This window comes from Siniperca chuatsi, linkage group LG15, assembly GCF_020085105.1.
Source record: "Siniperca chuatsi isolate FFG_IHB_CAS linkage group LG15, ASM2008510v1, whole genome shotgun sequence".
Taxonomy (NCBI): Eukaryota; Metazoa; Chordata; class Actinopteri; order Centrarchiformes; family Sinipercidae; genus Siniperca; species Siniperca chuatsi.
The window spans coordinates 13,702,487-13,846,665 of NC_058056.1; the positions used below are offsets into that span (position 1 = coordinate 13,702,487).

The window sequence follows — 144,179 nt, forward strand, 5'->3', positions numbered from 1 at the left end:
CTGACAGCCCATCCCCTAGTGTTACATAAGATCCATTGCTCTTGGCTACAGAGACGAGGGCGACTTCAGGCACATCAGCCCACTTACTCATGCAACTGCACAATGTCACATCAAGATTGTTTACAGAATTTCACAAATTTGCCATTCTCTTCTTTGCAATGTGGTCTGTTTGGTTTTGATTTTCCTTCAAAAACAAGTAAAATCCTTATAGATAGTTTGCATGTGTTTCTGCTTGAATATCAGTTTGTGTGTGTGTGTTCTATAGGTGAAGCCATAGTAATGAGAGAACTGCAGAGGGGAGGGTCGTTGTAATGAGTTATCTAAATACACAAGGCTCATTTCTCCCGTATATACAATTTGGTTGTATCATTGTAAAAGTCGCATCCATGAGCTGGCTGTCTGTTCTGCTGTTGGAGAAGTGGCTGACATGGCCTTAATCTGTCTCTCTGCACTCCCAACAGTATCTTCACTCTCTCTCTGTCCCACTGAGAGTCTTCTGTATTTATGTTGGCTCCATGCTCCATGTCTCGCTTCAGCCTCCAGAACAACACTGAGCCAGAGCTGTCTAGCCACTGGGCTTCATGGAGTCTCTGACCCAACCGTCTCAGGTCACCAACCAATGGTTAGATTGCAACAAAATGCAATAAGCTACTGACTAAAATACAGTAAGTGTTTATTTCTCTTGTGGTAACTCATTAATCAATAAGTCCCTATACTTCTACAGTCTTACCTTGTAGTGTATGAGGATTTGCTCTGAAGACTGTCGTCTGGAGAGGAGTCTGCGAGAAAAGGCAACACACATTATTTTTAGAAAGTCTGCAATGTGTTTTGGAATGAAGGGGTATTGAATGTTGTCATGGCAACTGTTAAGTGATGGTCCAGAATCGTGTGTGTGTGTGTGTGTGTGTGTGTGTGATGGAGGAAAGCAAGGCATTGCTCAATCACTCACTCATCCTATATCATACTGTGGAGAGGAGTGAGGAGTGGACAGTGACTACGCATGCAGGCTCAGGCTAATAAGTTTTGCTCTGATAGCACTCTAGGAGCTGGAGTCTGCAACACAAGCCTGCCAAGCAACAACCGTGGGAATGAACTATCTGTCAGAAACTGCAAAACAGTTACTTCCAACATGATGTACAACCGGTTAAAGGATAAGGCTGGTGTTATTCATATATCTTCTGATTTTCAACAAATCCTATGAAAACACCGAAACAATGGATTAGTCTGTCTCTCAATACTTTCTGAATTCCCTGTCCTATCTGGGGCTCAAACCCACTGGTACCTTCTTAAAAAAAGGTTGATATTTCCCAAACCAGCTGGGCACTGTAGTTTTTACCAACCTTACTCAAACCAGAGTAAATAGTGTATTCAGGACTATTTTCAGCTGCGGATTAATACACACTTGGTGTGTTATAGCTTGTCGACACAGGAGGCGTTTCTGCCACGTTTTTCAGTCGTCCGTCTCACTGAGTCTGACAAAACAGATACATTTCTATTTTAATCTATACTGCTGTCAACACAGGCCGCGTAACAGCTTGTGTTTTACTCATGCAAACAAACGTGTATCTCTCCGCTTCAATTTTATTTTCTTTCTGTTTTATGCATGTAACTATAGCGATTGTGTATTGGGTTCTGAGTGCCGCCAAAACGCCTGTGACCTACACTCAACGTTGTGCCTCAACGCATCTTGTGTAGACACAGATAGAGGGCTGAAGCTGCTGCCCCACTAATAGTGCTGCTGTGTAGACATTAGAAATTATTTACGGCAGCAGGATGGTGTATGTGGGGTTGACTCAAAATACACTACAGTGCCCAGGTTCATGGTAATGAAAGGACATGTCGCCCAGTGCAACAGTGTGGCTCATTAGATGCTGGTCTGCTGCATTAGATAACTATTCTTGACACTTTTTGCTTTGATAATGAGGAAGGCAATTTATACCTGAAACTTTTTAATTAAATAAGGTAATCCCCCTGTGAAACATACCAAGTTGACAAATGATCTCAGCACAAGGTTCAGATTGAATGTTGAGAAAGATTGTGTGATATGATTGAAAAAGGTCATATCAACAGCTACTAAATGGACTTTGTGGTGAGATTGTTGTGTCAGTTACCATTTCCAAGGTCAAGGATGAACTTTTGATCTCAATTTTTAAGCCACCATGGACAAAAAGTCTTTACAGTGCTCTGGAACATAAAATTTTAAATTTAAAACTGGGCAAAATCCATCTGCTGAGGAAGATTGTGAGATGGCATCAAAAGCTCTTGCACAGCTAATAAATGGACCTTGTGGTAATGGTAATTGTTTTGTCAACTGCTATTTCCAAGGTCAAGGAAGAACTTTCTTATACAAGTTTGTTGGAAGAGTATAATATACTCTAGGGGAGATAAAAAGTTCTAAATTATTAACAAAATTGCCACTACTTTAAGCCACAATATTATGTAAATACTAAACAACACCATCTTATTAAGCTACATTTGCATGCTGAAACTAACCCATATGGGAGTGACAATATGTTAGCTGCAGGAGGCAGAGAAATTTTCTATTCTAAGCATCTGGGCAGGAGAAAGGCAAGCGGCAGGCCACGCACCCTGAGGAATTCACCTTTCACTAAGAAGCATGCTCTCAGCAGTTGCCACGGGTGACAGGGGAAATGTCAGGGAATTTTCTTTCTTCTTTCGTAACTCTTAGCAACGAAGAAGCACTATATATAATGGCAGGCATGTTATCTTGTTTTTTTTTTCTTAGAAACCCTTTCACTGCAGAAAAATTACATCCATCCAGTCTTTGTGAGATGTTTCTCAGAAAAAAACATACTTGTGCGCCACTTTGCTGGAACAGCATCAACCATTGGCACCATGGTGCTAGCGCTTTCCAGTGTGGTTTGGATAAAAGCAGATGCTCATACAATTAATTGCCCCATCCACCCTCAGATGTGGTTTCAGGGACCAAGGCCTGTAGTATTTACAGAGGCTTGTCCCGAGGCTAGTTTGTATGCAGACACACTGCTTCAAACACTAAGCTAACATGCACCTGCATTCATTAGCTCCCTCTTCCCAGATCTGGTCTGTGATCATCTTTGGAGAGACAGTCTGTTCAAAGGAATCACTGTCATCAGTAGTACACTTTGTCAGACTTCAAAGGAATAGTTAGACATTTTTTCGATTATTTTCTTTATTGCAGAGAGTTAGATGAGAAGATGGATACCACTCTCGTGTCTGTAACGCTACGGTAGATATGAAATCTACCTACCAACATATACATATATATACATATATATATATATATATATACACATGTATATATATGTGTGTGTGTGTGTGTGTGTGTGTGTGTGTGTGTGTGTGTGTGTGTGTTATAGCTTGTTTGTTTCATACAAAAACCTAAGTGTAAACCTAAGAGTAGTAGTTGTAGTTTTATGGGGGGTTTTGTGCCAGACCGCCAGCCGCAGTAACTCCCCCTGTAACCCCCGTAAAACCACAAATTCTTGTTTTTACACTTTTTGTATGGAATAAACCAGCAAGATATAATAAGTTTATTTGTGAGCTTTAGAGATGCTGGTAGGCAAATTTTGTTACCTTTGGACAGTCAGACTCCTGTTGTGCTAAGTTGTAGCTGCAGATGGTAGCTTCATATTTAACGTACAGAAACAAGAGTGATATCTTTCTTCTCATCTAACTCCCTGCATGAAAGCAAATAAGCGTATTTCCCATAATGTCAAACTATTCCTTTAAATGGTACATTTTAACATTAGTCATAAACCAGTATTGTATGCTAAATGTCCTTTGAACATTTCCTGAGGGCATTGTGTGCACATTCACTCTTGGACTACTACTTACCACATGAAGTCTGACTCACTGCCTCTCAAAACCCTTCATCATAGACCACAGTAGAGGAGAGCAATAAGGAGTTCATGGCACAAGATGAGTGGATTGAGCTGAATTAATTTTAATTTCAGATCACAGCACTTCACTTTTGACAGATGAAAACTTGTTAGCCTGATAGAGATCAATCTCAAATGCAGTCTGTCCCTTAACCTTAACTTCTTGGAGATATAACAACCCACATTTACGACAGGCTGGTCACATATGAAAATAAAGTACTTATGATACACACATTTCATAACCAAGAGCAAAAAACAGTGGACATGTCTGGAAAGCTAATGTGCCTCCAAATAGACCTTGGATGGCCAAGCCAACAGTATATGAACAGACATGACAGGATCCAATAAAACTAGTTAAGCATGAAAATGGACAATCCCTCCTTGCACGGCCATTAGAGCTAAGAATACCCTAATAAGATTTATTTTGTATTTTTCAAAGGAAAGTATGTTTAATTATCTGTGAAACAAGCTTCTGCAAGAGAAACCCACAGGACATGTTGGCAGTTCAGAGACAGACATTTTGAGATGCTCTTTGATGTTTTTTTTTCCCAAATAGATGTTACTTCATGATTCTCTGCACTGACCACTTCATACTCTCTCTGCTACCAGCTTTCATCTGTTTTATACAGCATGAGGAACTAGAATTAGATTCCTTGTAAAATGGAGCAAATATAATTCATTTTATGCAATAATATACTATCAATTTACAACTGAAAAAAACAAAACAATTTCAGATCACAGGCCTATGATTTTATATGATTAAAACTATAATAAACCCTCATACAGAACACACTAAAATTCACTCTACTGAACGACTGTAGGTGCTGTCACTGGCAAGTGTTGAAATTAAAATGACCTAAAGACAAATCATAGAAAAGGGAATGACACTAAATGATTTTTTATCCTCTACAGCGAACTTGGCCATACATCTTATATGATCTATATTATCAAAGAATACAGCAGCTGAGAACTGAAAAGATATTGATTGAAATCAACAAAAAGGCACCGTCAAAGCCACAATACAAAACATCGGCGACAGAACTGCTGTGACGTAAAGACACACAGTAAGTTAGCTTAGTGTTGGGCTTGACAGTTCTTGACCTTGATAAAAAAATCACTACTCAAGGTCCACTTACTTGCTTGTTCCAGAGCTTTTGATCATATCACATGGTCTTCATCAGCAGATGAGGTTTGCTCAGTTGTCATTGATCTTAAGACGTTCAATCTTTCTATTATTCTGGGCATCTTTAGGATTTCTCCATGTCAGTGTTGACCATTATATTTTATTCTTAAAAGATCCAGAAAAAGCAAGTAAATGGACCTTGAGTGGAGACTGTTTTCTCAACATGTTTCCAAGGTCAAGAATGAACTATAAAGCTCAACATTTAAGCCAACATGGTCCTACAAATGCACAGAATAGTGGCAAGTTTGAACATCTACAGTCTCATGACAACTGAATTGAACTAATCTGCTGATGAAGACCATGTGATATGGTCGAAAGCTCCAGAAAAAGGTAGCAAGTGGACCTTGAGTGAATATTGTTTTGTCAATATTTGGTGGTGGAATGAGCTCACTGCTTGTCTGCTGACATTGACTGCTGAATGAAAATCACTACTCTGGGTTGTTGAGTTTTTGTGTTTGTTGTTGTTGTGTTTTCATCTCTTGACTGTTTCACGGCTCTTTAGTTTTCAGTCCATGCAGCATATTTCAGGCCATGCTGTATTGTGACACGAAAGGGAGTGTTTGTTCAAGGCACAGCAAGAGACATGAATAATGAACTACAATCAGTTTACATTCAGTTTCATGGGGAAAGCTTTCATCCCACCATGAGGAAATAAAAATAACCCCAAAATACAAAACTTGCAAACACACAGACTGACTGTGAACCAATGAGATTAGCACGTGTGAAACTTGACCTTAAGGATAAGGATATGAATGCATACCTCATTTATACAACATACAGTAGTCAGCATGCAGTGGAGTGTCACACTGAATAGGTTAATGTAATTGAAATAATGTTACAGTATGGTAGTGCTTTTGGTAGTGATTTAGAGCCTTTATGGTAACAAATAATCATAATAAATATAATGACTTTAGTAGTAACAGAGGGTGTAGTTACTTTCAGTATTTCACATAATTAGCTAAATGAATAAATTCTTCAAGAGATTTCTATATTGATTTGTATATTGTCTTGCAATGAGAGAAAGTAGACTACATGGCATATTTTCAAAATGTTGTAATTCCAGGATGTGCTTCTAATTTTCCCATACCTTGTACAACTTAAAGGAATAGTTCTACATTTTGGTAAAGAAACCTATTTGCTTTCTTGCCAAGAGTTAGATGAGAAGACTGATATCACGCTTACATGTGTCTGCTAAATATAAAGCTACTGCCAGCAGCCCTTTAGCTTAACTTAGCATAAAGCAGGGGGAAACAGCTAGCCTGGCTCTGTCCAAAAGCCACTATCCAGCACCTTTAAAGCACACTAATTAACATGCTATATCTAATTTGTTTAAATCCATAGAAAAACCAATGTAGAAAAAATAGTGTTTGCAGTCTAACCGGCTGCTGGCTGTAGCTTCATATTTACTGTACAGACATGAGAGTGGTATTGATCTTCTCATATAACTCTAAGCAAGAAAGCGAATAGCTTATGCAAAATGTTGAACTATTCCTTTAAAATAAATACATAAATATCGAGTTGGTTCACACACACAGTCCAAACAGCATAATAAGGGAATACTCTGGTTAAGATGGGACAGCTCTGCAAATCCTTGGCCAATCTCCAGTGGCCCCCGCCCCCAACCCAAAGCACAATATCAATGACGCCAAAAATACTGTAGCAAAAATAGCAACCTTAAATTGATAATAGTTACAACAAGCTTCAGGTACAGTCAAGCTGCTTGTGCCTCCTTGGAGAGAGTGTACATATATTACAGTACATCTCTGAGTTACATTCAGACCTCCGTCTGTGTGCTCTCTCACTGCAGATGGCTTCACAACTAGCTGCCCTCACCCTCAGCCTTCCCAAACTCTGCTGCCAAGGAGCCAGATATCACCCGTGCCCAGACCACTCTGTCAGTCTGCCGGGGCAAGCCTGCTCACACCACCCACTCTTTCACCTCCACTCATGTTCAAGTGGCACAGCATGGACAGAGAATCTCTGATAGCAACCCAAAGGCAATTCCATCCCAGTCACTTTCATTACTTTTAACCTTTTTAACTTGCAAATGAAGCCACAGAAGAAGATGGAATCCCTTTCATGGAGCATCCAATAGTTTAACTAAAATAATCTATACATTTAGGGTGGATGTATCTTCTGTTGAGATTGACGTCTGTATCCATAAGACAGGTTCAAGAGATGTTTTGGCAAACTGCTGTCTATATATTTATAGTGATGTTTTTATGGATCCTGCTCCTATGTTCTTAAGCTTCTTTCCTTTTGGGGTTCTTCATCCTTTCTAACAAGCACAGTCTAGTCTCAGGGTCTGAGGCAGCTAAGTTGGAGTCTGAGGTCAGTGGCGAAAACGCAGCATTGCGGCATTTAGCAATCTGTGTACCCCAGGTGAAGGACACGTGGAATCAGCTTGGGGGATTTGGTGTTACTGGTAGCTCACGGGGCTGTCCATGAGTGGGCTGGAGCAGTAGGGGTCTGGGGGATCTGGGGGGTCTTGTAGCTCAGTCTCATGGGTATGGGCGTGGTCTTCCTCACACTCCTCTTCCTCCACCGGGCCATGGCTTGAACTCTGGGAGCTGGCCATGGCGCCGTAGCTATGGTGGGCCGGGGAGGGCATGGGAGTCAAAGCCAGCTCTGGCTCCAGCAGCACGGATGCCACAAACAGCTGAGGGAGGAAGATCAACGTATAGTTTATGATCGTGTCATACGTACCACTTCACGGGGAGTGCACGAGATGAAAGCATGGTTTTAAATTTGGGTTTGTACTCCCACCCTACACTTAAGATAAAAATATCCATAAATGTGTATATGTATCATGATTATTGTATTGTACGCAGTCAGTGGAACTTAATATCTGCACCAATTTAGGATCTTAACAAATAAACATGTTCATTAGTGTTCATATTCTGAATCCAGTCTAAAAATAAAGAAAATGGCAAAAATTATAAATCCAGTTTTTGGAGACAATATAACCTATATGCTTTGAAGGACCATACAGGTGACTGTGCACTTTTTAACTCAGTGATGGAAGAAGTATTTAGATCCTTTATAAAAGTACCAATACTGTACCACACTGTAAAAATACTCCATTACAAGTAAATGTCCTGCATTCATATTTTTGCTTAAGTGAAAGTACAGAAATATTGGTAGAAAAATTTACTCATTATGCAGAAAATGTATTCATTAAATGCAATATTATTGGCTTATTAGCTATTACCTGTGCTTTCATGTGTAAGTAGCATTTTATTGTTATAGTTGTTAAAGGTTTTTCTAATTTTACTTCTGTTGTATCGAATATAACAAATACTTATAAGATGATCATATGGTTTGTACAATATTTTCCTTTGTAATGTAGTGTAGTAGACGTATATAGCATAAAATGGAAATACTCAAGAAAACTACAAGTACCTCATAACTGTACTTAAAGTATAGTACTTGAGTAAGTTATTCTTCAACACTGCATACGGGGTGTTCTGCAGGTTTTACAAATCACATATACTTTACATTATTTCCAACCATATTCCCAAACCTACCATAGTTTATTATTTTATCATTTGTTTACTGTTTGTCTTCTGGGGTTTATTCTCTGACACCATTGCTCATAAATGCAACACTGCTCAGCAGCTGACTCTCAAATCTCAGATGTCAGAGCTTCCCACCAGCACTTACAGTAAATGCACCAGCCTGGAATGCTCCTTTAGCAACAATACTCAATGTAACGTTTACACAAATAAAACTCAGCCTGATGTGTCAAGTTTCATGTCTCTGACAGTTGTGGCTGCTAGAAAGGTAGGAAACATACATAAAAATAAGAATACAATATGCTTTGAAAAATGCTCAACACTCATGAAAAGTATATGTGATTTTTAATAAATAGAATAAAACATGCAAAAATACTAATATGATCCTGTAAGATATGTTTTAATGGTGTATTGGCAGGCTAATAGGAGAAAAATGTGGTGCTTTACACTGGAGGCAGTGGTGGATGTTACAGTACTCCTGTCTGCATCAGTGAACGTCCCCTCTGCTGGCTGATCAGACATCTGAAACAAAGACAATGCATACTATTCATTCATTATTAGTGCATCTTCAGCTGAACTGATTCTCTGTGAGGTATGGCGGAGCTGACCTGGTAGCTCATTGACTTGTCTGGTTGCTTCCTAAGGCACAAGCGGAAGAGGGAAAAGGCAGTAGAGGAGAGCAGGGACACTAAGGTGAAGAGGGTGATGGGGTGCACTGGACCTGTGACAGTAAGGGGAGATTGCAAAAATAAATGACAATGTTATAATGCACACTCACAATATAATGACAGTTACAGAAACTGGAACAAGATAGAAATGGAAGTGATAACGTACCTAATCTAAGCATAGAGAAGAAGAGCAGCCAGAACATGCAGAGGATGGGAGCCACGATGACCTGGCTGATGGCTGCTCTGTGGATCCGCTGGCTGAGTTTGGTGGGAATGTATGCATAGTAGATGTTGTATCGGTCAACCATGTGCTTCAGGATCACATAGAGCAGACCTAGAGGGGCACAAGAAAATACACATACACTGATCAGTACCTGCAGTATGAAAGAGAGATGAAACTTCACAAATCCATCACAGTGGACATCATGTCCAGGGCTGGATAACTCCACTGAGGGCTGTGGGGTAAAAATGAGCTGTGGCCCAGGGACGGCAGGGGAAAACATTTAAATATCTAAAACACTACAGCATTCTTTGGAAAATGGAGGGCAGTATAGTTGATTTAAGGCAGAAAGACAGAAAATCCTGGTATGATCCTTTAACATAAAAGTGATATTTTTTATTTTGTTCTCCTCTACCTCCCAACCTCTACCAAACCCCACACAGGTTTAATGTAATGATCAATGTGACCTTATACAGTGTGACCTGATTTTTAACAAAAATGTGAAAATATGTCCTAAAAACAAGCAAACTGTTGTTTATTTTTCAAATGAATATTTTCCTCTTCAGGTTTGGCAGTTACATGAAGTTGGCAGTTCCACCCGATGAGGTTTAATTCAACCAATGAGATTATTTGCCTCAGCGCTGCCTCAGAAAAATGTTTGTATGCCTAAAATGCCAATCTGCAGAAACCAACACAGGTAAAATGCACAGAACAGCAGTGTAGTATGTATGAAAGGGCCTATTCGGACTGAGGATTTCACTGCAGAAGTAAATAGAAGCTTGGTGAGCTCTGGGCAGAGACAGGAGCAGAGTGGGCGTCTGGCTCGCAACTTACTGTGTCTGGGTGTCTGGGACTACAGCAGCAAATTCACACAGTCTGCATCGGACTGGCAGGCAGCAGAGGAGAGTGAGGTCACAGTATGAGGAGAGACAACACATACACATGCAAGACTAAGAGGGAAGGTGATGGGATGGAGGAGAAAGACAGAAGGCGGAAAGAAGGAAGAGGTAGGATGATATGTTGCTCACCAAAGGGCGTAATAATGGGACATGTGATGCTGTAGGTCATACTGACTGCAAAGATACACATGGTCCAGGCGTACTCCAGGCCAAACTGAAACTCATAGGCCTGACTCTGCAGATGAAAACACAAACACAGTAAGATTGTTACATCTTAAAACAGAGCACAATCTAATGCACCTGACATGAAAATACTGAGAGTTTCAGCTAACCCGTTTGACATGAATGCGCTCAGCCTGGGACTTGGCAAAGCAGAGGCGGAGGGCATACACCGTCAGTGCCGGGATGCGAAGCAGCTCCATAGATGTGCCAATCAGACTGGATGTAATCACATAGTTTACAAAGAATGCACCATTGTCAGGAAGAAACACGCACCTGCACCAAGAAAACAATGAAACCTGAGTGTTAGGCTGCAACTTTTTAGCAGCCATAATATGTTTTACTTCAACAAAAAGAGCAATCTTACTGGAATTTGACATCCTTCTCATCTAGGAAGTTGACATCAAAGAGCCATGTGAAGAACAGGTCCAGACTACAGAAGAAATAAAATATATAAAGGACATACTTCTAAAAAAAGTAGCGAAATTAAAAAGTGGGTAAAATCAGACAAATCTTGAAAAAAATAAGTATAAAAGCAGACGTTATATGTTTGTTTTGAGTCTGTAGATCTGCTGTAAGTGTACCTGGACAGACCAAGCGAGGGCAGGAGGATGACCATGAAGACCAGCAGTAAAAAACACTTATGCATCGTTACTTGGTTCTCACCAGACCTGAGACATTACATAAATAACAAGGGATCGTAAGAACAACATTATACAATGCATATTTAGTTATTAAACATATCTACACACTTCCCTTCAACATAATAAATTCAGGTGAAATAATGTAATGTAAAGTCAGCTGACTCTACATGTACAGGACTGTTGGGTTCATTAGCATGAACTACGCTTTTCACTCCAGTAAACAGTTGATTTACATTCGGTCCTTCGCACATCACGCCTGCACAACACATTTGTGGAGGTGGTTATGTAAAGAAAGGGTGCTCATAGGTGCTGCATGAGGTTGTCTCCTTAGGCACAGTTGTTCTGCTCCTCCTCCTGCTAGTCACCATGTGCCGCTCCTCTGCGCATGGTGACTACTGTGCATATCATTATCCTCACATGGAGATCTCTATGACAACCTGCCCAGAATAACAGTGCAGGGAGAGTGACAGCGAGAAGGAGGGAGAGAGGGGAGAGAGTAAAAAGAGCAACAGGGTGAAAGAGAAAAAAAAAATTGAGATGAAAAAAAAAAAATGCTAAGAGTTGAGAGGAAGACAGGCAGCTACAGATGAAGGGTCCATTTGAAGAAGCAAAGTACATTTCCATTTCAGAGGAGAGAGGAAAGTGGTGGTCGATGGCTGGTGCGTACCTGGTCCAGTGGGACTCAAAGAAGGCTGAGTAGTAGACGATGAAGGGCAGGAGCACCGAAAACGCCCACAGCAGGAGGGTCGGTAAGAACTGGGTAATGACTGGGCTCTGGATTAGATGGCAAAATGATTCATTAATGAAACCGAAGAGGCGTTAAAATGCAGCATTAAGGTCACGCAGTTCAACTCAATCTCAAACTCTGACCTGCAGACTCTCCACAGGCCTTGTGACGTTGAACTTGTCCATTGTGTTGACGATGATGGCAGGAGTGGTTAGGAAGAAGAGCAGCAGGAAGAGGAGGATGTTGAGGAGGACACAGCGGAGCCACCAGCGAGATCCACACACTGACAGGTTTTCCCTGGTGACGGGAAAAAAATAATGAGCCTCAGTTCACAATCATCCAGCAGGACAGACAGCACAGTTAGCAACACTACTCTCCCCTGACACGCCTGTACTGTATGTATTGACATAAGCCTGAAATAGCCAGCCTAGTTGTCTCTTGTATGTGTGTTTCCACTGGAGAGCAGGTTGGGAACAGCACACTTCAATGCTCAGTTTTAATGAAAGAACAAAACTACCTGCAACTGCTCCAGTCATCTAGCTAGTGCAAAAACACATTCACGCACAAACACAAACACACTGCAACCAATCAGGTGTGAAGCACAAACAGCGAGCGCTACCATCTTTGTGATTAATATCCCATACATATGTGTCCCTTGTTTGTGAACACAATCTCGCTGGGGCTGCTGCATTTGCTTTCCAAGATAAGAAACATGCATTATAGCTAATCCAATCATGGATAGGGAATGAGCTTTAAATGGTGTTTGAGATCTGCTACAGATGAGCAACAACATACTGATGCATCTTAAATGTTGCTGTTGTGAGCACAGAGCTCACTGGAAAAAGAAATAGGATTAGTAATACTAATGCAGATACTACAACAAAGCTGAGATGCATAATTTGCATAATGTATACCACTAAATAAATAGACTCTTTGAGGTCCATCATTACATGCCAATGATTCATCGACAAGCAAAATTACAGCCCACAGAACTTTGGTTTAAAGTCTAGTTGCAATCGAGAGGTTTCCAAAGATACCAAATATGTCAGGGTAAATTACAGGGAAATGTGTCTAAATGATGCATAGACATGTAAAACTGGATATTAGACTCAAAATATGTGTCTGCGTGGGTTTCCTCCTGGTACTCCGGTTTCCTCCCACAGTCCAAAAACATGCAGGTTAGGTTAATAAACTGCTTGTACTGTAAGTGTGAATGTGAGTGTGAACAGATCTCTGTCGGTGTACCATGATTCTCCTCCAGTGCATGCTGGGATAGGTTACAGCTCCCTGCAACCAAGTACAGATAATGGATGGATGGATATCTCCCTTTCTATAAAGTGCTAGAAAAGTAGTATGATGTTATCAGTGTGGAGAAGTTTGACTTTGAAACAACTATGTGAGTTTCAGTAATGTCAGTACTGACCAGATGATGTCACTGGGAGCAGGTGCGTAGCCGATCCCCCATTTGTGCGACTGCACCACAGTGGTGATGCTGGACTGTTGGGGTCTGCGACGGCAGCGCACACGGCTGTAGTCCTTCACAATGCTGGAAAGCAAAACAAGATGTACAAAAGTGCTGCAGAAGTCTTCATCAGCACTCAGTAATGCCTGCTTTTATGCCAGTCCATGAATTTTATGGTTGCTCCCTGCTGTGACAGGGTTTATGTGATGACAGGACCTGACAGACATAAAGCCTTGATGTCATGCTGTTGTTTACTCACACAGCAGTCATCCTCTCATCGCGGAAAGTCACAAAGGCAATGCCCAGCCTCTTCATGGAGATGCGGTTCTTCTCAGCATTAAACTCGTCTGTCCACTTTTCTTCTAACTCGCTGTAGTACTGTTCTGCATCCACCTACAGAAAATAGTTAGAGCACACATTACTCACTGCATCTTTCACTCTCAGAGAAATCCCCAGATTTACAGTGGCAAAATATGTTGTTGCTGCATGTACCTACTTTTGGATTGCAGTGCCATCCAGTGGTAACATACTCTCTGTGCAGCACAGCTATGCAGTCACCTACTAATCCCAATCATGCTGATAAAAAGTACCTTCTCAAAGCCACAGATGTCGCAGCAAAATATCTGGGCACATGGATGGGTCTTGATCATGATCTTCCCCTCCTTTTGGGCCTTTGTGGCAAAATACAGCCTGCCTTTCATTGCCTTGCGCCTGCAAAACACAGCATCCTCAGACAAGAGTCTCACACTGATCACAAACTGTGTTGCTCCAATCTGTAGCAGCTACTGTACCTTTCTAAGTCCAGCCTCATCAGCTTGTGGACATCAAAGCAGAGACGGATATCAGTGACAGTACAGCTGGGGTAGGCCTCACTGGTGAATGGAGCAAAAGGAGTTAATCATAAATGAAGGTGATGAGATTGTGGCATGTAAATGCGTTTGCAAAAAAAAATGGTAAGGGCTTCCTTGTGACACGAATCAAACATAAGGAGAGGATTTAACTTGACTTCACAATGAAATAGAGAAGAAAACATGTACTGGAAGTGTTTGGTGATGAGTCCTGGGTCAGAGATCTCTCTTGGTATGGAGGTAATCATCAGTGTCCTGGCCACCTGCAACACATAATGCAACCACCATGAGTAGTTACTGTATGTTATAATGAACTGCAAAAAATCGCCATCTGGCTCTATGGTCTGTCGGTCCACCACTTTGGTGCAGACAGAAACATCTCAAGAACCACATGGACAAATTTGGTACAACCATTCATATTCCCCAGAAGATGAACCCTAATGACTCTGGACTCTGATCCTGTGACTTTTCCTCTAGCGCCCCCAGCAGGTTGACATTTGTGGTTCAGAATGCCTCTACCCATCAGGATGAATTGTAATCACGTTTGGTGATCCATTAACTTTTCTTCTAACGCAACCATTGTCAGCATGCTAACATGCTAAACTAGAGAAACTGACTTGATAAGATGGATGTTTTTGCAGTGGAGAAATTGCCAGGCCTGATATTTGAACAGTATGATGTGATGATGACAGACCTTCTCATCTTCTCTGTACTCCAGCCGTATGGAGTGGTGAACCATACACAGCAACGTGATGATGAAGTAGACCAGAGCCAAGATGCTGTGGAGCCACAGAAAGCTGTCCCTGTGAGGCACAAAACACTGTAGTCATTTAAACGAATATAGATAGTCTAGTGTTGTTGTTTTTTCACGGTTCTGTGCTATTTCATGAGATTTGATGTCATTCATAGTGTTAGACTTACTTCGAGCTAACATTAGCCAGTGTTGTTCTTCCAAAGTTTTCAGGACTGTCTCCTGTACAAATAATGCAACATGACAGAGAGCGAGACGTTTTAATTTCTAAATGGCTTAAAGGAAACCCCTCCTCTTTTGTCTGGAGGGTGAGGCAACAATGAAGCAATGTCACTATTCAGACAAAACTTTTTCCATCCAATTTAATGAAATCTCTCTCGTCTCAATGAAATTTCACACAAAATAAAAACATCGCAGTCATGCCTAACTCTGCTGTTTTAATTTGGACACCCTTTGTTTGCTGTTGCCATGCAGCCTGTCAATGGGTGTTGGTTTATTTAATGACTAGGGTGACACACTGGTCCATAAGATGACAGCCAGCAGTAATAAAAAAAGTTTCTGTGGACAGCCCAGCTCCTCGTAGACCCCATAATGGCTCCTGCTTTCATCCTGTTATGGAATGGCTTACTCAACACTTCCTACAAAATAAGCACCAAACTGCCAAAAGGCATTTCTGCTGTGATTTAGCAGCTCATTTTCTGCACCATCCCACCCCTGACACCTACATGTGTATGTTAAGAGGAAATGAAGCACTTTCTATTTCTACAATCCTACTTGGAAGCGCTTGATGAATTGCCACTGGTATGCTAGCAACTCCCATTAGATGAAATGCAGCCTTTGTGTATGTAAATAGTAGTAGGCTAGTTTTACTTCAAAATGTTTATGGGTCATTTTAAGTTAAAATTACCTTTTGAGTTTTAATCTAATTTAATTTATACCAGATACTTTGCGGGTTTTTTAAAATCAGCTTTACCACAGATTGTTTCAAGCTAAAGTTTCTGAGCATTTAACCAATAAATCCTTTGGTGTGTAGATGTGTGAGATTGTCTCTGTGTGGCCTGGCTTCTCTCCCTGCGAGGTGCCCCATATGTTTCTCCTGAGGTTAAGGATATCCCTCGGCTTTTCAAACATTTGGACAGCTAGACCATCATGTAGGGACCAAAATACCCAGGAGGTTCCCGGAAAAGTTGACCGGCAGGATTACAGCCAAAGACAGCAGGCAAACCACTGTCATGAGCAGGATGATGTGGCGCTGGAAGGACAGGTATGTGACGGCGTCAATGCCGCATTTGCTACGGATCTCTTCATCCCTGTGGAAACAGAGAGAGGGGAAACTTTCAGAATCTCCTAATCCAAGAGATCCCAAACTCTCTATGCTGCATAGCAAAAAGAGAGATGCTGCAAATTGTTGGAATTTCCACACATGCAGATGTAATGATAATCAACACAGTGCAATCTTAATCTAGCATATGTATGCAGCTCTGTCTATTGCCAGGACAAATGGGCCGACAGCTCATACCTCATCATGAGTAAAACTGTGGCACCACTACTTTGCTGCCAGAAGCTGTGGTTAGCAGGCAGGAGGTTCAGGAAATAAAATAAAATAGAACAACAAAAAAAAGCATGAAAAAATGAAGAAAAGAGGTTCACGCTGGTCTCATTGCAGCCCACACATTGCGAACTCGCAGGGTGGGTTTGCACTTTCCCAGGGATCCCAGGGTGAGCCACTGGCATGAGAGCTAAAAACAGAAGCACCCAAACTCCACCATAATACTATGGAAACCATGGGCACTGTGAAAATTGCATTTTTACAGGCCTAAATCTGTTGTGTGCAGTCAGACTCGAGCAAGTGCAAATAGTCAACGGGAAACCATGGCACCAGTGGTCACATGAGCCCAGACTCGTTTGTTTTTCCTGCTAAATGAGATATAACACAAGACTTTACATTTGACAGTGACATCAGCTTTGAAGACTGAAAGCCTATATAAGGAGGGCACCTAAGATGAGAGAAGGCTAAAATAATTACAAGGGCAACTGCTTTGTGTACTTACTTCATATGGTAAAGTGATGAGAGCCACGAGCAGAAGCCCTGGAAGGAGAGGAGAATCATAAAACATCCAATGGATTCGTTATTAAAGATAATAAATGACACATGTATGCAAGTCTGTGCACACCACATCTGGCTATTTGCATGCATCCACTATTTGCATAGTAATAAGGTCTGCAGAGTGACACAGAGATGGAGATTTAATAGGTCTAGCCTGGAGCAGTAACCACTTTACTGCAGCCTCAGCTTTGTGTAGGCACAGGGCGATGACTCCAGTCTGACTCTTTGTCTTACACCGTTATAAACATGCAGGGAGTGACCTCAGTCTATCACACAGGTGTCATGGAGTCATAGACAGTCCAGCTGAGTCATGATCCAAACTTTCCCCTTACAACAGTTGACGCAGATGGCAATCTTAGACAAGTGGAGTTTATTATAAAAGTGCAGCATGCAGCATTTTTCATTATATCATTAACAAATTAACTGTGACAACAGTACAATTTACAGTATAATTACTGTAAATGAATGAGAACATTCTACATTTCCCATAATGCCTGTTTACCCAAATTATACTATTTTAGTGATTAAAGGTACCCTGTGGAGTTTTTAATACTAGTGGTGCTGTAGAGCAGTGTGCACTTGCACAAGCATAGAGTGATGTAAGTCACATTTCTGCTGACTGCAAAGTGTCACATTTTACTTGTGACACACAACTTTTACTGTCTTTGTAGCATCTCACAGCCATGAAATGAGCATCTCATTGACTGTCGTACTTTCAAACTAAATAAAAAGGGTTTCCGGACACTTCAGATTGCCCTTCCTGGCTTCAGTTGCTGTGAACATGACCATTCTGTGTGCCGAGGTGCAGTGGCTGGCAGTAAAGGAAGCAATAGTGGAATATTAACCCACTGTAATGATGTTATTTCTTGTTCTGCACTAGAGCTGAGGGCAGCAGGGCGACAGCAGGGGTGAAGAAAGAAATAGCATTGAATGGAAAAAGCAAAAAACATATGTAGAGAAAATGTCTAAATATTTGTGAGGTTAGATGACAAAGCTACAGATGGGGAGGATTTTGGACCAACACAGAATTGGCACTGTTTTTAGCTCTGGTCTTGTCTCCACCAATCAAATTTGTATTTCTGCTAAATGCTCCACTAGCCAGCCGCTAACTGTGTCTGCCTGCCGTTTGGCGGAAGACAGTGGGTTAACTTTATCAGAGCTTTTTCACTGAAAACTGTTGACTGCTGTGACTGGAAACTAGGTTGATGAGAGCAGAGGTTGAGTGCTGTGAAACCAAAACAATGAGCTAAAAGATGCTAAAAACAGTTCATATAGCTGAAACGAACTGTAGAGTTGGGTGATAATTCTCTGTGGTTTCGTCACTATGTGTGATCCCTTTCATATTACACAAAGTTATCTGATACAATGTTTTCATCATTTTTGTTAGACCTTTAGGACACATAAAATATGTTTTGTTGAAAGAGGCTGGGTGTAAACAGTGTTTGTTTAGGATGAAATCCACAGGGTACCTTTAATTGATCCAAAAATATTATTAAGGGGCTCCTTCTTGCTGTTAAGAGCTGACGAAAAACTTTCAGCCAAACTGAACAAAACTCACCATGTCCTTGGTCTCAGAGTCGGAGGGGCTGGACTCTGACGGAGACTTCTCTTTCTCACTTGGCTCTCCATAAAACAGGGATGTGAGACTGAATTGGGAAGACAAGATAAACAAAGAAATAGCAAGATCATCATATTGATTGTGGCCTGACACGACCTTATCAATACACCCCATTTCTAACTCAGAGCTGTAAAGGAGATCACAACTAAGACATAGTGTAACTGCTGCAGACAGTCCCACAGTACCTCTCTGAAATCAATCCCTGTGTGTGTATACATAGAGAAGACATAAAACAAATGCAGTCAGGTCGAATCTAATACAGCCATGTGTGATGATTGAGTTTGTTCATATTTCTCTGTGGGCTGTACCACCGACAGATCAACAGCGAGTCAAATTAAGCAGCATAATTGAATTAGTACGAGAGAGGACCGTTTGGCAAAACTCACAGATGCTGCTTGCAATGAAGCCCCTGCCAGTCAGGCAGAACTAATCAAGCCTGCAATCCCCTGGAGAGGAGACTCAGGTCAAGCAGAGGAAAACCGCTGCAGACTCATGCAGACCGCTGGGTGGACCCTGACTCATTTTGTAACGTTAAAGGTATCTGAATAAGTGCTACACTGAAAATAGTTCAACACAAATGCAACATTTACTTATGTTTGCGTAATGTTTGCTTAAAACTGCAGTGCCCAGCCGTTTTAAGAGATTATTTAACCTTTTATAAAGATGAAACTTATATTTGTGACCTGTTTTAAAGATTTACTTCTCTACTAGGAACAAATGGAGTGCCACAGACAGGGTAAAAACGTTGGCAAGTGTTGAAAGACAGACAAACACATTGCTTGTTTTGATCTTTTCATAGGATTTGTTGACAATAACAAAAACATAGAATAACACCAGCCTTCTAGCCTCGTCCTTTAAGTTATTTAACAAGAGAAAATGCCAAACATTGGCTGGTTCTAAGTTATGAGGATTTGCTGATTTTCTCTGTTTTGTATTGTGGTAAATGAAACATTTTATGGTATTGGACTGTAACAAGCAATGAAAGGCGTCACTTCGGGAAATAGTGATGGCTTTTTTCACATTTTTCTGACATTTTATATCTTAAAGGGGCGGTTGTGGCTCAGGGGGTAGCGCGAGTCGTCCACTGATCACAGGGTTGACAGTTTGATCCCCAGCTTCTCCTGTCCACATGTCGAAGTGTCCTTGGGCAAGACACTGAACCCCAAATTGCTCCTGATGGTTGCATGGTAGCCGGCTTCATCGGTGTGTGAGTGAGTGAGTGTGTGTGTGTGTGAATGAGAGGCAAATTGTAAAGCACTTTGGATAAAAGTACTATATAAATACAGCCATTTACAATTCAAACGAAACAAAAATAATCACTTGATTAATCAATCATGGAAATAGTTGTCAGTTGCATCCCTAATTTTAAAAGAGTGAGAAGGCCGTTCTATCCAAACCACTCTGTGTTTTCATATACTGTGTATGTCTGGCCTGTATTAACACAGATTTTCACTCTTAACATAAAATGCATGAAAAAATGCCACTGTTGCAGTTATCACTCCAATAACAACAAATGATTATTAGAGTAGAAACTGTTTGCAGTAATTTGCTTCCTTCGCAGTACCATTTATACTCAGCAGAGGGAGCTGCAGGCTTCGGGATCAGGACTCAGGAGTGGTTCCAGTGAGAATGATTTCTCCATTTTAAATGCTGACATGGCTCACAGGAGCAAGTGTATCAGATTTTTAGTGTACGACGGCCAGTGATGGATTTACCTGTCATTCTCCATCAGCAGAGCCAGGCGGCCATAGTCCCATGCAGCCTTCCTCAGACAGGAGAAGATGAGCAACAGGAACTGTAGCACAGAACAAGAACATGAAAGCAGAGCTCGTGAGGATCTGATTTACACAATCGCACACACTCTATGTCCTCATCTGCTCTGGGCTTAATATTATCCAAAACCTTTCGATACTGCTTGATTTGAATACTGCATCCTCTGCATCCTCATAAAAAGCCTAAAAATGATCAAAATGCAGCAGCAATAATAAGCCATCTTCTTTCTTTAGAGTAGTACGTGGTTGTCTTGGAAACTACCAGAGACAGGTCAGCATGCACACGCGAACACATGCTGTGCACTAATGACGAATGAGTGTGGTCAATAGCAAGAATAAATCTGAATAGCCTCCATTCTCCCACAAATGGAGAGTTAAACTGTAACATCATAATAAAGTGACCCTATTCAGTGACATATTATAGTACACAGTAAAACAACAACAACAGCCCTGGTTAAATATCTAAGAGCATAACTGGGCGATGATGGATGAATGTTGACAAATGCAAGTTGAGTAAAACTGCTGATGAATGTTTGATTTTAATTACAGCATTAAATCATTTACTTATTTGAGTTTAGAAGACATTTGGTTTAGTGGGTAGGGATGACAGCCATGTTAATAAGATGAAAACTCCCATAAATGTTGAATGATTAATTCTTTAGTGATCCAGAGCCATGCATAGACAATCAGGGCATCCTTGACTGAGGCTTGTAGATGAATAAATAGTGTGTGTTCACATTAGTAGTCAGGGCCAAACTTCTTTCTTTAACTAAGAATCTCTCCATTATCTCATGTTTTCCGGGTGTCTGTCTCCTCCCTGTTGTTTCATTTCATTTGGTCTTGATGTGTGGGCATGCTCTCCTCAAGTCCCACAGATGATTTATTCTGTATGATGATGGGATTGATGCAGAGGCGTGCTCCCGTCACCTGGGGGGAAGCGTGTTTTGACTCATGCTTGTCATTAAGAGACAGCGCTCAACCCTCTGTGTTGTCTTGACAACCAGGCAGCAATAAAATGAGCCAATTAAAACACGGAGGTGGCCGATTGAGAGTGATATCAGTGCAGAGATCAAGCTTGACAAGGCCTGACAGTGGAACTGAGGTAGTTGACAAGTGAAACCGGAAGCCTATTATTATCTGGAGACAGGAGGAAAAATATGCAGACTATGTTTGTAAACAGTGTATACATGTATCATACAATGTGAAAGGAAAGTTAAAACATGCAGATTTAATGCAATTTGGTATCGCTGACAAGCACATAATGTTTGTACGTTATTATGAAATCCAAAAGCCCAGACAAGGAGGAGACAAATAAAAAGCCCCACTGTGTTTTGCAAAGCAATGGCTTAATTTTTTTTGTTTTCTTGGCAGAGGAATATGAAACTGAATATATATATATATAACATGAATCTGATATTTACTGTAGTCTGCTCCACATGTAATCCAAAGTGTTAATCAAGTGTTTCTAATGTCTACTGTTTCTTTAATTGATAAAATGGAGCCTATCCCAGCATGCATTGGGCGAGAGGTGGCATACATCCTGGACAGGTCATCAGTCTATCATATAGACAGACAAACATTCAGAACCCCCATTCACACCTAGGAGCAGTTTAAAGTCTCAAATTAACCAAACCACATGTCTGTCGGAGGAATACCACACATTTTGAATGTAATACCCAATTTTATATGAAGGAACATGCAAGCTCCAGACAGAGAGGCCCCAGCACAGAGTTTGACCCCAGGACCTTCTTCTTTTAACAGAATCTGAAAACATTAATAACTCAGATTTTGTTGTCTAGTCTAGTCTTGGTCCTTGTATTAAAGGGGTTCTCCAGCGATACAGTTTTACACTTTCATGAAGTTGGGGGATTTGTGGTGGGCAGATTTAAAAAATAAAAACAAAGCAGCAGAGGCTGAGGTATTCTGAGTATGGGTCAAGCTCCAAAAACATTTCATAATCAATTCCCATAATGTAATCCGGTAGCAACTTTCATTACACTCTTCCCACCTGGTAAAAGATCATGTCTTTCAAACTTCATGCCTGCAGCTTGGACTTCAGGCTTTCTGTTAAAAATGTGCAGTCTGCAAATCCAAGACGAGATAACCCTGATGACAGGTTACTGGAGGTTACTCCTCCAGAGTCACAGAGGACATTATACAACTGTGTTCACTGGGTGAGTAGCAGTCGTAATGACGGGTAAACTGATCTGATGTCACCTAAAATAGGTGGAGTGCACCTGTAAGTCATGTTAAGAGAAATATAATGTTACAAACTTGTTTTATTTCAACAGTAAGATGAACTATCAATACAGACATCGCCTACAGCTTTGACATCCTCTTTTCATCAGTCAGTGGAGATGTATATCCAAAGTAATAGTGATACTGTATACACTTGACAATGACCTTGACTGATTTAGATTTAGAGTTAGGATTCGGTGTAGGTTAGTATGAAAGCAATGGTTAAGGTTAGTTAGGACCTGGGGTGAGGGTTAAAATCACTGTTCACTGTTAGGATTACAATTACATTTAGGAACGTGGTAGTGAAGGTTGAGGTTCACAATGAATTAAAAAAATTTGCATGTTTGCGTGTGTTGACATGTTTCCAACACACAGTATGCCTGCATTCATTTCATATATTCATGATTCCTGATGCTGCTGTTGTACTTTATCATCAAGAGCAGAGTGAAATGCTTGAGATACTGTATTTTTACAGAAAGAGCCCTCTGACCTCTTGTCTGTTTGTATCAGGGCTCTTCATAATATCTCAACAGGGTGTTGGCAGCTTTGGATATATTCAGAAACCTTGTTGTCAAGGCCCTGCAGCAGTATACAGAGAAGAGATGATTCGGAGTGTAAAAGATGGACAACAAGCTTCCTGTTAAAGACCACAAACATGGTTCTAACTAGAGCCAAAAGTCAATTCATTGATTTCCCGATGAACAGAAAATTGGCAACTGTTTTGATCATTGATCGTAATAGAATTTTTTTGTAGTAATTATTAATTTCTATTTAATTTTTTAAGCAAAAATGGCAAAAAATGAGGAAAATTCCTGGTCCTTTTAGTCTTCTATGATAGTAAACTGAATATCTTTTGGTTTTCGACTGTTGGTTGGACAAAACAAGACATTGTTTAACATTGTGTAACATTGGGCTTTGTCAGTAATCAGTAATATAATAATCATTAGTTGCAGCCATTATTCTTAACGTCCCTCTATTTGCGTAAGATAGTTCAACTGCACTGGTTATTATAGAGTGGGACTATAGGAAAATGGCAAAATTACATTTTGAAAGCTGTTTCATATCAAAATTTCCAAACAAATTGTAATTGACCATTGCTTTTCTGGCATTCATTGTGTAAACTGTGTATATTATTGGGTGTGTGTGTGTGTGTTTGTGTGTGTGTGTGTGTGTGTGTCTGTACCATCCAGAGCACCACATTGATGGCGAGGACCGTGGGCACCCCTCCAAACGGCAGACCCTGGAGGACGCTGCTGCGGGAGTGGGCGTGATAACATCTCTCAACAGTGCTGTTTTCTTCCCCAAATGAGTCCAGGAAGCTCAGAACATCCAGCTCCACAGCTCCCCCTTCCACAGGGGGCGCTCTCGTTACAAACTGCTCAGAGTGCGCCATCAGCACTGGACTATACCTGAAGGAAAAACAGAGAAATAAAGACCATTAGCCAAGATTGGTCGACTTATTTCTCTTCGGCATTTTTTTTGTTTTGCTTTGAGACACACCTGGTGCCAGCAGTGGCCTTGGGCTTTACACACACTGATTCATAGTGAATTAATTAATAATTAATTTAATTCGTGAATTGAATTAAAGTTTGCTAACATTAGCCACCAAGCTACTGGTCATACCAGAACAAGTAAGGTGGTAGCAGCAACGCCGCTGAATGTATTGAATTGAGAAAAGGTTTGTTTTACTTCTTATGAAGTCAACTTTTCTTTCCATAAGAGGAAGAATATGTTATTCCTTCTCTCAAAAGTTGCATAGTCTCACTTTAACCAGGAGTTTTAAGTCTTAGTCATGTCATTTGTTGCCATAGTGCCCATATTTTTATACTCACTCTATACAAGTCTGTATTTACATAGACTGAATTATGATGTTTGTTCATTGTAATGGAGTCGGTGAGTAAGGGTGTGGTGTTGGTAATAAGCAATGAAATTGGGATTGAATGGTCTGTTTTTTCAACATAAAGTTGTTGTGACTTATTTTTTCTCACACAAGTGTCTGCCACTCACTCTAAGTGCAGTTATGATAGCTTTTGCAAGGATCCGTCTAATGACCATCACAGTCCATTAGCAGCCATTGATCTGTGTCCGTTTCTTTATCAGACAAATGGAAGTGAAGACGTCACATGGAAGCGACAAACTGCAGGCTCTTTAAAAAGCCATAATATGTAACAGGAAGATGCTAATGGGCCCATTTAACCACGTAGACAAGAACATATTTCGGTTGTTAGAATGAAGAGACTCAGTTTCAAGGTACAAGAGTAAAAGCTTAAACTGTGTACTCCACTGCAGTTTTGAACAGCTTGTTGAGGACTGGCAGTTAACGCCAGTATTTCCCTCTGTCTAGAGAAACATGTACAGGATATGATCATTCACACTGCCATAACTACAGAATGGAGGCCGAAAGCATCTGTCCTCCAGCCGCACACACTCTCCTAACTTTTGATCAATACAGTCCCGACTCCCAGCTGCTCAGCTTGTGTACACTCCTCACTGAATAAACAGGGAAATGGAGCAGCAGCGGAGTGCTGACAAAGCTTTGTGTCAATACGCCGATTCCACCTGAGTGAAAGACATCAATCATCAGATTTCATGGGGAAAATGCAATTGCACGATATATTCAGAGCTGCTGTTACTGTGACAGAACAGCGTGCTCTGTAGTAAACACGCTGTGGGCTCCGCACCAGTAAATGGCAGCCAAAACTGCATCACAACCCTCTGCTGTCCAACTCTCACAAGAGCCGTGAGGTAACACGAGATTAAAACAAGTGAGAAAAGGGAGAGGACGCTAAAGGCCTCCAAACTGGCACACATTACAGAATCCAGCCTTGTTGTGATTTATCACTGCGCCAATGATGTCACTTCCTGAGAGGCACCATCACAGGTTTGTGAAGCATTTACCAAATAGTGCTTATTGTGCAACAGATGCCACAGCAGGATGCCTGGTGTAGGAGGCGATCTGATCAATGGCAGTGCTGCTGGACTGCTGTACATCACACTGTCAGAGAGGTCTGGAGAGGTACAGAAGTATAAAAATACAACCCAGTAATCTTTTAGCAGCTCATTCTGCACCACTGTGTCTCTTTCTTACTTCCTGTTGTGAAAAGGTTGCAGTCAATGTTCAGATACTGTCAGATACACATCTGAGCCTCCCTGTGGAGACAACTGGAGAGGAGATTCCCTGAGGATGGATCACAAAGCAAATCCATAATGTACACAGTCTGGAAAGCTGTGTTTCCACAGAAGCCGATGTACCATACATCATGCTTTCTCTCTCTGCCAATAATGAACTAAGCCATCGATATGCACAAAAGGATTATTTTACAGCTAAAAATGGATTAATAACCACATAGGTTTACAGTTCAAGGAGAGAGCATGCAGTTTTCTGAGAAACAAATAAAACTGAGACTCAATAAATGGTTGATCACACACATCATGTTAGTTTAATTTAATTATGTTATTGTAGTTAAATAATTAGCATTAAGTCACTGGATTCATTACAGATATTGGATGATAAATTTTAGGTGAATAAAAAATTGTTATTTTGGAAACACATTTTCAAACAAACTAATTTACAGGAGACTCCGAAGCTGTGTGATCAGCAGAACAATAAATCAACCAAAATGTTGTTAATTAATTCAATCATCATGTCGAACAGCCTAAAATGGAAAGCTGCAGTAAAAAAAGTGCCTATTTTTATTCCTGAGATGAGCTGATGGTAGCAAACAAATCAAAGAGCAACTGTGTGAACTGTGACATACAGCAACAGGAGCTAAATTAAACAGAAATGATGCCTCACTATGCAAGAAAATACAACTATCGAGCTGTAAACTGGAAGCATACTGAGTGCTAACAATGTTTGACATGCAGAAGCAGACAGACCTTTATCGGCTCATTGAGCTGTTCTTCTTCCTGCATCAGACGAGTCGTTCACTTTGAATGCTGTCGGCTGCTGATGCTAACAGTGAAACTCTTTCTCTCCACCTCCAGAACAGAGCAGGATGCTGAAGGATACAGGCTGACTATGGTGTGGTTTCACACAACATTTGGACAAACGTCACAGCATGACTCAGCAGTTTAACCATGAGACTCCATGGATATTCTCTTTCTGTCTCACCCCTCATATATAAACACTCAAACATGCTCACAGTTATCCCATGGTATCCATTTCCTTTCCAGCTTACTGAATTCTGCAAATCTGAAGTCTTTATAATCCTTTCCCTCTGCTCATTTCTCTCTTCCTCATCCCTGAATCAGTCTGCCAAGCCGACGCAGCAGATTACAAGCTGATGTTTGGCTTGGGAAGCAGCGTTGTTGTGCCTTCCCGCTGGCAGCATGAGTGAAATCTCTCCTCTGTGCTCAGTTAGACTATTATGATCACAGATGCTGAAGTCTGTACAGGAGCCAAGAGCTGGTGATGAGATGTACCTGAGTTTGAGTCAGAGAAAAGGGAGAGCTGTAAAGAGGAAAAAGCTAGCTCAGGTCAGCTAATCTGCTCATTGCACCAGAAAAAAACAGCTGAGGTATCTGTGTGTGTGTGTGTGTGTGTGTGTGTGTGTGTGAGAGAGAGAGAGAGAGAGAGAGAGAGAGAGAGAGAGAGAGCAAAATGGGGGATCATCCCTGAGGTGATGAGACAAAACAATTAAACTGTAAATTAGAAGATCGATAACTTGCAATAAACCCTGATTCAATCCAGACGTCTGTCATCACTCCCTCATAATGAGGGAATTAAATCAGCTTCTGCTGTAGCCGCACCATGGATTGTTTAAAGGCAACATTATTTTGGTGTTGTCACCAACTACACATTTTGGCTTAAAATATAAAGAGAAAGAAAAAAGACTAAGAATCTACAGCCATGCCATCCAAGCCAGCTCATGCATTTTATGAGGCTGTACCTAAGGCACAGGCTTTGACCTAAATGATAACGCTAGCATGACAGCATTCTCTCAATGACAATGAAAAACTGCTGATGTTCAGCAGGTATAATGTTTACCATGTTCACTATCTTAGTTTAGCATGCTAACATATGCTAAATAGCACTAAACACAAAGTACAGCTGAGGCTGTCATTAGTTTTTGGTCATTTTTAATTTTGACCTGGCGATGGCGCTAGATGAAAAGTCAAGGGATCACCAGAGTTATTACAATTCATGTTGAGTGGGACATGAATGTCTGTACCAATATGATGGCAATCCATCCAATGGTTTTCGAGACATTTCAGTCAAAATGGCTAAAGTGAACCTCGTACTACATGGAAAAGTCAGGAGATAACCAAAGTCATTAGGATTCATCCTCTTGGCACCTTAGATATCTGTACCAAATTACTAAAATCACCAAAAAACAAAAACAGCTGGTGGTGCTAAAAGAAAAGTCATTGGGTTGCCAAAGCAGTAGGATTCATCCTCCGGGGACCATGAATGTCTATACAAAAAATCATGACAATTCAACCAATAGTTGTTGAGAAATTTCAGTCTACACCAAAGTGGTCGACTGACCAACATTGCCCTTCATGGAGCCTCGCCGCGAGCCTGGCTAAAAACACCGGGGAGATAGAGGGGGGTGGAGTGCGACAAAGTTCCCTGCCAAGATTTAAACCAAGTGCATTGGCATCCAGTACTCACTTTTACCATCCTTTCAATCATTTCACCATATCTCTTAACAAGTGCTTTGTCATGCTGCATGTCATGCATGAGAAGCTGAATCCACGTTATATAAAACATATAAAAAAGACATGACAGGGAACATTTTTACATCTAAACATGTTTTAAAAAAGCCTTATCAACAACATAAACCATTTTGTGGACAGCCCCGGAAGAGCGTTCCCTCCCATCGTCAAACAATCAGTTGAATCAAGATACATTACCTGTCTGAGGGAATGAGAGAAAGATGGCTCTGTTTTGCCACAGAGATGAACCATAAATAAAACGTGGACTTGCGTTGACTTCCAAACCTCTGCACCTTATCAACTGCCAGCTACTGTGAGATGAAAGACTACCCCCAAGGACAACTTGCAATCACCATAAATAAAAGAATAATTGCTTCAGAGTTGTTGTTCTTGTCTTGACTGCACTGACTGCAGCCTTGTTAAACATGCAGTTTTCCCCTGCCACTGTTCTGTTTGTGCTGGCAAAGACTGTTCTCTCTGCTTGAGACAACGATACCTGCGTGGAAGAGAAAGGTTTGACGTTTCCCCTGTCGTCAACTTCATCTCAAAGGCCCAGAGCTGGTAGAATATGCATGAGCGATTTCTAACTGTGGTCAATGCATGTTAAGCTAAAACTGAGAACCTGATTATGGAAATCCTGGTGTTTAAAAGGTATTCTGTTTAAACAGTCCTTCTCTAATTAACTGTTAACAAGCCAATAAAAATCTGGAGACATGAGATGACACATTGTGGTGAACTTTTACAGTACCTCTCACTTGCAGTATGCTGAGAGCCACGGGAGCATACTAAAAAGCCAACAGCAGGTAGACAAAAGAATAATGTAAACACATCTTGATTTAATAGATACATATTTCACCTTATAAAGTTGATATGGAAATGTGTTAGCAAACAATTGACATTTTACTCATCCAGCAGATACAGAGCAACATTAGCATTCATTTGAAGTCGTGTTTCTGCCCATCTGACAAATGTTAAGTCCAATGTTCACTCTCTTTTTTAGCTCTGTTTTGCTCTCATCCAACTTCTGAGGGAAATATCTATCTCTTGTCTGCAGTTTGGTGCTGGGCAGTTAGAGATTTTTTTTGCTGAAAACAGCTGCTTGTTGCAGCAGGAAACACTGTCAATGAAAGTGGACTTTGCAGGGCAAAACTTCTAAATGACCTGAAAGATGCTAAAAACACTCAATAGAGCTGAGAGAGTGTTAAACCTAACACGGCAGCGGCGGATGGCCGCCCACCATTGAGTCTGGTTCTGTCCAAGGTTTCTTCCTGTTCAAAGGAAGTTTTTTCTTGTCACCAAGTGCTTGCTCATGGTGGGATTTGTTGGGTCTCTGTAAATAATATCAGAATCAGAATCAGAAATACTTTATTGATCGAGGGGAAACTCTTTTGTTACAGCAGCTCATTATCACATCAGTGCACACAGGAATAGAAGTACTAAGCAAAAAATATAATACACTATAATACAGGCCAGATAAATTAAGTATAATATAATAATACAATGTTATAAAGAGTACGGTTTAGACCTGCTTTATAGGAAAAGTGCAATGAGATAACTTCTGCTATGAATTGGCGCTATATAAATAAAACTGATTTGAATTATGTCTCTGTTGGTTAGTTTCAACTTTTAACCACTGCTTCTCTTTGTTGATGCAGTTTGTCTGTGTTTAACGTATACTGTCACAAACTTCAAGACTGCCCCCCTTGACATATTAAATAATTGTGCAGTTTTCTCTGACCAGTGCACCTGCAGCTACAATAAAGATGATTCAGGCCTCTTTGGAGCTCTGCTGGTTACCTCATGTTGTTGAAAATTCCCACTTCAAAGCCCTGAATGACAAACCTCTTTTATGGCTGACAAATGGAGCTAACTGACATTCAACCTTTGTGGCAGCATTTGTAATTGTTATTATGTTACTTCAGAGTCTTTTTTCACTGAGAGTTTATATTATTTTGTCTACCCCCTGTAGTTTTCCACCAACACACCAAAGAGCACTTTTGACTCTCCCATTTCCTGCAAGTCACAGGTAAGCCCTCCATTAATCCACATGGGCAAGGGGCTGAATAATGGTTTAATAATGTCTTATCAAAGCAGAGCTCAAATATAACCGTAGCCGGAGTTGACAGTACATTTGCAAAATCACATGAGGGGTGTAATAAGACTTCTCCAGCTTATCATTGCTCTCATTCAGTTCGGTTACCTGAACCTTACACCTGTATGTTCATTCTATAACCCTGAGCATTAATATGCTGCTAAAACAGCCTTCATTCGTCTGGGAAGGCTTTCTGCGAGAACCTGGCTGCAGGGATTTGCTGCCTGCTACAAGAGCATTAATGAGGTTGGCCAGTGATGTTGGGCTCTAAGGCCTGGCTCCAATTCATCCCAAAGGTGTTGGCTGAGATGGGGTTGAGGTCACACCAAACTGGGAGAACTATTTCTTTATGGACCTGGCTTTGTGCAATGGGGCATTGTCACATGGGGCCTTTCCAAAATTGTTGCTGCAAAATGGAAGCACACTATTGCCTAAAATATAATTGTATGCTGTAGTATCAAGATTTATTTTCCCTAAATTGGAACTAAGGGACCTAAACCATGAAAATAAGTGGGCAAAATATGGCTATATTTCACAAACAGGGGCGTCCACATACTTTTGGCCATATAGTGTATCTCCTCTGTAGTTTGTTGGGGTATTTTAATGGGGATGCCAAGTGTGACTGCATCTTATTTTCAACTCTACAGGAGCCATAGGCCTCTGCTGTGATGGTTTTGGTTGGTGGAGGGTGGTGTTGGGAGGTGTGGATGGGCAACCCTTCTCCCCCTCAGCCCGAGGGGAAGAAGGAGGAGGTTTAGCACAATCTGCTCACCACCTGCTCAGTGGAGGAGGGAGGAGGCTTTACTCTTTTCATACCTCGCTGTCTCTCTATCACACAACACACAAACACAGATCACTGAGGTGTGTCTGCTCAGAGCACTCAGTTTATGCAGCTTCTCCCACCCAGCCTCTTTCTGAAGGCTGAATAAGCCATAGCATGACTGGAGCGAAGACTGCACACACGGGCTGTGCACAACAAACACACCTGCTTCCTGTCTGGCTGCACGTGCTCAGTAGGACCCCAGGGGGAGCGCTGTGTGTCTGTGTGTCATCATCATTCAGTATAACATGTGTGACTCACGTAACGTCACATCGTAACCACAGAACCCGTTTAATCTTTGTTTTCTCTGCATACCTCTGAGCTTCTGGAAGATTCCACCCACAGCCTCTTACAGTGCAAAACCTGCTGGAGCTGATCCTAAAAATGGGCCTGTGAGAAAACCTGAGTCTCAGAGTCAAAATTACCTTCACCCCCACATCTACAAAAAACAGTGCCAACCCTACTTATCATAAGAGATTCCTCCAGAGAAATTCAAACTCTCTGTAAGCATCTAAACCATATTTAAAAGGAACATACAATCAATCATAATGTCAAACATGCATTTAATTAAAAAAAAGCCTTATGGAAACAATTGTAGTTGGCAGCATCACTTTCTCTATCTGGCTATTTGTATCTAAGCTATTCATCATTTTTACTTAAGGTAGCATAGATATTCAACAACTACTTAATGGACAATACCAGTAGTTTTGTATATTTTAGCCAAAGAATTGTGTATATATTTTACACTTTGATTCCAGTCAGATTGTTAGGCCAATTTATTTAATAAATGTGTGGTTTGAAGTCAAATTGCAAGCATTACTCTATTTTTTTTAATTAATGCTGCTTTCCAATAACCTATAAGCACATTCATTTTAGCATGATATGAAACCGAACTTCAAAGGCTTGAAGTGAGCTTAAGATTTATTCATTTGTTGTCAAAGTTATATTGTAATTGTGTGACAATGACTCAGCAGTTTAACAGTTCAACAGTCCAACAGCAGCAGCAGCCTTTATAATGCAGGAAATGTCCAAATCCATATTATTCTTTTCTCAACATCAATGTTTTTTCATTGTTTATTGTTGTTTTGTGGGTTTTTACGAAAACACAGCTTCTCAATGCAAAGCCTCTTTGCCAGAGTATCAATTTCCGGGTCTCTGCAAGTTCATTTTCATACTGTAATGAAATTAATGGCAGGCAATGGATGTTTGAAAGGTAGGAAATCAATCTAAAAGCTTGGGGTAAGCTTTAGAAAATGGTCAGCAATAATATGAAGTAAGGCTGAAACCATTATTTTAATTATTGATGAATCTGACTTTTTTTTTTTTAATTTTCAGTTAATCAGTTGGTCTATAAAATGTCAGATAGTGAGAGTTCCCAGAGCCCATGTTGACATGTTGTATTGCCCGACCAACGGTGCAAACCCCACAGATGTTTAGTATATTATCATGAAGGCAAAAAAACAAACAAACAATTGATCAATTTTCAAAATAGTTGTTGATTAACTTCCTGTCTTAGACTAACAGATTAATTGACTGATTGTTTCAGCTCTAATGGGAAGTACATGTGATTTGTAGTTAATGGATAAAAAAAGCAAAGCCACCAGTGTGGTCATTTAAAAAAACAACTAGGCATCCGGATCACAGCCAACTAGAAGGCAAAGTCTGCTCATATCTCAACATCTGACGCACCTACAGAACCTCTTCCTGCAAGGATATCAGATGGGACTACTAGCCTACAGTGCACATACAACAGGCAGCAGAAAATGTGTGACAAGTGAGAGAATAAGATCGTCTGACATCTATCTATAAATATCTAAGCTGCTTCCTGGTGTTATAGTAAGCGTATGGAAGCATGCCTTTTACTGGTGAGTATCTGTGTACAATACATCAGTGACAATGCTGCATGCGTTGGCATCACTGTGACGGACCCCTGTGGAATAGCAGGAAAGTTCACAGCAGGAATCTCAAACAGCAGGGAGCCTACTCTACACCAAAGACATAAAAAGAACCAAGCCAGCCCTATAATACATAACCACTGTGGTTAGATGGCAGGTGGAATACAAATGTAGGTTTCACAGCTAACCATGATATTGTCAGCCATTGCTTTGTTCTGATATTCTGTTTGTGTTTGATTTTCTGTCAAGGGGCTTTCACCAAAGTGTTTTCTGGCATTTTTATTCAGACCCAGCAGCCCGTGACATGTGGCTGGGGAAATGAGACACAGAAATACATCTCACATATGATGCAATCTTGGATGTATTGCACACACACGCACCACACATCTCACTGCCATCAACACCACCCTCATCATCATCACTGCCAGAGAGGGCAGGGGAGAAAGTACACAAGAAGATGTCTGTTTGCTGCTATCTGTTAACAGCGTGGGCTGTTCCTGTGGAGTTAACTCTCATTCATTACTGTATTAAAGGCAACACAACAATATATCCACCTGTAGTACTAGGGTTGGACGATATGACACTGTATACCATGAGTCAATTGAATTTTTTTTAACTAATTCCTTGATATCTCTGGGTGTATTAGGCCGTTGGGGGCAATGTTTATAGTACTATTGGATTTTTAAATGATTTTTAAATCAATGTGATAAAAGACTCGATCGGGTATTTAATTCTTTGGATTAGACATAAAAACAGACATTCCTGTTTGGTTACATTGACTATGTTAAAGTGTTTCTATACTATAAGTAACTATCCTGTAAGTATTGATATTACAATATAAAATTACATATACCATGATAGAAGAGTTCTCCAACCCCTATGTAATACATGATATTAACACTGCTAATTCAAAACCAGTGACAAAAGACACTAAAATTAATACATAAATAATTCCTAGAAGAAAGAGTACTTTGTTTTGGGGTCTAGCCACAGTCCTGAGCTCTTTAAGGTACAAGATTAACAGAATAACCCTCCTATGTGGCAAAAAAAGAGATTTAAGATTGAGATTTAATGTAATCAAAATCTTTCTCAAACTTGGTAAAGAATGAAATCACACTTAAACCTCCAACTGGTTTGATGTTTGACATCCCTGGAGCTTAGTGTTGTGGACTTCATTCATCTACACAGTGTTTGGTCTTGTCTTTAACTGTCCTTGTGAAGCAGAGCAGATTATGTGATTTTAATGCTTTGCACCATGAGAATAAAACCACAAAGGATCTTTGTGCACCTACTCCACCATTTTTACAGTTTGATCATTCCGTGCAGCCAGAGCTGTCCACCGTCTCAAGGTGCTGAAACAACCACAGATAGAAACAAGCAAACCAGATAAAGTAAATCCATGAACAGAGGCTTACGTTTACGTGCCACTTTCTACTGTCCGCCTGCTGTACAAGTACACAATACCCATTTCACTACTGCAAGCTCTTTTTATAATCTCAGCTTCGAGTCTCCTGAAATATTAATGCCTGTGTGATACTTGAAGATGACCAGCATTCATTTGCTCTCTATTCTTGGGAGACTTACTGTGCACTCTTCCTTTGGCAGTGTTGGATCAAATTTTAAAGTGATAACTGACTGAAAATCTTTTGATGATCAAACACTCAAAAGACATAAACTCCTGCAAACTGTCAGGACTTGAAAGCAACATTTCAGTCACAGACCTTTGTCAAGCATCGAAATGTGAAAAAATACTATACTTAAGTCAAACCACAATGAAACTCTTACAGTAATTAAGGACTTAAAATTAAATCCTTCTTGAAATTTCTTGCAAGTCTTCAAAGAATAACATAATGAACAACACTAATTGCCATCATGACACAAAGACCTCATTTATGCTCAGATGTGATGATCTGTGTGTATGGACCTCAGCTTACATATTAGTAATAAGAGGACACTCTGTGTCCTCTTTAAAATCCATTTAAGTACCTAAATATCACTTTCCACTACAAACAATAGGACCTTTCTCCACATCAAATTCTCTTTTTCAAACTCAGTCTCACCTGTATGGCATGACATATGCTTCAGCGTACTGCCATGCAAATGCTATGCTTGTCGAGTGACCCACTAAAATGTCAAAAGCCCATTATAAATCTGGCATTTTAAAGGCCATCTCCCTTCATCACAGTCAGGTGCAAATGGCAGGAGTCGTGAGTTATGCTATGGAGTCTGCCTTGGCTTTAAAAATGACAAGACCACAAATAAAAGATCCAACAACTATGACCTCAGTTTACCTCAGGAGTAAACAACACAGCCAGTCAGAGTGTTAAAACCTACTGAATATGCAATAGAATTCGCATGGATTCAACAGGTCAAACTGCTTGCTGTCTTGACCAATAAAGGCTTTGTGTCTGTGTAGATCCAACAGAGTTCAGACTGAACAACAACAGGCTACAGCAGAGAAGATAGCATGGTCACAGCACGACTGGAAGCCTAAAGATTTATTAGTATTAGTCCAAAGGGAACCCCAAATTACAGTTAAAGGTGCTCATTAAAGATCTACCACCACTGACGCCATGAGGAACAATAGGTGTTGTAGAGAGGAGGAGGAGGAATGTATCTGTTTTGGGTGTAATAGTCTGACACATTGCCAGAAACATCCTCACCCTAACCCACCAATAACATCACTGTACCATGATGCAGGGAGCTTCTGAACGTTTAGATTTCACTTCATTTAAAAATCGGGGGTTTTATAATTGAAAGAAAAGGTGGTTCTCTCTCTAATCAGGTAATATTTCGGCGAATCTGTGTTCCCCCGCTGACTGCAGCACTCACAACAGTCTGCACACCCACCTTCCTCCAGCTCTGTAACTTGACGAAAAAAGACTGCGCCATAAATAGCGCAATACACCCTTCCAGTTCGCGTTTAGATCACCAAAACGGATAGGCTACATGAGTTTTAAATTCACATCGCTCACCTTAGAAAGCTTCCTGGCCGCTGGCGTCTGGTGACGATGGGGATGCTGCTGTGTTTTTTTCCTCCAACACCAAGAAACAAGAGAAACTCCCACCTACTCAGGGGCCGTCTGACAATTAAACACCTGCCCTGAAGGCTGCTAAGGGAACGTCAAGTAATGTTTTAACTCCGATATCTTGATTTCGTCTCTACTTTTAGAATATAACCTACCAACTGATTATTGACCCAGCATGTATAATTATCTGATCATCTATCCAATTACAATGACTTATTTTGCTGATGAAATTATTATTATATTTTTAAAGCTAAAAAGAAACCAGCAGAATGGTTCTGGCGATGAGACAACACAAGGTAAACAAAGTGTGGATTTGTTCCGCCTACTGAGTAACATCCAAATATAATAAATCTATATCACCTATCTGACAGCACTCAGACTAAAAGGTAAAATAATCGAGGATGCATTGCCACCTACTGGAAACTGTCTTTCTTGCATTGTTTCAAACTTCTACTTTGTCTTTTTTTTCTGTCCTTTCTCTTTATCAAGTCAAATAGACTTGATTTCACCACTGAAACAATCAGTGGTGAAAAACAACTAAGTACATTCACTAAAGTACGTTGAGGTTGAGGTACTACCACTTTATACTTTTATTCCACTACAATTCAGAGGCAAATATTGTCCTTTTTTCTCTCCACTGCATTTATTTGGTAGCTGTAGTTACTTTACAAAAGATATTACATACATAAACATATGAGCTTATAAAATATGATGTATTGTTATCCATTACCCAAAGGTAGGCATAGGCTTATATAAATGAGTTCCAATGAGCTCGACCAACTACAAGTAAAACGCTACTTACACATGAATGCATAATATTAATAATCATTATCATCATCATCATCATCATCATCATCATCTATTATTTAATAGTATAACACTCACATAGATCATTTTTGTTCATTTATTTAAAGTGTCTTTACTTTAAGTACATTTTGCAAATAACACATATACTTTTACTTAAGTGACACTTTTAATTGTAATGACGTGCTTTTACAGTGTGTTATTTCTATTTTACTTGAGTAAAGGATCCGAAAACCTCCTCCTTCACAAAAATAAACCAAAAACAATAGCCTACGCCAAATGCTGTGACAGAAAAGTCAGTTCTATTTTAATAAACGTTCATTTATGTCATTTTCACAAAGCTTATCCTACATAAGATTTGTGCTATTACTATAATGTTGGATGTGGATGTGGTCTGCCTAAAAAGGTGAGTAAACTATTCACCAAATCAAAAACAGGTAAAGTAAAAAATAAATAAATAAATAAAAACAACAGGGGGAAACAGACGCAGCCAGACCAACAGGCGGCGGTAGACAAAGGAGCAGACACCCCAATAATGAACGTCGACGTCGATGTGGCTCAACAACACCTTCTGTGCGTTTGAATGAACGTGCTGAGCTCTGAGCCGAGGCTCCGTGGTGCTGAAAGGACAGCTCCTCCGCTCTCTACCTTCAGCAGGTAGGCAGCCTGGACACGATGACGATGGTTTTACAAGATAATTGTATTAATTGCGTCGTCATGGGAATTAAATGACTGACGCCATCATTGGCACCGGTGTAATCTGTTTCCTGAAGAAAACAGCAAAGGAAACTGCGATAGTCATTGATTGTGCTGCTTATGCTTTCTGTCATCTAGGGCATTCATTGGCCGACAGTAGAGCGTTTCATATAAGAGCATAAAGACCCAGTTTGAGATTCAGTCTGTGGGAGCTGCTTCCTTCCTTCTTGTTGTGGTGTGATTCTATGTGATTTGCACATCTGTTGGTGCTGTAGGTTAGGAGATCACAGTGAAAAGGGTGAGATATTCTTGGTATTCTCAATGGCCCCTGAGAGTCCCCAGACACTGCTTTGCAGAGAAATTAGTTTTTCTCAGCAGCAGACTTACATCCTCTTTATTAAATGAGATCACACAATCTTTATGATCCATCTTGCCTAATAGGAGGTGTGTTACTTTCACCAAGATGCTTCCCCTCTAATCTACTTATTTCCATCTGAAATGTTAAAGTAAAATGAGCCATATTAAGAAAAGAAGATACGGTATAGCATATTATAATAGATGTAAAATTTTGAAATTCTTTAATATTGGGTGATTTTATTATGTGTTCTAAAGAAAAATGAATATTGAGTATTTTTGTCCTACACAGACAGAATAGATTTTGTTAACTCGTAACTTTTCATTTTCCATAGTAAACCTCTGAAAAGGAGATTTATTTAGTGTTTAACTGCTGCCACATAATCACTCCTCTGAGCCTCTAGCAGTTGTCAAAACATTTATGATAACATTCTGCTCACTGTGTCTTCACCCTCACACAGATATGTTCACCAGGATGTTAAAACTGAGACTTCTCAATGCTGTAGCACCTGCATACTTCTTCATGGCTACAGCAGTCACCTTCATTTTGCACTTCTGCTTCTTCATTCCAACAATCTTCCCGAACCCGGACACATCCGTGGGGGGGTCTACAACTCTTCACACAGTTGTTTTCCTTTTCTTGATGTTCAACGCACTGGGAAATTACATAATGACTATTAAATATCCGGCTGAAAGCGCCAATGAGACTGCAGTTCCAGTGTGTTCGCCACACTGCTCAGACAAAGTGGATGCACACTACCTCCTAAACGGTCGCCACTTCTGCAAACTGTGTAAGAAAGTCATTCTCAAGAGGGATCACCACTGCTTTTTCACTGGAAACTGCATTGGCAACAAAAACATGCGCTACTTCCTCATGTTCTGCATCTACACATCATGCACTTGTTTGTACTCCTTGGTTCTTGGTGTGGCCTTTCTAACAGTGGAGTACTCCATCTCCTTTGAGAACCCGCTGACCTTCCTGACTCTTCTCCCCCTCTCCACTGGTTACTTCTTCATGGGTGAGTTGTTTAATTAAAGCAAATGATTTAAGATACATGTTGACTTCCTAAAAAAAAAATTAAATGTTTCCTTCTCAATGTCTCCCCACAGGAACAATCTCAGGCTTACAGTTGTTCCTGGTGCTGATGCTCTATGTGTGGCTGGGCATCGGCCTGGTCTGTGCTGGCTTCTGCTGCCAGCAGGTGCTGCTGGTGGCCCGGGGACAGACCTGGTGTCAGATGCAGAGGGGGCAGCTCGTGGAGAACCGCAGCCCCTGGAGAACCAACCTTAAGGATGTTTTTGGTACCCGCTGGATCCTTGGCCTTATCCTGCCTGTGCAGACAGTGGAGATGTGTTCTGAAGACACAGATGCACATAAACAAGACTGAGTGATAGCCACATGTCATATCAATATGTCACAAGTTGTAGAAAATGCTTTCTTGGGATCCATGTGGTGATTGCTTTTAAATACTAAATGGATGCTTTATTACCTCTAAAGTAGTCCATGAAATAGTTAGCTGTTAGCATACATTCCTTTAAGGACAGGAGCCATATATCAATGTGAAACTTTTGAATAAGTGCATAGTGTAAGTGTATCCTTTAAGTAAGTAGCTTTTGACAAGGCAATACTAAGATTAATAAGTTAGTTGGTTGGGACATCCAGCAGTTTTACATGCACTACTATATGCTTGCATCAAAATAGAAAGATGGCTTTGCATAAGTGCATGCATTCACAGCTTTGCATTTTTATATTATGCTATTGGTTTGAACTCCTGCGTCATGCGGTGCTCTGAGATAACCAGTCAAGTGTGTTCTTCCATACTTCCTTGTACTGTAGGATGCTACTATGTGACATTCAGGAAGCTTATGGTAATTTTTGCAACAATAATTTACTTTGATGTTAAGGGCTAGCAGGCAAGGAAACTACAGTAGGCTATGTGTCTACAGTGTAAACTGCCAGGCTTGACAACATTGTTCTGACAATAAACTGTTGAGCAGCATGTTGAGCCTGATGTTTTCTACTCAAATGAATGTGGCTCAAGACAGTTTGATTATAGTCCAGTAATATGCTCCTTTATAAGAATGGGTGGGGGAAATGTGAAGATGATTACCATATTATTATCCAGGGTATTATTCACAATGTGCCATAAACTCATGCTTACAAATTACCCCAAAGATAAGGTATTCACTACACTGCTAATGATAGGGCCCTCTGTATAGCAACAGTAAGCACTTTTCACTGTTATGCTGTGGCTACAGCCAGACATATTCATCATCAAGTCAAAGATGTTTTGGATTTCAATAAATATACTTTTTAGAGCTATTTTGTCTATTCCCGTTATACCAATAAAAGTATTCAAATCCCAACGCAGCCATTCTTCGTTTTTAAAAACTACACACTCAAACGCTATAAAGTGAAATAAATGACTGAGACGAAATGCTCTTCAGAGTTTTATGACAGTTCATTATTAGTCAAAGTGACTTGCTAAAGAAATGATGCAGAAAGCACATTTCACAATAACAGGGAAAAAGCAATCTTCAAAAAGCAATCAAAGTAATTTTTGTAACGCTCTTTTCGCACTTTTAAAACCAAGACTGACTTGATTATTTCTTAGTTTTACAACTACTCATGAATAAAAAATATTGCAACAGTAGTGTATTGTTGTTAAAAATAAATATTACAACAGTTAACCTCGACTTAACATTTAAAACTGAAACATTTATGACTTTACTTGTCTTCATGCTATTCTTTCTACAGCGATTCTGGATGTATTGCCTAACCAGAGGATGGTTTGTTTTGATTCAGAAAAGAATATTAATTCCAAGTTCATTCAACTTTCTTCCACATGAAGCTCACAATCTTAGCTGCTCAAGCATTGATCTGAAGTACAAACATGAACATATTCAAAAAAGGCACAGGCATCCAGATGCACATTTATATTCACATTGTTTTATCAAGGCAGAGTGCTCATTTAGGGATACAAGTCGTAACATTTGTCTAAAAATGTTGTCAGTAATCTCTAACTAAAGTGCAAGAGTCCATAATATGGAACTAAAAGAAACCATTTAGCTGTAATTTCTTGCCTTGAAGTTTCAATTAAGACTACATCACACTGAGCTTAAGCAGCAGGAATGAACATGGCAGCAATATATGCAAAGTCAAGAGAAAAATATATGGCTACAGCACTTCACTTGCTACAGTTGAAGCTTTCACAAATTCCTACGTAGTTCTTAAAAGGTATCTTCTGAAAAAAGGAGTTTGCTTTACCAGTGAACTGGCAAACTCGTCATAATGTGCTTGGTTTGTTTATATTATTCACACAGCTTTAGTCTTGGTCAGAGACATAATTACAAATAAATAATACTGACTCCAAGTAACAAAATTATTTAAAAAAAACAGTGTTATGGTTTTGCCAGCCCTCTCACTGTGAGCTATTTAGCTGTTGTTTGAGAATACAAGCTGTTAGTATGTACACTTCCTCACAAAGGAGGCATCTGCTCATTCAGTTTAATTTACCATCCAATTTAAAAACAAAGTAAATTTAAAAAATGGACAAGACAGTGCCCTATCGAGACAAGATGCTCTGCTGTAAAGAGGAAATTGAAACACAGGCCACCTGTATCCACACCAGGTTTTTCTACTTGATTTAAAAAGTAAAATAATGCATATATTTTCTCTACAGCAATCACATTCAAGACCTATATAAGGAATTAACTGCCCTCGCATGTGCTGTAAGGCATGCCTTTTATGCAATTAAGACATATAGCACATATAGAAGCTATAGCCTTGTTGCAAGTGATCCTTGCCATTTTGAAGCAGGAGGTAAGAAAATTCATTATAGGCAAGGGTTTGAAATGTAAGCATGCGTCTCAACTTGGTATTAGTAGGTGTGCTTCAACTTCATATTAGACCAGCAGTTCTGAATGTTTAACCTGCAAATTTAAGATGATTTGTACTTACAACCTCCTGACAAAAGTGTGAAAGTATAGTTTAGTTTAGTTATAAGTTATAGCTTGTTTAGTTAAGATGCTCGATGCTGTGATGACTATTTCACACACAAAAAAAGCTTTTATTGTACAGATTTGAGATATATGTTTTTACATTCAATAAATCATCTTGTGACCCTCTGATTGAGAAATGCTGGTCATGTCCATGAATATTATTACCCCAGGACTCTCTGAGCTTTAGCTCCCCATTGCTCCTTGTCTGTGTGCTGCAGAGAGAGCTGGAGTTTAATCCAGAGCTTTGGGTCTCTGCTGCTCAGAGCCTCCAGCAGCAGAGCCGTTTGCTCCTGAAGCTGCTGCAGCTGGCCTTGGGTGCGTTTATTCTCCTTGATCAGCTGCTTTGTGCGCATGGTGATCCCCAGCAAGCCAGATTTGTTGAGAATGTTGTAGGTATTGCTGAAACGTTTTGATTTGTTACTGTCAATTGAGAAGGGGTCCTGGTATTTGTCAGCATGCATCCTGTTGCTGTCCATATGTGCCCTGAATTCATCTCTGTAGAGGGGCAGAGAGCTGTTCCCTGTCAGCGGGGAGAAAGACTTATCACTGAGTTGCTCCTGACTCTCAGCTGCCTGTGATCGGTTGTCTGCTGCTTCAAAGTTGGAGATGGATTTGATTGAAGTCTGCAGTGCTGGCTGGGGGAGCATGTAGCTTTTTGATTGACGGATATTTTCAGAGCCAGTCTTTGGAGAGCTGCTGCTGCCATTTGATACCACGGGTTGAAGAAGAACCACCTGGGACTGAGGCATCACTTCCAAGGGTGACGGAAAGCCCCACTGTTTTTCTGCTGGAGCCAGCGGGGATGGCTAGAGAAAATGAAAAAAAACCTTTAATATCATGCTATTTCCTAGAGTAAAACACCTATAATACAGTAATTATTAAATACAAGGAGCATATGTAAACAGAACAAACATTCAAACTTATCCATTAAAATAAACAACAGTCAAACTACGCTGTACATGAAGACTTTACATTTGCACTCTCTTAGCCAAAGGTAATTTCACCCTTAACTGACAATAGAGCCCTGGATTAGTGAACCAAAAAAAGAAACGTAGCAATGTTGGCAGGTAGCTCAGCTGCAACAGCTAGTCATTTCTTATAAATTGAGAGAAAATTCTGTATAAGCCCTTTCAGCTGCCACAACACAGTGACAAAGTAGATTTGAGGAAAATGTATGTTGCTGTGATGCAACTGTTCAGCTGAGGCTGTAGCTCTGTTTCACACTAGCAACTGCTTTCCCTGGTTTTAATCAAATTTCAGCGGAAAAAGAAAGAAATGTCAGACTAAGTAGCTAATCACCTAGCTGTGTAAAATGCTTACTTAGTCAGAGTTGGCTAGAGTTCAGAGCCAAAAAAGCTCCAAGGTAGAGAGGCAGTTAAAACCCTGCAAGAGAAATGAAATAAACATTGCTAGGCAGAGGCAGACATACATTGTTGTATTTTACCTGCTTTAAGACAAAGTTATTCATGATGATCATTGGAGAAAGTCCAGCTTATGAGCCTCCCATTACAGCCAGCTGCGGACCAGTAGGGTCCTGGCCAACTATCAACCCATTCCTTCCTGCATCTTCAGAGTCAGTCAGATCGACTGTACTGAGGTACTCAGAGCTGGCATCTGAGGAAGGGAAGACAAGCATATGGGTCTAATCATGTCTAAAAGCAACATATTAACCTTTCTATTGTGTACAGTTCCTGAGGCAGAACATTAGTACTATGAAAACAGTGGCAGATGTAGATAAGCATCTCCGAAGCGTCTGGAAATGGATACCATCGACCTGATGAGGAGGGCTAAACCAAATCCAGGTCAGACTGCATAGTGTAAATAGAACTCATGAGAAAAACTGACCCAATAGAGGATAGCCTACATAGAAAATGTGACCTAAAACTAAGATTTGATTAGGGTTGACCTTGTTTATGACTTGTTTGTCATTTTTTCTAATCATGGAAATGCTAATTATATACAGGTACATCCAGTTCACAACACGTGCCACACTGGCAATACTACAATGTCAAAATTAAACATACTTTGAGACAAACATCAAACTTAAAGGTGTATAGCTGTAGAGCAACGTAACTGAATCAAACCTGAGAAGCCTGAATCTCTCTTCAGGACAGGCTTGGATGCTCCAAGGTGTGTTACCCTGGTGAATGGTGGTGTCCTGTGTCTGTTGGGTCTACTGAAACTGTTCATGCTTGTCTCTTCTGGAAAAATGGAGAATTAAAAAGATCAAATCAGAATTTGACATTTGTTTCACAATTTGACACATTTATTTGTGCTTACATAAATTATCGACAAGTAACTCAGTGCTGATGGGTCAGTAGGGCAGTAATATCTCCCTGATCAGTCTACTCTACACCTAGGGCCAAAAAATCAAAACAACAGTTTCATGTAATGCAAGGCAATACGATAGCTCTGCTATAAATACTTCCCTCCTTAAAATATTCCATCTTACTGAAAGTGCTACTTTAAAATTGTTTGTGAGTTAACTCAACTGTACAGTACGTTTTAATCCTGTATTGTACTAAACATCATTATACTGAAGTGTGTTTCTAAGATTTTTTCGACCTCACCAGAGAAAAGCTTATGCACATCCCTACAAACAGGATGATAGTGTGTTTTTGAACAGGACATTAAACAGATCAAAGATTTAACAACGTAATATTAGATTCAATTGTTATTACTTAAGTGAAAGTATGTAAGTATTAATGGCAAAATTGACTTAAAGTACCTAAAGTAAAAGTACTCACTGCACAGTAAAATGGTCCCAGTCAGTTTTTTACTATCAAATATGATGTTTCTGGATTTATATTACTGCTGCATTAATGTGTATGTTGCATTTTACTGCTGTAGATGTTTAAGGTTGAGCTAATTTTAACAATTTTTTATACTGTTGGGTAGTTTAATCTACAGCAATGCATCATATTCAATACGATCATCATATGTTTGTGCCGTTGCTGTCCTGTGATCTCTAAAAAGTCAGGTTTTCATGAGCTCAGATAAACACTGTTTTCAACTTTGTGACAAAGCATTTCCAGCTAAACCAAGGGGGGTTTAAATAGTTTATTTAGCTTGACAAGTAGGAGAATTTTCTCAACCCATAAAGGAACACTTCATCCTTCAGTGTATCTGAAAGTTTCACATTTAAAATCATCATATTTGGAAATACATGGTTTTCCCTGAACAGGAAGGGTAAGAAAAATTGTAATCTGCAACGTAAACTAGTAACTAAAGCTGTCAGACAAATGTAGTGGAGGAAAAAGTGCAATATTTGCCTCTGAGATGTAGTGGAGTAGAAGTATAAAGTAGCATAAAATGGAAATACTCAAGTAAAGTACAAGCACCTCTAATTTGTACTTAAGTACAGTACTTGAGTAAATGTACTTTCCACCACTGCCTTTTATTGAATTTCTCTTGACGTTTAAGGGGCCTGTCACCCCCACATAGCCAGTCTGTTTACAGAGGTATTGTGTTTCACAATTTTACGACATTGCACACAGTATGGTAACGAAGAAAAGTCGTCAAGGCAAACAATAAAGATCATAAGCTGGGAGTCTTAACTGTCCATTATTTAACGTTATAGCTATAACTTCTTAGTATTGTTAATGTTTCACGTTACACGCGCAGCTTTGACAACACTAGCTAACTGTTACTGACAGTTAACTTGCTGGTAACTGCCATACACTGGTTAGCTTTAACTTGTTCAGACAACTGCACTGCTGCAAGTAAAAAAAACCTCGGTGTGTGGAATGCAGCATTAACTCTTGTCTGTATCCAAGACAGTCTGTTTCATGGTTTACTCCCCTCCCCCTGCGCTGTTAGCGCTGTTAGCTCTGTTAGCTTGCTAGCTGGGTGACGCTAGCTAGCTACCGTAGCTTCAGCTTGGCAACCTGCCGGCTAATAGTTTTTGCAGACCTGCTTACCAATACGCCCTTTGCTTGAAAACAAATATCCGTTTATAGTGACATCCAAGATTAACGTTATAGTTTTCCTACAGTTGTACTCGACTCTGGTGTAGCTTTCTAAACTTCTTCTACTAACGGCAGCTGTCATCGTTAGTGTTGCATTACTGCCATCTTCTGGAGTGATTTTATGCTCTTTAATCTGGTTTAACCGAATGGAGCCTGACACCACAACAGCTGTTTATAAAAGCAGACAGGCTGGGAGGAGACGGCTGGAGAAGCTTCTACGGTAGGGAGATTAGGCTATGAACTATAATGTTGTACAGCACAAAGGGCCAGTTACAGCTCCTTGAGTCCCAATCTTTTAAATTCCTCCATCATGTCCTTTCTTTCTGATATATATTCCCTGCAGCTACAGTTTCTGGTACCTGACAAAGTTCACAAAGTTTACAAAACAGTGGTTGTCTGTCTCTTTGTTTCCTTGGAGGAGTATGGGACCCCCTCTAAGACATAAGTGAGGGCTCTAATAACCCCAGGCTAAGCGTGACTGGTTGCCAGGGAAACGGGAAAGAGGAGCGCTTGTTTTTGCGGTGTGTGCGGCTCCTGGAGGCTTATGTGGCTCTTCAGGCTCTAGATATGGACTAAATAACTTTTTTTCCCTCCTGTATATGATACATATATTTTTATTGATATCACAGAAGGCTATTGTTGTTTGTGAGAATGTGAAAAATGTTAACTACGATGAAAGCAATCCATTTAAAATTATTATTACTCATTGGTATGGGTTAGTCTGTATTTAATAAAATAAAACACACAACACAAGCTGACAACCATGACAATTTAATTACAAAATAAATATTTAAAAATACTAACAGTAGAAATGTTACTTTTTACATTTCCATAGAGATTTTCTTTGTGTAGTAGCCTACATGAAAAAAAACAAAATACAAAAGGACATCATTTTACATAACTACTTCAATTGATCCCTTCCTTACTGCAGTGTTTCCAAAAACAGACAAAGGAAGACACCTGTGGTCTGGGCTTGTGGGACTCTTGTGTCACCAGGGTGGACACAAATGTATACTGTTCAACTGCACAAAGCACAGAAATGCTTTTATATCTGCAAGAACCTTGCAATCACATTAAAACAAGAAAACAAAAATTAGAATTGATACTCTTTAATAGGCATCAATACTAAATGAGTACTGCTTGAGTGTATTGATTACTGTAGTACTGATCTGCCCATTCCTACTGGGCTTGCCTCGTCGACTACACACCTCCTGGTGTGATTTTAAATAAACTGATGTGTCTGCATTATTAAAACACTGCTTCTTGCAAGCCTGGCTATCCAGAGCTGTAGCCACTCATTAGGAGCACATTTGTCTTTTCACCTGATCCTTTTTTTTCAGAATGGATTCAGCAATGATTAGATTCCATATTCATTTATAAAACAGATGTAATTAACATTGTATCCAACCCTCTAGAACAATAGAGAAAGCGAGATATACTCCAAAGAACAATTTAGATTTTTGACAAATTGATATATCATAGTTATTCACTTATACACAATCTTCTGTGGACATGTCTTCAGTTGATAAACTTTTCTGATAAATATTGTTCTTATTTAGGTCTGAATTGACAGTAAAACACTTCAAACTCATGTCTGTTCACAAGGCGTTACGGAGGGAGAGGATTCATACAGAACAATTGGTTGTGGGATTGTTACTTTCATAACTGATAGGTAGAAGAGTCCAATAAGCTGACGATGTGATTGCGACTGACAACACTTTCCTATGTCTAATCTTATTTGTATAGTTGACCTAGAAAAAAATACTTTCAGCAGTTTTGAGCACTGTTTCCATAAACACTAGAGGGAGACATTTCATTATTGCGTGTACAAAGCATTTGCACACTCAGTCCAACATATGCTGCTATGACAAGTCAAGGCTTCTTGGATAATGTAAAAAAGTATGACAAACTTTTAAAGGTTGCTGCTCCAAATATATTCAGCTGTATCAATAAATATAAATTTTAGATTTTAAACGATACCAGAGAAATGGACAAATTACAATAAATGATACAGTAATAACTAGTATAAAAGAGAAGGCACCGGTCTGTTTGGTTCTACATTGCACTGTCTCCCAGGCATGTCCATTGTGTCAGGTGTGTAACAGCAGTGTTTCCACCAATCAAAACACACTTCCTGTTGAAGCTTGTCACTACAAACACTCTGCCCATCAGCAGGAGGGCATGTCAGCAAAACACAACCCAGCTGTTTGAGTCTCTGGCTGCAGACACAGTTTTGATAGATGAGTGGAGGAGACTCTTGATGCTGTCACTGGGTTGGAAATAAATAGACAGCCACACTGCAGCAGGGGGTTGGGTCGCCACTGTAGTTACCTGCGAGGGATCTGGCACCTGACAAATACAAGAAAGAACAATGCATCTTTAACACTGTTTATTAATAGTTGGAGATATGAATTGTGTCTCCTAAGACTGTGCCATCACCTGTCACATTCTTTCATTTTTTGTCTCTCCTTTCTCTTTCTTCCTCTTCCTCTTTGTCTTTTCCTATAAGAGGAACAAAATTACCAATAAGCCTCCATTTTTGGGGATTATTATTCCTTTCAACCATCTCAAAACTAATGTTATAACAATATATTCATGTTCTTACCTTTCAACCTTCACAATAGGTTTCCTGATTCTGAGGAGCAAATGTTTCAGTAAATTAGGAAGAACACCCAAGTGCAATATTATTTAATAGTCATTGTAAGTATTTGGCAACCCTGTCTCTTAGAAATTCAATTTATATACAACTAATTTGTTTTACCAAGTACGTTTTGAAGGAAACATAATTGCTGGGTTATGTTCACTGGCAACATTTTTTATATTTTTTCTTGTAAAGGAAGTGCTGCATTTTTGTACCACACTCAAGTCATATGGAGGAGGTCGGGGTGGATGGTGAACCCGGAGACTGGGGTTCGCATCTGTTGTGTGGTTAGCTTTAGGCAACAAAAGCACTTTTTGTAAAGTTAGTAAATTATTGTGGTTTCGGTTAAATGCTAATAAAGTATTTGACTTTGACACTTTTTCAATATTTGACCACGATCTTTCCCCAACCTCCCTAACCAAAAGGCTTTTGTTGCCTAAACCTAACCATAAAAAACATGAATCATGCTTTAGTTGCTATGAGCGGACATTGTATTGTCAACAAATTAAATATGTTGTCAGTGAAGTTTTTGCAGATATGTTCGGTGTGATGATTTTATGACTTGGCAGATACATTTATTAGTAATGTTTCCTCACAATGGTAATAAAAAATTTAACATTACTTTGCTGTTGTAAATTTGTAGCATATAAACATAATTTCCAGGAGACTGAATTGGTATTTGCATACTTGTGAATATTTCATGTCACAAATTATGACTTGTTTTCTTACCTACATTCACATGTCTGATGCTCCACAAACGTCATCTCAACATATTCTTGATCTGGTTCTGATGGCCTGATTTTCAACAGCTGAGGGGTGAAATGAGTTAAGATTATCAATAGAAGCAATTACAGTACATACAGTAATGGATCACACAAATTTAACAAGAACAACTATATTGCACAATGTGCTTTGTCTTACTTGCATGGTGACATTTGTGGTGTGGGTGGGATGGCACTCCAGGTTTTCATCCCCGCAACAACCTGCACACCTCACCAGCGGCACACAGGAGGGGCTGTAGATGTGCTCCACCTCTGTCGGGTACTCCTGCACCACCTCCACCAGCTTCTCAATGGTCCGGCAGAAGCTGCGACCCCACACTTCTTGGAACATCAGCACTATGGATGAGAGCAGGAGACTGAGTATGGGCCACTTTGCAGTTACAAACAAGCCGGCTTGTGTTACTTATGAGGAATCTTGCTTTGAGAGGATAAATGTATATTTGTTTATGAGCCGTATTATTATCTGTCTTTCTAGCTTACTTTCACAGTGCAGAGTGCAATCGACATCCAACTTATTTGAGTTTGTGTTTGTGAAGCATTATTAGAACCGCCAGAAAAAGACTATCTGTACTATTTGAATCAAACTGCACTGTTAAAGATACTGACATACACAAACAGTATCAGTAATTACCTCAATAATCCAACAATGGCAACCTTATACCATATACACAGAAACACAAACCCAGTTGCGATACGCCAGTTTGTATCCTGTTTTCATTTTGAAGTTAAAATGTTTGTTTAATGTACAGTACGCTTTCCTGTGGGGGTATATGTGTGAAAGTGTCCCAGTTGAACAGTCTGTGGGGGAGGAACAGGGACGACTGTGGCCGTACAAACAGAGAAGGAAGAGAAAACAAACATTGGAAACATGGCCATGAACAGAACCCGGCTGGAGCTGGAGCTGAGCTGCCCCGCAGGCACCTCTGGGACTGCAGTGACCCCTGGGGTCACCGAATGGAGCCTGACACCACAACAGCTGTTTATAAAAGCAGACAGGCTAGGAGGAGACGGCTGGGGAAGCATCTACGGTAGGGAGATTAGGCTATGAACTATAATGTTGTACAGCACAAAGGGCCAGTTCACTGGCCAGTTACAAATCCTTGAGCTGACTGTATGTCTGCTGCGTATCTGGCCTTTTCTGTTACATGTCCTCTGATCCTCTGGCTGCAAGTTCTACAAGTCTTCAATGTATTTCTAGTTTAGCAGCATTAATTTATAGTGATGTGAGGGAGGAAGAGGATATGAGGGGAAAAGGTAAGCAGTTGAGAAATCTCTGCTAGTCCAGACATGTCCTGCTATTCCCTAAATTCAGATAAAATTAATTGAACTTACATGCATGATTCAAGAACTTGCATGCAAGATTTAAGCGCTTGGTTATTCATATTTTTCAACAGTGCATGACAAACATAGTGTGAATGCATACACTTCTTTTCAGAGGGATTTGTCAGGCCTGGCATCCATTCATTTAGTTTGCATCAGTCTCAGCCACAAACACTGTAAAAAATATGGTTTGACAAAATAGTTGGAACTACTTTTTATAAGTAGTTGACTATCTTGCTGTAAAATATTGTTTTAAACATTACATCCTCAACACTTACAGAAGAGTTCAGAAATAAAACGAGCAAAAATTCTTACCTTCAGTTGTGTTGTCTATGCTTGACAAGGGTAGACTCTGCAAAACAGAAAAAATGGGCTTATAAAATGATTGATTATTCATTCAGGTTTGCAGTGACTACATATTAGAGTATGAAACCCTTAATCTTTTCAATTGAGTATCCAAATTATATGGTTGAGGACGAAACACAGATAATGGCAAACATATTATTTAGGCAGAAGAAAGGGATATGTCCACACATGTTTACACCTCCTACTATCTTAACACACACCTTTTCAAACTTGAACATATAATACAAACAAAATATCCTGTACATAAAAAAAGCATCAGCCTGCAGTTAAATACCGATACCAGACACTAACATATCTTTGTCCTCTAGTGGTGACAGATGGAACTACAGTGAAATAAAGCAGATGATCACACACCTTTTTTCATTTTTTTCACCCTGCAGTGGAAAAGTCTTTCTGACAAGCAGCAGATCCAGTCTCTCATATATATCACGTTCCTCTGTGTGCCCAACTGTTTAGGTTCAAAACCTGTTTCCTGTGGTGTACGATTTAGCTCTCTATTTATTTTCCCATTGATGGTTTCCCCCTCCGTCTTGATTTTTTCCCATCATCCCATGATAAACAAAAGTGCATTTCTCATTCGCCTGGGAAAACACAAAACCTCTAGTTGACTCCATCTCAGGAAGGGAAATCTACATTTGATAAAATATCCTCCAGCAGAAGAGCTGGAGCGGCGGCAGACAACCTGCTTCCACAATCTCTCCTCATCACTGGTGTTACCTTTCAGTTTTTGTGTGACACACACACACCTGATGACATTTATACTGTAATATGTCTGTGTCCACATGGATTAACTGAAAGTGTTGTTTCCAAAAGTTGTTATATAATAGCAAACAGACAGACAAGGACTTTCCCAAATGATGAAAATAAGGACTGTTGCTTTTTATACCGTTTGTCCATTGCTAAAATGCATCTACTTCCTGTTACGAACCAAAATTAGCTTGAGGGTGAAGATAGCATCAGTCAGCACAGTGCTATACTCAGCCGTTACTTCCAAACAATGTGATTAAAGAGGAATGTCCTGCTTTGATGAAGATGATGCATTCACACTCACACAAACATTTCAGAGGTTCCTGTAAAACTGTCACTGAGACAAGTGGCAGGCAATTCTGTGTATTCAGGACAGATATGTCTTATCTGCAACAGAACGTACTGTATGACAGACTTCATATCAACAGAACACAAGAACTTCCAGTCAACCACTTAGGCTCAGTCCTCCCTGTGTTAGGGGATATGTTCAGGGCAGGCATCTCCCTTTTTTCCCCAAAGTGGCTGGTCATCTGGCCAAAATTTACAGCTGTTCCTCTGACAGAGGAGTTGTTCTATAGAGTGGCGTTCATCGAACTGTGTCAGCTTTACAACAGCACCACAGGATATAAGCTCCACTAGCAGAATCTGCTTCATGCGCAGCATGGGAAAGTCACAGTTCAGTTTAAGTTATTGTTAAAAGTCACTTCCACTCTCTGGGACATTGATTCTTTTTTTTATCCTCTTTAGCAATGCCAGGCGGATAAAATAAATCCTTTTTCCAGTGTTAATTGGCATATGATCTGCTCTCTCTCTTCTTGTCTATGGGTGTTCATGAGGCTGCTCCACATCACAAGGGCTTTTTGGCTCTGGTCTCGGTTGCCTGTTCAGAATGTGGTGAGGTGGGGAGGATTTTCTGACCTCGGTCATGGGTTAAGCCTTGACATGGCGAGGAAGCATCTTTGGCACCTCCTGTGGTTAAGAACAGAGGAGTGAGCTGGCCACAAGAAGCTGCCAGATTATAAAAGTCTGCATGAAGATCCTCACGTAGCCATTCCTTCCTCCTTGTGCGCTGACAGTATTACTGAGTGATTAATGGTGACTGGGAGGTAATTCAGCTCTGGTGGAAAGGGAGAACCGCTTTGCATCAATAAATGTGTGTTAACATGTCTAACAAATCCCAGAAGCAGGATTGCTGAGTAGTACTCTCAAGGTTTCTTTCACTTCATTCCCTAATGACCTTTGTCAGGGAGTTTTTAAATGTCCTCAGTGAGGGTCTAACATTGCTGTCATTTTCATTTATAGTTTTCATAATATGGGTGTTAAGACCTTTGAGACTAACTGTGATTAAGGGCTTTACAAATGAACTTGACCTGACTATAAATTCTTCTACTCTTGACTAATAATGGAATACCTCTACTCTGTGTTCTCTGCATTGTATGCACAACATCTGGTTTTGGAAAATACAAAAACTGTGAAATAATTATAAAAGCTACATTCCAATTCTAACTAAAAACAACAACAAAAGGAAAACATCCCTTTTTACCATCAAACAGAAGGAAAAATATCTCCAATGTGCCGAGTTTTGCAAGCTTACACAAACTATATTGCTGCTGATGGTAGATTAAACATCAAGGGCTACACCAAAAGCAGCTGTGGAAGGAAATAAAATTATCTATAACTGATAAATTGCAGCTAGAGGTTGATTTATTACAATTTATTTGGCAACATCAAATGTGTAAAGAAAGAAGAAAGAACCTCACAGAAGTTTCACTGATCTCTCAAAGTTGGAATGAGATGAATCACTGGCCTGCTACTAACAGTTACTTTCATTATTAATAATGGGTTATTTTTTTTAATTAACTATGTATTCATTTATTTTAAAATGTCGTAAAAATGAAAAATGCCCAAAGTTGTACATTAACATAGCTCATTACTCTGACCAACAGCATAATAAATCATTGTGAAATGCAAGGAAATTTGTGTGTTACTGTAACCAGCAATTGTCATTTTTTCTTGAATAAATAATTTTAAGATTGTCATTGATTAATTGTCTAATCCTTTCAGTACTAGCTTTGTGCCAGAGAAGTTCTGTGGAGAAGCCATTCTCATTGGAAAATTAACATGGTGGATTTGTTATCAGGGCCATGCTCCCGCAGCCCACTCTGGTCACTGTCCCATAGTTGTACAAGTTGTTTTCAGCTCTTGACATCTGGTTTTCAGAGACCTTTTGCTAAGCAGCACAGTGTATCTTGTGTCTTTGACCAGATTGCTTCGCAGAGTGAGGGGCAGTTAGTTTGAGCAAGAGAGGTTAGATTAAAACATCTACAGCAGTTACAGCAGTAATGAAACTGTCAACATGTTTGATTGCAAAGCCGCTTTAAAAACTAGTCTCCTATGTTTCTGAAGTCTCGAGTGAAAGTTCGTAAGCTGCCGGCTGAGAGTTTGCTCCGTCCTCTGGGTCAGATCAGAGGACCTGTTGTGTCCCTGGGCTCCTGCTGTCAGGCCAAAGAGGCTCCGGGCCTCATTACTCTCCACTCCCACACAGCTGAACTGCGTCATCTTTAACCTCTTTGCTTAACTCCATCTGTCAGAGGAAGGGCAGCATGCGTAGGGAGCAAAAAGAAATAACATGATGGGGACCCAGCATAATGGTCTTAAAAGATTTTTCAACTTTGAGGGTCAAGCTGGGGAGGGGGGTGATGGGCAATTCAACAGCAGGTACTGTGGCTAATAGCCAAAAAGATCTGGACAACAGCCAGCTTATTCCACAGAGTGTTTCCTAAAGAGAAATGGAAACAACTTACAGTAAAGTACTGAAAATCAAATGCTCATGGGTTTCTTTGCCAGTTTAGCCTAAATAGATAGGATAACTTCTCTTGACATGACTGGACTGCAAAATTATGCAGAACTGGATTAAGTCATCTAGGTTTTTCTTCTCTTTAGGATTGTAAAACAGTGACAGTGAGGGTGAGCCATGTTTTGTTGAAATGAAAGGTATTTGAAGAACCAGGGGTTGAAATGCAACAATAGTACGTAATAATAGTAATAGATATGCACTAGTACAAAATCTCATCCCTTTTGCATGAAAAAAAAGGTATCATACAAGATGCTCATTTAGGTTGGAGATGTTATTTCATACTCCAATTGACAAATGAGGACTGGCTTGTTGGATCATACCTGCTGTGATTGACAATGCCAAAATGTTTAGATTATGTTGTTGAAAACTGAGTGAAACGTGTTTGTATTTTCAACCATCACAATCAACAGCATTAGTCCAGCAGTTCACCCCATCATTTCACAAGAACTTTCCCATATTGTGTATAGTTTGAACTGTTGAGGGATTTCAGTTTCAAATCCTTATTATTAGAGGGGAAAAAATAAAACCATTAACATTTGATTACCCGTGTTACCAGTTAGCACACAAACATTATCAGGGGTAATAAAAGGTGTAAACTGATGTACAGTCCTCTAACAAGGCTCCTTCATCATCTTTGACAAGCTACAACAACTTGTACGCTGATCAATTTCAAGTTGAGTCAACTGGAGGATTGTAACAGGCCACAACCTTCAACAGAATCACGAATAACTAAGTGAAATTTGGACACATTTCAGAGTTTGAAAATAATCAGGAGTGCTTTATAATTGGTTTGATTTGGACTGGGTTTTGGAAAATCCCTCTTCAATTCTTCTTGACTCTGGCAAATAATGAACCCAGCTAGATCGGGCACTATGCCATTATTTACATTGCTTTCCAAAAAGGTCTACTTTCAAACTTAGCCTTATTCGAACAGACCATGAACAAGATGCAGGCTTGTGGTTTGGTAATCGCTGTCAACTAAATCTGCTCTTGAACCGAGTTTGGTGATTTGGGGGATGTATGCAGAGGGGAAGTTTAGCAAAACATGTTTAAAAAGCAAAGCTGGCAAACATCCCAGCCATAATCCAGACCAGTAAAGCACCTGCATCTCCAACTCACTGAAAAATTTAGACTGGGGAGGGCTGTGTCTTGGTTTTGGTCTGTCTGAAGCTTGACTGTGAGCATGAGACCACACAGCACAGAGAGCACTAAAGCAGAACAAGTGAATACAAACACAGAGACAGCTAGACGAGTGAGAAACAGAGCTTCCTCCCTGCCTCACTGATCGTCCTCATCCATCCTTTATCGAGAACCAGATTCCACATCATCAACACCATGACCGCAACATTAATTCTCCCAGGCCTCTTGCAGGGCCTGCAGGTCACTGTATCTATTCTCCACCACTACAAAAGAAAGCCAGGTTCTGTTTTGTATACGCGCGGTGGGTGAACCTACAATGACAGCGGTGCCATTACAGGTCTGACAGTATCCAGCTGGGTTTCCAGAGTGTTCAGGTCAGGGCTTGTGATCATAAAGCACTGCCAAAACAAACTTCAACAGAGCATATGGTAAATGTGCCACACCAACTTCTGAAGTAATCTCGGTGAATGGAGCCTTTGAAATGCAGAGTTATCCCACAGATTAGAAAACTGATACACTTTTAGTTGGGGTGTCATAGAGATTCAAAGCCACAAAGTAGCATAAATAAAGAAATGTTTTAGTTTGATTTTGAAGTCCAGTACCATAACAATAAATTCTAACTAAACACAAAAAAGGAATAGTTCGACATTTGGGGAAATATGCTCATTAGCTTTCCTGCTGAGAGTTAGATGAGAAGATCAATACCACTTCACAAATATCTGTTGGTTAAATATGAAGCTGAAGCCAGTAAATGGTTAGCTTAGCTTAGCATAAAGACTGGAGAAACAATTAACTAAGTCCAAAGGTAACAAAATCTACCAACCAGCACCTCTAAAGCTCACTAATTGACATGTTATATCTTGCTTGTTTAATCCGAACAAAAAACAAAGTATAATAATGACAAATTCTGGTTTTACGGGGGGTTTATGTGCCGTACCATTTATTGGCTGGGTGCAGTGACTTCCTGGAGTCTCTGCTGGTTTCCTGGCCTCACAGTGTTGACAAGAATCCAGGAAGTCACTGCACCTGGCTAAGAAAAAGTCTGGCACCTAACCCCCTGTAAAAAACGAAAACTTGTTGTTTTTACACTTCAGTTTTTGTACAGATTACAGGCTAGCCCCCCACCCCCATTTTGAGTCTTTATGCTAAGCTAATCATCTCTTGGCTCTAGCATATATGCACATCTACCTCTCAGCAAGAAAGCGAATAAGCATATTTCCCTAAATGTCAAACTATTTCTCTAAGACTCCTTCTAAGGCTCTTTTTCAAGATGAAGATAATTACATCCTTTAATGTTATATTTTTTGTTTGTTTTCTGCAGTGAGTTTTGAAATATTACAAGCAATCATGGAGTAGTTGTTTAATTTTTGAAAAAAAAAGTGACAGGGGAGAGGTAAGGGTCCAAATAAATGTTGATTTAGATTTCCTCAGTATCAGTCCATTAATGCATGCACAAATGTCCCCCTGAAGACACACACACAAACACATACAACCACTGTATAAACCATGCACCCTGTCCGCAAACATACACACACACACGACACAGGTCTCGAGATAAGGCTGACCGGTGGTAATTGTGGTCTCTATTACTGTAAACGCTGTTCTCCCTGTGTAAACCACAGTAAATTACATCCAGATGGGAGATTAAAGCCTGCTGAGTAGACGGCTGCCCCGAGCACCACCGCTCCTCCTCCTCCACAGGAGGAAGGAGAAATCCATATTTCCTGATTGCGATTGCGGCCCTCCCTTGGGCTGGGACATTACAACTACAGAGAAATACCACAACAACACAAATAAGAGCCCTATCAGTCAGCAGGTCACTACCACTGCATGGCCATCTGAACTAGAAAGATGTGCCAGAGACACAGAGAGAAGGGAGAACTTTAATGTTTGATTGTCGATAACTGAGCTGCATCTTGACAAAAACTGTTGCTTTTTGATTATGAGGAACTGAAACCTACACATGATGCTTACTGTTGATGTTTTAGTTGTATTGCAACTGGAAATGTGACGTTGTGCCATCTACACTTGGCTAGTTATGAACAAGAATAGGGAAAACTCTCCATGAACAGACACATGTGTGCAACACAGATGATCAGCCTCAAATAGTGCTTTGCTGCTGGTGATGACATAAATGAAACACACGTGTAACATCATGTCCTCACACACACAGATACAACAGCAGAAGCTGAGGCTCACCGTCTTCTTCTTTTTTGCCCCTGAGAGACAGGAGCATGCTTCACTGGTGAAGTGATGAGTCTATCTGCAAAGTCAAATGAGTTAGGCAAGAAGTTTTTCCTATATTTGGTTTCTATGGTTTTATCCAAAGAAAAATGCTGTATTTTAAAACAGACAAAGAATTTCATAATCTCATACCAAAGAGGCTTATAATTCTCATCCTTCACTGATTTTCTTAATATAACAGAAATATTTTTTAGAGCTGAATCCTGAGTTGTGCAGCAGTGCACGTCTCCAGCACTCAAGTGTTTCTCCCTGAAAACGGTGACTAATGTCAGTCATGTTTGGTTGTGTTGATGCAAGATTTCACCTGCATTTGTATATAATGATACTATGATAATAAAGAAGAGGTATTTCACACAGAAACACATGGGGGGAAATGTCAAATGGGCAAGAGGCAACAGGCACTGCAGATTTTGGCAAAGGCCTTTCAATACACACACTCTCTCTGTACATATACAGTATGTGCACAGGAAGTACCAATAATAGAATAAACAGGAGAATGGCCATCTGAACTAGAAAGAGGAATGTGAACAAAATAACCGGTTGATGGCAGTTATATCATATTTCTCCATTAGACAGCCTCAGTGACAGGATGACCAAGAGGCCACCATTGTTCCTAAGGGAAACCCAGGTGCTTCCACCCTCTCTCAAGAGCCAGATATGTAAGGGACCAGGAGGGTTTCAAGAGAATGAATCACAACTGTACATATCAACAGAAAGCACACATGACTTGGAATCACAGTTATCGAGACAACATGAATTCTATCAGTTGTATCAGGTTAAGGTGCCTACCATATAACTGCAACGTCCCTACTTCGACCCCAGCAGCGGACCTTTGCTGCATGTCATATCCCTCTCACTCTCCCCCATGTTTCCTGTCTGTATCATACACTGTCACTGCCCTATAAACGCAAAAATTCCCCCACCCCCCAAAAAGTGTTTTAAAAATCAGAGGGGTAGTGAGAGGATTATCAGGATGGGAGAATGACAACAAAATGAATATTTATGCTACATTATATTTATTTTTTCAGACATTTGTCTAACCGTTGCTTTTTTAAGTATGAATATCGTAACTTTAGTTTACCTGGTAATAAACTACTGACATATGCAACCAATAATGATGGGACATAATTAGACATTGGTCGGGTACTGCTGCAATGCACTGTTATAACAATCTTACAACCTCAAGTCAATGTGAAGATATGAAGAAGAAAACGACATGCAGGGGCCACGATCAACATCTGCCTTGTTTCATCAAACATACTGAAATGATAAAAAGTGACCACATGTTTATACACACACAGACACTGAGCTATGCTGTAAATCCCATGTAGTACAGCAGAATTATAAAGCAGAACTGAAGTTAACCCCACCCTCGCTTCAAGTTTCACAAGGCTGCTGACGGCAGCTCCAGCTGTGACAGCGATGAGAAATCATCATTATTAATTAGTGGCACATATTCATGGGTAGAGAATCCCAAAGACAGACATTTATAGATGGCATTCCCAGCCACATGGCCAATGTTTGCTTTTTCCATTTTGGTACACCAGCCTGACAGTTTACTGTGGGAGCTGGCAGGACAGACACCTACCAGAAGAGTCTCATTTTATCACTATGGCTTGAAAAGAGCTGCTAGCATGTGTGTCGCTTATCTGCTAAAATTTGAAATATTTCGTTCCTCAGACGTATTTATGATTAAATCTTTATGTGTGTCTTTACATCCCTGTCCAGAACATCCTTTTTGAGCTGATCTTTCAACATAAAGCAATGAATGGCAACTGAAGCGTTAGAGAAGGACCTCAGAAATAGCATGCTCAGATCCTCAAAGACAGTCCTTGTGACCTGACAGGTTGTTGAATCTCAGAATTGTATGGTTTACATTTGCTGTCAGTCTTTTGGACAGCAGAGGGCCATTTAACCTACTACATGTTGAGGGCCCTGGATTTTGTCACTCCTATTTTGACTGAGCAGGGCCATGAGCTGATTATGAGGATTAGTGGAGATGTGGTGATCCCATGCCTCTCCCACTCACTCTCAACTCAGCAACAGCTGCAAAGTCTCTGGCTGGAGAATCTGGTGGGACATGGAGCTTTTTGCAACCTTGAGAGTCTGAGAGTATGAGTGTAATACCTCTATATGTGGACTACAGCCTCGCAAAAGAGCAACTGCTGCAGTGTTCAACAGGCAGCAGCAGCAGCAGCATATGAAGAGTGACAGTAGCAGTGAATGAACGCCTGGCCTGGTTTTGCATTAAAAAATGAGAGCCATCAGAGATAGCTGCCAGCCCTCAGCCACCTTGGGAGGAAATCAGAGACTGAATGGGTTCAAGAGCCTGAGCGTTAGTTGGCACAAGTCCCACTGTCCGATGGCACATCCTCTTACAAGTGTTTCTACACAGGCCTTTGAATGAGTTCTCACTCCAGTTTCAGCTCTGTCCTGTTCTGGCACATTTTCATTATGAGACTAAAAGGCAACGCCAGGCAACAGAGAACAGAACAGCTTTGTACTAATCCACCACCAGCCTGACAGTGATATGACTGGCCTGAAATTAAGTTTCAATTGATTTTTTGCACACATACACACGCACACACTGGTTCATTTTTATCAAATATATTTAGCAAATATATGTATGCTGTATGCTGAGATAAAACAAGACAGGACTAAAAAGCAGCTGGTGCATATGAAAAGAGAACTGAAGACTGTAAACTTTCTTGCCAGTTTCACCTGATGCACTGCCAACACTTTCAGTCTGTCCAGACTAAGCAGCTTGTTAACTCACCAGGATCTGTTACCTCTGCTGCTGCAAACTTTTAAAACTATAGGTATTACTATTCAAATAGTTACTGAAGATTCCTTATTTAAGGAGAGACCGTGTACATCAAGTGTTTTCAACTGAACCAAAAAAAAGGACCTCATCATACAGAAGTGGGAATAATAATCCATGTCTGTGAAACTGGGCTTTAAAGTATAATGCGGCTGTAATTATAAGCTTAGTATGCTTCTCCAAATAAAACAGTGAGTCACTTGCATCATGTGTTCCACAGGCAGGAGTGATGCAGTTTGTCACGTTCCATCTTATGAATGAACTGAGCAGGGTGGCGCTCATTCACAACGGTATGAAGGTGTCAAAGCACAATGGATTATTGTCACTTCATCAACAGGCTTCTGCTGACTCAGCCATTTTATACTGATACCAGGTTATTAACATATCTAACAATAGGGCCATTATTTAATATTCCATCAACATTAGCATTATTACTTTGTAGTTTTAATATCAGACACATAGCAGACCAAATAATCAAACTAGAGTGTGAAAATCTTTATGTATTGAGTCTAATTTTGAGTTAAAACGACAGGAAATCCCATTCTCTTCTTGCTAAGCATAAAGTTTCACTGAGTGTAACTTCGTACCTGTGCAGGTGAGAGCAGCAGATAAAGCGCCACCGCAGTCTGGAGGACAAAACCGAGTTTCATTTCGCGATGTCTGCGAGTGGAGAGGGGGTGATGGCTCCCGATGCACACAATGAAACAATCCAGCCAAAGTCCCAAACTACTCAGAAAAGAAAGAAAAATGCTGACCGGGAATTTCCAAGTCATTCGTTCCCGGTTTAGAAATGCTGAGAATGAGTGCAGTCACGTAGCTCCGCTGCCGCGTGTAACCTGATGAAGTAGATTGTGCTTACTAATGAATAAGGCCCCAGAGGCGAACCGGAGGTTTTTTTATATTCACATTTAAAATCAACTGAATCAAAGCACAAAGCCTAAAACGACTCTAATGTCTGCAGTGTGGAACAGTGGCAGCCAGTTTTGACAAAGCATATTCAGTGCACAAAGTAAAAACGGAGTCTATTCAGTCCAAAATCGTGATGATCCGCTCCACAATGCATGAAGTTGCACCGACAGTTTCAGTTTTTCAGTCCTGCTCTGAGCTCCTCTCGGCAGAAAAACCTCTAATTGCCCCACGCTACCTTTTTCACAAGCTGGCCATTTAAATCTCCTCCCCTTCTCTTGTCCTGCTCTCTGCTCTGTTTCATCCTCCTTCACAGAACTCACTGATGAGATTTCTTTCACTTCCGCTTTAAACTGCAACATGTAATGGTAATTTATGTGATGCTGTAAATGGCTATTGCAGAGATTGTGACGCTGCTGCTGATGCTTTATTTCTGAATTCTAGACTATACACCACAGGTGATTTACACAACAGAGTATACACAGACTCGCTGAGAAACTTCTGAGTACTCAGGACTTTGTGTGAGAGCTATTCAGGCAAGGTAAACATTTAGAGCTCTTTTCAGTGGTGATATGGATGGTATACTCATTTCTGGCCCAGGCTCCAGGGTTTAGTATTTAGTCAAGTTTGCAGAGACAGAAAAGGAGATTCCTGTACTGTTGACACATAGAGTTAATCTTCAGTGTGGGACTTTTGTGTTTGTAGAAACCCTGGAACTAAAGGATTCCTTGTGGGCTTCCACACATTCCTTCAGCAGTTCTGAATAGCCCCACTGCCTCCTGCTATTGTACAGACCACACTTAGGAGTGTGGTGTTTCTAAACATCTCAGACACTTTAAGCAGAGTAAGCCATCCCCCCATTACCATCAACCCAGACTGAGCATCAGTAAGTGCAAACGATCAGGGATTGTGAAAGACATTTCCTCTAATTATGCTGGGCAATATCACACTAGTCTTCTCCTAAACGGTATCTCATGGCAATGATGGATGCTCTTCGAAATTCAGAGAGAGGACAGAATGGAAGCAAAGCAAACTGTCATTCTTCAGGGAATTGGACTCTGCAATTATTCTGTTTTAGCCCTGCCTTTCTAGCTGTCCTATCATTGTCTGGGTGGTGAAGTTTTCTTCTACAACAGTATCAATCTTCTTTTTCTGTCTGTCTATTTATCCACCTTATTACTGCAGTATTGCAACTGCAGATGGACCAAAGATTGTCCAGTTTTCTGCCTTCTAAGTAGTGATATTAATACATCAACTCAAGCAAATGTAAGGCTACTGTATATTGATATAGTGCAAGTGATTGTCATGTTTTGTTTCAAATATTTTAAGAGCTAAAGACCATTGCATCTCCTCCCTGCTACAGCAGTGGCACAGACTTTGTTTGCTCAGAGGACAGACAGACTCTCACAGCCGTCTCGCCATCTGCTCAGTGATCTATCTGTGTTTTTAAAGGTGCACCGGTTGATAGGGCCTAATAAGATCACACAAATTGTTTGCAGTATAGATACACGCTGAAGACAAGCAAACCTGGCTCGAGTGATAGTGTATTCCAGGGGAGATGGATCTCTGTGGTGCCAGATCGTGAAACAACCTTGAGGCCCTCATTGCTTTTGCTAAAACCACAAAGCATAATAGTGTTAACCAAGTGTCATTCCTGCTTAGATTTAATGTCCACCTTCTCAAAGATTTATTCAAACAAGACACTATCCATTTAAATGATGCCTCTTTAATTAAATCAATATCTAAATGAGAAATAGGCTTCTGTTTCCAGCCGACTGTGCAGATACGTGGGCTTGTTATGATCAGGGATTTTGAAAAAAAAGACATTTCTTCATGTATATTAAGAATGTTTGAAAGCTTTAACTGATCCAGAAATTAAATGTAAAGATCAAAATGTGATCCCTTGCAGTCTGCAGTGTCTCTGATATTGAGAAGACCAAATGTGTGGCTCTCAGGAACTGGAGTGCCAAAGTAAGCACATTTCCCTTTTGCTGTTGACCCCTCATTTTCCCAGATTGGAGAGGAAAAAGGTAAACAGATGAATGACATTAATGATGTCCATTCATCATTGTTGGGACAGCTTTGGTTTCCTCCACAGTGGGGCCTGTAAAGGGAAGGTGGAGAGCCAGATAGCCCCTTACTTTGAAGGATCTCATTAACAATAGTTAGAGCCCTACAGGGAGCCCAAAGGTAGTTACAGTCACTGTAATTCTTAGAGATTTATTATTCGTGTATCATCTTTGATTTAAATGATGTGGCTCAAAACTTTTAATGTTGCTACATTATTTTAAACACTAAAACCAAAAAACATGTATAAGAATGAACCTGAACAGGAGGATTCTGGGAGATGATGTAATATAATTTTACTCATGTTGGACCACCTGGACAGCAGACCCAAACAGGATATGACAATATTTAACATCTAGACCCTTTCTTCCTGTCATTAATTAGACGTGACAAATCATGAATCTTTTCCTCCTGCACCAAAACTATATTTGAAATAACTGTTAAATAGGAAGTGATCCAGCTATGAGTAAAAAGCTGCTTACTGTTGCCTAAGGTGATTAGCATTATATCACAACAAGTCCTTTCATTTAAAACGTGTCAAATCCTGTTTACACTTCCATGCTACATTGACATATTTTTGTCTCAAGGTTGTCAGGTGTCATCCTGTTTTCATGCCAAGTCTGTTCATGTGTGAGCATTGTTTCATTCTGTAGGAAGCCAGTCTACATGTTAACAGACAATTGGAAGTTATTTTGGTCTGGAGGTATCATGAATCAGTCCTTGCAGAAATCTCCAGATACTATTTAACTTTATGCAGCTGTGTCTTGGACATCACATTGTCAGTTGGCTGTGGTAACCACAGGCTAAGTTAATTCTTCTGTCACAAGAAAATATGGCTCAGTTTACTCTGTTTAATTTGAGGAGCAATTATAGCAAACCATATGGTATTCAGTCAGTGCTGAACAAAAGCATCCAGTGGGAGAAATGCTTGTGGAAAAGAGTTGATACACTTCTCTGCTCTGATACAACTTTGACAATACACCAATTCTCTTTTGTTCCCCAAGATTTAGATGAGAAAATTGTGTTTGTGCATTAAGCATGAAGCTAGAGTTAGGAGGTGGTTAGCCTAGCCTAACTTAGCATAAAGACTGGAAGCAGGGGGAAAGAGCTAGCCTGGCTCTGTCCAAAGTTCAAAAATACTCTTACCAGCACCACTAAGCTTAGTAAGTATTGTAGTTAGTAAGTATTGTAGTTTGTAAGTTTAAACAGAAATGATAAAATGGCAATTTGTGGAGTTATGGCCAGTTCTGTGCTGTAGCAATTTTGAACACAAAAGTGCTGGACGGATAGATAAACTGTTCATCAAGAAAGAGGAAACATACAACTTCCTCTAAAACCACAAATTGCCATTTTTACATTTCTGTTTGTGTGCAGATTAAACAAGTAAGATACATCGTGTTCATTAGTGAACTTTAGAGGTGTTGGTAGGCTGATTTTTGAACTTAGGAGAGAGCCAAGCTAGCTGTTTTTTAAGCTAATCACCTGCTGGCTTCAGCCCCATACTACTCACTCTCAGCAAGAAAGTGAGAAAGTGTCTTTGCCAAAATCTCAAACTATTTCTTTAATAGAGGGATGAAAATCCAGCATGAAATGTTGTTCCTTCAAATTACATTTAGCAAATCCAGCACCTACCTAACTAATGTGCATTTTCTCTTCTAATTAACAGACAGACTGGCTCAAGTTTCGTAACATCCATGTAAAATACATGACAGATCCGGTCTAAGGATCTCGGTCTCTGTCTCTGATTATCTGGGCAGATGACCTGGAGCAGCAGCAGCGCTCTGAAAGGAAACTGAGTGTTTTTCTAAGATAAAATTTCATCACCTCCACAAGCTGTGGCGACAAGGGCCTGCGGTTAGTAATATAGAAAAGGAAAAACAGCACTGAGAGTGAGTTATCATGACTTGTGTCATTGCCAGTTGTAAAAGCCATTAGCTTTATAAATGAAGAGCAAGTGGTGCAAACTGTGCGGAAGTGGTCCCACAGTCAGTGAGCAGGTTATAACTCAGTCCTGTGGTGATACTCTAAACTCTATGAAGAGGTCCTACATGTGGCGCACATGCACAAATCCATGGGTTCACGCTGTTGGTGGTGATTCAGGCTGGGTCATTAAACAGATAAATGTTAAAACATTCTCTTCAAATTATAACCTCAAAATGTTGTTAAATGTAAATATAATGGTCACTTCTGCGAGCTCCAGCAGGTGTACTGCACCAAGCCTCAGATTACTCTATAAACATGCTTCCTTGTACACTTACAGCTTTTCAGCCCTCTGACATGTTATTAAAAGAGATAAAGGAGGCAGAGGCTAATGGAATATACCTTTTAATCGTAAATGTTGCACTGAGATCGATTGGCAGCAAGATTAGATTTATATGTAAGTGGGAGACACTTACATAAACATGAACTCAATCAGGCAGCAAGATTTACTGGACTGCAATCGTGCTTGAGTGCTGCTGTTTATTTTTTCATGGTACAGAGTGTGTTTTTTTTAAACCTCAAATTAGTTTATCCTCCCTCAGGGGCAATGTGTAAGACATTTAAAAGGTTTCCTCAGAAAACATACACATCAGCCACAGTCATAAAGGAAACCTGGGTAAAATGAAAGTACCTGTGTAACACTTGTACAATCAGTATAAAGATGGCATTAAACTTAAATGGTATATATGTAGCTGAAACTAGCAGGCAGTTAGCTTAGCTTAGCATAAAGACTTGAAACAGAGGGAAACATCTAGCCTGGTTCTGTCCAAAGGTAACAAAATCTACCTATCAGTACCTCCAATGCACACTAAATAATGTGTTATATCTCGTTTGTTTAATCCGTACAAAAACAACAATGTGCCGTTTTCCCAAAATGTCAAACAATTCCTCTAATAACTGAATACATGCTTGGATCATAATTAAAAGGATTTGTGGGATAGATAATCATGATTGTACAAGGCCTGATCTTTAAAGTATCAATAACAGCAATGTGAGAAAGCTGGAATGACTCACAATTCTCAAATAATTTTAACCCACAGAGACAAATTTTTAAAGGCAGTGACTGAGGTATGGTGGTGAATGACCGATCGACTGTCAGAAGAGGAGCCTTAAGAGGAAAAGTACAGAAGTAGGCCATGGCCTGAGCAAGTGTTAGGTGAAGTTCATCTGTGCTCAAGTGTTTACACAAACTGCAGCCAAGTAAAATTGTGCACGGAGATTTATTTATGTGTAGAGAAATACATTTACTCAAATAGCTATAGCTTGTAGAACAAGGAACAAGAAAATCGGAGCAGGACAGGGAGAGAGTGGGCGGAGGTCAAAGAGCTAGGGAAAGTTAATAACTTGAAATAATAAATAATACAGCCAACTGGTGGGAATTTGGCAGCAGTGCCATTTATAATCATCAGTTAATTCACTTTGCTTCAAGAAAATGGCTGAGCTCCGCATTGCTTCATGGCTACTGTGCACTTGCTGGGATGAGAGATTTCATAACTCAAGACAATGTGTATGTTTGTTGTTTAACTCCTGCGATAAAGTGTCTGGGGTTGAAGTGTTGCTGCCAGGGAGATGGTGGAGACAACCAATCCCAGATGGCGCTGTGCCCAGAGGGGACAGATGAATGAGGACCACCAGGGTGGATAAAACAGCCAGACAGTGACACCGGCTCTGCAGGATGAACATGCATTATATTAAGTAAAAGCAAATGCAACGGATAATAAGAGGTTTGACCAGTGCATCTTAAACGATATTCTTATACTCTGTATGACTTTCCATTTGTAAAGGAAACATTTTCAGTGACATTGGCTGAAGCTTAATTTTCCATTACCCTAAAAAAGAAAATAAGCAAATAAATACACAAGTTCCAGGATGGTGAGGCTGGGGTTGTGAGAATGGAGGAGCCTGTCTGCCCTGCAGTTAGGAGTAATTCTACTTTTCTTGTGCTACAGTTTCTGATGTCAGCTACACTGCACAACAACAAACCCTCAGCTAATCCACACTTATGCCTCAAATATTTGGAAATGATTGAAGATAATTACTGACATAAAATATTGCATTCTTATTGAGTGATTCAATTTCAGTGATTTTTAAGCTGGATTCCATATCCAAATAAAAGCTGATCACTGATATGATGTTTCCCTACGAGTCCTTCACAGCTCTTACATTACACCATAAGACCTTTCAATTCCTGCATTACATTTGCAGAGATTTCAGTAATTCAGCATGCTTAGCTGAAGGATCTGTAGCAGAGCTGAGACTCTTTTCTTTAGAAACCAACTGTGAAGACCTTCCAATATGGATCTCTGATGAAAAGCAGGATATCCATCCTGTCTGTAAGACTGTGACATCCCAGAAATATTTAATGTGATCACAGGCATGATTGCTTTCAGACTATACAAAACTGTGTTACCGATCGCGAATGCTTTTTATCTCCTCAATGATCAGCTTGGCAAATGATTGAAAGCTGGTGTTTGACAATTCCAGCGGTGTTGAATGAACACAGACCACTAACTGACTCCCAACACCCCGAGCCGTGAAGGAGTGAAAATGTGCAGTGCTAATCAAGAGAAAATAAACAGAGCAGCACCCCCGGGCATTATGGTAACAAGAGGAATGACTAGGGGACGATGAGGCCTAGACATCATGAGACACAGTCCACCCATATTCATGTCAGTTTTGTTTCCTGAATTATAAGAATATCACAATTTCCCCTCAAAATGATACCAGCTGTATGTGGAAGCGGAATCACGATTAGACCAGTGATCACTTATATGATTTTGTATTTACCACTGGCTTCGTGGGGGTGTGTCACTGTGATGCAAGCAGAGGTTCACTCACTCAAATGGGTTACTCTGGATTAAAGCCAACTAGGCCTGAGGGATGGTGAGCCTCAGAGGAGCCAGCATGCTCTGTCTGGGGGACTCCATCCTAATCTCCAGGATCGGGGGGGAATTTTCCCATCGAGATGAGAAGCAGATGTCTCTCTGATTCTGTCTCGCTCTTGTGCTGTCGCAGCGACTTTGTTTCTGTCTCCCTCCCTCATTCAGTCAAACCTGGCCCTCCATCCCCCCAGGGACAGGGGAGGAACATGAGCACCATGGGAAGGGTGGCTGTCCCCGAGCTCGATCACATGATGAAGGAACCCTTTTTGTGGGAGGCACTGCATTAGGTACAAAGCTGTGAGCACATGGAGTCGGTCCAAGAGTTCCCAACTTTCTCATGGAAAAACGCAAACAAGATTTGATAAAAACGTCATGTTCTGGCGATTCCCACTTAAGATGGACAAGTGTTGGCAAGCTGGCTTTTCTAGGTGGACCGGAGATACTTTGACTTTACTATTTTGTCCCCAGTGTTGATGTAGGGTGTGACCCCTGACTTGTGGCAGGAAGAGGAATCATGGAGCTCAGACTGGAGAGACTGGCCCACTCCTCCTCTTCTCATCATGCCTCTGAAGTTGGTACTTTCACCATAAATCCTCAGACTCTTAAGCTCCGCCTCATGCACCTGCATCTCCCGCGGGCCCTGACTTCGGCTTCCCTAGAGCCCAACCCCTTGGCTCCTGTGGCTCAGTTCTGACGTGCGTACTCTGGCTTACAGCGTAAACAAACAAAGATGAACTGTGGGCCAGTCACCGGGTGTTTGGTCGTGGTCTGTAAACAGATCAGCAGGAGGAGGAACAGGAGCTCCCAGTGGAGATGAGACTAACTGACTATCCTGAGGCGAGAGAGCAAAGGGATGAGATATAAGGCTTATATGGATGCCTGTTAAATGTCCAAGTTGCTGTGCCATCATCCAAGATAAGGTTTTTGGTATGAGATTGTTTAGGCAACAAGGATCCAGGATGACCTAGTGGTTAGAAAGATCATCCCTCAACTAAAGCACCAAGGTTAAAGCCCCCAATTTAGCATGGATTTTACCTCCTGAACTGACTTTGAGCAAGACACTGACTCCCAACAAGCCTCCCTGACTTGAGGACAGCAAGCAAATGAGAACAACCCTTTGGGGAAAAATAAATATCTTGTTCAGTACGATCCCTGACAATAAACTAAATGATTTCATTTGATGTAATTAAAGGGAAACTGCATTGATTTTACACATCAAAGTCTGTTTACAGGTTTTACTACTGCATAAAACAAAAAAGTTGTATAAAGCTTCATGTGGCTCCAGAGGGAGCCGCGAAAAGTCTGATAAATTGCCTCAAGCAATGTCACTTGTTTGAAAATGAAAACAATTTGGGGGTGTGGAGGTAAAAAGAAGTGAGCTCACCAGACCTTTGTAGCCCACTCCTCATCTCTTCTTGAAGCTAGTGGCTCAAGGCTACATTACCCGCTACTAGCATAACACACCTGAATCACTGACAGAACTGTTGGCGGTCCAATTGCATTGTGGGTAATGTAGGCACCAGGTTTTGACAAGGAAGAAGAATGCGTGGAACAGACGATATCTCTGGTTCTGCTGTAACAGACAGAAAACAACCATGACATGAACCTGAGCATTTGGGCAAAACATTTAGGAGGGCATTCTGGGACAACAGTGACCATTTTCAGCAGAACATCTGGACTTATTAGAGATAATGTTTGGAGTTATAAGCAAGATAACCTATTTGCAACCCTTATCATCATCTGTACACAAAGTGGGCCTTGATTTGATTCCATTAAACAGCTTGTAAATAAAATACAACTATCTCTTCACTAATCATTGGTCATTAAAATCCCTTTCGAAATACACATATTTACATTTTTTTGATGACAGTTTGAAAATCAAACCAAATCAAATCTCGAAAAATGCTGACTATAAACTTTACATTGCTGTACCAGGCTATAATGAGCAAAGCACAATGCACAGCTGAGGCTGAGGCTGAAGCCCAAGTCATGGTTAAAGGTTACTGAGAAAGATTACTGAGTCTGGCAGGGTTAATAAGGCTGTGTTTACATTCTGTGGCTCCGTGTTTAAGCAGACCTGAATGACCCAGGATTAAAAGGAGGCTCGTGGTGGCTTGATGGCAGACACACACACACACATGGAGATGACAAAGTGGTGCCGATGAGGGTTTGAAGGCTGTGTAGTAGCTGGGAGTACTGAGTGCTTTCATATCAGCAGGACTGCTGGAATGGTATGCATGTTCACATTAGACACAGAGGTGCTCCCTCATTAATTAGACTTATAGTTTGGTAAATACTGTATAAAACCCAAAATCACATGTAAACCCAGATAAACTACTATTGGTAAACTACTACTTGTAAAAAAAAAACATTTTCAGTGAAAGCTAAACTAACTTTAAATGCCAAATGACCTCTTCTCATACCAGATAAAGTTATCAAAAATGCACAAATGCACTGCGGTTGGGTGTTCTGTATTTAAATAAACTGAAGCAAGAACCAAATCTGATTATAGATTATTCCTGTTGCTTGTATATATATGTCAATATATATATATATATATATATATATATATATATATATATATATATATATATATATATATATATATATATATATATATATATGACATCAAAATACAAAGAAAAACATCCTCAAATGCACAAATGTGGTGATACTTAAGTGAACTTGATGGTTTACAAATAAGGACATGTACTTTCTGCACCAGCAATGCCTACTTAAGTAGATTCCAACACCAACAATCTGGCAATTGTGCAGTGGTTTCAGATAGAGAACGTTTTGATTATTGAGGGGTTTTTTTCATGGCATGTTAGCTACCAGTACAAATGGGTCACAGAGTGACTTTGGGTGGGTTTGACCCATATTCTCAAGTTGGTGCTTCTGTATATATTCAGAAGAAACCGTGAGTGACACGCTGGGAGTTGTATAGATAGGAAAACCACCTGAAAGATGACATTAACTGGATACAACAGGGGGATTTCATAATTTGTTAGACATTAATCCAAGACCTTGACAATCATCAGGTGTCTTTGTGCCTGTGATCAGAGAAGAATCACAGTCTTTTGTTTACACCTGATCCTGTATTCTCTCAACATACAAAAGCAAGCACTTAGTACTGACCTCATCTATCATTTTGACATATTTTGGAACTGAACAATTGCCACTCTGCTCTAATGTTCCACTGGCTAACCTCTGGGGTCCCTCCGCTCGCACTCCTCTACACCTGGCTGTAAAGAAACACCAGCCCACAGGCACCTGCGCAGCCAGCACGCTGCAGATGGAGAGATTAATCACACAGCGGATGAATGCTGGTGATTTATGGGAAACTGTGACAGTGTGGTCATAACAGGCAGAGATGTATATGCGGGATGGCCTGGAGACTAAATGGTGCTAAATGGGCCATTATTTGGAATTCAACGCTAGGACTCAAACCAAAGGGGGTTCTCATGTCTCTCAAACAGGGGAGCTGAGGGGAAGGAGCAGTCCCACATCTACCGCCTTTGATGGTGCAGTTACAAGCGATTCCCCCCTCCCCCTTGTCCTCTTCCCCGTGGTTTTCCTCCGCTTCTTATTATTCCTGCTTCCTCCTGAGAGGACATATTCCCACACTGTGACCAGAATGAATCTGGGTCCTTTCTGTCATGACTTTGTCCACTTTCACCGCAAAGATACCAAGCAGCTTTATGGCTCTGCCGGGGGCGAGGTTTGAGGGGTAAGGGGCTCGCCATCCCAAGAGAGATCCCCCACCCCCACCCCATCTCTGTCCCAGCTCTCTACAGTCTTCCACATAACAGATAAACTCTGACAAATGGGTTCTGGAGAGTGGTTTTTACACACTCACGTGATATCAGCAATTACACTGATGCTCGCCCCCCATGTCTCCTGAGAGGGCTCTTATCAATGTGAAGAAGTCACTGAAGGAAATGCCAACTTAACTTGAGGAGCCTGCACACTGCTGTTCATCTTCTGTCTACAGTGACAAGGGACTTGCAGCATGGGGGGGGGGGCTATTAGGCAGGGTGCCTTGTGGCAATCTGAATGGTGTGCTACAAGATCCACGTTGTGTACTCTGTTGGGTCCAGGATCAAATTACAGGCCTCAGAGACAGAGCACAGAGCATGTTAGCGACAGGATCAGGCTGAGCATGCAACCATGGGAAATGTGCTCATGAATCGACAGACCTTTTTTCTCTGGGCAGGAAACACAAATCTGCAGATGTTGAACAGCTGGGAGACATCAGAAAGTACCACATGGGAAATAAGTCCTCATGAAGTATAGTGTTCATTTCACACTGCTGAGTTTTACATCTAATAGCCTGTGAGATAGGGTGCTACTGTATGAATCGTCAAACTGAAATGAACAAGTTGGATTTGGGAATGTAGAGGCACAGTGGAATTGATCTTTACTGTTCCTGTTTCTGAGAGATTGAGTTTCTTTCTATTGTGCATATTCTAAACCTGAAAAAGCACCATTGGCAGTTCTGCATATTTATCTTGTGCTGTGGAAAAGCTGAGGTAAGTGGAGCTGGGGAAGAGATGAAAGCACTTTTTAATTTCAAAGATGCAGACAGATAGGAACTAAAATACTACACTCATTGTCTTGTCCAAGGCAGATGGTATCTGCTATTGTGATGCATGCAAGCCAAGAGCGAGTCTCTTGAGATATGGGAAATAAGTGAAAGACCTCAAATTAGCAAGGAATGGTCATTCCCATGAACTGGCTCATAGAGGACAAGAGAGTATGCAATTTGGTGTTTTGGTCAGTTTTCGGCTGTTAGTTTGAGAACTGATTTACCTTTATGGGAAATCACTGTACACTGTGCAGTACTGTATTGGATGTCAGAATCAGAAACATCTGTTACAGTGCACCACCCACTTTCCTAAATGTTTGAGATTTGGAGAACATGTAGAAAAGAAAATTTTTGAAAAGATCAGTCATCTGCAGTCATCGTCTGTCCAGCTGATGTTATTGTTTGTGTGTTTTTATTTAGAACAAAATCTCTTCAAATACTTAAATGACATATTTATAATTCTAATATCACAAGCATCTGTCTCAAGTGCATAAACTATGTGACCCCAATAGTACAATGAATTCAATAGCTTCAAAGTCTTTGAAAGCCAGCAGCTGTGAAGTCAGCTTTATCAGATCGATGAGGCATTTTTCTCAGTTTTCTCAATTTCTCAATCACATTTTCAAACATTTTCAATAAAAGGAATAAACATATATCATCATTGTCTGCGTTATTAACAGAAATATGAATGAGCCATCAGGGACAGCAGACTTTTCTAGGTTCAGCAGTTCACAAACTATCACATGCTATTTAACAACAAGAAGAAAGATTCATAAAGTGCAAGTGAGAAAAATGTTTGTGTAAATAATATTTCAGGACTTAAAGTAAATGTAAAAGATATTGCTGGAGCCAATCTTACGTTGTCTTTTGTGATTAGAAAAGTCTGAAAAGTGCCAGAAAATAAATACTAGTTTGATTTGTACCATCCTTCTAAAGACCCTTAACATTATCTGCTCATCAAAATGCTCATACTGAGTGGCAGAAGGAATTTAAGAAATGTGAGCATTTCTTAAATCTGATAAGTGAAAAGTGATCAACTGCATATATCATTTACACAATTCAAATACACATTGTCATCCTTGATGTGAACATGTATTTACAGTCCAAATGGGTCACACGTAAATCACCAAATGAGCTTTGAGAAATTGTGCTATCTAGGATAATTGCAGCCTCTCATTTAGGTAGATTTTGGCTCAATTATATAATCTATCTCAAATGACCATTTTATAAACTTCAGTATTTCTGGGTCACTTGCACAAGTATACAGATATATTACATGCAATGGTCCCAGTCTGTCATAAGTAATACTGATCATTTGGAACTGATCAGTGTGTTCCATATGTGGCATGCTTTATAGACAGATTGTATCTCTCTGACTGACTATAGAAACTGGGGTTTGGACTTAATTAGACTCTGGGAGACTTTGCAATCACTATAACATTTGAAACTACTCCTAATTTCAGTTCCCAAAAAAACGGTTGGGAAATGCCGTCTTGCTGTGCAGTTGGAACACCCTGACTCGTTCAGCCAGTAAATTGTGTTTTTCGTGAGGTGCCAATGCGATAACTTTTGGCATGTGTAAGGAAGTCTGGTCAGTTCACAGGAAACACTGATGCTGCAGGCTGAGGAGTGATATGCAAGTCAGATAAAGGTTCATCTGCCCTTGAACATAAGATCATAGTTAATTTAGTCAAATTGAACAGTCAGTTAGTAGTACATATTTGCACATCTCTGAGAATAAAAGGAATACAGCTGACTATTTAATGTCTGATACAAGTTGTCTGAGGAAGAATGTTCATTTAAGGAACATAAAATCCACCTGAGCACCAGGATTTTACCTTAAATCCAATCTTTAATATCTTTTATGCATCCTTCGTGCTCTGTCTTTATGGTAGCAGCTCTCACTCCAGTTCATAAAATGAAAAATGAAAGCTTTAAATCTAAATCCCCTAACGGAGGTATAAATAGACAGCCTCTTTAGCCAAACACTGTCTACTCTGTATTAAGTTGTTTTAAAGGGATGTTGTTCCACACTTGGATTTGACTGGCATGTTTTATTCATGTCATAGCAATTTTACTGTTGAATGATAAAGGTGGCATATAATACTGTCTGTTGCACATGTGATAATAAAGAACTGTCTTTGTGCAGTAATGTTCAAATTAGCAGCAAATTGTGTGCAAACTCAAAATTTGCATGTAAAACAAAATGACAATGTAAGTTGGTTTAGTATTTGTACACCTGATGAGTGTACTTCACACTTCTCTGAGATGTTCACAGTGTTGACAAAGTAATGTATATAATTAGAAAATGACGACGAAAAGACACAAATTCAGTCTCACAAAGATGATTATTATTATAAGGGAATTATGTTATTTTAAGCAGTTTTTCTCTTGGATTCTGATCAAAAGGTTTTCATTAATAATAATCCCACACACACAAAAACAAGATCAATATAAAATATAGAAACGAAAAAAAGACCAGAATGAAATCTTTATAGAAGACAGTGGGTGTTTGGAAACCCTGAAAGGTAATAGTGGGATCTGTTGTTAGTAGCCACCCGTATTAATTTCAGGCAATAAAATGACTCTTATCTCCCTCTAGAGGCAGTTTTCTGATTTCCTAACATCAAACATATAAAACATCCAAAGAAAACATATAGTTAAATGACAAAATTAAATCTACAAGAAATAAATCAAAGCTCAAACAGTAAAACATATTCTTGTCTGTGAATATTGCATTGTCACTTACATAAGTGAACATTGAATTCAATAATTCATATGTCTATAATTAGTGCAGATGAATGCAGTTAAGACAAACATCAGACAAACTGAGTTATCCCTTTAATGGTCCTTCTGAAATGTGCAGCTCCCAGTTGAGAACATCTACATCATTAAGAATATATTCAGTCCAAAATAAGTGCAAAACACACCAAACCATAACAAGACACAACTCAGTCTGCTTTTCCTTCGTAAACATTTAAACATTTGTGTGCAAACTCTATATATTTCAGTGCCTGTGGGAACAGTCCCGGTTGTGCAATTAGCAGGTTGACCAGAAGGTGGCACTCTGGTAACAGCTGTAAAATGATGGTAAACAACACAGTATCTTCTTGTCATAGGGAAGGAGAATAAATTAAGCACCAACATTATAATCACACTATATAAGCAGGATGTGTATAAAAAATACAGTTACAGAGAACCAGATGCACACATGTCTAATCCATGTGGCAAATTGTAGGAACAAGAGAAATAATCATGCTTTTACAAAAAATAAGTTTCAGAAATTATAGTTTAAAAAACATGTTAATATACTAATCCTACTTTCAGCTAAGACAGAGTTTAATTGCATAATTTCTGCATTTTCAAGACATTATGAATATAATATGAATTTAAGTACTAGTTCCTGAACAATGATAATAATGTGTTACGACCGCAATGTTTCAGTATCGGAAGGCATTTAGTACACCATATTACACAAACACACATTATTACAACAAACAAGAAAGGATACATAAGAATCTGTGTCATACAACAGTCACCATCATACTAATGCTCTGGTGCTTGAGATTCAGTGGTGTGAAAGGAACAAAATCTCACAAGCTATTATTCATTAAAGTTACTGAGATGACACAATTTAATGGTAATGCCTGCATTTTCTCTGCATAGTCCACTTAAATTTTTAATGTTGAATTTGAGTGTTTGTGTTGAATTAGAAGTAAAAAGATAACAGCTTGAATTAGAGATTCTAGCTGTGTTCAAAATCACTCTGTGTTTGCAAAAACATTCATTTTATGACATTTACTGTGTTTGAATTGGAAGTGTAAATATATATGCTGTGTAGTTAATGTATATGTAATTTTATTCATGTAAATTATGTTATAAATGTGTCAGATTCACGTTTTCTCCTGAAATTTGCCTGCCACCATGAATCCCAGTACTTTCTATGAGGACAATGACAACAACGAGATGTTAAAGCAATATTCCTCTAAATCATCAGTAAGTTTTTCTTTTGCTCACTGGTGAGGGTCAGCCAGAGCCAGAGGGTCAACCAGAGCAAGAACTGGAGTGGTAGTTTACACATTGACTCTCTAAACGTGCAGCATAGTCAGTGTTGGTGAAACATTGCACATAGCCAAAGCAAATGATCTATCAACAACCCCATCACCAGGTGTCATTGGTCAGTTTTCTGTTTCAGGAAACTCCTTAGGGACTCAGAGTATCAATTCTCTGTAAACTCCTCTCTGCTGAGACAGTGACCATGAGAGAGATGGTGTGACCCTGAACCTTTACCATCTTGATGAACTAAGAGGTTTAATCAAACTGGACCTGAGGAGGAGAGGGGCATTATGGGTGATGATTAAGGGTGCGCAGGGACAGAGGGGATATGAATCAATATTTCTTTAAACTGGAACCTAAGAACCCTCAAGCAAGTGACTGGAAATACCCATGCAGATGTGCAACTTTGGCTCACTTACCAGTCATACTGTAAAAAAAAATTGCTCATCAAGAGTTTTTACATTATTCTCACAGGTAGTAGTAGAAAATTAAAGGAATAGTTTGACATTTTGGGAAATACACTTAAAAACTTTCTTGCCAAGTTTTGATACCAAGCTCATGTCTGTTCAGTAAATATGAAGCCACTGCCAGCAGCTGGTTAGCTTAGGTGAGCACAAAGACTGAAAACAGGGGGAAACACCTGAGAGAGTCTGGCTCTGTCCAAAGGTAACATAATCCACCAACCAGCACCTCTAAAGCATGTCGTCGTGGTGAGGTTGCCAGATAAACAGCGGAGAATCCTGGAAGTTACTGCGTTCAAGCCAGGCTAGCTGTTTTTCTCTGTTTCCATTGTTTGTGCTAAGCTAAGCTAACCAGCTGCTAGCTGTAGCCTCACATTTACTGTACTGACATATAACAGGTATCAATCTTCTCATCTAACTCTCGGCAAGAAAGCGAATAAGCATGTTTCCTAAAATGTTGAACTATTCCTTCAACACAATTTAAACTGAAATATTTCATGGTTTTGTGGTACAACAGCTGAATCAGAGGGCAGTATACTCTATATAAAACCACTTAAGGTGGCTTCATTTCTGTTACTTCAAATGATGAAGGCATATTGCCTATCACAGCAAAAAAAACCTACGGCCCTTTAATCATACTTATTTTCATCAGTTTTTATTCTCTGGTTGTATGATCCAAAATGCAGTTTTGTTCCATTATTTAGGCAGTGTCTGCTGACTAGCATTTTCTGACAACACTTGTTCCCTTGGTCAGCAGCTCTGTGTGTATGACAAACCATAAAGAGCCAGAGCTTAATGAATGGAAGTGGACATAGTGTAACGGCTGGAGCTGCTGGGAGAAGATGATTTAGAGCTACACTGGTTCTGACCCACTAGGCTGTTCAGCCACGTGTCTCTACCACCTCGCCCTGGGCACCAGCCACAGGAGACAAAGCTACTAGAACAATGGCAGCCTCGCATCAAAGCTCTGTGGAGAATTTCCTAATCCCTTAATAGATCTCCCAGTCAATACCCATCTCGACCTTGGATTCCCAGTGTCAGCACGCCTCTCTTGCATCAGAGTGCAATGAGTTTGGCTCTGAGAATTGACCCTCCTGGCTGATATTGCCCCGTATTAGATCGTACTTAATGAGCTGTGGGGAGAGTAGCTTTAGGCTGAGAGTTCAATGGGACCATTAATCTGACTGTGGAGCAGTAGAGAGACACCCATCTCTACAGTCAACTCAACTGTAATGGAGCTGATGTAGTGCTGAGGATAAAGGATACTACAGTGTCAACGTCCCAAAATCAACTGACCATCCACAGTGAGGTCAGCTGTGGTTCAACGGCTGCTGTGTATTGGATCGAGGTTTAAGTCCTGATTGATTGTCTGTCGAGTTAGACTCATCTAACTAAGCGCTTCTGGGGCTGATGTCCCACTTATTCCGATTGTAGGATGTGACGGGGTGAAGGCACCTGGATTTTCTTTAAAATTGATGAGCAAATGTTTTTATCCTAGTGTGTTTATATCTGTGGATGTGTTTGTATGTCACCACATCAACAAAAATATGGAAAATCTGATTGGTAAATTGCATATGAAATACTGAAGTCAGACCCCTTTGCAAGGTGTACATACATGTACATACATACATACATTTTTACATAAGCTGTAACTTAAAACTAAGTTTTATTACAAGTTAAAAATAATTTAGGGAGGCTTTACACTCAGTTACAGGCCATTTTTAAGAGCTTTGAGGTTGTCAGGTTGTGAAAAGTCTCATTGACTAACATTACTAAATACAGACTTGAAAGATTAAAAACTCTATGATTTATTCAACTTTATCACTGCAGATTTGAGGGTTCATTAGTAAGTGAGAAACCCATGAGCATTTATTAATAACTGCATTATTACCAAAGGGAAAGACCAAAGGGATTTTTCACAACCTGGCAACCCAAAAGTTGATCGACTGTACAAAGCATTGATAAATACTTACCATTCATAAAACCATTAAACTTAACAACCCTTTATAAAGGCACCTTATTAGAGAGTGGTAGATTTTCTATTAAAGCTCAGCAGCAGCATATTACAGCTCAGCATAAACATTTACTATTACATACAGTCATGTTTCTGTCAACTCCCCAATGGTGCAATTGTAATAAAATATCTGTAGATGCAATCTGATGAACAGCATCTGTTATAATAAATATCCTGAAATAATCTAAATTCAGAGCGGGTGAGAAGGGAGAAGGACCCTCAGCTAATATTGATGTGAACATTACCAACAATCCCGCCTGGTCAATCAGACTAAATGTCCTGTCCCTGCTGTTGTCGTCCAGCCTTTGCTCCTCAGCCCCCTCACACTAATCCATCATCCTGACTGCAGTGAGGAGGGATGAAGCATGCAGAAAAGCTACGCTGAGGGATTTAACTTTGTTATGTCGAGAGGCCATAAATCTCCAGCAGTCGCCTCCCAGATTCAGCAGGTGAGATCAAGTTAAACTTCAATAGAAGATATCATGGAGAAAATGTATAGATATCATGGAGAAAATGTGCATGTGCATAACAAGTTCTGTTTTCATAGTTTTCACCAGGATGTGTTCCTGATTTACATTAATGTATTGTGTAGTCATTAAGTTATCTCAAATATGAATGATATCATCACAGAATAAATTAATGATCTGGTCAACTTGTTCTTGACAGTGTGCCCTAATGGACAGAAAACCTTTCAGCCAATCCTGAATGGATACAGTTATATACTTCCGTATTTAAAACTTAAAGCCCCCTCCACTCAAAAATGTATTTTGCTTACTGATATTTTACATTGATGTTTGACTGCAGGATGATGCATGTGCAGAGTTTGACACCAGAAGGCTGTTTTCACATTTGTGTGCTTCCATAAATCTGAGTTTAAGAGCAGCATTTTGTGACATCACAACTAGTTTGGAGGTCAGTCCTGGTCACAAATGCAATTTACACAAGTGTGATGTGGAAACTTGAAGCCTACAGCACACATACACTAAGAATGGACTTTTCAGTGACGCAGAGGACATCTTGCGTCCAGTAGTTAAACTTTTAAAATGAAAACATTTACATTAGCATAGATTATGCATTTTTCAATTAGACAGAAAGAGTAGGTGTAATTTTTTGAAATGTTCACTCTTAAATTAAATAAATAAATTGTTATTCAAAGCAGAGTGTTTTATATGACTGGAGGGGATGTCAAGACGTGTGTAATAAAATCTATCTATACTCGCATTTTCAAGTCAAAGACATACAGACTGTGACATAATATACACAGCATAGAAATACACATGAAAACTGAGAACAAAAAACCTGTATAATATCTAAAAAGCTCATACAGTATTCTAGTAACACGTGCCTCTCCATGGCAATCTCCTAATGATAGGATGGATGGATAGGATGGAGAGCCTTACTGTAACAGTCATTTGGATTGGCATATTGATTGTTTTTTAACCATATAGTATAAGGTCAAAGGCTAAGTGCCTTCTCGGGTACAAGCCACATGTTTAAGACATATTGTGATTTCCATTTTGCTGATGGTTTCAGTGATGTGTGCATGGTTTACAATGCACACATTTCATCACATGTGGAGATGCTGACCTTCAGAAAAGTGGATACCTAGACAGTTTCCTTATGAAAATTTCATGTGCAAAAACACTTCTAGTTACAAGTTGTAGGTATGTAGTGTTAAGGCTTATTGCCTGCTGGGTCTATTGTACAGTCCATGTGACAGTGATGTCACTGTCTGCACTTCTGTGTGCTACAGTTTGTGGTGCGTACTGTACATACAGTATTTAACTGTCTTCCACTAAAAGCATGTTCAAACAGGCATGAAACATAGCAGGGGGGGAATTGGCATGACGGAGAGGCAAAGCTCTGTGGGTCGTCTATTTTTAAAAATGCAGTCTGGTCATTGTATATTTTATTTATATGTGGACTGGCATCCTTAAAAGAGAGCAAGCAGACTCATTTGCCAATTGCCTCCTCGAGGCAAATCAACTTGTGTTGCTAAAGAGAGACGAAGAGGAAATCCTATAGGCTGTTCAGCGCTCTGTGAGACTTCATACGCAGGTTTTCCTTTGCATGGAGGCAACAAAGAAAGGTCATGTGAGGCTTCAAAGGACATTATGATATTTTATCTTGTGCACAGCCACAATGGATAAAGAGGGAAAGTAAAATCAACACTCACTGTTGTGCAAGAGAATGGCCTCTATTGTAACAAGAGAAATATCAAATTTTTTTTCTGGCATGATCACACATTCTTTGCCTAAAGAAAATGATTATTCATCCTGTAAATCTGCTCTGATAGGATTATTTATTCTTCACATTCCTTTCCCTCTCTCTAATTAAAACCATGCATTACCACAGACACCTGGCGAACAAAGTTATTAAATATTTGCCTAGCTTTCAAATGTGACCTTTGCAGGCCAACACGCCATACAGCCACAGTTGAGCTCACTATATTCAAATAACAACCCCTTCTTCTGCTGAACATCCCTCTTTCTCTCTCTCCCCCCGCTGCACGAGCCAGGTTATCTTTAGTGCACACTGAATATTTATACAGCAGGTGGCTGGGGAGTTGGTCACTGATCTCTAAGGTGACTTGCTGAGCCTCTGTGGGGGGGTGCTGGTGCGCCGGGGTTGGCCTGGGATGAAGTCACATGGGACATATTGTCTCCTCAGTGTGTCCTTTTATTCCACTTAGGCAAAGGATTATGTTTTCTGGTTGAATGCCTACCACAAGCACTGAGGAGAAGAGTCAACAAGCTATCAGAGTGAGGCAGCTATGGTCAAACTATCATTTGATGAATCTCCAAAAATACATCATCTCGCAGCATCAAAATCAGAACCAGGATCCAAAAAGAGAAGCAACACTCTTTGCACACACTAACTGCAGAAGCTGCACTGAATAAGCACCACTGTACAGTAACCGTGTCACACCACATGTAAAAATCAAATAATGGGAGAGGTTTGAGGATCTAATGATAATTGGAGTTTTAGGCTCAGGCCCTTTGATTTATTCTCCTGAAATAGAAGAGGTTGGAGGAGAAGAAGGGTGAGACAATGATCATCATGCAACAGAGGATTTGTGTTCGGGGATGCTCTGACTGCTAATCATGTTGCCTGAGACTGAAGTCAGCGTCATTCCATCCTTGTGGCTGGGGGACAATTAGACATGATATTAAAGAAGATGGAATCTTCCTTTTCGTGATAGCTTTTAAGATATTGTTTCAAGGATTGAATGATTTCTATGGAGATCACTTGATGATGATGACAATTTCACGCACTACAGTGCATGTGCATTTAAAATGTAAAAAGCCAGAACTTGCATTGTCACAGCTCACGCATAAACTGTTTTTGTAATGTGGGTTACGGCTGCAAAGACTTTTAATGAGCCCACTGCTGTCAGTGAGCAATTTTCCCTTTGAGCTGAATTCTTCTTTAATGCATTAGCAGCTGATAGAAAATAATACCTTAGATGAGTACCTTACACATCAAAGAAAGCAACCAACGCATAATATTCTAATGTAGCTGTTTTGTATTACGTAAACTGTACAGAATTGTACCACAGCAAAAGTAGGCGGTTGAAGAAAACTTTTTTTGGACTGTAGCTGCATAGACTTGTAAGAAAGTGTCCAATGATAAATGAGCAATTCCCAAAAGGCATGGAGAAACTTTCTGGGCATTGGCATTTCATTGTTGTAGCCACAAAGCTGTCCCTGAACTGAATGTGTGAGATAAGTGCTTTGGAGTGCAAACAAACTGAAACAAAAGAACATGAGGTGGAGATTGGTTCAGTAAGTAAGAGAGGGGGAGGAAGCACTTCTGGCGTCCAAGGGCATCATAAACCTCAGCATGTGTCTGCACAACAATGCCAACAGGGGCGCAAATTCTCCACACACTGGGAATCGATTTCACACAGACAGTGGAGGACTTGGAAAGAGGCGTATCGGAGAGACACTGAAATACTGCATCTTGTGTTATTGGATTTGGAACCCAGTGTTCAGAAATTTTTTTTGTGCCGCATCTGCAAGCTGGGGGATCCAGTCAAGTGGAGTTTCCAAGAGACAGACCGAGAACCTGTGGCCAAGGAAAAGAGAGGAGAGAGGAAAAGAGATTGTTCTGGGTTTTACTTTAGAGTAAAAATCATGTCACAATAAGTGCTTGAAAATAATAACAAACATTTTTTTTAGTATGGCATAAAATAATGTGCACAAACTTCATAATCTGTATGCTATCATATTATACTGACAGGAAAACAGTGAAAGTGCCTGAAAATAAAAATAACACTTGTGGTCCACATTTCAGCGTAGAGCGGAGTCAATAGCTGTGAACCAGTGTGCGAGACAAACCTGTGCCACATTTGTTTCTCACATACATATTTTATTGTGAACAACAAATGGAAACATCACTTAAGGGTCGAAAAAGGAACAGCATTACTCCACAAATATCAGAGACCAGGAAGAAGCAGTGAATGGTTGCTGAAAATAGTGTCTTAAAAATACATTCTTTGTGATATTTTCAGGATGTATTTGTTGGGGTTAAATGAGAAGTTAAGGTTTCTTTAATCTTTTTTTATGTTTCTAAAAACAGCTGTTGACATGCATGCTTACTTTAGACTGATTATCTTACCAGTGATTGATTTTGAGTGGCAAAAAGTATCTGAGAGAGGAGCTTTTTTTAGATCAGTAAAGCTCACTTCAAAATATTACAGGAATATCACAATGATGCCAAAGGCCACTTCAAAGTCAAAGGATCACCTGTGAGTGTATAGCAATATAATGGGAGTATCACAGTGGTACAACTGCTGCCATAAAAGATTAAAAATACCACTTAGCTGTCTCAATAAACACAAATGAGTAGAATATTACAGAGATATTATAGGAGAATAAAAATACCATTAACTCCAAGTAACTCATTATTGAAAACCACAGATATATTATTCCACTGAATATTTTAGAGATGCCATACATGATGTAAAATGTCGTGAAGGTTTTTGTTTTAGGGAAAACATGTTTTTATGAAAGCTGTAATAAATGTAGGTTCTTCCGCTCTCCACTGCTGACTACAGCCAAGTTTTTGTCCCTATATTTAATTTAATTCAAAGCATGTGTTAGTAGTGACACGCCCCCTAGTGTTTCATGTCTGCCAGGCTCCTGGAGTTTGATAACCTTGCTCTGCGTCCGGGAGCATCACTGAAGGAATGTGGATGTGGATTTGGATGCCCTCCTCTTGTTGCTGATTGTCCCTCGCATGGTGATCAGGGCTCATCCCCGGTCTCTTCTGATCTCTGTCCGCTCGGACCCACAATGATAAACACCGAGAGTGTTTTGGAGAGTGGAGACGAGCCTTGCATCCGGCTGGAGCCCCTGAAGAACACGCACTTGCCGGGTATAGCGACGCCGACGAGTGTCTTAATGGACAGCAGCACCAAAGTGACAGCCAACGGGTTGCACGACATAGAGGACCGGATTCTGAGGATCACCGGCTACTACGGCTACAACCCAGGATACTCCAGCCATAGAAGTGAGTGAAAAGAAAACAGTAAAAGTATAATGGGATCATCAGTGGATGCGACGATGTCACGCCTGTCTTTGCGTGTCTTTAAAAGAGAGATAATATTATGATGGGGGAAAATGTGTGTATGAAGGGATTTTATAGTAACCAATAAAGAAAACAAAAAATGCAGTTAATGCGGTGCCAGTGGCGTGTGGACGAAGAAACAATGCACGAATCTTCTGTCCTTGCAAATTAGTTTTCATTTTAATTAGGCTGTTGCAAAATCCACTATTGTAAACTCAGCTAACCGGGTTTTAATTATGGCTATTATGGAGCAGCATGATGTCAATCACTGCCAATATCAGCTGGAGGCTGGCTGATGCGCTGGCCCATCCATCTCTGAGACACAACATTAGAGAAAAAGAGAGCGATACAAACAAATCTAACACTATCAGGCTATGTAATTACACAGCAAAGTGGCATGCACAAATTATGCTGCCGTTTTCAAATTAAATTTCAAAGTTAATTGTTTAAACTGTAGCCTAATGCTGTCCAGATCAAACACTCATGTTGGTGAACTCTGCAAACAATCACTTACATGGTAGCCTCATATTGAATTCCAAATGTTTAATTAAAACAATCAATCCTCCAAATGACAAATAGGCTACAGCATGTTGAACATTGCCAGCTATCTCCTGACATGCTTGAGATGTAGCAGTGCTTCTATACCTTTAGCTTCTCTATAATTTTCATTTGTCAATGTGGTTTTGAATGGTGTAGCAATACTCTGAATTTTGCTGAGAGGAAGACAATGGCTGAGATTGGAGGAGAGAGCTGATGGTGCACTTTGTTTGGGGGTGATGTTTAAAATCTTGCCCTCCAGTTCTGTTAAAGTATATTGCCAGTGCCAGTGGGGTTATAACAGGTGGAAAGAACAAGCACTGCAATGCTCTGTGCACGGCCAATCAGGGGTTTTACAAATGGCTTTATGGTAATGAAGCAAGGTGTGCAGAGCAAGATTTCACAAGGTTTGTAGCATTAGAGTAGTCACAGGTTCTCACATCTGTGCTATGTAATTGGCCTATTCAATGTATTGTGTCATCATTCTTTATTAAAGGTGGGGATGAACTGGTGCTTTTCTTGAACAAATCCCCCAAAAATGTAATTAGTCATCTACCTGTGAGCCTCTTGTGTTTCAGATGCTGACACACTTCACCCCCCAAATGAATTGGACTTGTCACGTAAGCTCCCTAACGTCTCCCTCTGGCTGTTACATAAAAGCTCAACTACAAATTCATGACTTACTGTAGAGATAGACATCTGAAAGAGAGATGTACTCCCAATGTTATGATGTTCCTTCCCAAATCTACTACTCAACCCTTGTACTCTGTGACATAATGCATTACTCTGACAAACTTGTTTCAAGTCTCAAAGGAAATGTAAGCATAGAGATAGGGCCCCATTCAATCATGAACAGTTCCAGCTGAGGCTCTTTTGGATGAGCTGAGAGCACCTCAATGGATTTTTAGATAGAGGCTGAGGAAAAGGAAATGAGCCTGTCTCTCATTAACTACCTCCTGTTTATCAGGGGTGTCAGTTGCAGTAGATTAAGCAGGAATGCAATCACACACTTTCATTTGAGAATATATCTACTCGTCCAGATTAATCTATTGAAAGAATACCTGATTAACGAGAGGCACACAAACGTTTAAACTGAAAACAGATTGGACAACTTTAATAACTCAAGGGCCTCTGAAACAATGTTTTTTTGGCTCTGGTACTGAAAGTGAGCAAATTCAGACTTCAAATATTTCTTATGTGTACATTTTTGCTAATTATGTCAAATATAGAAGCCAGTTGAAAACACAGCAAATGTGAAACTGTTGGACGGACAAAACATTTATTGAGAGTATAAGTGACAGATTAATTGATAACGAAAGTAATCGTTAATTGCAGCCATAGTTCCAGGTATACAGGCATCTGTCTTTCCCATCTCATTGCCTACTGTATACTGTAGTAGGAAAATGAAAGATGGGGTGGTGTCTGTGATGTAATTTTGGGTATAAGGAGCAGGTGTGGATTGTAATAGCACCTATACAAAGCCTATGAAAGCCAGTGAATTTGCGAGAGGAGGAGTTATTTGATTTGAGAGACATTTCCCATTTCTCTGATAAAATATGCCATCTGTAGCCCTGTGTTTCTCCATCTATCCATCAACTGATCATTGCGCATGCCAGAGTCAACAGAAGGTATTCCTCAGAGCAACATACTTGTCACCATGTTTCCTGCTTGCACAGCTATTAAACATGCTGTTGCTGGTGCTGTCACTGTGAAGGCATCTGACTAAAGTGTTCATGTGCACACCCATCTTCCTCTTCTCTTATTTGATCATTCTTAGAAACAAGAATGTGAAAAATCGTTTTTCTTTTAAGCGCTGCTTGCTGCCTGACAGTGTCACATTCATTTTCTTTGTTTTGTTTACACATTTGTAAACTTTGACTTGAGAATCCATCCATCCATTGAATTCCATACAGGCTAAGACAAAGGAGCATGTAAATAGAACAGTAGGCTCATCCTGCCAAGCCTATGGGGTAATGATATATTTAGCAAGATTCTTTTGCCAGTTTATTATTGCCACTTGCCATCTGCATTGAATTAGAAGATGCCTCTGAGGGGGATTGTGGACTACATTTAGTGACAGGGACTAGCCTGTAATACATACAGCACGGTTATGATATGAAAGTAAGAAGGTAAATGCCATTCTAAACAGGCAAGGTTCAATGTTTCCTATTGCCCCACTTTATGTAGATAATAGCACTACTACAAGAAAAAAATGAAATGAAATTGACTTAAAATCAGAAAAAGAGAGGCCAGCATATTTTAACAGCACCCCCACTTGGCTCCTGCTGGAGCAGACAACAATGCTGTGTGCAGTAATTGCTTCCTCAGCACCTTTCAGAAAACCATCACAATAATTTGCTGTGTATCTTGTCTTGAGTAGCTAATTTAGAGAAGGGCACGTCTATAGTGTTTGCACGCTCCCCGCTGGGTAAACAGATATGGTGCAGGAGAAATGACAGGTACTTGTAGCGGCAGTCCCACTCAGCACTGTGTTGTTCACTGCAGGCATCGTAGCAAGACAGCACACACAGGCACTCAGACGGGAATTATGAAGGAAGGGCGTGAAAAGCAACCATTCATCACAATGAGGTGTGTTTCTATGTGTACTTGGATCTATAGAGACATATACAAAGAAAACAGATGTGCCTTTGAATCCATTCATGCTTATACTGATTGGTGATTCACTTTGCATTTTTTAAACCATTTACATCAAGTGTTAACAGCAAGTGAATTTTCACTTTCTCTCTCAAACATTGCCTCAAACATTCTGTATGTGCATGCACTTATTTTGGACTGTCCCATTCCCATGCCTGCTCACTCAGTTCTATTTATAACTAGCCCAGCGTCGAATGGGATATGAGCTTTGCCTGAACGACTCCTGGAGTACTGTTAGGCTCACATGCTCCTGGGAATGAGCAAAAACACCCTGCATGTAATGCGTGCAATATTTCTCCACAGGAGTTACAGAACTGCTGACCTGTACTCATGCCACTGTGCTATTGGTCATATGTTGTAATACTGTATGTCAGGTGACTAAATATTTGGGCTGGCCCCAGCAATTTGCTTCATGGTTGAGAATGTTTTCCAGCAAGGAAAGTTTCTGTAATCCAAAAGTAAATTGACATAATAGAAGGGCACAATATGTGAAAGGCTTGTAATGGCCTTTCCATCATGCAGAGTACACCAACAGTCTTGTCAGCAGCCTAACACTGCCCTCTTGTGGTCTGTAAATCCAACAACATCAATAAACTGACCTTCCACGTCCTCCAGTGAAATGCCAGACAGTAAATGTCAGTACTTATTACTTATTACTATACACCTCCGTGTATAAATCAGCATGAAAGGACGAATATATTTTTATACGGCTCGTTGTGTCTGCAAAAGCCAAAATGGTCCTTAGATTAATAAAAATAGCATTTCATGTATAAATTGTATTGTATCCTGTGTAATTTTACATCCACTATGTCTCCAGGGCTAAGTTAAAGGGTCATTTCACCCAAGTCACTGAAAAGCATATGTATCCATATGGTGGTATCTAGCCATTGAGATTCTTTCATTTTATATTTTATTTGCACCAGCTTTGAAATGTCTGTCCCTGAGATTTCTGCTACTACCCCAAATCAACGGAGGTGACCGGAATTCAATTTGTGGTGCTCAAAGCATTAAATGAAAAATGTCATTTGAAGAACTCAATAACGACCTGCCTTGGCTGAATTACCAACCTGGCTAAGCAGGCAACTGCACTGGGGCCCCAGACACTTATGGGTCCCAAAAGTCCTATGTTGAGTGTCTGTCAATTGTTTTTGTGGTAATTTGATTAATTGCTAATTTGTTGAAACACTTGCACCTCTAAAGTACAGTATCAGTTAAGACCTGCATTAGGTCCTGCATTATTACCTAATCATGTGGCCTTGTCTTGTAGAGGAGAATCTGTGTCGAAATCTAGTTTTAAGACCTTTATTATTTTGATTTATATTGTGCTCACAGTGGACATATTCCCACATAAACATGTGTTTAATCAAACTACCACAACCGGATGCAGGTAGAGCCAGGTAGTATTCCAGCATAGGAATTCTGGTTGGTCAAATTATGAAGCTGCCATTTACAGTATAGTCTGCTGTGTTCTATGAACTTAATGGTAAATTGGAGGTGACACAAATACACAGTTGGGGCCTAACAGCGAATTGTTGGGTCATCTGACATATAGTGCTATTACATATGACCAATAGCACAGTGGCATGAGTACAGGTCAGCAGTTCTGTAACTCCTATATGGATAAATATTTGAACCCATTACTTGGAAGGTGTTTTTGCCCTGGGGGCCCCTAACAGGCTAATCCAGCCATGTTCTTGCCAATAATGTCCCTCTCACTGGGGATAATCCACAGACCTTGCTGTGAATAGTTTTCACCAGGACAACTTTCTACAGAAGAAATAAGCCCTATGAAAACTGTCTGCAGCAATGTCTCTGAATTATCCAACATGCTGTTAAGAAATGCATCTTTTCAGTGTTTTAAGATCCACAAATAAAATTCCATTCACTTCCACACTTGATAGTAAAATGTTCAGCAGCAGATATATTAAAACCTCACCACATCAAAGTGAAACTATATGCAAAACAAGACACCACAAAGGATAAGTGAGAACCGGGTGAATTTGAGCAAATTGTCTTATTTAGGAACATCTGTCCTTATGTCCCTGTCGATGCACCTGTAATGCAATACATCATATTCACCACTAGGTGTCCTCATCTTCCATCTATTCTAACTACACTGACTTGAGTTGATTATATGAGGTCCAACTAGTGGAAACACATCTAACTTGATTCATGGTCTGTCCAGTCCCCACTACAGCTAAAATCAGCTGCAGATTTCATTCATGCTTTCGTCTCTCATCTCCCATCCTCCTTCTTTGTTCCTGATCCTCACTGAGATGTGATGAGTAATAGAGAGGGGCGAAAGACAAAGGAGCTTGCACCATAAACTGAGGAGCTTTGGTTAATCTAAATGACAAAAGAGCCTGAATCGGTTGATTACATCAGTGCACAGAAGGCTCACTGTTGCTATGGAGGTAAAGAGAGAGGATGCTGTACTATTTTATGCTTTGATCTGGGATGCAATAGTACCATTGTGTTATATACACTCCGTTTCCTGTTTAGTTACACCCAGCTATATGAGGTCATGATGTTTAGTTATTGTTTTAGAGAGGTATTGATTCAACTTTATGGTCATTTTGGAGCTATAGTTTGTGGTGCTGTTGAATTCTAATGTTATTCTGAGAAGTGTACAATTTTGATGTTGGATATGATGCTATTGGACTGCAAAACTGATGAAGAGACAGAAAATTGATTAATAATCAGCTGCTAATGTGAAAGCAAACAAACAAAACATACAAGTGAATTTAGTGAGCTGGCAATGAAGTAGTTCTCGGTTTAATATTTGAAAGTGAACTGTGGCCTCCTGTAGCGCCCACGCTCCAGGTATTTCTCTTAATCTGATAGCGATTAACATCCCGGGCTCTGCTGACTGGGTCGTTTTTCTGTCTAGCTGTTGGCTCCACTCATCAGCAGGGCTATTTTTAAGTTTAGCCCTCCTTGTCTCAGGGGATCCATACCCCCAGCTCATCCCCTGCTTACACACCTAACCAAACATTCGTTTCAGCCATTCTTGTATCACACACTTAATGCACAACCATTTCAATCAAGCCTCTTTCTCCACAAATCACTTAAGGCATTTGCATTAGTGTTGCACTCATTCTGTCACACTGAGTGACCATAGGAAATAAGTGTGCTTGCACTGTGCCATTGTCCTAAAAAATGACAACAGAGTGTTTCTTTTTCAAAGCTTCTCCTCAAAATTGAATTCTGCATTCGAACAAATATATTACCATGGGGTTAATGGAATGTGGCCCTGCATTTTTTCAATTGTAACAAACAGCCAAACAATAATTGTGCTGTCGCTCACAGCCTGAAGAATGCACAGAGAAGTGCTCTGATCTGCTATGCTCTCAATAGAAGTGCCAGAACTTTGACTGAGGAGCATTGTAAAGTAGAGACAGACAGGAAGGGAGGGGCTCAGGGTGATACTGATATAATGACAGAGATCCTGGAGCAAACAGGACTGCAAAATAGCACTCATTTAGTATTCTTAACAGACCAGGGCCAGTCCACTTACTGTATCGCATGTTTACTTTGAGTGTTTTCTCTTTCTCATAGCGCTACTGTACCTGGCTTAACTAGTATTGATTTTAATGGTGAGAGGGTAAGCATAGCGTAGGTTATATTAAGATTATATTACAGGCTGCAAGGCCTCATGTGTCTGACCGCTTACACCAGACACTGATGTGTTGTTGATGTAGACGCCCAAGCAATATTTAGGTCCATTGAATTCTCAGGTAGATTAACCACAACTAGAGATAGAATGGCCATAGGGCTTTCCTTGAGATGGAAACTCCTGACCACAATCCTGAGGGTGACTCACATGGCCCAGGCTGAGCCTTCTCAGATCCACACTGGCTGCTGATGAGGGTTTCCCTTGACTGTGCAACAGTGATTGGGAAAAAAGTATTGAAATCTTTTATTAAAGTAATATCATCACAATGTAAATATTTAATGTAAAAATACTCTATCAGTAGTAAACATCTTGCACAGAAATTTTTACTTAAAAATGAAGAAGCACCAGTCAAAAGTGCTAACAGGAAATATGAAGGGTTCATGTAATGAATCATAGCATTTGTTCAGGCAGAGCTCTGAAGTTGCGTCTGCATTAGCTGACTGGCATCAGCTGTTTCATTTATGCTTCACAATCACTGGCTCCTTCACAGCCGTGTGGCTATCAGCTAACTAGTAACGTCCAATCATAGTCATGCGGATGTACAGTGCTGCCAACATAATGTGACACTTCTAACTATTACTTTGCTGATATGCTCATGCCAACTCTTTGCTGCTGCAGCTCGCTCAACCACCACAACATACTTATGCGCTATTTTTTTGACATTGTTGATCGAACTAAGATTTGCCATGTATGTTTATTCAGAGTGGATTAGTTCTCCCAGCAGAATCCTTGTTGCTGCTCAGATTCTAAAAGAGTTCCCTCATAAATCAGAGCCCTTTCCTACAAATCTAGCAGTATAACCATTTGGTATTGTCACATACTGGAGAAAGGATTTGTTGTTACTTCTAGGGGAATTAATTAACACTAAACCATGTGGCTATAGCAGTATAGCTACAGGCCCCAACATATACTGAGTCCATAGGTTTCTTACACCTAAGGTAGGATGGGGGCCTGCCTGAAACCCAGTGAGTTCGACTCGTCTCCTGCGGTGCCTCTTTACTCAAGCTGCCTACAAGCAACATTATATTTCAAAGTGTTAAGTTATTGACATAGGAAGCACTAAGCAGTACTTTAATGTTGTAGGTGATCCAGATGCTGCTAGGTCTAACTACTATTGGCTAGTTTAAAGTCTAGCAATGCATCATATATTCTAAGCTTTTACATGTACAGTCATCTTACTCCCAGCCATCAGATGGATTTGGTGAGATAAATAGTAGCATATGTCCCTCTGAATAGAGTAATGCTGTAAAGTCTCACAAAGAGAAAATAGTCCAGTTATGTACAAACATATAAAATTTGAATTAATAACAGTATTTGATATGGAAAAGGTGAACTTGCAGGTGCAAAGAAAGTGTTGATATGTCCAATGGAAAAGCAACATATGATCAGACTGGGAGAAATTACAAACAGAGACCTGTTTTTTGTAGTTACCATGAGAGGCAAGTCCATGTCAATAACAGATAACTACCCAGGATCCACTCTTGATTTAAAGTTGCAAATGTTAGAGTTACGTATAAGCCTCGATACAAGCATGAGTAGTACTTTAAAATGTATTCCTTTTAAAAATGTTTGAGTTGGTTTGTATTGCAGTCTTCTTTATGGCATATTTGGAAGATGGAAATATCATTTGGTTAGCATATCATAGTAGTGATCTGTAAATGCATAGGGGTGTGAGTGCCATGTGAGCAGAGGCCCCCCTTATCCCTCTAAGAGCACTGGGATTACTTAAGTGGATGACAGAATTTACATGTATAGGACTGGCATGTCTTTTTCTTAGCTCAGTTGATTAATGCTGCAGTGGTGAAAGCAACAGGAGAGCGCTCTACTAATAATTCGATTCTCAAGGAGTAGTGAAGAGCAGGAGATGTGCCAAGAAGATAGAGACGCATTGGAAGACAGAGGACAAGAGTATATATATAGAGAGAGAGGAAGGGGTGAGGAGAGCCTGGTCAGGTAGAAAAGATAGGGGAGGAGGAAGGAGGAAAGGAGGGGGCAGCAGCTAACGCAGCATAATTAGCCCGGGCTGCTTGGTTACCTTCCAAACAAAGCTGCTGATTTGTGGAGTAAAAGAAGAGGAGGGGAAAAGCGAGAGAGACAGAGAGAAAAGAGGAGGGGGAGGATAGAAAGAGATGAGGGGAGTGATTGTGCAATGCCACACACACTTGAAGCTCAGTCTCCCTTGGAGACACTGGCAACTCTGGATCACAGCATGACAGTGCAACAGTAGAGTCTCCACTTCACTACACTTCCACTGAGCTATCTCCACTGAGCTGTGTCACTATCCCGACAGACAGAGAGAGACAGAGAGAGAGCACCAGTAACAGAGCGCTGGCCTGGAGAGGAACGGAAAATCAGGACGGCAGTGCTGGGAAGTAGACAGAAGAGTTGACAGAGATCTGGGGGGAGGAGGGGTGGGGGGCGTGCAATCAAGAACGTGAAGAGGAAGCGGAGGAGTCAGGAGTCTGAGGGTGCACGGAGCTAGCAGGAGGAGCTGCTGAGCGTGCAGCAGCAGCAGCCTGGGCACACTTACACACTCACTCACACACACACACACACTTCCCAGGGAAGGACAGTAGTGTGTCCCCAGTGGAGGATGAAGAAGCACTCAGCCCGAGTGGCTCCTCTCAGCTCGTACAGCACTCAGGTCCTGACCTGCCCCATCTCTGAAGGTAAACCAAAAGAACCAGGGAGGCCCAGGACGCCATTTATACTAAACTGTATATATATGCATGTGTATGTGTTAGCATGAACTGAATTATTGGCAGCATTATCTCTGATAGGCTGCTTAAAACTATGGAGTACTTTTATTTGATTTATTTGACAGCTTTTACAGGTGAAGGCATTATTATTTCCCATAAAGCATAATATGCACTAAAGTGTCATATAGAGTGTACAGGTATTCATATATAATACAGATAGTGTGGTGTGCTGCATTTGAACATGAGGTTTCAAAAATGAAAATCTAAGAAAAATCAGCTACTGAATTGAACTATTTTCACCAGGACTTTCTTGACAGTTTTCCTCTGGATGGTGTAAAAAACACATTTGTATCATTTCAGTTTCCTGCTGGCAGAATTGAGAAGCTAAATGTGTTGACAGGAAGTGTTGTTGTAGCAGCAGCATATGTTTGGCTGTTTTTGGCAGCACTGTGAGGGCCTGCACTAAAACAAAAACAAAAAAACAGGCCAAAAATCAGCTGCTTCCGCATCTGTTCATTCCGTTCACCTGTCCTTCCTTTATCTAACTGCACATTTGTACTCTTCAGCATCCTCATCCCTAAAAGCCTTGAACTTCACACTGCATGCCTCACACTGCAGACGTGACTGTGAGCTTCATAGTGGATTCAGCAGGGGTCCATCCATCAATGTCACTGGCATGCAGTGTCAGTGGCAGGGATAAAACACAGAAGGGATTGAAATGTGAGGTTCGAGCAGCATACTGCGTCACACAGAGTGGATCTGCTAGGTTAATGGGTGCCTTAGTGAATGATCCTATGCAGTACTGGGATTTCTGTAATGAAATTTCATGATGTTAACGCTTTTAAATAGTCCTTTTTCTAGCTGTAGTGAGGGAGTCAACTATTCCATCTATGATTTTTTTTTTTAAAGTGTAGTATTAGTTGTTTTTTTTTACACAAGTATCAATTCTGTGGATTCTTGTTTGACAGAGGTGGAAAGAAGCTCATCTCAACTTCAAATTTAGTCACGTACACAGATATTCTAACCCTAATGTTAGTGTTTTGATGTACTTGTGGAGAGTCTATATTTGAACATTTAGGCATTTATTTATACTTTGATGTGATGAAATTTTTAACTACAAAAGCCTTTGGAATCTGAATGAGCGTCTTTAAGAAACACCCCTGGGCTTATAATTATGCATCAAATGATTTCTGACAGCTGGTGCTCAATTAATAAGTCTAAGTACTTTAAGACTACTACTCTGTAATTTGAGTAGTTTTTTCAAACAAGTACAATTACTCGGAGTTGACTGAAATTAACCTTAAATAGCACTACTGTAGTGAAGAATTTCACTGAAATACTGTGCTGACAGTCTTTTTCTATGAGGGATTAGTGCTTCCTTTGCAACTTTTTAGTAGACTTATTAGTCAGCAATAACACTGTTTGTTTTGAGAATACAATTTTAGCCACAGGAGCTGCTTTTATGAGGCAGGGGAATAGTAGAGTTATAATATTACTGCATATTGGCACTAGATCAGCCTGTAGTGGCTTTTACCTCAGGACAGAAAAGCCCGTATCCAACACTAAAAGCTTTAGGTTTTGTTGGTGCTATGAAACACGAACCTTGCTTGGTGGATAAGGAGAAGCAGACATGAAGAAAAAAGAATAAAAGAGCTGCTTCTCTCTTGCAGAAATATCAGATCTCAGTTTGCAAGTTAGCAACCACCGGGCTCATTAGGTTGATTAAGAATCCTTGCTGTGACAGAATGTAATTAGACCAAATCCCTTGATGATCCTGTAGACAAAATGTATCTGTGTTGAATATTTTGCTTTCACCACATACTGTAGATCTGCTCCCAGCTGAGATATACTGTGAAACATTTTATCTGAGAGATTTTATTGAGGTCAGTCTGTAATGAACTGAACTGAACTAAAAAAGAACTGAGTTTGACTTAATCAATGGGAGTCATCATCAGTTTTACATCTTTTGGATGCTAAAGGTTTTCATTGTCACTTATAGTAGAAAAGGTTTCAGTCGTAGTCATCTGGACAAATGGGAACACTCCTGGACGAATGAGGGACTACACTGTCTTATTGTCACTTTTTTGGTCTCTTGCTTCAAACACTGTACTGTGAGAGGGAAATTTTAGTTCTGCAGTGTGGACAGACTCAAGGCCAGCGCTGCACTGAGGCAGTGGTGGAGAGTAACTATTTACATTTACTCAAGTACTGTATTATGTACAGTTTTGAGTATTTCCATTTTATGCTACTTTATACTTCTACTCAACTACATTTCAGCAGGAAATACTTACTTTTTACTCCACTACATTTATCTGACAAATATAGTTCCAAGTTACTTTTCAGATTAAAAGTTTACATTTTAAAACTTTTAAGATACACATTTCCTTTCTAAACTTCTCCTTTGGTTTTATTTAAATAATTGTTTGAGATCCAAAAAAGCAAAGATTAGAGAAAAGTCTGAAACATGAATACAAATGTGTGTAGCAGAAGTTTGTTTTTTCCTCTCTCCATCCACATTAATCTTCTGATGACCCCTCAGATGTATCTTGTGTGGCAGCCTGACCCCAGGTTGTGTACCACTGGACTGCCTACCTGTATATAAAGTAGTTAAACAAGCTCTAACATGACCAGTTACAACAGTTAAATGCTACTTATGCATCGATCATCAGTATTACCAACCTAGTAATGTGAAATATGATAATATATCAGTCACAGGGGCCAATTTTCTGCAGAAGGGGTATTTTTACTTTTAATTCTTACTTAGTACTTAGTAAGTGCTCTTACTGGGTGCCAGCAGTGATCTCATGCATCCATTAAGCTTATAAAGTAAGTTTGGTCCTCCTGGAAAAGACACTTATCAACTTACTTTGTGGTGAAAAGTTTGGTGGCATTTTCTTCTCTTTGTGTCCAGTAAGCAGGGTGGGCACAGACACTTTAGATGATAGAAAGTAGCATCTCACCACTCTAAATGCCTTACACAGACAAAAGAAACTGCTACCAATATTCTTACCACACATTTGTTACTCGATCAAAGAGTTTGTGCTCCACACACTGTGTTATGGGTTTGTTTTGGATGAAAGAAAGAATTATTTACTTGTGGGCGCAATCCTCTTTCATTAGACCTGTCAGTGACGCTACTTGTACTCCCATTGTTTGACTTCCTGCTGAGGTCTCATTGCAGATAACAAACAAAAGGCTATCAGATGCAATAATAAGCACCGCTGAGATGCCCTGCCACTGCAGACAGGAGATACTATGGGTACGAGTTCTAGTGCTTGCAGGGTTCTAGTGTCTGTAGCCATGGTGGAAATGGCAGAGCTTCACATGCTGAGTTTGCAAAGAGAGCACAGGCAGCAAACATCCAGAACATGTCATCTTTTATTCCTTCCCTGGTGTAAATTGATCACGCTGTTGTAAGTTAAAGAACGGATCTGAGCTCTCTCCGGAAATGCTCACACACCCAGCACTTCACATATTATACAGCACAGTTAAGGTCCAGAAGCAGTCCCGCAGTCCATTAAGGCACTGGGCCAGATCAACTATGCGTCACTGGCATAAGGTTAAAAATAAGTCTGTCTAAATCTAATCTAATTTTGGTTTATAATTTGTCTGGTGATAATATTGTAAAAATCTTGCTTTCATGTTCCAACATATCCCAACAGTCAAAACAATGGCTGCCAAGGTTGACATGACTTTCTTGTGGAATGTCATGTGGTCAGGTTTACTCTTGCTTTCTGGGCATCAGGTTTCTATGCACACCTGACTACAATGGGTGTACAGTACGTACTGCATCATGAGGCGACAAAGCTATTTTTAACAAAGCCTTGCCTTATGCATTAGTGACTTTACAGCAAGAAATGCCATCTGTGGTAGTGATCACTCAATAAATGCTTATGTGCTGGACCCCAGCCAGGGAGACACAAGCTACATGCTATTGTATACAGTAATACAAAACATACAGAATAGGCGATGTTTGGCTATGATGTTGTACTTATGCACAGCAGTGCCAGTAGGGCTTTGAGCTAAATGTTAACGTCGGCATGCTTACAAGGTCACAATGATAATGCTAACATGCTGGTGTTAAGCAGGTGTTTACCATGTTCACCATCTTAGTTTAGCATGTTAGCATGCTAACATTTTCTAATTAGCGCAAAACACAAAGTGCAGCTGAGGCTGATATCATTAGTTTTGCAGGTATGATTTATCATCTGGGGTCCATGAATATCTGGACAAAATGTCATGGCAATCCGTCCTATACTTACAGTCTGGCCCAAGTGGTGGACCAAAGGCTTGACCGACTGACTGACCGATGCTGCTAACATGGCTAAAAAACATTGAGATCTTGTAATTAAAATCTAAATAAAGGTACTATTTTAGAGGCAAATAGTTTTTTATTTGAGGCTTTCTGTTCTTATTGGCCTTTCTGTTCTTATTGAACAGGAAGTAGAGCCCACACGTAGAGATGCTGCAATGCATTTTCTATTATTTTTTTTTCTCCTATTGTCTCCCATCAGGAGAGGACGGTTCAGAGTCTCATGCAGAGACACCAGGCAGCGAGACCAGCGAAGAGTGCCGTTCCTATCAAACATGTACCAACACAGCTCTGAAGGTGCTGGGTGGTCTGCTGATGGTGCTGTGTGTCTCCTCCTCCTGGGTGGGTACTACTCAGGTGGTTAAGCTGACCTTCCAGTCGTTCTCCTGTCCCTTCTTCATCTCCTGGTTCAGCAGCAACTGGAACATCCTATTCTTCCCCATCTACTACTCCGGACATGTGGTTATCACACGGGAGAAGCAGACCCCAATACAGAAATTCCGGTAAACTGCCATCAAAACTACCTTTGAATTCAAAGAAAGCAGATTTCAGAAAGCATTAACTAAAGAAAAGAACTATCTGAACAATTGGATTTCTGAGAACCTTTTACAGTAAGCTTTTGCAATATATGTGCTTTCCACTTTTACTGTTACATAAAAGAACTATAGCAGACAGAAGATTAGAAAGTTTTTTTTGCCATATCACTGAGTAAAAATGACAAATAGCCATCTAGTTGTGTTTATGTTTAGCAAAATAAAGTAAAAATCCCACTCTAAACTGTGTCGTCAAAGACTCTTTGACAACAAAAGAATCTTTTTTTTACAGCAAACCGAGTACCAGTTACCATAACAGCTCCACTAGTGGCCCCTAGAGGCCTTGCTCCTCTTTACACTCAACTGGAACAAATTTGAAACCACTTGACTGTCCATGAGGAACCATGAAACTAAGCAACCAACATTTCCATCCTCAAAGTATGGTCCTCTTAATAGCAAGGCTAAAAGCCTGACAAACAAGACAGACACTGTTCCAAGAGGATAAACAGGTTGACATGACTTCCTTTATCCCTCTGTGGTTTGTTTTCTCTAACAGGGAGTGCAGCAAGCTCTTTGGGGAGGATGGGATGACTCTCAAGCTTTTTGTAAAGAGGACAGCACCCTTCTCAATCCTGTGGACGCTGACCAACTACCTGTACCTCCTGGCCTTGAAGAAGCTGACCGCCACTGATGTCTCTGCCCTCTACTGCTGCCACAAGGCCTTTGTCTTTCTCTTGTCCTGGATTGTTCTCAAGGACCGGTTCATGGGTGTTCGGGTCTGTATGAAAACACCAACAATGATAATTATACTATCAAGGACTGTTTTTCTTACTTCTGAGGAGTACTGATGGCTCTGAATCTCTACCTGCAGATTGTGGCAGCCATAATGGCCATCACAGGTATTGTCATGATGGCTTATGCTGACGGTTTCCATGGTGATTCCTTTGTGGGCGTGGCACTGGCTGTGGGCTCGGCCTCAACATCAGCTCTCTACAAGGTCAGACCACCAAGCACATTACAGGCTGAACCATTTGTGTGATTGCCTTTGTGCTGACTTTTTAATACTTGTATAATCACTGGCGTAAACAGTTTCTGCTCACCACCCAGGTGCTGTTCAAGATGTTCCTGGGCAGCGCCAACCTTGGAGAAGTGGCTCACTTCCTTTCCACCATGGGCTTCTTCAATCTCATCTTCATCTCCTGTGTGCCCCTCATCCTCTACTTCACCAAGGTAGAGCACTGGGGCTCACTGTCCTCACTGCCCTGGGGATACCTGTGTGGACTGGCAGGACTGTGGCTGGGTGAGAGTGCATACACATCCCTGAAGAAGAGTGGGGATCATGGTTTAACCTATGTGTTTTCATGAACAAAGCATTTTTAACTAATTTTAGTGCTGAAACCAACAATTATTTTCATCATCAATTAATTTGCCATTACAATTTCCCAGAGTCCACGCTGACATACTTGAATTGCTTGTTTTATCTGACCAGCGGTCTAAAAACCAAAGTTATTCAGTTTACTATCACAGAAAACTGAAAAGACTCTACGAGGGCTGCAACTCTCAATTATTTTCATTATCAATTAAGCATTTGGTCTGCACAACATCAGGAAACAGTAAAAAAATACCAATCACAAATTTCTACATTACTTAGTGACAAAATATTCAATTTAATATATTGTAAGACAAGACAAGAAGCAACAAATTGTCACACTGAGAAGCTGGAACCATCAAATGTTGCTTGAATAATAACATAAATGATTCATTGATTATCAAAATAGTTGCATATTAATTTTTTGCCGATCAACGAATCGATTAATTGACTAATCGTTTCAGCTCTAACTAATTTGTACTTCAACATTTTCAACCTCTTTCATTTACAGTGTTCAACATCTTGGTCCATGTTGGTGTGGTGCTGACATACCCCATTCTCATCTCCATAGGGACACTGCTCAGTGTGCCGGGCAATGCAGGTAGGGTTTCCTTATGTGGTTCAAGTATTACCTCCAATTTACTGATTATTTTTTCTTGATTACTGTGGTGGAAATTACTATGATTGTGAAAAAAGAGAGTAAATGGCCACACATACTGTGGTTTTTCGTCTTGAGAGGTCAGCACTTAGGGCCACTGTAGCAAACAGATTACACAGCAAGTCTGCCTCTCTCGTCCTGGAAACCCAATCATCAATGTGCCTAAACAGACCTTGCAACTATTCTCTCGCTGAGGGAGGATCAGGTTGCCAAGGCGACACTAAATGCCTGCAGACGAGTTATTTTCTTTAACCATGATGGACTGTATGAAGGTCAGTGGGCTACAGCAACTTGTCCCTGGACTCCAGGCCGCAAAGACTCAGGGGATAAAGTGGATTGCTTGTGCTGATTATAAGCCGCATTTGCTACACTTATCCCCTACAGCCGCAGTGTCCTGTGGTTTATCTTACTTTATGTAATTAATCTCAATTTGTTTTTGTTTCTCCCCCACCCTCCTTCCCTGTTCTGCTCTTCGGCTCCCTCTTTTGTTCCTGTCTTTCTTTCACCTGCTGTAGCCGTAGATGTTTTGAAACATGAGGTTATCTTCAGCGTGGTGCGCCTGGCAGCCACCTGCATCATCTGCCTGGGCTTCTTGCTCCTGCTGCTGCCAGAGGAGTGGGACTCAGTCACGCTGCGTTTCCTGGCCAGCATCGCAGACAAGAAGTCAGAGGAACACGGCGAGGAGCTCACAGAGTCCAGTGTCCACACTCGAAGCCGCAGTCGAGCAAACGGCGCTGTCTCCATTCCCTTGGCATGATGCGGCTGAGCTCTGCTAGTATCCTCTGTTAACCAGTCTTGAAGCCTTATCTGCTCATGTTCCTCCATTGCCCACCCAGAAGGTGTGGCAGGATGTTCAGTCCACATGGACTCTCTACCAGAAAGGCAGGAAGTAATGTCTTGAACCTTTAACTTCACTCTGGAGATGCATTTCTGTCTCTGCCACTTCACTGCAGGAGAGAAAAACAAGAACTTTTATTGAACATTTATGGATCTTGCAAATTGAAAGGGTGGAAAGTATTATTTACTTTCTTGAAATACTTGCCACGCTTAGTCTCGTTCCTCGCACGCACGCACCCAAACCAAGAGCTTACTGACCTCCCCTGACCTACTCTGCGGACTGTATTCTGTGAATATAAATATTGGCAGGGCCAGTTTGGCTCAATCTTATATGTATTTATGATATTTATTTAGAGCTGTATCAGAGCAGTATTAAGAGTATTATTTTAAGTCTTATTGAATCTAATTATATACAAGAGTGGCAATTATACTATGCGTAATGTACAGGCTTTTTTGGTTTTATAATAAAAGACTTAAAACCCACCTTCATAGCAGTGTATTAGTTGAACTCAGGACCACATGTATGTGGCTATATCCTGAGTTATTTAACAATATTTTGGAACAACTTTTACATTACATCGACAAGGATACATTGCTGGTGCAGCTGGCAAAGCTTCACCGGTTCTTCACATTAAACCAGCAGATTGGCATCCTTTCATCAACATACTGTTCTTAAGCTCAGCAAAGATGATCCACAAGACAGAAATACAGAGTAGGGTAATATTTGCATTAATGGGCTATAACCACAATTTAGGACACTTTGGGAATTTACATTTTACAATTGAAATACACATTCTAACCTCAAACCCTCAATATTGATAAGGAAAAACACCACACAAAAAAAAACTCCTCTTGGAAACCTCTTGGAAAACAATAGAATAGGGATCCCTCCTCGAGGACTGACAGACACACAGTAGTGTAGACAGAAGTAGCTGTAGTAAAATGATGATATGAAAGAGAAACAAATGGCAATATTAAGTGAATAAAGCACAACAATTTTAAATAAATAGTAAGTTTAATGCTTTAAAAACACTTGTTCTGTATTTTATAGGCTAATATTAGGCTAGTAGTTTTATTTATTTTTTGATTTAATATACTGAAAAACTATATTAACAAATATAAATTAATAAAAAGTAAAGGACTCAGCAGTGGGGACAAACAGTTAATAATTTTTTTTTTTTTTTTACTATTTTTATTAATTCATTATTATTATTATTATAAATGCTGTCTATGACCCTACTTGCATTTTATTCCAATTGAATACGCTCTCCCACCTCAACTTGAAAACATGTCAAATGACCATATGGTCTAATGTTGGCAAAGACTCATATTTTGATGTTAAAGTAGGTTTAAGGTGTGATCGCCAGTTTTTTAAAACTGAAAATGTGGGAACAGCCCTATAGGAATGTATAAGAGCCAAACTATTGTTTTAACCATATACTTGTATCATGGCTGAGTATTTTTAGCAGAAGCAGTGTGATTCATACAATATTAGTAATCAGTAAAGTGCATTACATTGATTTAGCAGCAATGACTTTGCAGAATTCTCATCAATATATTATGCAATGCTTTTCTGTGCTGCACTTAGCTGTCGCTTACTAACACACATACACTGCAAACTGAAGAAGATGGAGAATGATTTCTACTAGAATTTATCTTCTTTCACAGACACACACAATCTGTGGTAATAATGCATACCTATCTGACTGGAAATGGTAAAAGCCCATGGGACATGTTTTGCTGTAGAGCATAACACTGTGATAGGCACTTGTCAAAATGACTTTCTAGTGTCACATAAAATGGTGGCAAAATTAAATTTCAGTCCAAATAGAGCTATTGAGATGATTGAAGTGTCAATAGAATAATTAGGCGGTCTTTCTACTTCACTCTTTGTCACGCATATACAGTACACATGCACACACACTCCCAAGAGTCTAACACCACAGTGTCATTATGGTTGTGGGTGTGCAGTCAGTGAGTTGAGACCTCTAATGAAGCATTTGCTGAGGTGACAGTTTTAGCTAAACAACTGCAGTGGCAGTTAACATATTAAAATAAATGAGCTAGAAGAAGCAGAGGAATGTGTAATGTTCAAATCTTAATTCCATGATAGAGTAGTTACTCTACTGCCATCCAGCTGCTGATAAGAGACATTAGAGAGTAACCTTATGTAGTGGATGTAAAATACAGCTTTAGCCACGATAACACATTTTTGTACACATTCTTATTGGATACTTAGGTATTGGGTAGACAGAATATATGCAAAATATGAAAAATTAGAAAATTACAAAGAATTACAAAACACTGCTACAAGGTCTGGTTATATTACAGGTTGAATGCCAATCAGAATCATTTGCTAATTAAAATAATGTAATAATAAGGGGAACAGTCTCGAAAATAATAACCACATAATCCATACCAAACACATGCACACATTTTTCACATTTTTAAGCTAACCAGCAGGGAAATGATGTTCAGGAGGTAAGAGGCTGCTAAAACTATACATGACATGCAGCCCAATATGACCCACCTTTGTAACAGTGTGTCTGCCACTTGTTTTCTGAGCATCGTGAGTCACATTTTTCAGTTAACAATTTCTTAAAGAACCTATCTCTCTCCTCACCCCTCTGGGCTTTCCAATATCGAAGGGGTGCAGAGAAATAACAGGTTCTTTCAAGCATTAACTTATGAGTTACAAAGTAACCTGTAGGGAGAGTTGCCATAGAAACCTAGCTCATTATAATGAGAAAGACAAGTATGAAGGCAGGGATGAAGTACACACCTACTTTTTAAACCACTACCAAAAGTATTTGTTGCATTTGCACTTTGGCATCAGACAGAAATGCTTCAGAACAAACATTAAGTTCGCCAACAGGGAAGATGTGAAGACCACCAGGTTTGTTTGGGAGCAACTGGAACAAGTGGGGAAAGCTGAAGAGTCCATTTTAAAGGTGAAGTTATTCTGTAACTAACAAAGTTTTTTATAGGAGAGGCCAAAAATCCACAGGGAATCAACACGTACATGAGAGTCCTACAGTGACTGATGAGAAGACATTAAAAAAAAGGTGAGATTAGTAATTGTTATTGACACAAAACTTGAAGAAAGATACACTAACTTTGAACCTTTTCATATCTCACTTGTACTAAATTAGAATTTAGTATTTAAGCTCGTCAGCCTTAGGACAGGGAGTGGGACAATGGGCTCTACAGGCTCCAGACCCAGGCAGCGTAAAGTAGCACCATCTAGCCTGCAAGAAGAAGGGGCACAGCCCAAACCACAATGGACCCTCCCTGCTCTGCCAGTGGCTGTGGAGCAGCAGTCAGGATTTCAGAGGAAGACAATCTTACCTCCACTGAAACAGGAAATAACTCTGTCCACACTCTCAGGTTAGTATGTCTAATTTTTTATTCCCACTCAGGCTTTTAATATTTTTTACAGACCACTCGGTTGTGATACTGATTTTCATATGAGATAACTGTGTGCATGTGTGTGCTGTAAGAACCATGCTTTGCAGGAAACCTCCCACTAAAGCAAAGCAACAATTCAAGCATCATTCACTCCCATCCACCCCGAAGATCCCAGGTTAGCACGGCAAAATCAGCTGCCTGATATAGTTTTATTAACTATAACAGGCTATTTTTGTTGCGAGATTCATATGAGAAGTTTCTCATCTGTTCAGTTCTGAGCTGGGACTCTGACAGACCTAATTTAGCATTATTGTTTCTGACTGGTTCTGATTTTTACCCAGACACCCCATCATTATCTCTCCTCAGGCACTGCAACCACTGGCCCTTCAAATTGGCCACACAAGCACTGCCAATCAAATTGCCATGGTAATAGAACAAAAAATAAATAAATATCGCTGATGACTGTCCCAGCGTCACTACCCTCATGCCATCTCAAAGCCCAATAAGAAATTTGATGCTTGTTGTAGAGCAGGGACTGCAGAGATGGGGGTGTCCACCGGTTTTCTACAACCGGCCAGGCAGGACACTCCGGCACCAGCAGAATGATTCAGGTAAAGCATCTTGACAAAGTACAGAAGAGCTGAAGTGCATCTATAACATTAATAATTCAGATCATACATTTTTATATTGAGGGAAAATTAAAGTGTGCAGCAGTGCTTTTTGGGGGGGGGGGGGGACTGAGAGAGAGAGACAGACAGCTTGAGTGTGGGCCCTTCCTGTCCCAGTGGATCTGATTAAAGTGTCGGTGGAGTGAAAAGTAGGGTGGTCTACAGCCGTGACTGGCCCTCAATGGGATCTATTTCCAGGATACTAGGAACACAAAAGCCCCAACAATTAAATACACAAGACACAAAAGTATAGTCTTGACAGTCTTTCTATACAATGGTTTGCTTTAAATCCACCATCTGTCCATAGGAAATATGTTTAGTAGAACTCACATAAAACACATAAAGCATGCATTGTAATATGTGTGTAAAAGTTTCCTGCAGTGGTGGAATAAGTAGTCCGATCCTGAACAACGTAAAAATACTCCTTTTGTCCTGCATTTCAAATCCTACTCAAGTAAAAGTACACAAGTATTATCAGCTACATGTACTTAAAGTAAAAGTACTTGTTCTGCAGAAAAATGGCCCCAGTGACTGATATATTATCATATATTACATTAGTTGATTGTTAATACTGATGCTCATTTTAACTTTTTTATATACAGTTTGGTAGTTCAAGGCAGTGGTTCCCAACCTAGGGGGTTGTGAGATGATTAATGTACTAGGAAAGGAGAAAAAACGAAATCTTGTTACATAAATCTGTTAAAAAAAGATGTAGTAAATGTACTTAGTTGCTTTCCACCACTGGTTTCTTATGGCTCTGTGGCCTTTCTAGGGAGGGTTCCTGGAGGCCCAGACAGCTCTCACTCAACAGACTCATCAACATCGGCGAGCTCACCTCCGACAAGCCAGAGAGCAGAGAAGACATAAGGTTGTCTACAAAATTAATGGTATGACTGAAAATTATTAATATATTGTTATTCTAACAAGCCAAGTTGTTTCAAAACATATCTGAATGTGGTCTAGTGATTGATTCCAACATCATTTGGTCATTTCACTTGGCTCTTTAGTTGGAGGTCCAAATACAGAGGGGATCCAGAGACTGAAACTTGTGAGAAGGCCCACAGAGAGGGACATCTTCTGGGATGAGACCACAGGAGAAAGTCTGGACCCCAGCTGCATTCTGGACCCCATATCTCTGCCTCACCTCTATGACAAGAGTCAGCGTAACCAGCCAAACAAACACCTCCTGTGCACAGGAGAAGACGGGATCCAGAGAGATCGAGCTCAAGGTCCCAGAAAGAGAGAGGAAAGAACTCAACAAAGTGGACACAGGGTACTGTCTTTAGACAAAAACTTATCATGGACAAATGAATAATGATTTGGCCTGAGTCTGCCAGAAGCTGTCAGACAGGGAGGATAAGAGGTGCAAGAGGGATCTGGGACTATAAACTGGAGAACACTTAGTTAACCAACTTGCATAAACAAAACTCCTGATGTTCCAGAGATATTCCCTCCGTGGCTGAGTTTATGGTGCCCTCTATGGGTGAAAGTGATGTACAAAAATGAGAAAACTTGCTGTTGAGGCAGTGAGTCTGAAACTCATTTAGCCTTCCCACAATATTGATAGCAAACATTCAAAAACACAATTCACAATTAAATCAGCCAGCTTTGAAGCTATTACTGGGCATTTGGTATAGTTAGTGCAAAAGAATCCTTCAGTATCCAAAGATATCCCCTTATTTGAAAAGATCTGTGACTCTTGAAGAATAATTAGACTGAAAACAGGAAACTGCAAATTGCACCATCATTATTCAAGTGGTCTCCCTGAGGCCGGCTCTTAGTGGATTTAGAGAGGCTGAGAGGAACTGGACTCCTACCAAACACCTGGCACAGTGGCCGACAAAAGCCTGGTCCTCAGGCACGGCGCGTTAGATGAACATTGCTGGGATCACGTCGCACAGCAAGGAGCTGGACAGGAATTAAATGAGCAAAGATTATCTGGCAGTGGTTGAGTAGAAGTATTTCAATAAAAGAAAGGAGTATTAAACTGTATCAAAGTAAGCAAAATATTCTAACATGAACTTTATTGTACTCTACCACTGGGTGTCATAATTGGGCTGAGGGACACAGTGATGTAAACTCCCATAGTCCCAGTGTTTGTAATAGTGTAGTAAATGTTTTGGTATGGTCAACCTTTTGGCATGAAAGATCATTCTGAGCATTTAAAGCTAGGCAACCTTGGGATAGATTAACATGATTTATGAGAATCAACACTGCTGCTTTAGTGTCACAAATTGATTTTGGCCCATGTGAGTTTTATTTTGATGACTATTGTACAAAAGTGTTAATCCCTTTCCTGTATGTGTGTATACAAGAGTAAACATGATGATGAATAATTAATTAATTAATTAATTAATTAATTAATTAATGATTCTGAAAAACACTGTTTCACTGAATTAAAGGCCCAAAGGTACGAGATGAATGCACTGGAGCAGAGCAAAACATTAAAACAAGTCCAATTACTTAGCAAGCCATTCAATCAACAAAGCAAAGTCTGCCAGTGAGAGGCCACTGACTGCAGACTTGAGGAGCCAGACTGACCACATATTGGGATACTGAGGAGATTTAGAGTGGCCCAACTCTTCAAAAAAAAAAAACTTCTCCTTTTCCAGTTCACTAGCCACACACACTGGGCCTTAAAGCCAAATCATCGTGGAGGGGGAGAGCCGAGAGGTCTCGGTGTCTGCCACTCCGCACTGCTACATAAAAAGAAGGTGAAGGATGCCGTGTGAGCAATTGGTTCCAATTGACAGAGGATTGGTCATGGTCAGCCTTCTGAGTGGAAATCCACGTGAGAATGTAGCATTTGGACCAGCAAGGGGCACAAGAGGCCAACAGCAGACAATGAAGGCACTCAGAGGAGTCTGGCTGCTGTGGTACAAGTGGGGCACAATCTCCTCTGATTTAACCCTTCATCAGCTAGTTATTCATTCAACATAATACATTGAGGTGGAGCTTTCATAGTAGAAATGTAACAGAATTAGTATGAAACTCATCATAGTTCAGGTAATAGTAAACAGTAAGAAATGCCTGGAACTAAATGCCCCTCTGTAAATAATCTCTTTATAACTAAGTATTGATTGTAAAGAGAGGTCTACCTTGACACGTGTGTTAAAACAATAAAGATCAAAATCATATACTTAAAGTTCATACTACACACTACATTAATTGAGTTAAAGCACATATGCAACCTCAAGAGGCGACCCTACCATTTCCATCCTTGTGACTTTTTCACCAATTAGGCAGGTCCTGCTCGCTGAATGGGACCGGCTGCTTTAAAGTCTCAGGAGGGCCAGAGGGTCAGCGGTCAATCACAGTCTGGTTGGAGAGGTTGTGTGTTTGAACTAGCCACTAGTTGACAGGGCAGGGATAGGGTCAAAATGGGTGGGGGAGTGATTGGTGGATGAGGGCAAGGACTCCTGCCAGCTCTAAAAGAGGAGCCTTTTGTAGCCAAGACACTGGCCAGAGCAGCCTGGCCTTTCACAGCACAGCCGCCCCTCTCCTCCAGGCCCACAACAGCTGATGACAAGGCCCCAGCTGCTAATTATCCGGCTGATGGAGAGTCACTGAAGTGGGACTGTCAGAGCGAGGGGTGGTCCTTGTGTCTGCAATGGGATAAATCTGAGGGAGCGTGAAGGTTGGGGGATAAAAGAAGAAGTTTGACTACAGGGGCAGGTATTTTTCTTTTAAGTATCCATTCATCAACAAAATCAATACTTCTGCCAGTCAAAGTTTTCAGATTGAGAACTGTGCTGAGTGAAAGCTAAATTATTTTGTCTTTTATATGTAAATGTTAGATAACATGTAAAATCTACCAATTGTTTTCACTGCTGTTTACATTTTCTATCATTTGTGAGCTCTCCAGTAACAACAGGATAGTAACAAATTGATTTTATGGGGTCGCATATCCGGTCGGGATCACTGTATATGCTTGACAGGGTCTTCAGTCCTGTTACAGTATAGTGAGCAGCACTCCTTTCCACCAAGCAGCTCTTAATGTGTCCATGCTATAGCATCATCTGCCCAGAGGAAACCGGAGCAGTTCCTGTTGAATTCCATATGAAGTACTCTTTGGACAGAAGTTCTCGGGCTGAAAATCAGACAAACAGACCATTTTTTACTGTCAGAAAACGTGTAGGCAGCAAACATTGTGATACGCAGAATATTGTAAGCTTACATGTTACAATCCGTGGTTTGGCAGAGGAATAAACCTGCACTGAATGCTGGTCCACACAGCACCCAGAGAGCGTCATGTCAGGCACTTTGAAATACAACTGTGAAGATAACGGTGGAAGTGTTAATCACTTTACAACCTATTAATAGATCCCTTATCCCATTAGAAACGATCTGTTGAAAAATTGCTGCAACATGCTGTAGCAGTAAATTAACAATGTTTTGACTGTATCAGGCGATTATCACGACACATATTAACTCACTTTGATATAGGCCGTAAGCTCTGTGCAGAGGGGGTCAGTGGGTCCTGGTGTCGGCCCAGAAAAGCTGATCTTGCCTTCCATTGTGACCTCACGAGATTTAGGGAACTTTTGTCCTAAATATCAATGAGGGGAAAACTACTGATGAGTTTCTTTTTCAAATACACAGCTGCAGTAAAAGTGATTTCAGAATTAGAATCAGAAATACTTTATTGATCCCCGAGGGGAAACTCTTTTGTTACAGCTGCTCACTATCACGTCAGTGCACACAGGAACAGAAGTACTAAGCAAAAAATATAATACACTATAATACAGGTCAGAAAATAAGGTAATAAGTACCAAGTGGGTATAAGTATAAAATTAAAATAAGTGTGAAGTACAACGTGGGTTTACCGGTTGATAATATAATAATACGGTATAAAGTAATAGTGCATGAACTGTCAAGTTACGTGTAGCTTATTAAGATTATAATGAGATTACATTGATGCTCAGGAGCACAGTACTTACCCAGGCCCCAGACCAGCAGGTTCTTCTCCTTTGAGACATCCACTTGTCCAGAGCTCACTTTCACATCTGCAACGCCCATCTGATTCCTGAACAAGATGCAGAGCCCACACAGATGTTAGCGCAAACATACTGACTTTAGAGTGAGGTATCAACACAGAGGCAACTAGTGAAAACAGATTTTACACAGGAGAGCTGTTTATCGAGATTGAATAATTTTTCTCTGCTCTACAAGAAAACCCAGAGGGACAATGTACTGTAAGTGTATATCATAGAACTGGATAGCAGAATGGTCTACTGATAAAATAGATGTTTTTAAGGGTTTTAAATCAACATTTCTGGGACATATATCTGAAAATTGTGTGAGAGGAGTATTTTATCAAATGGTTGCACATGATGGAGTTGAGTTTGAGACTTGTAGATTAGGTTACTAGGTTTACTTGGCTGTTGGAGGACTAATAAATTCAGCTAAGGTGAGTTATTCAGTGAGCTGTAATGACAACAGTGCTCTGTTCCATATTACAAAGGCCTGTGTGAGAGACTATAAAACAGTTAAATATTATGAACGAAAATATTTCTAGCAATAGATATAATTAAATAATACGTCATTAGTGTAATAACTGGTATTTATTACATTAATGTTTAGTAATTCAATTGTTACTTATACATTAGTTTACCAGCATAGCTAGGACATTTGTGCATCCGTAGTAATAAGATTATTTTAACCTACTTGAAAATGTGTTGATTATCCAACTTCTATATCTATAAATTGTTATTCTCAGGCTGTTAAACAGAAAGAACTTCATGTATTTAGTTTGTCACAAGGAGACTGTTTCACAACACTAAAACTATACTTTTAAAAGCACTCTTAAAAAAAAGAAACCTTGATTTCTGACTGGATGTCAGGATGACATTTTACCCTCAAAGATGGCATGGAACAACCTCTTTGCTCTACAGGAAACAAACACTGGCAGGTGCTCGGATCTAAATGATCACATTCTCTTGTGCTGCTTACCTGTTAAAGAATGGCAGGTGTGCTTCACAGTACTCAAAACTGTTCTTCACACTCTCGTGAAGCTTGAGGGTTACTGACACACGCAGCTGGTTCTCTTCTTCCTTCAGTTGATATGAACCGAGGATAGGGGGAACAGGGACCTAATGAAGAATTACAGGTATCACTTGACACATTAACACTAATGTGTGGGATTAGAAGTATGTTAGTATGTATGTTTTATACCTGAGATGTATAGCTGCATAGTCTGAAAGGCTCCAGAGGAGGAGAGAAGGGGAACTTATATGGCCCAGAGAAAGCTGAGCCATCATAGTTATCCACACTGCTGGCAGTAAGGATACTAGAGTCCAGTGAGGTGACACAAGGATGGACCAGGATGTCCTGGAGTGGAGAACCATTTGGTGGTAGTGTGAGGGTCACTGTCACATTTGGGAGCACCCCTTCCACTTCACACTGTTGACAGGAGGACAAAAAAGTCGAATGAAGGAAAAGAATGGAAACAGACCAAAAGTTAGAACTTTACTTGCCTTCCTTTACACTGTGCACTTACTTTGCATGTCACAGTGCCAAAAACATCCCACAGGTCCTGTCTGCTCCGGTTACCATACTGCATGGAGCGTACTGTTTCTATCAGTGCTACGTTCACCACAGCTCGACCGCGGTGGAGCCCCGTCTTCCAGGCTGGCTGCTTCTGGTTCCCAGCAGGAGTGGGCACTGAGGGTGTAGCAGGTACCCCCAGGAGTGGCACATTCAGGGGCGTGCCAAGTGGACAAACCTGCAGAAGTACAGAGGGCAGCATCGCCAAGCGAGAGGCCAGCCCCTCGCTATCAGGCTTACCCCCAGAGCCGAGGACAAAAGTCTGCAGACCTGCCAGGAGCGTGAGGCCCTGGGAAACAGACAGCAGGCTGGCAAGGGGTGGCCGTGGTTCAGCAGGGGCATCCACTAAAGGCAGGCAAGCTAGGATAAGAGGCCCTTGCGAGATGGCCAACACTGGCCAAAGTATTCCCTTTCCAGGACCGTCCACACGCAGCTCCAGGGCTGGTGATCGCTGACAATGAAGGCAATCATCTCTGAGAGCTACATAGGACTTGTCTGAGTCTGAAAGCCCCAGCTCAGTGAGCAGGAGTTGCAGCACGGTGTTTTCTTCTGGGACTGCTATATATGAGGAACCTGCCAGACTCTTTGCACGGTGCTCCACAGTAGCAAACCTCCTGTGGGGGAAGACACAAGACGTTACAAAACGCTGCAGGCTGCAAGCAGTGTGACAGCATTGATTTTACGACATTAGAGCGCTGTTACGGCCTTACACTATTGTAAATAAGAAGCGGAATATGAGAGCCATTAAAACTCAGATTCATACCTTGAAAAGCGTATTGACACATTTTCTCCCTTCTCGTGAGATATAATCCACAAAGCACGCACACTCATTTGTGCGGATGCACTGAAGTCCTCAATTTACAAACTATTCTGACTTTAATATTAATATTCGCCTCTCATCGTGCGGTTGTTAAATTCAAATATTCCTCACTGTACGAATTTGACTAACGCAGCGACTTACTTCCTGCTGTTGTTTCATGTGACAAAAAACACCAATCAGCCGATATATGCGCTTGCGCACTTGAACGCAGCTATCCCCACCCTTCTACACCCATACAGGAAGCTGGATTGCTAGCCAGCTAGCTGTCAACAAAGGGCAAAACTGTACGGAATCAGCAAATCTATGTGGAAGTCGGCGGTATTGCCGACTCTGAGCTCCTTCCTCTAAAGTGCGTTTCTCTACGCCACCAGCTGAATCTTGAACATGGCGACAACCGCTCAGCTGTTCGAGGTAAAATGACTGCTGCACCGGAGAGCTGTGTTAGCTGTCAGGCTAGCTAGGTTGCTAACTATCTATAACGGTAGCTTAACGGTTATGTCCTCATTCACCCTGAGTGTGTAATAGACAATAAATAATGACTCACACAGCTGGGAAGATGTTTGTGTATGTCGTATGCTAGAAAGAATATGGGACAAATGTTGTTTGTTTGTGTTATTCGTTGAAACGTTAATGATATTGACTTTTAGTGTGCAGTAAAATCAACACAAGTGCCGTAAAACGTAAACTAAGTCGGTTCTTGTAGCGTTTGTAGCTGGTGTTTTGCTGATGTTTTTGTGTGAGGTAATCATCAGTACACACATGACTTCCCCTCCCCCTCAGGAGCCATTTGATGCAGATGAGTACATTGAAAGGTTGGCATGGAGGACACCTGGAGGAGGCTCCAAAGGAGGAGCTGAGGCATTTGATCCCAAAAGGTACTGTAGGCGCTTGTCATTCACATTTACTGTACACATTTTCATCCCCTGAACATGAGTAAGTAACTCAGTAGAATATCATACTTTTAACCTTAACTTCAACGTTGCCAATGTGTCACCTGGTTCCTAAATATATCTTTGATGTCTCTTATTAATTTAAAAACAAAGCACCCATGTTGCCCAACCTAGTATTTTTCCACAATCAAAATTTACATCAGAGAGATAATGTGGTATATTAAATGCCCTTGCATTCATTAAGCTTTATTTTCTTGCATGTACATTTAGCTTGTTTACTAATATGAGAGTGGAAAACAAATTTCTCAAAAACGCTTGCTTTGTTTTCTTTAGCAAAAAATGTAGCTTTAGAAACAAGACAGTGTAGCTGATCATCTCTATATTATGCACTCTCTTGGTATTACTTAATACTGTCCTCCTGGTCTATTCCACTATGTAATTTACACCTTATCCATTCAGATTTTCACTGAAGTTGATTAGATGTTGGCATTAAGTCAAGCTAATAAATCAGAAAATACCTATCTCTATTCACATTTTATTATGCATTTTTCCCACAGCTTCCCCAAAGCATTTTTTTTCTCTTACTACAGTAGTTGTCTGTACTTCTTGGCAACTTTTAAAGGGGTTAACAGCAAAAGTTTCAGGTTTCCAAACATAATACTTGAAAATAATTAGATGTTTTAAGTTGAAAATCTTTTAATATAAATTTGGATTCCTTTATTTACAGCTGTCAGTATCAACTTTAAATATTGTGAAGCTGAGTTAGTCCTCCTACACTTACTACAGCTCATCTTAGTCTCTTCTATGCTAATTTAGTGTTTTTGATAGTTGGGTCGGAGACAAACAGGACATATCTATGCTTAAGATTTTTTTCATGGTATTTTCACTGTTTGTTGTTATGTTTACGCTCAGGGACCAAGTTATTTCTCGTAAGCATAAATGCCATAACAATTTAACTGTACTGTGGATCCATCCTGCCTTATCTACTTCCTCCACAAAACTGTTGCCACCACCTCCTCGGAAGCTCTTAGCGAGGAGTCAGAGACAACATATCTGTGGAGGCCACCATACTGTGAGTCACCAGCCAGGGAATGAGTGTCTATTGGGAAGGGATGGGAGATGTCTTTAAGCTGTAGCCAGTGCTGAGGGAATTAGTCAAGAGATTATACACTCATCATTTTGGGATGTTTCGTACTCTGTGAAATGTGGTGCTGACTTAGAACATTTGCTCTGCAGTCCTGATGGCACTTAAAATGCAGCTGACGAAGTTGCTAGTTTTCAGAGCTCCTTAAGTCTGGGGACCAAGGAATTAAGCATCCGGCACTATTTTGTATTCTATAACTATTACTGAGGTCAGTGGGACAGATTTAACCTTGTAGTACCTTGTGTTTTTTTTTTTGTGTGTGTTTTACCTGTTGTTAGTTGAGGATCTACTGTGTGCTGATTAGACCACTGTGAAGTCCTGGATCCACATTCTCTCTTTCCTCTGTGATAGGCTATTGGAAGAATTTGAGAACCACATAGAAGAGCTGAAACAACTGGATGAGAAGATCCAGCGGCGGGTGGAGAAGCTTGAGCACCAGTGTCATCGTGAGGCCAAGGAATTTGCCCACAAAGTGCAAGACTTGCAGAGAAGCAACCAGGTGTGTTGTATGGTCAAGTAGAGAATGACACCCACCTGAGTGTCTTTGAGCTTTAAAGTTTTTGTTTTATTTATCACATTACAGAATGACTTGATCTTTTCTTTACGTTATTTGTCAATTCAGGTGGCCTTTCAGCATTTCCAGGAGCTCGATGAGCATATCAGCTATGTGGCAACCAAGGTTTGTCACCTTGGCGACCAGCTGGAGGGGGTGAACACGCCTCGGCAGAGGGCTGTGGAAGCTCAGCGTCTGATGACCTACTTCAACGAGTTCTTGGATGGAGACCTACGCAGTGACGTCTTCAATAACCCAGAGAAGGTGAGTATGCGGCATATGTTCCTTCCATTCGCTTCAGTGGAGGGGTGTGTGTGTGTGTGTGTGTGTGTGTGTGTGTGTGTGTGTGTGTGTGTGTGTGTGTGTGAGAGACCATTGACGAGGACCCTTACTGTGATACTGCTGGAGGTGAGAATGAACAGGATTATGAGGTAAACCATCCATATTAATTTGTCAACTTTATCCCTTTAGTCGGATCCTTCGGTTAATTTGGATTAATAAACTGTCATTTGCTGTCTGACAATAGCTGGCTGATTGACTAGCATGGATGTCAACATGCTCATGTCAACCCTAATTGCATTTACAGAAGGTTGTCTGGGAGTGAGAATTTGGTTGGTACTCAGCTTTATGTCGCATTACAGCAGCAAAGAGCTTGTGGCATTATGGTACATGTAAGGGCGGTGATAACATGCATGCTATCCACGTGGTGGATGAGATGCACACTTTTACTTCTGCCTACACAGATGCCATGTTGATCTTAGACGAGTGACCCCTGAAAGTTTGATTTTGCAGTTTTGTAAGTGACAGTACAGAGATTGGGATGCTTTAGATTAATTCCTGTTAGTAGCAACATCATTAGTAGATGCAGAGCAGTGAGTCTGGGGGTCAATCCCAGAGACGAGAGCTGGAGATGGAGCTAGTTTTCTGGAGAGGCATGCAGAAATATCTGGCCAGATTCCTTTTCCTGAGCATACCTCCAGACGAAGGGAAAGAGGAAAGCTGCAAGTGAATAGCTGAAGGGGGATGGCTTTGCTAATCCTTCTGAAAGGGAGGGCTGGGCCGCCAGCGTGGAGACAAGTGCTGCTAAACCCTGACTGCAGGGAGACGGCTACATTACTTACATGGGATTTAGCTAATCTTAGCTGGGGGACAGATACTTAGAAAACCTTCGCCGAGCAGAAAGGCTGGATCCTCCTCACGGGAGCAGAGTAATGATGTTAGCTGAGGCAGGCATCTGCGGGAACAGAGGAGTTGCGGACGGCGGGCCTTTCGTAGGTCTGGGGCTTTTTCAGCCAGTGTGTATGTCGGGGGTTCTCGACAGGGCCCCCTTTTTTAGACAGATATCCCTGGCCGGACAGATTATTGAAGGCGATTTAGACTCCTGTGGGATTACAGCCCATTCAGAAAAGGCATGCCAATAAAGAGTTGGATGTGCTGCTAAGTCAGGACTGCTGCTGTTGCTGCTGCCGATGCCCAGGTGAGCGCAGCCTGTCTGTTATCAGCTCCCTGTTCAACATGGGGAGGTGGAGGAGGGCTGCTCTAAAATGATGATCCCTCAAGTGGAGACACTGCCGGCGGCCTGACAGCTTTCTGTCTGGATGTCCACCTCTCATGGTCCTATCGTGCTCTCTCTCTTTTTGCCTCACCTGACTCTCTCTCACACTCACTCTTTCTCTCTCTCTCTCCTTCAGATTAAGGAAGCTGCTGATATAATTCAGAAGCTGCATCTCATTGCCCAGGAGCTGCCATTCGACAGGTGAGTCAGGCATCCTGGAGGCAGCTTTAGACAAGAGCATTGTCAAACAAGGTGAAGTTGGTGTATTCCTCACAGTATACACAGGACATATCAAGTATTTAAAAAAAAAAAAAAAAGATTTATTATCAATATGTTTCTAGAAAGTAAACACACATTTACTTTTTAAGATTTATAGTGGGATATAATTTGTAATTGTCTCCTTAATTAATTATCTTTCCTCTGACAGATTTGCAGATGTCAAGGCAAAAATTGCAAGTAAGTTTGGGAAAAACTCATCATCTACTGTACTTTCTCCGCTAAACAGTCCCCATTACAAATACATTAGAAGTTAGCTACAAATGATGTAGTATTTTATGTGTCTTTATTTGTGTTTGTTTGCGTTTCTACCCAGGTAAGTACCATGACCTGGAGCGGCAGTTAATCCAGGAGTTCACTGCTGCCCAGCGCAGGGGTGAGATTGGACGTATGCGGGAGGTGGCAGCGGTTCTATTACATTTTAAGGTGACCCGAAAGCATCATATTTGTCTACATTGATTTTTAGTCCACATTTAATCTAACCATTAGTCTTGCTTCATATATTATATTCTGTTCTTTCTAATATGCAAGTTTTCTTATGTCTTCAAAAGTTGCTTTGAATCTGCACTTCAGTGATGTAATCTTGCAGAAAAGTAACTCCTGGGTCTTTTTGTATAAGGGCTATGCACACTGTGTGGATGTCTACATCAAGCAGTGTCAGGAAGTGAGTGTTTCTCTTATATATAATTTTCCACTTTTTTGTTGGCCAGTAATACCCACAGACTCCTGGTTAACCCTTCGTTTGTCTCCCTAGGGGACCTACTTGAGAAATGATGTGTTTGAGGACACTGGAGTCCTCTGCCAAAGGGTCAACAAGCAGGTGGGCGAGGTCTTCAGCAGCCCAGAGACTGTTATGGCCAAACTCATCCAGAACATCTTTGAAAACAAATTACAGGTATTTCAATTACTTCTCTTTTATTTTGTTCCATTTAGACATGCCTTATTTGTCAGGTCATATTTGACACCTATGCGTCTGCAGGCCCACGTTAAGGAAAAACTGGATGAGACTCGACACTCTGATGTAGAACAGTACCTCAAAAACCTTTATGACCTTTACACCAGGTATTTCACTTATTCGCACATTTTTTGATTCTCACTTCTTGTCTACACAGTTACCTTTATGCTTACATTTTTACACACTTTTTTTTATACGTTTTCTAGGACAACAGCATTGGCCACCAAGCTGACAGAGTTCAACCTGGGCTCGGACAAGCACACTTTCCTGTCCAAGCTGATAAAGAGCATCTTCTCCTCATACCTGGAAAGCTACATTGACATGGAGAGGGAATACCTTCGTACTCGAGGTGCCATGATTCTGCAGCGCTACTATGACTCCAAGCATCACCAGAAACGCCCAATTGGCACTGGCAGGTCAGATTTAGCAGGATCTCACTTTTTTTCCACATCAGGGCGGGTTAGGATTAGATTATTTGAATATATTTTACAAAAGGATAAGATGTAATGGTGTAACAAAATAATCACTATCTCTGTCTTTCTACAGTATCCAAGAACTGAAGGAGCGGATCAGACAGCGCACCAACCTCCCCCTTGGCCCTATCATTGACACCCATGGGGAGACCTTTCTGTCCCCAGAGCTAGTGGTGAACCTGCTGCAGGAGACACGTCATGCCTTTGAGAGATGCCACAGGGTGAGGCCACTAGAAAGAAGTTTTTTTCCGTTTTGAGAAAAGACGTTTTAGAGAGAAAATCCTGCTGGGCTCAAAGAGTGTTCCCTTTCTTTGACACAGCTTTCAGATCCTTCGGACCTGCCCAAGAACGCCTTCTCAATCTTCCTGCTGCTGGTCGACCATCTCTGTGTGGAACACATCGACTATGCCCTAGAGATTGGCCTCTCAGGTACATCCAATTCAACTCATTCTAACCATAATCTGTACTTGCTGTGTGTTGATGTGACCTACTGTTAAGGAGATAAATCCACACTCAGACACACTAGGGCCGCACTGTTCACTATAGCTGTGTCCCAAATCAAGGACTGGACTCCGAGGGATGCACAAAGGTGTGTCTGACCCAAAGGCTGGACTCAACTTACTCCTCCTGAGACAGTCCAGCGTCCTAGAGACTAAAACTAACTGTGCATTCAGGTAGTCCTTGTCAACTCTTAAAGGAACTTTTTCAATCAAACAGCTGGCAGATTGGTAGATAACAGCAGTCAACTCCATGCAAGTCCATTGATACCCAAGGCAGATATCTGGCAAATATGACATGGTCACATGATATTTCCTGATTTGATGAGTTGACAAGGACTGCCTGAGTGCTTCATTGACTACAACTGACTGTCTCACTGACTCACTGTCTAATGCTGAAGCAGAACATTGCTGTTGTATTTCTGTGGTTTCATCCCATAGAGAGCAGGCAACAGTGGTTTTCTGCCCAATGTGAATCATATTGATTAATCCTTTCACCTACCTTTTGGTTTATTGTCTGGACTTATTCTTTCTCTCTCTTTGATCTACAGCGATTCCCTCATCAGATGCCAAGAATGCCAACCTGTACTTCCTGGACGTGGTTCAACAGGCGAACTCTATCTTCCATTTGTTTGACAAGCAGTTTAATGACCAGCTCATGCCTCTAATAAGGTCAGTTTTGAGTTAAAGGTTAAAATCATAAATATTCCACCGTATTCGGTTATTACATTGCTACTGCCTCTCATCAACACAAATTTTTAGATGAAAGGGAGACCTCTGATTTTACCTTTTTAAAATCTGTCTCCAGCTCATCTCCAAAGTTGGCAGAGTGCCTGCACAAGAAGAAAGAGGTGATTGAGCAGATGGAAGTGAAACTGGACACTGGAATCGACAGGTCAGTATGTTTATAAGTGGCCAAAAACTGCAAACAAATACCCATTATAGAACAATTAATGGTTTTTGAAACATTTTCCAATGTATTTTTCTGAACAAAACAAACCATAAAATAGAACAATAAACTGCATGGTGGGGCAAATGAAGCACATCTTGGCAACAGAGCAGAAGAAGACTGATTTCAAGCCTGAGGACGAGAACAACGTCATGATCCAGTACACTACAGTAAGATACGAGGCCTCAGCTTCCACCACTGAGCTCACATGCAAAACAAAACAAATCAGCAGATGCAGAGAATAAACACTGAAATTCTTTTCCATGTTCCATTTCCATGTTTCCCTATGTCTCCCCACCCGGCAGGCCTGCTCAAAGGTATGTGCCTACGTCAGTCGGCAGGTGGAGCACGTGCGGAAGTCCATGGATGGGAAAAATGTGGACACAGTGCTGACGGAGTTGGGCGTTCGTTTCCACCGGCTCATCCATGAGCACCTACAGCAGTATAGCTACAGCTCAATGGGAGGCATGCTGGCCATCTGCGATGTGGCTGAATACCGACGGTGCGCCAAGGACTTCAGGGTAAGTGGGGGACATAGGTCCAGGATACACTGGTCACAGGGCAAAACATGGCTCTTCCAACAAAGGCTCTACCTGTGTTTGTTATTACACAAACTAGTTAGGTCAATTCAGGTGAATGCTCTAATCCTTGGGTAATTTTACACATTAAGTACATATAAAAGGGGCTGCAACTAAGGATTATTTTCATCATTGATTAATTGATCAATTATTTTAAATGCTTAGTCTATAAAATGTCATCACAAATTCCCAAGAGCTTAAGGTGTTGTTTATTTTGTGACAACAGCTGTTAAGAGACCAAAAGGTAATTCTTTTTTTTATTATATTATACAGAAAAACTGCAAATTCTAACATAGGAGACACTGGAACCATTGACACAAATGACATTTTTATTTGGTAAATTACTTAAAATGATTGATAAGTAATAAAACATTCTTTTTGGCAGATTTTATTTTGATTGGTCAATTAATTAATAAGTCGATCATATCAGCACTGCATAGTAAATGCAGGAATGGAGAAGATCAGGCATGTTTTCAAGTACTGTGGCTAGAGATATGGAAGTGTTTTTCTTTGTTTTGCAGTTTGAGTGTACCTCGTAATACAATGAAATCTGTGATTTATCATTTAAAGCATTTGTCATGAGATCCTTGCATGTATGCAGGGAATAACTTGGTGTATATAGTTTACAGGTATAATAGTTTGCGTGTCTGTCTGTCCTCCAGGTCCCTCTGGTGCTGCAGCTCTTCGACACACTCCATGCCCTCTGTAACCTCCTGGTTGTTGCCCCTGACAATCTAAAGCAGGTCTGCTCAGGCGAGCAGCTCACCAATCTGGACCGAAACCTCCTGCATGCCTTCGTCCAGCTCAGAGTGGACTACCGTTCAGCCAGATTAGGCCGACACTTCAGTTAATGACTGATTCACCTCGCTGCCCTCCGTCCAGTAACCCACGCTTAGATGAGATGATGCACCTTGGAGATACCCATCCCTGCTTCAGAGAGTGCATCAGCCTGGCCCCAGCATACAGACTTTACTGGGATTGCTTTGTGCCACTGCTCCTTGAATGTGGGAAATGTGCATTTTACCTTTTTTTTTTCATTGTTTATTTCTCCAAGCTGAAGAAATTTAAATGTCTGTTGACTTATGATTTCATTTGTTTTTAAATACTAATCCACCACCAAGCCACATGGTTAAGATTTCTGACATATTCTCAGTAAATGGACAACATTGATTTATGTACTTATGTAAAAAAGAAACTTTTTTTTGATTGTGCCAAATATATAAATTTTGCGGCTGCACTTGTGCACAGGAATAGACCCTAAAGCTGCTATAAAGGGAGACTGTCAACAGTCATGCTGTAAAAGTCTGACATCAGGCCTGCAGTAGCATTGTGTGTTGGGAACAGCTACCCTTTGTAATGAACTGTAGGGGACCTGACAGAGACAGCCCCACCAAGCATGAGATAGTGCTGTCTGGCTAAGAGAGACACATGACCACCTCTCTATCCTTTGACCTCTAACCACAAAGTAGAGGTCATCCTAGAGAAGTGTGATCTGAACTATAAACAGGTCTGAGAACCTCTCTATAGGTTTGGGTGGTCCCCTCTTAGGCTCAGATGACTGGTGTGATGGGTCAGTGAGTATGTGTCACTGTAATTGCACAGATCAACACTTGCTCATCCAGCGGTGCACACAATTTAAAGACATTGGCTGGATCTGCAGTGTTTCTGGGTCAGGGGACATTGAAATGTTGACCTCCGCTGATTAAGGAAACAAACTAGAGGGAACTTCTTCACACAGGGCTTATTTGAGGTTCTCAGTCTCTGTCTTCTGCACTAAAAAAAAGAAGGCAGATCATGTCCCTATTGCCTGAAAGGGTCTCCTACGCAAAGCTGCTCCCACTGTACTGCTGTTTACCTTAATTAGTGACTCATTAAAAGATGTTGCATTTTATTATTGTCCCTCTTCTGAATATCAATATAAATGGGGAGCTGTGAATAGAAAGTTAGGCCAGTTCTCTATGCGAATGTCACTTTCAAGTGAGATGAAACAGTCTTCCTTTCTATAGAAGTCATCAAGTATTCATGGGAATTCTTGCCACCAGAGTAAAGTTCTTTCTTAGACTTCAGGAAGTGAGCAGAGCCAGAGGGGATTAGATATCTACGAGTTGATGAATTGTGTGCAGTAGTCATGGACTGGGGGAGAGCTGGGGAGATAGAGACGCCTGAGAGCTTGGTTCCAGCTCCGGCTGGTTAGTGTTGTGTAGAAGGTACACACAGTGCTGTGCAAGTTCAAACAACATAATTAATTAGGCTAATATTAATATTATCAATGCCACATAAATTCAATTCTCTCAACCCTAATCACAACTGGATAGCTTGTAAAAATTATTTTGTTAGGCCCTGATGCAAACAGTGGGTCTTTTCCAAACATTTGAAAACTATTTGTTTTTGCGGCGATTAATGTGTGCGGCGCAGGAAGGGGTTGGGGGAGCGGAGCCGGGCCAGGGACGATAACTGGTATGGAGACGAAGGCAGAGGCACAGCCTGGCCCCAGGGACTCCCAGCACAGGCACATGGAGGAGGGGGAGGGATGTGTTTTTTGGGGTGGCTGTTTGAGCAGGTGGAGGGGATTAGTAATACTGTCAACACTGGAGAGCTGGATAAGACTGTCCTCTCTTACTCATCGGTTTGAGCAGCTCTTGCATACACATTCAGACACATAAAGACACAAACACAGGGGCATCAGGACAGGAGAGGGAAACGTATCTGTGGTTAAACTGACCACGGACAAGTTGTTCATGTTCCACCTTTGATTCTTCTTTTCCTGCTGCAGGAGTTTGACTTATCCACATCCTTCCATAAAGCCAATAACACTCAGTAAGTACCTTCAGTATATTTCCTCCAGTTATTCAGATACTAGGAAACCTTCCTAATATTACAGTGATTAGCCCAGAATTAGTACCTGTACAATGACTCCTATCAATACACCTGCAGCATCAATCTGCAATATGATGCTCTTTGCTCTGTGTAGTGTCTTTTTAAACCCTAAAACAGGAAAATACTACGGTAGGATGAAACTTTGTTCAATCAACAAGAGTGAATGATGTATTTTTCCAGGTGGATTCTGGAAGTTAAGATTTCAGGATGTTGGTGTTAAATTCCACAGTTCCTCCAGTAAATGTATTTTTAAAGCTACGTTTTTAACACATTTTTTAAGCTACAATGAGGCCCCAACCTGAATGTTTTGAAGCATAAATGATCTGATCTTTAGATGTAAAGGACCTTCTTGTGCACATTCAGGCATCCTCCATATTCAAGTTAAAATTCAACAATGTCAAAATTCTGCAACTGAATCCTCTTTTCCACTGACCACAGATACCCTCATTTGTTTACCCTCTTTCATGCATCTCCCTCCCTCCCTATGTCTCCTCTGCCAAATCATCGACCATACTTTCCCGTTTTCGCCACTCTTTCTGCACACCCGGCTAGTCCTCCAACATCCCATAAATCCTTGCTTTCGGCGCATTGCTGCTACCCCAACTAGGCCGGCCCTCCCTCTGCCTCCTGGAGCACTGACAATAAAGCATTACAGCAGTCAATCCATGTCAACAACAGCTTTGCTTAATTCCTGCTAAACACGTTTAAACTAAATCTTCACCTAATGATGCATAATGATTTGCTCTTTAGTGTGCTGGCGGCTAGTATCAATTTCTGTGGTTTATTTTGCCCGCCATCGGAAAGATGACTCAGGTGGTCTAGCTGTAGCAGACAGACAGGGACGGTATTAAGGTCCCCCTGTTAAAATTAGTCAGGTAATTGTGACTCACTGCAGAGGGTGTTGTTCTCATACAGAACACATTGTCTGGGTTTCACATGCAGGTAAATGCCATTTTTGCTTACTATTTTCAAATATAACAAAGTTATGCATTTATAGATCATGCAACAGATGTGATCAGTGTCAAATGTTGGATAATTGTCCAGTTTAACTGCAAGAAAAGTCAAGAGTATAAATCATTAAAATAACACTGTGCAGTTGAGAATGGTGTGTAAACTGGGTATCCATACAAAACACTTTGTGGTCCTTTTTATAAACCTATTCTTTAGGATTTCTCTGTGAGAGACTTTCATGATGTGGGCACACAGCCAGGCCCTCTGATGTGATGCAGATGTTGCCCTGGCCTTGACCTCCTGCCCATACGATGCCAGGGCCAAAATGGCACAGGTGCCGCACCACCTTCAGTCTTGGGCAGCCGAGAGCTGCACTGTGCAGGATGTGAACGGTGCCAACTCTCCTTCTTTGCTCACTTTTCTCATTATCAAGGTCTAGTCTGATGAGGCTTAATGAAACTCTCCCTTGATTCCTGCAATCATACACAACTGTTCTTTTTGATGATGCTAAACTAATGTGGTTGTCCTTTTTTTTCAACCCTCCCCCATGCCTTCTCTCCTATAAGAACACTATTAATTCGCTGCCATAGTGGAGTGTTTTCCAGTGCTATTTCCTGGCCCGGTGCCTGTGCCTTGCTCTCTCTTGGCTGGGTTTGTCTGGTTGACTGCTCCACAGGAACAGACTGGCACTCTAGCTGAGGGCTCCAGGGTCTGCACACACAATCCACTAAACATGTCTCTGTGTGAGGAGTTGCTCTGCTTCTGAAATATGAAGTAGGAGTCTTGATTTACCACATATTAAGCCTATTTAATAAGCTGTAATTATAATTATTCTTGTGTACTATTCTTTATTATTATTAATGTGCATGGCCATCATTATTAACGATAGTTGTAGTAGCAGTAGCAGCAGTATTCGGTATAATTAAAAGTGCAAAAATGCATATTTGTATTGTTATTTTAATATAATATACATGCATGTAGGCTTGAAATCATTCAACACACACCACTGGCTGTCAAAGTGGAAGATGTGTAAATACACATAAAAATGTATGCTGTACACAACATGCTAAAATCACACAGTGACAGTATAAGAACAAATTGATTCTGATGGTTAAGGGACTTCAGTGCTAAACACATTCACTCACAGGGCAAACAAACATCTGTTACATTTGTAAGGCCTATGGCCCTCCTAACCCACTGATGTTGAACCAAGCCTGCACACATGCCAGAGAAACAAATGAGGTCTCTCTCCTCCACTGAAGATGAAACACTGCATTACCAAAGCATGTGCGTTTGTCTAATCAAGGTTTTTGCCTGCGGCTACATAGAATGTAAATGAATAGGCTTGTGTGTGCCAGCCTCTATTTCTGTTCAGACTGGCTGGTGTTTGATGATGAAATGGTGTGGTGAACATCAGACGGAAGGGGGCACTAGTGCTCCAGTGTTGCTCTCCTCCCCTGTGGAGCCCTCTCTTCCTCAGAGCTCCTCACAATGGGGATCTGCCTGAGGGGGGAAATGTTGCTTTTTTAGGTCTGTGAGCCCATATCCCTTAATCCCCAGCCATGATTGACAATCATGATTTAGGGTATATGGTGTCCCATTCTAATCCACGAGCAATGATTTCATTTGCATACCTTCCGTACGTGGCCTCATTTTGGAGGAAACGGCTGCCTTTGTAAGTGATACAGAAAGAGAGAGGGAGAAAGCTGAACAGAGTGAGTGCAGGATAGAGAATAAGGCGGAGAAAGAGAATGGATGGGGGAATGTTTGTGGGGTTTTTCTTCTTCTTTTTTGCCAGAAGGAAGATGATAGCAGTCTCCATGCCTAAGCAAACATTCCCATATATATATATATATATATATATATATATATATATATATATATATATATATATATATATATATGCCTTTCCTCTGCAGCACTTTCCCCTGACACACAGTCTCACACACGCAAACACTCAAGCATAATCACAAGTATATTCAGAAATGTAAAGATGTATGGAGACGCGAGAACACAGAGGAACACACAGAGATGCTCCCTCACACGATGCAAAACTAAATTGCTATTTGCTCATTTTATAACCAAGTCAGGCTTAATTATAATCATGGGAGTTTGGGAGTTACCGTATAATCTCTAGAAGGTATTAAGCATTACCCAGAGCACACCACAGTGAAAAAGAAACAAATACAAATACGTACAATTATTTCCCAGTCATAACACCCAGGGGAGTCTGAATCAAATAATGCTCAGTGTTTGGTGTGCCCACAGAGACTATTCATCCTCGCTTTTATCTACTGAGGAAGTGGAAGAGAAGTAAAACACTGGATAAGAGGTCAAAAGGGTCACATTTCAGTGTAAGGTAAAGGTACAACTTAAAGTTAGAGATGGAGAAGGTAAGATAAATTAATTGTATCCTTAGATGTAATCTAATACTGAATATCCAAATACATTTTTATTCTTAAGATATCATAATTATTCATATTGGTTATAATTTACTATACGCAGCCTGTCTTTTAGACTTAATGGATAATGTATATAGCAGTACATAAAGTAATTTTAGATAAAGAGTAAATATATATAAATGCAAAATGACACCACTTTTTATCTGTAGTTTAATTACAGTATACCCAATACTGAAAAATCTATTTGGAATTAAAATATTACTTGTAATTTGATCTTATATTGTTCTGTTATTACTGAAAAAGTTTTTTTTAATACGTTATTTTTTATTAGAACAAATTATTTGATTAAAAATTAAAATCGTATTGTCTCAGATTGCATTATCTAGATGCAAGGTGTGAGGTAATACTATAATTACTAATAACAAATATAAATAATAATATAATTTTAATTCCTGAACAAGTAGCAGGTGAGTCAGACATTCTAAACTCATGCTATGCAATGAAACATTTTACATTTTAGAGGACCTCCAAAAGTTTATTTTAAAAAAACAAATATGTCAGGCTCAATTTTGGAGAAAGGTGTCTAAAATTAAGCACAAGACATCTACAATATTTCCATTTGATGAAATAAAATGGTGCAGCCATAAAAACATGGAGTCATGGGTTTGAACGTTTCATTCAGTGTATGATATGTAAAAGAAATATACTGTAGATATATAGTGATATATAGTTATAGAGTTGGAACCAGCTGATATGTGATTTATATATATATCAGACAGTGTGGAATAAGACAAAGCTACTTAAAGCAGAAAACTGTATATTAACGGGATAAACCTTCTTATGATTTAACAAAAGTTTGCAATAAACGCACAGCTCCTGCTTTACACATATTTACATGCACACATCAATCCACACTTAAAATATTCTAATAACAATGATGTCATTTTCAAAACAAATGTCAAATAAATATCTCTCATCTATATTTATCTGATTTTCAGTCCCTGAGGCGATGCTGCCAAGGTTATACTTACACCAGAAGGAAGAGATAGTGAGGGATCCTTTTCCCCCTAAGTAATCACCACCACCACCACCTCTGCATACTGTACCATCCATCCATCCCTCCTTCCTCTCTGTCTAACTGAGCCTGGCCAGGTCTCTGTGACAGAGGACTCCCCTTTGGAAAAATAACAGTCTAATAATCTCCTCTTATCTCCAGTGTGTTTAGTGCCTGGTTAACAGGCTGTCTACTTGATGGGTGTCTGTCCATGTCTCCACCATAGGGGAATGATCGTGTCATTATGAACCTGAGAAAAAAGAGCAGCACTCTAGTGAATGGTGGCTACAGTAGAGTGGGGAAGAATGGAGGGTAATAACTGAAATTGAGCTGAGAAAATTTATAGTTATTTATACTATAATATAAATTATAGTATATGTTTTAGTATGAGTAACACAATATTAAATGTAAAAAGATTAATTTGGGAATTCAAATTAAATGTGTGTTACTTTCCTCTCTTTTTTAAGAAACAATATCTAGCATGACGATGAGGGCCGGTGTATGGACAGAATTGTGTGTGTCTACCTGTCCTGAGTTTCCTCCCCCTCTGGCCTCACCCAGCCCACTTCTCATTCAGGATGTCAGTGTGGGAGGTGGCATGGAATTAGGCCGCCTGAGGGTGTGAGCACTTGAGCATCGCACCCATCATCCCACCTCCATGGGCCATCCCACCCTCTCAGCACTGTTTACCAGGCCCGGCCTAATTGATTCCCTCTCTTTATCTTTTTACCTCCTTAATTTTGTTATTAAGTGTGCGGGAGAGGCGCGAAAGCTCCTCTTTTTCCCATTTTGAGAAATTATACTCTTGTACTTGATCCAGCTAACAGGATTTTCTTAAATTACTTTATAAAAGACCATCTTTTAACTTTCTTCTTTCTCTCTCTATCCATTCATTAGCAGGTCTGCCTCAAGGCCTGCTCACTTCAATTTCTTGGGTTAAAGTTACAAACTTAGGCAGCTCAGCTCGACGCTCACGGTGGTTTGCGGACGAGCGGGGGTGGCTGGGGGTGGAATGGGGACGAATTATTAATTTCTGAAGTATTAGAAAAATAAAGAGATTGAATTAAGAGTATTGGTCCTCTGTTATCCAGCATGGCTAGCCTCAGGGACTTACTGTGGTGGAGGACATTATGCAAATGCTCTCCCTCACTCACTCTCTCTCACCCATAGCCTGCTATCACCCATTCTCTCTCTATCCTCCCTCCCCCTTTCACCCTTTCTCTCTCTCTCTTTCTCTCTAGCAGTCAATCTCTGCTCTCCTATAATCTTTCTCTCTGTGTGTCTCTGTCTCTTTAATCTTCATCAGTCAGCAGAGACAGTGTAGAGAGAGTGTCTCTGTTGCTATTCTTTCCTATCTCATTCTCCTTCTCATTCATGAAGTGGTGGTTCTTAAAATCTCCAAAAGCAAACAAAAGGTCACAAAGAGGGAGCAAGGTTCAGCCACAGTTCCTAATAAAAATCAAGGTTTTAAAGATGTTGGAAACTAGATAGAAACCTTCACATCACTTTATCAATGGTGAGGTGCATGTATAGAGTTATACTTTCCTTGCAACTTTAAAATTTTATATCATGTGATATCTTATCAAAGGGGTACTCCATCCACTTCGTCTTGGGGAGTACTACTTGGGAGTAGTACTACTACTGCATATGTGAAAAAATTTCTATAAAGCCTTTTGTGGCTTCAGAGGGAGCTGCGTGAAATCTGCTTGAGCCTAGTGGCTCGAAGCTACATTAGCCACTAACACACTTGAATAACCAACCAAACTGTCAGTGGACAAGTTGCATTGTGGGTAATGTAGGCAGCAGGTTTTGACAAGAAAGAAGAATCTATGAGAAGAATGCATGGAATAAAAAAGATTGATTTTGGTCCTTTTTGTTTTAAACTGTCTATCGTGAGTCCAACAATGTTATCGATAGAGTACTCTTTTAATGGTGAAGTTTTTTACCTTTACCCTCTATGGGAGTGGTTGGGTGAGGTAGGAAGGGTTGGGTGGAAGGTGGTTGGGTTGAGGGATAGCATGGACAATGAAGGAGGTGTTTGTTTACACATTGTTACACAGAAACCAAGCTGAACGAACTTCAATATTCATGTAGTCTCATTATTTGTTGTGTATCAATGGTGTATGTATCAAGTTTTCAAAACACAAGTGAAACAGTGGCTTAAACAACAAACACTGAATAAGTTTTGAATGACTTCACACATATCACACACGTATGCCTACATACTTACACTCTTACACACACTCTTGCACATATGTCAGTGTATACGCAGTCATGTACACATACATACACACACAGACACAGCCAGTTTTATCTGTTATGTTGTTTTTATTCTGAATCTGTTGGGGGGTTTTTTAGCTGTTTTAACCTGGATTTAATCAGAGACGGGTGCTTCAAAAGATAAATAACTGCAAAGTCAATGTATCCGAAAGAATGTGGAAGAGAAAAAAAACTAAGATTAGAATATTACTCCTATAAATGCTCTCATTTTTCACAAGTACAAAAACCTACAGATATAATCAAATCTTCACATCTGTCTATTGATCTTAGGCTTCTCCTCAATGTAGATAGTTAAGCCAATAAAATACCACAAGATACTGAATATTTTCCCATTTAGGACAAGCAAGTAAAGGCAGGTTAAATGTACTCATCATCCATGAGGCCATAAAAATCCAGATAGCCTGAGCTGACATGCAAAACTTTGGTCAATATTTATGTTTATTCAAGAAGGCTGATGAGGCCCAAGTCCAGTTAATTAAACCTTAATAGAAGAGATAGAAGAAGACGAAGGGGCAGTCTGGATGATAAGAGGAGGATGGCTAAAGGAGAGTCGGAGAGGAGGAAGAGGAGAAGAAGGAGGAGGGCAGCGAGGCATGGTGTCAGTAACAAGGCCCGTAATCGTACAGCAGGAGGGGGAGAGGTTCCCAGCTGCACCGGTGGCATCCTGCTCCCGCGGCCTACACGGCACCAGAGGCAGAACATACAGGTTTGATGTTAGCAAATATTAGCTTTGTGCAGGACGTGGGTGTATTCTCTTTGACACGCTCATTGCATATTCAGAGACAGATGTTTCCAAGAACGAGGAGGAGGAAGGCGGGAGGCTGAATGAAAGGCCTGAGATGGCAGAGTTGCTCTCGGAGGAGCAAGTAATTGGCCCCTCGACGGTAGTGGCGACAGAGAGAGGCACTTACCCACACACACACACACACACACACACACCTCTTTTCCCCCGCTCATCTCCTCTGCCTCTCTTCCCAGATCTGATAAAGGTAAACGTGTAGCAAATTTGTCATTTGATGAGGGAGGATTTCCACAAACAGAGCTGACATGATGAGCCTGTGATCTGACTGTATGAGAGTCAGCAGGGGCCCAGGCAGGCAGAGATCTCAATCCTCCTTCTTCCTCTTCCCCCCTCTCGCTCTGTGCCTCTCTCTTCCTCACACACTGTCACACACACACACACTTGGCTGTGTTCACATGGAGCCTCAGTCTCAGTAATTGCCGCCTGCCATCCATATCTTTCCTCTCCTCTGTCTCTGAGTCCCTCGCTCCGCTGCTGTCTATCTCCCCTCCTCAGAGACATCCTCCTCTCCTTTTCCCCCCGTTTCCTCTTTTCTCCATCAAATAAAGGGCCCGGCCCTTGCCTCAGAATCACACTTAATTTCTGACTCTTTCACTTATCTCTGGGCTCCATGCCTGCAGACTGCTCAATTATCCACACTCACCTAGTTTCCTCTTCTTCTTCTCGCCCATGCAAAAAAAAAATCAAATATTTCCAATGCCATATTGACTAGTTAAAGGGGTTAATGGTCAAGAGCTCAGTAGTAGACATGAGCTGAGTGATAAAGTTGCAACACATTCAGATGATAACAGCCCCATTGGAATAATACAGGGATTTATGAATGGGTTTTGGGGGGACTTGTATCAGATGAATTCAGAAGGACTAAGTTAAATGAAGTTTAGTGGCTCCTCAGCCAGAAATTGATCTCCATTGCCACAATCATTCTCACTACGGTAACCCCTCCATAGAGATTATGAACACACTCTTTCAAAGTGATCACGAGACTCTCCTCTGACCATAAAAACACATCTTCCCCGTTCCACCACTCCTAATTGCTCTGCACTTCTGCAATCCTATTCTCGGACGCATACCTCCTCCTTCTGTCCCTCTCTGCTTCTTTCTCTCTCTCTTCTTTATCGGAGTCTTTTTCTCTCCATCTGATCTGAGAAGGAGTCACTGGGTTTGAGCCTTTCCACTCAGAGGTAATGGTGCTGCCTCTGCCTAGTCCCATGACTCTAATCCAGGGACTCGGGACCCAAGCTACTGCTGTCCTCCATGCTGCCTGCTCAATGCCCCTCTGTGTCTCTGAAGTCCCTCAGTAAATGTTAACCCTTTCGCACAATTTCTGTATGCAAATTAATTGTTTAGCACCTCTGAAGTGGACAGGGCCAAAGCAAAAAATGCAGAGAAGGCAGTCAAAGGGCCTTAAGGTTTATTACAACTTGTGTTTTATTTTCATAGTTTTGGTCATCATTTCTTTTAGTAATAATAAGATTGCACAAAGCTCAGCTTTTTGGGAAACTCGCTTTTTTGCTTAAATGAGTAGATCAATACCACTTTTAAATGTGTACGCTAAATATGAAGCTAGAGCAGCAACTAGTTAGCTTAGCTTAGCATAAAGACTGGAAACAGGGGAAAACAGCTAGCCTGGTTCTGTCCGAAGATAACAAATCCACCTACCAGCACCTCTAAAGATCACTAATTATTAACCCATTATGTCATGTTATATGTGGGCAGGAGCACGAAGCTAAACAGCCAAGCTTATTTGGAAGAGAAAACAAAGGGAAAAAATTATAATTATAATTATTACCCAAACTGTCTGTTGTAAACATCTCAAAATCAACATCACAGTTTATAGACGACTTCCTAGTTCAGCTTTGACCTAATATATATATGTATTGACCTATATATTGCTTGCCATAGTTGAGCACGCAAAAGTCAAGTCAATTTTATTTGTATAGCCCAAAATCAAATAATTGTCTCAAAGGGCTTTACAATCTGTACAACAAGGATTTGGATAAGGAACCCCCAGCAAAAATACCATTTCATAAAGAAAAAAGGGAGAAGAACAGAGAATAGATCCCTCTTTAAAGTGGACAGACATGCAATAGATGTCGTACATACAGAGTAGACAGAAGTAACAATAGTAAAATTGTAATACGGAGAAACAAAGAATGACAGTTTTAGGTAAATAAACAGCAAATATATATGAAGAATTAGTATGCATCCAACTGATCCAACTTTTTTTCTCCCGGTACCGATTCTGCTGATACCAAGTACCGATCCAATACTACCGCTGTCTTTTTCCCCCAAATTTAAAATCTACATACCTCACTGTGTGAAACTAATTAGAATCACTTTTATGTAAGGTAATATGAGGCCAGGGATTGCTGTGGCACTGAAAATTGAGTCAGCAGCCTGCTGCGACTGAATGAATGTAACTGATGATAGCAGAAACGCTGAATTTCATAATGACATTGATGAACAAACATCCAATCCTCTCAATAAAGTCAGTCTCGGCACTGATACCATTCCAGGTTTCAGATCAGTGCTTCCCTAGTTTATGTAATCTGGCTAAACTATTGGATTTTAACAATCTTTCAAATCATCTGACAGCTTGTGTTTTTTTGCCCCAACAACTTAATTTTATGATGATGTTCATGTTACAAGATCTCAGCAATTAACTGAGTACAATGTTATCATAACCGACAGAAATAATGGCCAAAACTAGGGAAATATGACCTGAGTTGGAATTATCCTTTCAGACTCTAACCCGGCCTGGAGCTCCCTCAGTCAACTGTTTGCACTGTTGTGTACATTCTTTCTATGTATTAAGGCACAGCACCCTGAAACATCATTAGGAAAAAAATGCTGTGCTGGGGGGGGGGGGGGCTCAGAGGAGAGCTGAACTTTGTTAATGGAGTGTTTCTCTGTGCAAGTCACTCAGCTTTGAAAGCCAAGCCCCCCGGGTGAGGACTCTGAAGCACAGGAATCAGACATGCACAATCAGTTCCACTCCTTAAATCTCCTTCAGAATCATATCTTTTTGAGCAGCCTTTCCTTAATTTATTTCTCTATCAGTTAGTGGGTTGTGATCTGGCGAAGTGCTTCGGGAATAGGAGGCACTGCTGAATGGTGAAATGGAGAAGGTTCCTCTCTTTCTGTTTTCTGCTCCCTCGCTGATTTCCACACACACTGGTACTCCCTATCTCTCCCCCTGTGCCCTCACCATCCATTTAGGCAGCGTCTCTGACTAATTTGCCCATCACGCTTGCTGTCTGGTCCTTTACGGTTGAAGATGTTTTGACGTGTCTCTCTCGGCTCGCTCTCTCCACTGGCACTGTCTCCACTATGATTAAGAATATTCTGATAATAAGCAAATGCCAAGAGTCACCGAACGGCTGAGGAATCTGGAGTGCCACAGCGTGAGAGAGCGCGTTCCTCTGCATCAGTGGAAAAATGTTTAGAGTGAGCAGTGCATGCACAGCATTTTCACTCAAAGGAAATGTAATCCAAACTGCAGAAAGAGTGGGGCTTCTAGAGGGCAGATTCTTTATGCTGAAGATGAAAGAGGCGCACACTCACAATGTTCATTTATATCTCCGATTTCACATTTAGATCAATGACAAATGGAGTCATATCTCTTATTAATTACAGCCATTTGTTCATGGGAGTTTAGGTGGATTTGTAAGTACCAGCATGGATGTGGGTGCCACATGCATGCACCCACGTGGCCTTTCTGCAGGGCCTGAGTCAACGTCTCCTGCCATCCAGCGGCTCGCTCCGGAGGTCGCCCTGTTTGACTCTTCCCACAATCCCCTTGGAAAAAAGGGCGTGTCACTGACAGGAAGAATGTGCCAGGCCACCGCGGCAGCCCCCTCATATAGCCGTCAACCCCCCTCCCTCCAACCCCAAACCTCCACCCACTGGACTCACCAAGTGATTAGTTGGGGATTAAAATATTTGCTGGGCAAATATCTGCCTTGGCTGTCTGACCCAACATCATAGTTCAAAGACATGGGCTTAACCAACTTTTCTCTTTACTTGACAAACCATCAAGACATCCCCAGACCACACCCAGCTGAGAGGCCATGAATCATTTATAATCTCCAGTGAGAATAAAAATAACTATCCTAATTTCATGTAAAGCTTTGTATTTAAACAGCAAATCATCTGATCACACTGAATATGCGTGTTGGGTGTTCTAAAGTACATACGGAGCTGAAATGTTGAGAATCCAAGTGAAGTGTTGATGGATCATGTGCTCTATTGAAACAGAGGTAATTACTAGAGGGGTCTAAAGAACTTAAACATGTATACTGTGGATTACGGAGGGACAAACTCTCACTGGCCGCTGGAAAACCCACAACATGTGCAGGGGTGGAAGAATTAGGTTCTTTACTTGAGTGAAAGTATCAATGCTAAAAAAAAAGTACAAAAGTACAAATTTTATTAAAACTAAAAGTACAATGAGCAGAAAAATGGCCCGTGAGTGTTGCATTATCATATATTATATTATAGGATTATTATTACTGATGCATTAATGTGTAAGTAGCAATTTTAATATTGTAGCTGGTCAAAATGGAGCTAATTTTAACTGATTTATATTCTATTAGGAAGTTTATTCTGTAAAAATGCATCATATATTATAAGCTAATCATACGTTTTATATATAAATTCTTCATGTGCAAAGTAACAAGTAGCTAAAGCTTTCAGATAAATGTTGTGGAGTAAAAAGTGCAATATTTACCTCTGAAATGTAAGTATTAAGTAGCATAGAATTGAAATATTCAAGTAAAGTAGAAGCACCTCAAAATTGTGCTTTAAGTACAGTAGCTACTTGAGTACATAGTTAATTTCCACCACTGACTTTGTGACCTGTAAAGTCAGAATACTTTTAACCAGGACATCTTTTTGATGCCCTTATTTGTCAAAAGAGCTTCTTCTTCTACTACTACTACTTCATTTTGTGCTTCTTCTTCTTGAGTATTATTAATATTATTATAGTTAGTAGTAGTAGTAGTAGTAGTAGTAGCAGTTGTAGTGCTAGTACTATTATAACCAATAACAATAAATTGGTGTCTCAAGCAAAAATAATAGATGTATTAAATTTAGGCAAAATACTAATACAAATCTTTAAAATGTAGCAATATTATCTCCAATGTCTCAATGTAAATGTAAAGTTTGTCTGCAGTCTTAGCTCTGTATAGGGCTGTATCTAATAATCATTTTCATTACTGATTTATCTGCTGAATACTTTCTCGATTAACCAATTAATCATTTAATCTTTAAAATGTCAGAAAATAGTAAAAAACACACATAACAATTTCCCAGAACCTAAGGTGACGTAATTAAACTGCTTGCTTTGTCTGACTAAAAATCCAAAGATAACCAAAGACAAATAAAAACATGACTATTTTTGCTTAAAAATGACTATTATATTAATTGATTATTAAAGTAGATGCTGATTAATTTTCTGTCCATTGATTAACTGATCAGAGTTATATTTATGGATAATTACCGTACTTATGCTAAAGTACAGGCCCCTACTGTACCACTGCAGACTGTTAGTGCTAAAGCAGCAGTTCCATGTTTTTGAATAAACAAAAAGAAATATACATATACATATTATGAGCTTTTAAAAGCACTTTATGAGTACAGAGTATCTTTTTTTATTTCCGTATAAAGTGCTGAATGCAGGGGAGAAGAGGAGAAGCTGCCAAGTACATTATTACCCCTCAGGGGCCAAACAACACGCACCCCTGAGGACTTACATCACTCAGCAAATTAAGAGCAAGCTCTGAGGCTGGGGCCGTCCACCTCAGCAGCCTCCACCTCCCCGCCGAACAATACAACCTGCACTACCACCGCAGAGCATTCATCTCAGCTCTATGCCTGGTCTTGTTATTCCTTTATTATGAGTCCTGGCCACTAACTCAGGGGGCTAATATTGTTTTGCTTCCGACAGTCATTTGGCACTGAGTGTTCTTAATTTCTTGCGCCCCCTCTCTCCATCCTACCTTTTCTTTGTGTCTGGTGAGGGTGGGGGCAGACGAGGCATGTCGGCAAATGCAAAGGTTTAATTACTTTCTGTTGAATTAATTAAGGAGGAAAAACTTGTTCTTGGGGAACAAAAGTGAGGCTGGCTGGAGGCAGTGGTCGAGATGGGCGTGGGGCACAGGGAAAGCGTCATAGTAGCCTGGCAGCCTCAGAGGATTTAATTTAGAGTGGGTCTCCTGGAGGGCCCAACTACTGGAGACCTGGGCCCCAAATCGACCACTTGGAGGCTCTTATTGGTACCAAGCTTACAGCTATCCATCACTGTCATGCCACCCTCTGAAAACCAGGGCACACTGGGGAGAAACTGCATCAACACTTGTGGCTTCAGGAATCTAGAAGTCACTGTCTGCAGGGTGGGTGCATTCAACCTGAAAACTCAACACAAACTTCTTCCTGCACCTGCAGACAGTTTGCTGGGAATATGTGAAAATAAACAGTTCCCTAAATGAGAAAAATATGACTCTGATTTGTTGTGTTACTTTGATGCATAGCCTGGAGCTGCTCCATTGACAGAACAAAAAGTGAATTTGTTGATACATCAAATGTTTGTTTTAGTTTTTACACCCTAAGGGCTGTGAGGTTTGAACCAGAAAATGTACTCATACCCCAATAAAATCTTTCTCAGTACTGCAACAGATTAGAAGGAAAAGGAAATTCTTCTTTCTCTTGTATGCAGGAAAGGTGATATTGTGAATGTTCGATAAACAACTACAGTTCAACAGGGTACACAGATAAATCAGAATACCTTCCAGTGGTAAAATAATACACCTGATTATCACCCTGTTTACCTTTTACCATCCCCTATTCTGCCCATACTGCTATAAGTTACACATATATCACCAAGTAGTATATGCATTAGACTTTAGTCTCTAATATGTTATTTAGTTAGCTTTAGAGGTGCTGGTAGGCAGATTTGGTTATATTTGGACAGAGCCAGGCTAGTTGTTTCCCCCTATTTCCAGTCTTTATGCTAAGCTAAGCTAACCAGTGGTTGGCTGTAGCTTCATATTTAGCATACAGACATGAGAGTGGTATCAATCTTCTCATCTAACTCTCTGCAAGAAAGCAAATAAGCGTATTTGTTAAATGCTAAACTATTCCTTTAAAAATATGGTGTCTCCCTACCTTCAAAGCAACCTGGAAGTCCGTTAGTGTTATAAATCCTTGAAACCTTGTCTAAACCTATGTCTAAATTCATTGCAAGGGTGTAACAATCAAAAATAGTCCAACTGTTTTAATTTAGGCAGACCACCCCTAAAATGGAGTGGGTATTAAATGGTTAAAAAATAAGACTCACCATGACGTTCCTTTTCATTTAATTGTATACACTTTTCTACTTGTTTCTTCCTGATCTTTACTTTTATGGCAATAGGAGGAGGTCCCTTCATGTATCTGCCCGTAGGTATGTAATAGTGTTGAAAAAAAAAAGAACTGTGTACAGTAGGGTTGCACTGGGTGTACGGATGATATATTTTCTAACTTAAATTCATGGATCTATTCTGTTGGATGTAGTTTGGGGCCTTGTCCAGATCTCTCAGTCTTTCTGTTCCTTCCTCTTATCTGGATTCACTGGCTCACGTGTCCTCCAGTGTGCCTCTGCACCCTGATTTCATTTTGGAAATACTTATCTCTGTTGCTGAGACTTTTTTCCCTCCTGTCCCTATTTTGAACCCTTATCTGCCTATCACACCATAATGTAGATGTCCAATAAAGACATGAACATGAGATTCTTTCAAGCACATGAGACGATACTTAGCTTGGCAAGCAAGATAACTACACGATGTGATGCAGTGTATTTGTTTTTTTGTGTTTTTGTGCTTGTGGCAAAGGGGGAGGGGAACACTGTTTGAATACTACATCCAAAGTGTGCATGACAGAAATATCACCAAATTAGATGTCTCTAATCCCTCAGGAATATGAATTAGCCTGGAATGAATCAGTCCTCAAATGAGTAGGTGTTTTGAGGAAAGAGAGGCACTGATATAACACGCAGAAGCCAGTAAACAACAATCCACAATGAAAATACAAAAAGGAAAGCGAGTGAGGCTGCCAGAGGATGATGCCAATGAGATAGAAACATTACATTCAGTATCATAAACAATGAGATAGTGCCATTGTCAACTGAGGATTTTTAGTCTCATGTTTCTTACCTTTTGGCTTAATGTGAACACAATCTTAGGAAAATATGGCACAGTTTTTTTCAGCTTCTTGGTGAGGGTTTTACTTTTGTTTGATTTGTCAGTGCATCTAATATATGGTTTTTTTACAGACTTGGTACTTTTTAAATAGAAATGTTGCTGGAGAAACAGCCTCATGCTGTTATACTACTTTGATGTTGGGGAATTTGTGTTTTTATGATTTAGTGGAAGTAGGTTAAATGGAACTGGTAGATGTGTTCATGTCGTCACTGCCAGTGATTTAGTGATCAAAGCCGCTACTTCTGCAGCCTTTGGGTTTGTCAGTGTGTGTGTGAGCCGAAGAGCTGGTGCTGAACTAATGCCTACCATCACCAGGGTGTAGAGTTTCTCCTACCGGGTGGCCGTGCAGCCCCTTAGCTCTGTGTCTCTCCATGTGTCTGCCCACCCACAGTATGGAGGTGTTCAAATCTCCATTGGGACAAATCTGCATCTCTCTGGGCCACAGCTCTCTCTCTCTCCCTCCTCTCTCTCTCTCACTTTCTTTCTCTCACACACTAAAAGATCCACTCCTCCCTTCTGATGGCTGGTAAGTGGCAGAGATAGCAGCCAGAGTTAGTGTTACCTCTACAGTTTATCCTTTTAAGAAGCTTCATACAGTTTTTGTTTTTTTTGGGGGGGGGGGTAACTAAAGTGGCATGCAATTCTTTACCATTCTCTTCTTCTTCCCTACACTAAAAAGGTATAACACTGCATATACAGATTCACACACAGGCATCATAACGCAGAGGTGTCCATGCTGAAACACAGGGGGACCTCCCTGGAGGTTCTGCAGCCATGCTAATGAGTTCCCAATAAAAAGCGGTGTTGCGTAGCCTGTAATCTAAAAGTGTGCACTTTTTTAGAGGCACCATCTTCCCCCTTAATCACACTATCAAGTTGTAAGATCAATAAAGCTTAGTGTTTAAGCTCTGTTTTATTTTAGGGAGGAAAATGGAGGCAGTGTACTCTGTAAATGTGAATTTCTTTGCACTCAAATTAAGCAGGATTAAGGAGTGTGCGGAGGGGGACAGAGAGGGACAGAGGGGGAGCACCGACGTCCTCAGACTACAGCTCATGTGACAATAGCTGAGTGTGGTCAGCCAGACTATCTGTCCAGCAGTAGGCAGAGGTGGAAGTTGCAAGGTTGCCCTCTGTCAGCACACGGGGACTGCCACACTACAATGAAACATACAGATGGGTGACAAATTAAAGGAAAAAGCAACAAAAAGTGTCTAAATAAGGTGTTGGGCAACCACGAGCTGCCAGAACTGCCTGAATGCACTTTGGCAAAGATTCTCAAAGAAGTCTCTGAGACCTAGCCTGATAATCAGACTGAACCGGCAGTGCGCTTCACTTAATTTATTCAACCTGACATCGTGTTGTTTATTTTGCCCTGACCAATCAGTAGCGAGTGACATATCCATCTGTCATCAGTTTGAGTTGACATGGAAGCAGTTATCGAAGCGTTTTTCACATTTGTCAGAGAAATATTTATTTCTGTGTGTGGACTTAAAACAACTTGTGCAGCTGTGTCAATCTTATCCTCGCTTGTCACCATTTTTATGTAGCTTTTTTTCATGAACATAGTTATAGCTAGCTAGCTGTGGCTAGGAAGATGAAATCCCCATTCTTAATCCCACCTACTAGGAACTGATTGTTCGACTTCTAGGCGTCATTGGGCACAACAAATCAGAGATGTGAGCAGCAATTCTGAAACCCGACTGCGGAGATAAGCACCATTTTTTGAAAAGATATTCCCTCATTTGGTGTTTTCGTGATGATGGTCTGCATGAATTATGTTTGTCCACTCATCTATGCAGGGTTTTCCTTTAATTTTTCACCTGTCTGTAAGATAGAGCAGTGTATGTATCCTTAGTCTCACTATGAAAGTGTCCAAATCAACACTAAATACAAACGTTTTTTTCCTCCAGTGTTAATTTTGTACTTTTCAGTCATTACTTGGCACAACATTTGGCACTAAAAACACTTCAGCTACAAGAAAAGGAGCTTTGTTTGGAAATTCCAGGCTATGATCTTTCTTGTAACATGTGTCATTGTTGCTCCTTCATGTCCCTTCAGGAATAATTTACCATTATTATGGAGATACAGACAGAACTGAGACTGGACCGTTAAGTACATTTATTTCACCATAGTGAGAAATACATAAATAGTGGTAGAGGGTCCTTACAGCCGCCTACAGTGAATATTAGCTATGTATAAAATCTATATATACCTGTTTTTCTGAAGATACACTAATCCTGAAAGTATATAAAGAAAAGTGGTGCAAGTCAGCTTGAAGAACGGATGGTGCAAGGAAACAGCTTTATATAATGGTAAGCTATGTTCAGTGTGACCAAAGAAGGATACAGTTGCTTGAGGATGCCTATAGTTTGGTGTACTTTAAAGATGGATGGGTATAGAGTGATTTCTTGAGTAACACAACTTGGGGCAGTTGTGCTTCAACCAAAACAGATTAGACTCTTCAGCCAAGCTTCATTATTACCTTCCTTCTTTCTCTCCCTCTTTTTCAGTCTTTCTTTCTCTCTTGCTCTCTCTCTCTCTCACACACACACCCACACCCACAAACACACATATGCTCTCACCCACATCCCTAGCTCATGTTGACCGAGAGCAAATGAAAGCAGGCAGACCCAGAGAATGGATGAGGCTGCGGCCATAGTGTGAGAAGGGGAGGAGGCCCCAGTGTGCTGTAATAGCTTAGGCTCCAAAAGAAATAAGATCCAGGCACTTATTTGTCAGGGTGTCTGCCTGCTCTTTCCCCGTCTCTGCACTGTGTGAATATGCATGAGGATTTGAGAGGTATAAATAGCGGAGGTGTCCATATTGCCACTGCGTTTTCCATCAGCACAGAGAAAAGCTTTAATGGGCTTATTATGAACCGCATTACATCACCAACGGCAAATTACAAATTCCTTAAGGGAGAAGGAAAGGGAGAGCTTACTCTGGGACAAAGTTTATGCAGCTGACATGTCACATGGCCCAATGTTTTGGTTTAAGTGGAGGCATTGGTCCTATGGGTACCATGAAATAGCTGCAATGTAACACCATTTGTATCCATGCCTGTAAGTGGAGACCAGGGTCATTTCACACAAATTAAAATGTCAAGTTTTGTGATACGGAGATTTTTACCTCCACCTCAGTACCATGGAGGTGAGTGGAATTTAGTTTGCAACATCTTTTTCCATAAACAATGTCCCTGTTACTCTGGATAAACACAGACCTCACTGTGGGAACTACTTTCTACAGAGGAAATAGTACCTCTCAAAACTTTTGCCAGTGTGTTTTGTGGTTTATCCAGAGTAATAGGGACATTGAAGAGATGTTGTTTAACTGTGATTTTCCAATGCTAAGAACACCACAAATTAAATTCCACTGACCTTGACTATATTAAGGTGACAGCCCATTAGAGGAAAGGGACAAAACACTGTATATGTAGTGTTGTAATTTAACAAACCCTTTCAAGTACACTTTA

At 40.5% G+C, this 144,179-nt stretch overlaps 8 protein-coding genes across 16 annotated transcripts; 4 read left to right on the top strand and 4 right to left on the bottom strand.

The window, feature by feature from the left end:
- Nucleotides 1–3,926: 3,926 nt before the first annotated feature.
- Nucleotides 3,927–36,334, bottom strand: tmem63c (transmembrane protein 63C). Of its 2 annotated transcripts, none has more exons than XM_044167105.1 (23): nt 36,196–36,334; nt 23,936–24,161; nt 20,458–20,537; nt 18,683–18,770; nt 17,069–17,106; nt 16,185–16,327; nt 15,188–15,239; nt 14,961–15,069; nt 14,456–14,529; nt 14,210–14,290; nt 14,009–14,129; nt 13,678–13,811; nt 13,380–13,502; nt 12,100–12,253; nt 11,897–12,003; nt 11,170–11,256; nt 10,953–11,018; nt 10,699–10,861; nt 10,496–10,601; nt 9,414–9,581; nt 9,188–9,300; nt 9,027–9,101; nt 3,927–7,723 (listed from the first exon to the last, which is right to left on the bottom strand). In XM_044167105.1, the coding sequence occupies exons 2-23, from the start codon at nt 24,143–24,145 to the stop codon at nt 7,484–7,486; spliced, it is 2,532 nt and encodes an 843-aa protein (XP_044023040.1). In that variant the 5' UTR covers nt 24,146–24,161; nt 36,196–36,334; the 3' UTR covers nt 3,927–7,483. The 2 variants fall into 2 exon arrangements, with proteins under 2 accessions (XP_044023040.1, XP_044023041.1); XM_044167106.1 differs by lacking the exon at nt 36,196–36,334 and adding an exon at nt 26,632–27,018.
- Nucleotides 36,335–37,555: 1,221 nt separating this feature from the next.
- On the top strand, nt 37,556–40,470 carry zdhhc22 (zinc finger DHHC-type palmitoyltransferase 22). The gene is made up of 3 exons (XM_044167102.1): nt 37,556–37,710; nt 38,565–39,122; nt 39,214–40,470. The coding sequence occupies exons 2-3, from the start codon at nt 38,567–38,569 to the stop codon at nt 39,489–39,491; spliced, it is 834 nt and encodes a 277-aa protein (XP_044023037.1). The 5' UTR covers nt 37,556–37,710; nt 38,565–38,566; the 3' UTR covers nt 39,492–40,470.
- A 71-nt stretch (nt 40,471–40,541) lies between these two features.
- Nucleotides 40,542–46,231, bottom strand: cipca (CLOCK-interacting pacemaker a). The gene is given in 4 exon segments (XM_044167101.1): nt 40,542–42,911; nt 43,550–43,719; nt 44,190–44,306; nt 46,026–46,231. Coding segments are annotated over 4 exon segments (1,062 nt in total). The 5' UTR covers nt 46,156–46,231; the 3' UTR covers nt 40,542–42,266.
- A 597-nt stretch (nt 46,232–46,828) lies between these two features.
- Nucleotides 46,829–62,262, bottom strand: pgfb (placental growth factor b). Of its 3 annotated transcripts, none has more exons than XM_044167113.1 (7): nt 61,579–62,262; nt 51,132–51,168; nt 49,636–49,832; nt 49,444–49,523; nt 48,679–48,708; nt 48,513–48,575; nt 46,829–48,422 (listed from the first exon to the last, which is right to left on the bottom strand). In XM_044167113.1, exons 1-7 carry the CDS (start codon nt 61,762–61,764, stop codon nt 48,401–48,403), a joined length of 615 nt encoding a protein of 204 aa, XP_044023048.1. In that variant the 5' UTR covers nt 61,765–62,262; the 3' UTR covers nt 46,829–48,400. The 3 variants fall into 3 exon arrangements, 2 of the variants coding, with proteins under 2 accessions (XP_044023048.1, XP_044023049.1); XR_006374612.1 differs by having other exon boundaries at nt 48,391–48,422; nt 49,448–49,523; XM_044167114.1 differs by lacking the exons at nt 46,829–48,422; nt 48,513–48,575 and having other exon boundaries at nt 48,678–48,708; nt 49,448–49,523.
- A 22,806-nt stretch (nt 62,263–85,068) lies between these two features.
- Nucleotides 85,069–103,275, top strand: slc35f4 (solute carrier family 35 member F4). Of its 4 annotated transcripts, XM_044165822.1 has the most exons (8): nt 85,069–85,459; nt 86,632–86,673; nt 99,598–99,898; nt 100,485–100,704; nt 100,800–100,925; nt 101,036–101,228; nt 101,809–101,898; nt 102,471–103,275. In XM_044165822.1, the coding sequence occupies exons 1-8, from the start codon at nt 85,075–85,077 to the stop codon at nt 102,710–102,712; spliced, it is 1,599 nt and encodes a 532-aa protein (XP_044021757.1). In that variant the 5' UTR covers nt 85,069–85,074; the 3' UTR covers nt 102,713–103,275. The 4 variants fall into 4 exon arrangements, with proteins under 4 accessions (XP_044021757.1, XP_044021758.1, XP_044021759.1 ...); XM_044165823.1 differs by lacking the exon at nt 86,632–86,673 and having other exon boundaries at nt 85,073–85,459; XM_044165824.1 differs by lacking the exons at nt 85,069–85,459; nt 86,632–86,673 and adding an exon at nt 94,390–95,053.
- A 109-nt stretch (nt 103,276–103,384) lies between these two features.
- LOC122861436 lies at nt 103,385–110,636 on the top strand. Of its 3 annotated transcripts, XM_044165829.1 has the most exons (8): nt 103,385–105,688; nt 105,780–105,857; nt 105,945–106,179; nt 106,293–106,375; nt 106,567–106,626; nt 106,728–106,811; nt 107,641–107,755; nt 107,876–110,636. In XM_044165829.1, the coding sequence occupies exons 3-8, from the start codon at nt 105,990–105,992 to the stop codon at nt 108,181–108,183; spliced, it is 840 nt and encodes a 279-aa protein (XP_044021764.1). In that variant the 5' UTR covers nt 103,385–105,688; nt 105,780–105,857; nt 105,945–105,989; the 3' UTR covers nt 108,184–110,636. The 3 variants fall into 3 exon arrangements, with proteins under 3 accessions (XP_044021764.1, XP_044021763.1, XP_044021762.1); XM_044165828.1 differs by having other exon boundaries at nt 103,385–105,857; XM_044165827.1 differs by having other exon boundaries at nt 103,385–106,179.
- ap5m1 (adaptor related protein complex 5 subunit mu 1) lies at nt 106,181–114,396 on the bottom strand. The gene is made up of 8 exons (XM_044165826.1): nt 114,178–114,396; nt 113,368–114,028; nt 113,043–113,270; nt 112,821–112,960; nt 111,809–111,894; nt 111,305–111,417; nt 111,046–111,142; nt 106,181–110,958 (listed from the first exon to the last, which is right to left on the bottom strand). The coding sequence occupies exons 1-8, from the start codon at nt 114,243–114,245 to the stop codon at nt 110,876–110,878; spliced, it is 1,476 nt and encodes a 491-aa protein (XP_044021761.1). The 5' UTR covers nt 114,246–114,396; the 3' UTR covers nt 106,181–110,875.
- Nucleotides 114,397–114,452: 56 nt separating this feature from the next.
- exoc5 (exocyst complex component 5) lies at nt 114,453–123,995 on the top strand. The gene is made up of 18 exons (XM_044165820.1): nt 114,453–114,645; nt 115,015–115,109; nt 116,620–116,767; nt 116,891–117,085; nt 118,513–118,577; nt 118,804–118,832; nt 118,969–119,078; nt 119,272–119,316; nt 119,407–119,547; nt 119,632–119,714; nt 119,814–120,023; nt 120,154–120,301; nt 120,401–120,509; nt 121,129–121,249; nt 121,386–121,472; nt 121,588–121,696; nt 121,832–122,047; nt 122,767–123,995. The coding sequence occupies exons 1-18, from the start codon at nt 114,619–114,621 to the stop codon at nt 122,953–122,955; spliced, it is 2,127 nt and encodes a 708-aa protein (XP_044021755.1). The 5' UTR covers nt 114,453–114,618; the 3' UTR covers nt 122,956–123,995.
- Nucleotides 123,996–144,179: the final 20,184 nt, after the last annotated feature.

Bases quoted from the DNA above. Each gene is read 5' to 3' on its own strand.
- tmem63c (XM_044167105.1), bottom strand. From the start codon at position 24,145: ATGGCGCACTCTGAGCAGTTTGTAACGAGAGCGCCCCCTGTGGAAGGG. The intron at 20,538-23,935 runs GTACAGACACAC...TCTGTGCTACAG, and splicing joins TCAATGTGGTGCTCTGGATG to TTCCTGTTGCTCATCTTCTC. The intron at 16,328-17,068 runs GTAAGTACACAA...CTGTTTCCACAG, and splicing joins TCATCACTTTACCATATGAA to GGATGAAGAGATCCGTAGCA.
- zdhhc22 (XM_044167102.1), top strand. From the start codon at position 38,567: ATGTTCACCAGGATGTTAAAACTGAGACTTCTCAATGCTGTAGCACCT. The intron at 39,123-39,213 runs GTGAGTTGTTTA...GTCTCCCCACAG, and splicing joins CACTGGTTACTTCTTCATGG to GAACAATCTCAGGCTTACAG.
- pgfb (XM_044167113.1), bottom strand. From the start codon at position 61,764: ATGACTTGGAAATTCCCGGTCAGCATTTTTCTTTCTTTTCTGAGTAGT. The intron at 48,709-49,443 runs GTAAGAAAACAA...TTTGCTCCTCAG, and splicing joins CATCAGACATGTGAATGTAG to AATCAGGAAACCTATTGTGA. The intron at 48,576-48,678 runs GTAAGAACATGA...TTCCTCTTATAG, and splicing joins CCTATTGTGAAGGTTGAAAG to GAAAAGACAAAGAGGAAGAG.
- slc35f4 (XM_044165822.1), top strand. From the start codon at position 85,075: ATGTCTGCCAGGCTCCTGGAGTTTGATAACCTTGCTCTGCGTCCGGGA. The intron at 100,705-100,799 runs GTCTGTATGAAA...CTCTACCTGCAG, and splicing joins ACCGGTTCATGGGTGTTCGG to ATTGTGGCAGCCATAATGGC. The intron at 100,926-101,035 runs GTCAGACCACCA...CTCACCACCCAG, and splicing joins CAACATCAGCTCTCTACAAG to GTGCTGTTCAAGATGTTCCT.
- LOC122861436 (XM_044165827.1), top strand. From the start codon at position 105,990: ATGGGCTCTACAGGCTCCAGACCCAGGCAGCGTAAAGTAGCACCATCT. The intron at 106,627-106,727 runs GTAATAGAACAA...TGCTTGTTGTAG, and splicing joins CTGCCAATCAAATTGCCATG to AGCAGGGACTGCAGAGATGG. The intron at 106,812-107,640 runs GTAAAGCATCTT...TGGCCTTTCTAG, and splicing joins GCACCAGCAGAATGATTCAG to GGAGGGTTCCTGGAGGCCCA.
- ap5m1 (XM_044165826.1), bottom strand. From the start codon at position 114,245: ATGAGTGTGCGTGCTTTGTGGATTATATCTCACGAGAAGGGAGAAAAT. The intron at 114,029-114,177 runs GTATGAATCTGA...CTTCCCCCACAG, and splicing joins GTGTCAATACGCTTTTCAAG to GAGGTTTGCTACTGTGGAGC. The intron at 111,895-112,820 runs GTAAGCAGCACA...CATCTTGTTCAG, and splicing joins CACCTGCCATTCTTTAACAG to GAATCAGATGGGCGTTGCAG.
- exoc5 (XM_044165820.1), top strand. From the start codon at position 114,619: ATGGCGACAACCGCTCAGCTGTTCGAG. The intron at 118,833-118,968 runs GTAAGTTTGGGA...GTTTCTACCCAG, and splicing joins TGTCAAGGCAAAAATTGCAA to GTAAGTACCATGACCTGGAG. The intron at 120,510-121,128 runs GTACATCCAATT...TTTGATCTACAG, and splicing joins CCTAGAGATTGGCCTCTCAG to CGATTCCCTCATCAGATGCC.